This window comes from Cucumis melo, chromosome 7, assembly GCF_025177605.1.
Source record: "Cucumis melo cultivar AY chromosome 7, USDA_Cmelo_AY_1.0, whole genome shotgun sequence".
Taxonomy (NCBI): domain Eukaryota; kingdom Viridiplantae; phylum Streptophyta; class Magnoliopsida; order Cucurbitales; family Cucurbitaceae; genus Cucumis; species Cucumis melo.
In genome coordinates, this window is record NC_066863.1 from 2,825,342 (window position 1) to 2,968,012 (window position 142,671).

A 142,671-nucleotide genomic window follows, 5' to 3' on the forward strand; every position below is an offset into this window, starting at 1 on the left:
CAAATATAATTATCTTTTCCTTTAACATAATAATTATATATATATTTCCACGTATACATATAATTATCAAATCTCCAACAAACTTTCCACCCTACGGTTTAATTAAATAACGTCCATAATTATTTAATTAAATTCAACTTCAACAACACTAAAATCCACAACTTTACTTAATCCTCTTAACCTACCATTTAATAAAAACTCAACAAACACCACGTGTCAAAACCTCTAATTAATTAAATATTCATCCAAGAAATATTTAATTAATTTTAATTCCCACTTAAATCAAATAATTCTCATTAAATGGATTCAAAATAACGCCCAATAAATTAAATCTAGATAAACAAAATTAAGATAACTGACTCCAAAATTATCTAAATTTTTGGGGCGTTACAATCTTCCCTCCTTTAACAACTTTCGTCCTCGAAAGTTCTAATCTTTGAACAACTTGGGATACTTGGCTCTCACGTCTTAATTAATAACAAATTCTACCGAATTCCAAAATCTTTAATTAAATATACACACCCATGTATATATATTTAATTAATCTAACACAAAACACCAAATACATTCCTTAACTTCTAATTCCACTTAATGTAACACCCATAATAAGTTCCTTAAATTTATGGGGTGTTACAATCTTCCCTCGCTAAGAAACTTTCGTCCTCGAAAGTTTTAGTCCTTGAACAATTTCGAGTATCGAGCTCCCTTGTCATACTCTTGTTCCTAAGTAGCCTTCTCAACTTGGTAACTCTGCCATAAACTTTTTCCTAAGTGCAACTCTCATGTTGCGCAAAGCTTCGCTTCTCTTGACAAAATATTACTTTTCTCAAATACTTTTCTTCTCTTTACACTTATTCAAGTAAAACTTAATTCATAAACCTTCAAAAACTACGTTCTATTTTCCAACTTCAAACTTCGACCAAAAAGGTATTCTCCACCATTTAGCAATCTTTAGAAGTCACTAATTTCTCTTTTCTTGTTTGATAAAGTTCAAACTCATGTCCAACTATTGCTTTCTTTAATGACATCAACTTAACTAGTTATTCTAAAGAAATTCGTTATTTCATCACTTGTACTTTAAACTAGATGTAACTTATCCTTCATGGTAAACTCAAAACAATTTCTTGAAATCTCACCAAAATAACTATGCACTAAAGTTTACTTTGTTCCTTCTCCAGCAACTCAATTCTAAACACCGTCAAATGTGTTTGATATACTTGAACTTAACCATGCCTTTAGTTTCCTTTAAAACCACCAACATAACTAATGTCTTAGATATCCAGCCACAAAGCAGTTCATCACGCTGAACACGTCCAACTCTTTTGCCTACTTAATCACCTCATTGAGCACCTCTACGTGACAACGTTTTTTCTTAAACTTTACCACCAAAGCGATCACCATGTAAATCATAACATTCATGCAGTTCTAGTTTAATACAGGCAAGGTCACGTGCATATTCATAATCATGTATCATAAAATACATACCTGGCGAGTGACGAAGGACCGTAATAGCCATAGGGACAAAAATCAAAGACTCACATCGTAAGTTAGTCTACAGAACCTAAAAGCTGACGCTCTGATACCAACTGTAACGACCCAACTCTTTATACTAAGCTGAGGTCGTTACTGAAACGGAACAATGACAAGAGACACTTTTTTGAAACGAGGGAAGAATAAATTTTCATTAAAAACGGAATATTAAAACACTGAAACATAAACGCGGAAGCAAAACTGAGTCCCCATATGGCATGTCACGGATCCTTCTCTGTCGCTCGCCAGCTTTCCTCTACCTTTACCTTCGCCTGAAATGTTAAACATAGAAAGAGTGAGTATAAACATATACTCAGTAAGGGACCTACTACTAGTCCCGCTAGGTGTCTGTTAACTTCCCATTAGAGTCCTGAAAATGGTACCCAATCTCTGGCACGTTCCCGAACACGTGCAACATGCGCTCCCGTAGGAACGAAAATCTGGTCTTCGGTGTCCCGGGGGAGCACCTAGGACATGCTGGTCTGTAGTGAACCCGGGGGTAACACTAAGACAATCGGGATGCGAGGACCCCGTCGAATCACTCGAATCATATCTATATACATGCTAGACTGGCGTCCCGTCGAACCACACAGTCCTAAATAGGTGGTGATCCCGAAGGACACCCATGCAGGTACGACTCTAATAGACAAAGTTAACAGAACACCCTATCCATAGCATGTAGCATAACATAACATCATAACATGGCATGAGTATTAATCTTAACGTCCTTAATCATGTGATTAATATATCATGCATTAACAATCATCAACATCAATCTATCAGTCCTTAACATAACATCAGTCATCATCATCAATCATCAACATAATAATCTCAGTCATCATCATCAACATCAACTATCATCATAATCTCAGTATAATCATTATCATCAAATTATGCATCTTAGTTACCATCAATGCATAATCATAATTACATGCGGTCTCTTGAATTCAGTTCGAAGGTCTAGTAGGAGAATCTCTTACCTGGAGATTTTAGCCAAACAAGGTACTCCCTAGTTGACAGTAAAATTCTCCAATTAACTTGATCCTAATCATAAAAGGAACACTTAGTATCTTAATTAATGAGATTAGCAATTGGCTAACATCCAAAAATCCTCCCAAATTAATTAACTTTCTAAAAATTGGGGTTGAAACCAATTCAACCTTGATTGGGAAAAATCCAAGATTTAGATCTTAAAAAGTTTAGTCAATTGAACCTTTAAAGAAACCTCAAATAGATCCAAAATTAAATTAATAAAATATTAATTTAATTTTTATTGGCTTACCAAGGTTACTCAGATGGAGGTTGGAAAATCCTCTTATCCTTGATGAAAAATTCATCACTTTAAATCCTCAAGCTTCCAAAGAGACCAATCTTAACTTCAACTGAGGCGGCGACAGCAGAGGGTTATCTTAGAGAAGAAGATAAAGAACCTTTTTCTTTTTCCTTTAATTCCATCTTAAGCATTCCAATGCTATTTATAGACCCAAATAATAACAATAATAATAATTATTATTATTATTTCCTTTTCCTTTTAGGATATATATATATATATATATATATAATACCAAAAAATATACATATATCTTTATTCCCATTATCTTTCCTAAATCAATGCCTTAATCTTAGGCATTTATAACCATTAGTAATAATAATAATACTTCTTTATTATTATTATTTTTCTCTCACCAAAATCTACAATAAATATATATTTATTTAAACCATTATTCTCTCTTATAAATATATATCTTTTTCGTCCAATCAAAATCAATCATCTCTCTCTTCATGAATTATTTTCTTTTTCAAATAAATATAATTATATTCCATAATATAATTAACTACACTTTTCCAAATTATTAATTAAATATATATATCCATATATATATACTCAATTAATTACAATTCCGCCAAAACTAACTTTTCCCTCCAAAATCTCAAATTAACTTAAGTCCTCAATTAATTTAATCAATCAAATCTTTTCTAATAAATCACTTATAACTTCCAAAATGAATTATCTTAACTCAACCATAACAACTTCACTCCATAAACAATATTTATCTTTCTACAGAATAATTAATTATCATCCACAATAATTAATTATTATTTACCTTTCTTCCAAAATAATTAATTATCTTCCACAATAATTAATTATTATTTATCTTCTCCAAAAATAATTAATTATCTTCCACAATAATTAATTAGTATTTATCTTTCTCCAAAAATAATTATTAATTATCTTCCACAATAATTAATTATTATTTATCTTTCTCCAAAATAATTATTAATTATCTTCCACAATAATTAATTATTATTTATCTTTCTCCAAAATAATTATCCTTTTACAAATAATTATATTTTCCCAAAATATAATTATTTTACTTTTTCTCCCTTACCAAATATCTTTTCTCCAAAATACAATTACCTTTTCCTTAAATAGTTATATTTTAACAAATATAAATATCTTTTCCTTTAACATAATAATTATATGTATATAACTTTCGATATGAATTATCTTAACCCAACCATAGCAACTCCACTCCATAATCAAGATTTATCTTTCTACAGAATAATTAATTATTTCCCACAATAACTAATTATTATTTATCTTCCTCCAAAATAATTAATTATCTTCTACAATAATTAATTATTATTTATCTTTCTCCAAAATAATTAATTATCTTCCACAATAATTAATTATTATTTATCTTCTCCAAAGTAATTAATTATCCTTTTACAAATAATTATATTTTCCCAAAATATAATTATTTTACTTTTTCTCCTTTAATAAATATCCTTTCTCCAAAATACAACTATCTTTTCCTTAAATAATTTTATTTCAACAAATATAATTATCTTTTCCTTTAACATAATAATTATATATATATTTCCACGTATACATATAATTATCAAATCTCCAACAAACTTTCCACCCTACGGTTTAATTAAATAACGTCCATAATTATTTAATTAAATTCAACTTCAACAACACTAAAATCCACAACTTTACTTAATCCTCTTAACCTACCATTTAATAAAAACTCAACAAACACCACGTGTCAAAACCTCTAATTAATTAAATATTCATCCAAGAAATATTTAATTAATTTTAATTCCCACTTAAATCAAATAATTCTCATTAAATGGATTCAAAATAACGCCCAATAAATTAAATCTAGATAAACAAAATTAAGATAACTGACTCCAAAATTATCTAAATTTTTGGGGCGTTACACAAACCCTACTTTCTTTTCTTTTTCTTTTTCTCTAGACAAATGGTTAAAATCACACCGAAATATTAATGGTTATTGTCCAAAAGGAGACTCGGCTTCAATTTTTTTTATACGATTATTATAAATTTGAAAGTTCACTTTTAAGTTTTAACGGTCGTATAAGTTTGAAAACTTAATTTTTATTATTGAAAATTTGTGGGTGTAATTTAATTAAATTAAAGTAGATTTCAACGATTCTTCATTTTGAGATATTATTTTAAATGATAAAACTTCTGAAAATGTTTATGAATATAGCAAAGATCATAATTTATCTATGATAGACATAGATAGGAGCCTATCTTGGTTTATCATCGTCCATCTTAGATAGATATATTTTCTAAATATTTTAGGTTCGGTTTGAAAGATAATCCTTTTTTATGAATATTATTTTATCAATTATTATTATTAATTTTATAAAATTGAAGGAAAAAAAAAAAAGAGGAAAATTCTTGGTTCCTTCTGTCAAACCAAACCAAGGGAATGGCATCCTCTTCTTCTCTACTTATGTGGGCTGTTGGCCATTTTCTCACCAACTCACTCACCACTAACACTCCTCCTTTCATTATTATTAGTATTATTTATTTTGAATAATCTTGTTTCTACATATTATATTCTTTCTAAGTTGACAAATTAAATAAACAGTCATCTAAAGGGAGATTCTTGTGTAAAGTTGTATTTTATGGAGTTTTATTTGGTAGATAAATCATGCTTGTTGTTGCTTCAACGATTAAAACATCGTCCATTCTTTCTAAAGTTTCTTTTTAGGTAACAAACCTCAGAGCAACTCCTAATAAAATTACAACCAAGAGTCAAAGTGCAATGACAACAAGAACTATAGAGGAGTAGTTTAATTTATCCTTTCAAAGCCTTCGTCAAAAGTAGTGCACCTACTATATTTGTGACAATGCTTCACATGGGAGAACTAGAAAGCAAATATCATCTTGGACTCAAACAACCTCGTCAATAAAGAAAGAGACTTTCTATAAGATTCACTATTACGTTATTAAGATAAAGTTAATCAACCTCCAAACTATCAGTCTTGATCACATTATGATGACTATTGAAGAGAGTAAGACTATGAAGGCTATCATAAATTTTCGTCAATTCTAAAACCTCGATTGCACTACATCTTGGTATAGATGTATTTCCAATTAGGTGGAAATGACACAAATGATATGAAGAATTTTTACTGTATATGATCATGTCCCAAACGACATGAGTATTTAGTTTTAATTTGACTTTTACACGAAGAAAATGTACAAGTATGAGATATGTAAAGGTTGTTATAAAAATGATTTGAAAAGTAAAATGGATAGATGATCATCCCATGGGTTAACCCTTTGAAATATTTAAAACAACTTGAAATATATGAAAAGGAAAAGAAGAAGAAAACTTCAACAATTACAAAACCCCACCAAGAATAATAAAGTGAAGACTTTTGAGAGATGGAAGAAAAAAAAATTATTATAAAGTGAGAAAAAGAGAGAAAATAGGCAGAAAACAACAAAAACATTTCATACACAACCAAAAGCCTAAACATTTTCCACTTTTTTTTTTTTTCCTTTTTCTTTTTCTTCCTCCATTCTCCTCCCCTTTTCCCTCATCAAAAACCCTTCTTTCTCACTCTTCCCCCTCTTTCTCTCTCATCCCCTCCAATCAAAACTCACCCCCTCAATTCCTCCATCTTCTTCTTCTTCTTCTTCTTCATCTTCTCTCTGTTTTGCCAGTTTCAGAGAAGTGGGTTTGTGTGTGTTGTTTTGTAATTTGTATTACATTTCTTAAGAAACCCCATCAATGGAAATCACTTCATCTTCAACCTCAACAACAAGATCATCCCATGAAAGAGAAACAAACCCTTCTCCTAATACTTCCCCTAACAGTACCACCATCAACTCCAATCCTCCTCCTCCTCCTCCTCCTAAGCTTCTTCCTAGATCTGATTCAAATCCTTATCCCACAACTTTTGTTCAAGCTGATACTTCCAATTTCAAGCATGTTGTTCAAATGCTCACTGGCTCATCGGAATCTCCCCGGCCACCGCAACACCCACCAACCCCATCTTCAAAACCTTGTTCTGTTCCTCCTTCTTCTCAAGACCCTTTTCAATCTTCCAAGAACTTCCCGATTCCTCCCATCAAAACCGCCCCTAAGAAACAACAAAGTTTCAAGCTCTATGAACGAAGAAATCACCTCAAAAATAGTCTCATGATCAATACCCTAATCCCCAATTTCTCCGGTTCTGGAGCGGCAGCGGGTTTTTCTCCTCGCAACGTTGAGATTCTCTCTCCTAGTATCCTTGACTTTCCTTCTCTTGCTCTTAGTCCTGTTACGCCGTTGAATGATGACCCGTTGTTTGATAAATCGTCGTCGTCCCCGTCGCTAGGAAGCTCGTCGGAGGAAGAGAGAGCGATTGCTGAAAAGGGGTTTTACTTGCATCCATCGCCGATGAATACACCTAGAGCCGCTGACCCGCCGCAGCTTCTTTCTCTGTTTCCAGAAACTTCGCCTAGGGTTTCTGGATCATCATCTTCTTCATAACGAAATCGAGGGTTTGTTTGTTTGTTTGATTTGTAGAGATTTGTAACTTCTTGATTGATTTTTCTCCAACCCCAAATGAAAAGATGATCGGTTGATGAATCAATTAACAGGGCTTGGGTTTGGTGAATTGATTGATTCTCTTGAGATTTGTTGACAAAAAGGAAAAAGAAATTACAAACAAGAGAAGAGAGAGATGTTAGTGTTACGAATTTTCGATGTACAATTTGATGAGAAAATCCATTTGGAAATGGTAAAAAGCCTGAACTGAATTCAACTTGGATTTTTGTGTTATGAACCATTTTCATTTTCCCGTTTATTTTTCTTTTAGACTTTCCCGGAAAGTTGGTGAGAAATTTTTTTTTGTTGCGTTTGTTTTGAGTGGTAACCGCAAAGGCCATTGTAAGGTGGGGGATCCAACTATTTTTGAATTCGCATCAATTTTCCTTCAATCAATTTATACCCTTTTAAATTATGGATTATTTTCATAGATTATATTTGAGATTTCTGTCTACTTTGTTATTATGTTCTTTACTCACCTTTCTTTTCCACTTTATTTTTGGAAAAAAAAAAAAAAACCCCCCCCCCACCTTCCTTTTTTTTCTTTTTTAAGATGTTGGTTTCGATTTTTAAACACGTTTTGTAAAAACTTATAAGTAGACTGTAAAATATGAAAACTATTTTCTAAAATAAAATAGGATAACATATTTCTAAATATAAAAAAAGAAAAAGAAAGAGTGAGTGAGTCAATGAGAGTGCATTGATTAAACAATGGTGGTGGAGATTCATGAGGAAAATGGTTGGAAGTTCCACTCAATGTTTTCATTTCATGGATATCTTTGTTCTACAAAATTGGGCCTCTAAATCCCCCTCTTCCTTTTCTCATTCTTTTGTCTTTTCTGTTTTCAAAACACCCAAAAAAAAAAATAATTAATTAATTAATTTCTTATCAAAACTCTCAATTATATTATTTCTTATCATTTTCATTTTCCATCCTCACATTTTCAAATGCTTTGCTTTGTCCTTTTTCAAGTCCTATGGGATAGTTTGGTATGCCTTTTGAACTGTATAAAAGCTGCCCCATACTCCATATTTTCAAAACTCTTTTTGGAATGTGGGTTTGCCCCCACACATATCATAATTCATCATTTCAATCCCCTTTCCCCCATCCAAGTTTTATTCATTTATGGAATCTTTTTCTACTTTTAACCTTCCTTAATTTCGCGATAAATAGTTTTGTTTCTCCCGTGCATACTTCCTAAATCCAATATATTACTTTCTAATTTTATAACTCAACTCAACGTCTTAACCATCTCTAAAATTTGAACCACAAATCTCACGGTTGTTAACATATTGTGCTTGTTTTGACATCGAAGAACAATTTCACTTTACTACTTTTAAATATGTCTTTTTATGTTAGGTTTTCCATTACAATATCTTTTAAGTATCTTATGATGTTTTCACTTTGTATTTACCACTCACGCTAGTACGAACGACGTAGGACCTATATCAATTATTTAGTTATATATATATATATCCATATTTTGAGCCTTTGTATGGTTCCAAATAAATTGGTTGTTTTCTTTCAAATCATGGTTCATGAATTGTATACTAAAGACTAAAATGAAAATAGTATGAGATATAAACCTAAAATCTTCATGATAATATTGTTTTTAGCTTCTACTAATATAAAAATATTGCTAGACACAATCAAAGTTACTGAAAATCATAGAAAGCATTGGAAAGTGTGAGTAATCGAAGATATAACGAAAATGAGATCGTAAGATGTAAAAACAGTTGGATTCAAAACTATTAGAACAAACAAAGTTTTATGTTAAAAGTTGAACCTAAAATGTTTAATTCAACACATGTGTTTTGTTATGCTGAAAAAGAAAAACATCAAATTCCGTTGTCGATCACCCAAAGGAATCGAAAAAGAAAAGAAAAGAAAAGTATTGTAATTTACAAGTCAAACAAATACGATTCAAAGTGGGAGCGAAAAGAACAACCTCAAATGAAAGTCAATTTGGTGGTGTTATCAGTTTTAGAGATGTCATGTGAGTTATGAAAATGTTAACCACTTCACAAAAAGTTTCTTCAATTAGATTGATTCCAAAGGGTTGGGTTGGAATTTAGGCTGTCTTTGGCTAAATTATGATGAAATTATTAGGCAATAAGTTTGTGTGTTCATGTGCCTCTGTTTTGATATCTATTAATTTAGGAGGGTCGAGATAAATTTCTATTATTTAGTCCACAAGTTTCAATGACTTTTCATTTAAATGATTAGAGATTTCAAAATACTTTAGGATAGATTTGGATAATATTAATGCACAAAGTAATTACTAGCGGATTAATTACACTTTTGGTTTTACCAAACTTTTCTCCTAATCTTAAAATTGAACAATCTAACGAATTTCTCTTATTTTTATGGGGTTTTCCATTTTAATATTAATTTTGAAGTATCATTTTATAATATATTGTAATATAATGTATATTTGAAATCAAAGATGGTAGTACAAAGTGATTATGCACTTTTGTTCATTTTGCTATTTTTAAAAGCGATTTTTATATATATATATATAAATAACTTAAACCTTTTTAAAAACCAAGTTTGAAAGCTGAAGCTAATTTTTGGAAACAAAATTAGAGTAAAAATGAAGTTTTGATTTTGTATAATTTAACTTATTTATGTATTAATGTGTATTGTGTTCGTAAGCACAATGAATTGATTAGTCAAAATATATTCCAAAATAGAACGGCAAATAAACGACAAATCATTTGAATTGAAAACAAACAACTTTGTTAAAAAGATGGAAACAACGTATTTGGGAAAATAATAACTAAATAAGGAGAGTATGAAATGGTAACAGTAGGGAGTTTTTAAATAGCAAATTATACCAAAACATTGACAAAACTATAGCAAAATCTCAAATAAATATTGATAGTATTCATAGTGTATAGATCCTAAAGTTTCGCTATATCTATAAATATTTTCAACAATTTTAACATTTACAATAATAAATCCCTATCGATTAACTTTGACTTTTTTTTTTAATTAAGCAACCAAAGTTACTTTGTATTTAAAATGATTGATAATAATTTATGATTGGTGTGATATTTTTATACCAACTTAAACCTAAACTATATTTTTATAGAATTTAAAGTTTTGCTATATTTTATATAAAATTTTCAACTTTTGTCGTTTACAGTAATTTTCTTAACTTTTATCCTAAAAAAATCCATTGTAGGGTACTCTTGGAACATCAATGATATAAAAATAATGACCTCAAAAGATAATTAATTAAGATAGCTTGGTTGGTTAAGTTTCCTTTTATAGAACCCTTCATTAAAAGATAAAATTAATAGCATTAGAGTTCAACAAATTAAGGATGACTTGTAAGCTCAAATTTATTGCCATTTTAGTTAACTCAAGTACAATTCATAAACCAAAGTGGAAAATGGATTGCATATATAACTTTATATTTGATAGAAGTCTCTCATTCTATTCTAGCTAATGAGATCATACATCAAACTAGAATTACGTTTCTGTTACGTGCAAGATAATTCAATCCTCATTTGTATGAACGCAACGTAATACAATCAAAGGTAGAACTCAACTTTCAGATCAGGTTGGTAACGAAAATAATCACGAAAAAAGTGAGCAACAGGAAAACAAAATTTTGGTGGTGAGTGTTGCCGCTACACATAGTCGTTGGAGGCATTGTTAATCAATAGTCTAGAGATAGAAGAAAGGAACAAGATAAAAGGAGGACTATTGATGATTATTTATTGATGCAGACAATGGGAACTTGCATATAAACTCAAAGATGTTGAAGTTATTTATTTGAGAAAAATAGTCTCTCTTCTCAAGCTTTATTGTACATTCCATTCCACTATGAAAAAAGAGACTCACATACCAGCTCTTCAAATTTCTGAGAATGATTGAATTGTTTTGAACCCATGATTGTCTGGAAGAGGAGCGTTTCCAGGTCGAATGGATATATTCACATCCAATCCTGCAAAAGCGAACAAGTTTGATATGGTTTGTAACAAAAAACAAAAGTAAAGAAAGAACGCCATAGGGATTAATCCTTGACGTGGGGATTCTCTGTTTGATTAAATTTCATGAACTAGGAAAAGCATTCTTCATCCGGACGGATTCTTTCCTTAGTAGTAAGTTGTTAAAAGTCAGATCAACAGTAAACACAATACTGTATATGCAAATCACTGATGGATTTGATGTTCGTACGGTCGTCTCAATATTTCATTATCAGAAGTTTGTTAGGAAGGTTTGGAGTTTATGATCGTTTCCTTCATCATGATGCCTAGCAGGGATGGTATTATTTCTTAAACTTGTCTCATGACAAGACAATTACTCTATCACTATTTATTTTTAATCATTTTAAACCAACAATACCAAGGAGATGATGACTCTTACAACCAGATGTTTATAGAACACACCATAAATCCAAAACGTTCAAGAAGATGTTGGATACCTGCTGCTTTTGCAGCTACAGCTTCCTGGAAAACATCAGTGACAAACAAAATTTCCGACGGCTTATCGACTCCAACAGACTCTCTGATCTCAACATAACTGCGCGTTTCTCTTTTGTTCCTGAGAGCATGGAAGTAATAGTATGTATGAGAGTGTAAAGACGTATTTCTGTCCTAAAAGGGAAAGTATCAAAAGTAAAATTAGATTTTACCCCACGGCGGTATCAAAATATCCTGACAAATATTTTCTCAGATCCCCATATTTTGTGTTTCCAAATAGAAGCCTCTGTGCCAACCTACTACCGCTCGAGTAAATATATACCTGCAAAAATAATTTTATTACCCCATTCATGGTTAACAGTCATGTCAGAACAAATGGTGGAGAAACTTGAACTCTCCATACATTGCAAGAATTATGAGATAGTACAAGAAATAAAAAAAGACAATCAAAGGAGAGCATAGAAACTTTGGATGTAGTTATACTGCTTTGGTTACCTCCTCGTGTGTTAGTAAGATGCTGCATGTAATTCCAGATACTAAGCCATGAGAGCAAAAGAAATTGAATTGAAGTGAAAAATATACAGATGAACGAAAAGAACTTTCATTTTTTGAGTTATCTGGCTGATTATTAATACGATAGGGAGTATTATTAGTACGACAGGGAGTTAACCATGAGTAAAACTAACTTTACAGTATGTAATCACGCAAATGGCGACATTATATTAAGCTCCCAGAATTGTATAAGGAAATTTTAGAGCTAAGGGGTTGTATTGGAAACTAAAATCAAATGTGTTAGTACTGAAATAAGTAGAAGACATGGAGGAAGTGAATATTTCAAGAGCAATTCATTATAAACCATCAGCACTCCAGCAGTATTCAGGGATGAAGATTCATTTATCATTGGATGACAAAAATCAGAAAACTACAGGAATACAAAAGTAGATATTACTGGAATACAGGTCAAGGGCTCAGTAGATTCCATCTAAAAATAGTAGTGACCGTAATTTAAAAGATATAGTTTGCATGGAATGAGTTTGATATAACTTTTGAAGAATTACTTTTAGAGATACTTAATAAAACTTCATGGTGCTTGGTCAAATGTTAAAATTCTTATTCATGTGCTTTGAGATGTTAATTATACTTTTCCAGAAAGTGATCATAGAAAATGTTGCTGCGTCAATTTATAAAGAAGAAGAAAACATGATGGAGCAGAGTAGTTATAGCCATATTAGAACTTGTTAGAACTCAAGGACACGGTTGTACAAACTATAAAACAGTAAGGCCGTATAATCAAAACTTGTAATCATCAGCATTGTAACTGTGGAAGAGAGAAAAGTGTATACTGTACAACCTTTGTGCCCAGGGCGTGCCATCTTTCCAGAGCTCTCGGTACATCCTCAAAAACTTCACCTTTCAATTCATTGTTCTCAAATCCAGTTAGCCATATATGACCCTAACAAAGCTGGAGGTTAGTTCTTGTTCTGTAAAAGTTAGCAATTTTCTTCACTATTTATTTCTGCTTACTTGCAACTGTTTTAGAGCAGGAATCTTCCTGTCAGCTTTTATCATGGCTTCTACGTTCGCAACTATAGCTGCAATAACTTCCTCTTTCGCAGAATCATCAAGAGGAATAGGCACAGCACCAACAACGCCTTTTTCCAGATCATCTTGCACCTGCAATTGGATTCCCAAAGTTACTCTCCAACACAGGTCAAACTGAACGATTTATAACTATGGTCAAACTTTGCTTTAATACTCTGGAATTTTCGAACTTGTAAGAGAACCATGTTGAATTTTGAGGCTGTTTCTCTAAATAACAAGGCATTTCTTCTTAATGAGTTCTCCATTTTGTCATACATTCATTCTTCAATATTTGAATTAAGTTTCTTAAGACAATTGTTTTAAAGTGTCCTAATCCAACACCAAAAGTGTTTTGTGACCTTGAATCCCCGAAAAGAACTATCTCACCTGGGATATCAACAACTTAATATCTTCTTTAGTCTCAGCAGTATCAAATGTTAGAGACAAATGTTTGTGGACATTGTCACGAGCATATGGAAAAAGAACATCGGTCACAAATGATATCGGAGTAGTAGTTCCTTCTATGTCAAGAACAATGCAACGCTGCAGAAAAAATATCAAAAAAAATGAATTGAATTTTAGAGTTACAAAATCAAACTCAAGAAAATAATTAAAGAACAATTTAATTTAACAGACATGTAGGTACACACTCTACAGTCAACACAGAGGTTGTACTACAATCAAATTGCCCAAGTGTATAGATTATATCGAAGCTATAACCTTCAAAGATGCTTCACCATTGCAACCACCTACTGCAACTTCTTTGACTTTCTGAATGGGACCATGATTTGGAGTAGACCAGTCAAGGCCCAATTGATAAAGCTTGATGGCCACATCAAAGAGATAGTGGTAGCATTCAGCCTGAAAAAATGAGTGGACTTAAAAAGAGTGTGAAAGAATATTGAACTTAAACATCTTCTCTTGCCTTCCATGTCGGACCATTATTGTATAAAGCTGGACATTTTGAAGAGTAAGCAATGATTCAGATTTACAAATCATATTTTCTGAATGTAAATAGGATCTTAAAATGCAGAGTATACGTCATCTTTCAGTGTTCAAGAGTACAGCTGGAGAAAACTTCAAAACCAATGGGGTAGCAGGAACCATTTTATTTTGAAATCAAGCGATGTCAAAAATACCGACTTGGCCCTAAACTACCATGTATAACAAACCTGTGTTTTTGCATGAATCCACGAATCCCCCCATACATAAATGCCATGGTTTCGAACAAGCACAGCAGTTGTTTTCGGGTAGGCTTCAATCTGTAGAAAGCAAAGGAAATTCCATTAGCCCATCAAATGTGGTCTACTAGTGAAATGAAGATTTTAGAACAAAATAAACACTTGCCAGCGTATGCATTAATGAATCAATATCAATAATTCCATCATTTTCATTTAATGACATAGTGGTTAATACGTAGGAAAATAATGTTGATCATTACTCAAAAGATACACTGATAAGTATGGTCAAGTCACCCAACATACACTGATACACATAGGAACTTTATCAATTAGTAAATTGATTTTCAAATAAAAGACTGTATTAGTCTATCATTTGTTCATAATTGGTCCCTTTTCTAATTCTCCTCAAAGTCTTGTCACAATAGGAGACAAACGAGAAAAACCAGCAGATAAAATTTAAGTTTAAAAGATTAGAACTACTTACTGCTTTAGCTAGAGATTCTGTGAGCTCATACTCATAAGCTGTATTTTCTATTATTGGGATCACAAGTTCATCATAGTAACCATGCCCTTTGATTCCTTTAATCATTTCCATATGAGTAATCTGCAGCAATAACAATAATAACAAATAAATCGAGAATTCAACAGGAAACAGATCCATAATTAACAGAAAATTAAAGATATTCCTGTCTTCATGATAGAATTTCACATGTTTGTGGATTATATTTCAGTGTGTCGCACGACTATTCTTCAAAACTACTCTAAGGCTGATACGCTCAACAAGTTTATATGCAACTGTAAGATTATGCTAGCTAAAAGGACAGTTAATTTGGCCTGATTTGGCCTAGCTCTCATATCTTTAATGTTCTCTTCAAATGAAGATAAACATCAGTAGAATTTAATTTTGTAATATTTTATTATTAAATCTTAGCCTAAAGATTACAACAGGTCCTTTCACACAAATAACGATAACTATTAATTTTGTTTAATAGATCTGAATTCAAGGTTAAGTTTCAGAGTTATTGTAGAATTGTCCATCTTACGACCAAGTTTCTACATAGAATTATTAAAAAAATCTCTCACAAGCTCACAACTACAATAATATATTCCCATGTGATCATCACGGCATTTTGCATTATACTATATTTCTTTCCAAAATATTTAGCTTATATATATATATATATATATAGAAAACACAAATTTCATTGAGAAAAAATGAAAGAATACAAGGCATACTATTTGCAAAATATTTAGCTTACACCTACAGGCATTTTTACAAATCCAGATAGCATTCACGGTAGCATCAACCAAAGAATATCTAGTCCAACGAGCTGGAAATAATTCATATAAAAGGCAGTTCATCGTCATATAGCCTTCATCTCGTTCCCTTGAAGCAATATTAAGCGTGTTACATCCAGTTTTCATACTTTCTCTTACAGTTCTTTACTATTTGAGATCACGAGAGTAACTACATGATTTTCATCATACAGTCATAGCCTTCATCCAGATTCAAAGAACGTAAGCAGATCTGGACAACAGTGGGCATGAACTGAAAAATTTTGTGGGATCGAGCATACACAACATCCACCCTTGTAAATAAATACTGAGAAGTGAAAACTCACTCTAAATTCCTTTGCTGATGGATTGATCATTGTTGCAAGGCATGATTCTATCCCATGACTGTGAATAACAGCTCCAGCATCACGCATTTGATATGCCTGGATTGGACGGGGAGGAAATATGGAAAATTATCAGATATTAATCTAGAAACTGCTGCACAATCAAGAATCAAAAGGTAGAAAGTGGTCAGCCTGATTGAAGAAGTCAGTAAACCTTTACTTTATAGTTAAACTTTCTGGTTAATGCAACAAATGTTGTGTATCTAATAAGGAAAGGGACCAAGGTATTTAGCTTCATGCAAGAATATTTTTTAAAGGAAAATTTTGGTGATGAAAGGAAGAACAGAAAAAGGCAATAGCCAGGTTGCATTCTTTTTGGAAGAGGAAAAAATGAGAAAGAAACAACACTGAATTGTAAAACGTAATCCAGCTTATGAAGATAAGACATTTTATTATCTTCATTATAGTGGTAATTCTAGCCCAAAAGGTTCAGTTCTCTGCCAGCCTAGTATGCTATCACTGCAAAAATTTTAATCGTTTTGCAATTACCAACTGACTGATGCTATGCCAGATTATCTTTCCGCAAAAAGAGATTTATTTGTGTACCCACTGATTAAAAATCTTTGACATTGTCTCCTACATATTATCATATTATACATACTTGAAAAATAGATATACACACAAAAATGCACAGCTCTCAGAAGTTTAATCGAATTGACGGAAAATGTTAGTAATGTGCCATCTGATTACATGAATGAAATGAACAAGAATTCAAAGATTTTGAAACCAAAACCTTCATAAAAAGAGGACCACAGTCCGAACATTTTGGAGGCTTGTGTGGGTATGGCTTCACGGTAGGAGAAGATAAGACAGAACCATCCGGAGATAACACATACATGTCCTCCGGCACCATTCGCTCCTTTTGAACGCCTATTAATGAGTGATACATTGGTATGAGAAGAGAACCATCCCAGATAGCCAATATATACAAAAAAAAAAAAAAAAAAAAAAAAAAAAAAGAACATAAAATTTCAGAGTCTAAAGAGACATTATGACGAAGAATTCGACACAAAAATCATGGTTTATCAAGGAAAAGAGGTAGCAAATGACAAGGTATATAACTGAAAATACACAATAAGCATCTTTAAAACTGAGACTAACAGAACCATCCTCCAGACAGTCAGATACCCTTCGCATAAAACATGGGCAAATAAGGAAGCCATGCTAGAACACACAATATCCCAACATAAATAGTCTAAGCTCAAGTAATTAGCTTAAAGAGTAACTAATGAATGCAGCTTAGAGCACATAAATTGCAAACCAGGGACTAAACCAAACAAACAAATGAGGTAACAAAACAAAAAACACTACAAATCAGAAAATCTGAAGGAAAAAGCGAAAGAGGGATGCATGTAACAAACCAGAAGGAGACATGACGACGAGCTGATTCTGCTTGGGAATAGCATCATCGTGGACCTTGATGGTGATACTACCGCCAGTTCCAGAGACCCATCCAAGCCCGTAAAAATGGCGGCACAGCTCTGCAAGTAAAGCCTTAGTTTCATGGACCCCCTTACTTTCCAAGAAATCAGGGGATATCTTAGCCCTCTTCTCTCCGTTCACACCCACATCTGATGCCGTTGCCATGAAGAGCTATTTCTATGTTAAAACGGAGAAGCTCACCGAAAAAATAGGTGGTTTAGCTTGAAATGAAAAAGTGTTTAACTTTAATAGACGAAAAATTAGAAGCGAATCGTGAGTGGAATTGTTTATTCCTCTTTGTTAGCCCAGTGTACAGAGAAGGCAATCAGAGCACTGCGCTTAAAGGTGAAGCAGCCATAGTTTTGACCCTTTTGCTGACCGAAAGAAAGATTAAATTTTTTGAATTGGGATTATTGGCATGTTTTGTTCTACTTTTTCTTCGGTTTCATTCGTTGCACTGCAGTCGATTCTTTGATTCTTGGCGATTTGTGACGAAACTGATTTGTGGGTTCACCAAATTCTATTTGGACGGCTCAATGGTCCAGACGCTTAAAACGGGTAACTCGATCAAAATTATAGAATTGTTTGGTCGAAAGTTTTCCCATTTCTTCTCATCGCTTGATCAATGCACAAGATATCGAAAATATCAAGAAATACCCTCACGTCTCTCACATAACAACTTCCTTTAAGATGGAATAAAGTAAATTTTTATCCTTTTTCACATCCATCCAACCTCAAAATTCTTTGAAATTTTTTAAAAGTCTTTCGATCACGTAGTATAAAGTAGGAGACTCGAGCACTCTTCAACTATATATATATATAACTTAAATGATAATATCACCTAAATAGTTCAGAGATAAAATTACACCTAACCTCGTACCTTACATTTCTTTCTAAATTATTCTTACTAAATTATAAAACAACATCAAGGAAATTTGTGATTCTGCCTTTTGATAACTCTAGCTATCGTATTTTGTTTGATTTGATGTATTTGATTGGAACTATTTCAACTTGTTTTTTTTTTCTTTTTATAGAAAAACACGATCAAACATTGTACTACAAATACTTATATTTTATATAGCGTCTCATCTAGAAAATTTATAATTCCACCTTTTGAGCCGATCAAATATTGTTGTAATGGTAGCTAAATCGAGCATCACTTGATTAGTATAAAATATACGTTTTACTGACTAATAAGTATGAGGTTCGAATGTTCTTGCTTTACACTGAACTGAAAAAATGTATGTAAATAATCTAACGATGAAAGTAAACGCATATAAAACAAAATTACTGTATCGAGCGGTCATTGTTCTAACGTTAAAGTAGATTAATATTAACTTTATGTCAACCTACTTTCATTTGTGGTATTCTATTCACTGGATTAACAATTATAGATAACAACAATGTGGCGTTTTCCTTGCCATTTTCCTTGATCTTTTTCTGGAGCTTATGGCATATTTTATATATCCTTAATCATTGAAAGGTGATAAAATATATAAGCATAACTTATCAAGTCAATCTCATGTCACCAATGTAGGAATTGTAGGAATTCAAATCATTTTATCTCATGTTTTTTTTTTTTTTTTTTTGTTGATTTGGAAGATGGAGGGGAAAAAAACAATGATTTAGTCCTTAAATTGTGATTTTGTATTAATTTTCTATCAAATACTTTTTATTTTCATTTAAATTTAACCTTAAATTTAAAAAGATATTGCAAGCTTTGACCTTTTTTTTTTGCAATTTCTACATATTCACCTACTTGCGTCAAACAAAAAAACACACTAATTTTGATCATCTCAAAGTAACTTTTGCACAAATTAAGTTTGGTCAAGACTCAAATAAAATTATGGAATAACTTTTCTAAGATTTATAAATTTCAACAAAAAGTTCACAATAATATCGAATCTCTTCGAATTTTATAATAAGTGTATACACGAGTATGATTGGGTTGAGTTTTAGAGATTTTCTAGACCAATCCGATTGAGTTGGTCAAATTGCGACTAAAATGACCAAAATATGATTTTTAATGTAAAATTTGGTATGAATTGGATTCGGTTGTCGAACTATTTATTTATTTTCTTTTATTTTTTAAATATATTTTTTTATTGACTTAAAATACTTAAATTTCATACCATCAAAATCCAATATACCTATTACAAACTTAATAATAATATGTTTGAATTATAATATGTATAAGTTATGATATATATAATTTAATAATATTAGAAATTCATATTGGATTTGGTCCATTCAAATTTTAGAAAATGTACTCCATACCAAACCCAAAAATATATATCCAAAAATTCAACCCAATCTAACTATTACAAATTGGGTTTGATAGTTCGTATTATTTGAACTGATAAAAAATTAGTTTCATTTTAATTAAACACTTAACCTTAAAGGCTACATTGTAAAAATTACCCTCTAACCTCCTCTTCTATTTTAAAAATACCTAAACGTATTTAAAGTTAAAATAATATTAATCAACTTTCATTGACTTGAATGTAAGAATTCATAGAAGTTTCAAATATAAATAAGGATTTCAAATAATGTAATAGTAATCTAATAATCCAAATTTTTGTTTTAGGTCTCAAGTTTATTTGAAATTCTAAATAATTTTAAATCGTAAAAAACAACAGATTTAACAAACTATTTACAAAATATATAAAAAATTCAGATTTTATCGATGATAACACTCAATGATAAAAGATTATCAAATTTTATTATCTATAGAAATTATAAATATTTTAGTTTATTTATAAAAGTTTAAACATTCATTTTGAAACAAACCTACAAAGGAAATACAAAAGTTGACATTTTTACGAAATGAATTACTTGTTAGTGAGGAGCCGTGGTGGGTGGTGGTGAAAGAGAAGAAACCCATCTCATAAAACCCATTTCTTAGGATAACCCCATCCTCATCATTTTTCTTTTCTTTTCACATTATTTTGATTTGATTAATCCCACCTCTATCCTTTCTCTCTGCTTCCATGTCTGAAACAGCCCGTCTGCTGAAGAAATTGAAGAAATTCGCTGACTTTCAGTACAAGGTTTTCACTACTCGATATGGGCAGAAAGTCATTGATGTCCTCGAGTTTCCATTTAACGTCGTTTTATCTCCTTTCACGCTTATTTTCGACATTGCCGGCTCAGCCCCTCGTGGCTTTGGTGTCCCCGAGCTAATTTCCAAGCTCTCATATGCTTCAATCTTTGTAAGTTTTCCAAACTTTGTTTTCTTCCAATGTCACTAATTAGCTAAGAACTAGACGAAATTCCAAGACTTTAGTGTGTTTGAGAGAGTGCGAATTCTGGGAGTGGGAGGTTTTGCTTATCTTATAACAAGATGGTGTAAGTTAGTTGTATCTTTTTAGTTGATTTTATAACCGACTTCTTTCATGCACTGTGTTGTTGCTTAGATTGGTCATCTGGATTTGTGTTGTACTATTAATGTGTCATATGAATCCTGAGATAAATTGTGAATGGCCTAATTTTTTTTTATCTTGTTGAAGGGTCTGCTGTTCTTTACTGTCATTCTTTTTGTTTTTTAAAATTTTTGGAAGTTCGAACGGGGTCTATAAATTTTGAGGTACTATCAACTTTTTTAATGTTGTTGTCTCTAACTCTGGTTATTGCAGGCTATTGCTTCATTTGGAACTTATGATATTGCGCTAGACCTAGGAAGGAAAGTTGTATGTCAGAGGTGCCTCCTGTTACCATCTTGAATCTCTTTCATGGTGAATCTTAGGGATAACTATTTTGTTTCACTTCAAAAATCAAATGAAAAGATTATTTAGTTAAACTGTAGAGTATCTACGTGATATGATGTGCGCAAGATCCTATTTTCTTTTTGGTAATTATTCAATCTTATATAATTCGAACGTTTTTTTAGTTGCAATTATTCCAAAAGCTTGAAGTCTTAGAATTTTGTTTTTCTGTTCTCTGCTTTTGTTCAGTTCAGACCTTTGTAGGGTTTCCTCTTGTACTTCCATTTGTTAGTTTTTCATAAAATAATAAATAAAAAAAATTAGAAAGGTTGCTTCGTAGCTTGTTTTTATAAGCTGGTTGGTTAAACAATGCTTAGTTTGCAAAGTAGATGTACAACTGGGGTTATATTTCTACCTTTTGTGTTTGTTTGTACTTGTACTTTTTTGTTCCATGTCTGATCATTCTTAGATAGTTTGGTCTTTTTGCAGGAACTGTCAAACCTGCAATGGATGGCAAGCCATGCGGTGTACCAAGTGCAGAGGGTCAGGGATGGTGAACTACCAAGTGAAGAACTATGCGTTGAGAAGGTAACCCACTTCCTATTCACTTTCGTCTCGATTGGAACCACTTAAATTATTTTTCACAAAAGGAGTCCTTGGCAACTCAAGTACCTCAAATTCATAGCTTAATCTTTCTATTCCAATACCTCAATTCAATTCATAACTTGAATCTTCCTGCAGTGGAGAGAAGCCAACACCAGAAAGTATTGCAGATGCCATTGCAGAGAATCGGGCTGAGTTGATTCACCTTCCTTCCACTTTGGATCTTCATACACCACTGCCATCCAAAGATTGCCCAACATGTGATGGAACAGTGAGGACAATATCTCCATATTCTAATAACCACACGCTAGACATTCAAAATAGTATATAAACTAAAAAATCCAGTTGTAGTCCTATAACCTAATTAGCATCTTGTTATGGGTTTTTGGATCCTTCGGAATCTTGCTGCTTGCAGAGGAGTCAATGACTATAAGATGCATACCCTTTTTGCTTTATATGTGGGTAGTTATTCAAATAATTTATTGCAATGTAACTAAGGGGGTGGGGGCTCAACCATATCACAACCTATTGGTACTTACACAAACAACACCTCATTTGCTATTATTACTATTATTACTTTTTTTTTTGGCTTGGATGATACTGAAGATATTAAAGAAAAGAAAGTGACTGTTGGACTTACGCTTGCAAACTCAGAATTCATTCTATGTATATGTTACAGGGAGTGATGCGCTGCCCTGAATGCAAGAATAAATTGCCATTGAGAATCTCAGCAGACGATGTAAGTTTCACGAAATTTTAAATCCATGAATTTACATCATACTTTATTATTTTGAAACTTCAACTACTTTCAATGTCTTAATGAGGCTGCATGAATTTTTGAAACTTTAACTTGTAGACTGCCTAGTCCCTTGTAGCCAGAGCTGAAAGGACGTAGAAGGGCTTGTTCGATGAATGTAGGATTGCATTGGAAACATTCTATTTGTTGAGCTAATCTATCTTCTGGTAGTTCTGAGGGGACGTGGCTTTTAGATTCAAAAGCTATTGATATTTATACTCCAAAAGAAAAATAAAATAAAAGAAAAAAGGGGTATTTACTTTTTTTTGTTAAAATAAGATTCAGTTTACTAAATACTTAGAACTGAAGGATGCAGTTGTACAACCTATAGAACAAAATACAAATTCGTCAGCCTAAGGGTGGTTATTCTTTAATGCTAAGAACTGCTATGGTGTAAAAGCATATGTTTATCCTTTTGTCTATTTAAATAAGACGGAATCCTTAGTCTGTTACTACTTTTATGCAGATCATGGAACCACCTTGGAAAGCATATAATGTTCTGAGAAAGATGGAATATCCATATGAGGTTATTATGCCTTCTTCACTTCTCTATGGTTATGATTTCTATGCCAGAGTAGTTTCTAAATAGAGAGCCAATCATTTTCTACGTTAAACTAGATTTTCATGAGCACACCACATTTGTATAATTGAATCACTAGAATGTAAATTACATTAGAGTAATTGCAATAGGAAACACTTTTAAGCTTAATAATTAAATTTACAACATTTTTTAAGAATTGCAAATATAGCAAAGTCTATCAGCGTAGACTCAATTGCCGATAAACCATATTAGAAATATGGCCTATCATTTATAAATTCCTATCTCTGATATGATCTGTTGCTGATAGACTTTGAGAGATGGTTTTAAATTTTGTTATATTTACACTTTCTTTTGCATTGTGCTATATTTGCTAATACTTTTGGCCAGATTGGCATACTTACAATTGCCCCACTATGCTCTTTTGTAATTATGAGCTTGCTTTATTTTTTTTTGGATTGGAGTCCCTTTCTGTAGGTACTAGATTACTAGGTAAGGTTGGATTCTTTTTGTGGAGGCTTGTTCTTTTGTATGCTCTTGTATATTCAATGAAAAAGGGGGAAACAACATCTAGGCCCATAATTGTTAAGATAATTTACACAAGAACATTTACTTTCAGTAGGAGTAGTTAAACTACCATGAAATTCATACTTAACTTCAATTCATTTGTGAGCTCAAAGTTTCGTTAAGTAAATCATAACCAACAATTAAATCACTAATCGACCTAAAAGCTTAAGCTAATGGAGTATGACAAATTTAAAACACCCCAACATTCCCTCTCATTTGTGGGTTGAAAATTTGCCAAAGGGCAAACGAGTTAAATTCAATATTAATTAGGGAAGAATAAATTTACAGGAAATTGAACACGGGTCCTTTTGCTTTGATACCACGTGATATCACTAATCAACTCAAAAGCTAAAACTGATGGGCTATGAGCGTATGACAAATTTAATATTACATCAACACTCTAACACCAACCTCGACAATCATTGCAGAATCAAAAATCAAATTTATCAAAAATATGTCAATTCATAAACTTTCCAGTGCACACTTAGGAAGTGGTTCATGACATTGGATGTTAATAACTTACTTGTAATTCTCAAGTGCAAAATTCTATCCAATGTGATTTATTATCATTATTACTATTACTATTATTATTATTATTATTAATTTTTTATAAGGAACAATGGGATTGTAACAATGAACTTTTCCAGAACTGATATGGTGCTTTAATTTATATGAAATCCAATTTCTATTGTTTATTGTTCCTTAGGATTGGAGTTTTTTCTGATGTTAGTATTGGACTCCTGTTTTTTATTGGCCTTTGTAGTCTTTCATCTTTTTCAATGAAAGTTCAATTTCATACCAAAAAACAAAAAAAAAGAAAACACAACCTTTTGTTCGGAACAATTTGTTCTTGAGGTGTGTAAATATCTTTATTATATAAAGACGATCTAGATGTGTGAATCTTCATCATATTTTATGTTTTGATTGAGCCTTTTGTATCTCAGCATTTAGTTCAGAGTATGAAGGACCCCAGTATTGCCACATTTTGGTTAATTACCTTCCCTCAAATTGTTGGTGGATTCAACTTTGATGATGATATCAAGCAAAAGATTTGGTGGCAGTACAAGGTCGGAACCAAATGCTTCCTGTTCTGTCAATTACTTTGAATAATTTTTTTTGGTTGGTATTGTCTTTTATTTTTCATAAAAATTATTAACCTGTGTGTATTGACATTATGTAGTAACAGAAGCATTTTTGCATTATTAATTATTTGAAATGCTCAACGGAAACTTCCTACCAATATTTAATTTTCAGTGTTTTACTTCTTTGAAGTGTTTATGTGTCTCTTATCTCTATTTGTTTTAGCAAATTGTTTTATTTGACTTGATTATATTGGTTAAACGGTAACTACTTTTATTAAATTCTTATGAGTCACATGGGCTTAGTTCTGCTACCTTGTTATAGTTCACGAGAGAAAAGACATCTTCTTACTCTTGAGCAAGAGCAAGACCATATCAGTCCTGAAGAAAAAATAAATTTGACATTTTATCCTCTGAACTTGTTAACTCAATTTAGTTTTTCGTCAATTTTTAACACATTCACAATCAGAATTTTTGTAACTCATGTAAGGTTTACTTGGAATGTGGTAGAAGATTTACACTTCAGTTATATGTAACATTTTCATGCTCGACACGTTATTTATTTATTTTTACTTTTGTCATTATTTTGTTGAACATGTTTTATTCAAGGTTGACTTTTTCAATTTGGTGGCATATTTTAAAATTACTAATATCACCTGGATAGTTGTTAATGTTTGTGGGTTGCATTTAGGAATCCATGCGATATGATCAACTCAGAGATGCTGTTGCTAAGCGGAAACCTGGATGGGAGTACTTACAAGAAGTATGAAAAAGTTTACTTTTAGCAATGTGATTTCTTCAATTATATGTGCTGGAAGTTGGACCACATATTTTTGCTTCTAAATTTCAGGGGATCAGCTGTTACCCTTTTGACCTTTATTATCCTGTCTTATGAGCATCAAATTATTGTTGTTCTTAGAAATCTCAAATCTTGAGCATAAATATTTTTTGCTAAAATAATCTTAAATCTTCTCTTCCTTCGCAAAAGGGACTAATGTATGCGACCTATATTTTGTCTTCATTATTATTATTACATATTGTAGGGTAAGCAGGGATCTAGAGTTAGTTGAGTGCGTGTAAGTGGCTGACAAAAACAAATACTGTCTCCTGCTTTTCCTGTCTTGTATGTTATGAACTTATGATTGTACTTTGCCTCGGAGAAAAGATGACTCATATTTGATTTATTGTTTTTATTAACATAATAATAACAATAATTTATTTGTTGATATATGCAATTCATAGGCCTTAATTTCCATAGACCCTGTTCGAGCCAGGGATGATCCTGTGGTCGTGAAAAACATTCCTTACTTTAAGGCCAAGAAAACACTTGAGACAGAAGTGATGAAGCTTGATCCTCCACCACGGCCGCAAAATTGGGGTGTATGTCTGAACTTCCTCCATTTTTAGCACACTTTAAGATCATTGAGTCATTAGCAATTGCAATTTAATTGGTTGGATGAATAAGTAATGTATTTGAAGAATAGAACACAGAGCCTACCTAGGCATTATAAATTTTGAGGATAAGAAAATGCTCCCTCTATTGGCTATGGATTTTGCTAATATCCTGTCTCTGGTTCAATGGCAGGACTTGGACCTTCCACTCAATTCATCTTCTTGGAGTCAGGATGATCTTAAAGACCCTGGAAAATTTTATGAAATGACTGTACTTCTTAATGCCCAAAGAGAAATTGCTGATAAAATCTTGGATGCACAGTGGGAAACGAAATGGCGGCAGGAAAAGGTTATTCACTTCTAAATCTCCGTGTTTTCCCTTTATGAAATGAGTAACTGGTACTCTAAGCACCAATTTCTTGGGTTGACTCTTCTTCTGAACCTAGTCATCAAGTAATGCTTCATTTATATACCTATATGAGTATTTGGGAAGGAACATAAGAAAAACATAATGGATAAACTTCCTTGTAAGTGATAACTAATTCATATGCACATGTTTATAACGTAACTTATTTGTCTCTAATTATTACCCCTTCTTTGCATTGTTAGACTGATAACCTCCTGTACTTCTTGCTTTAAACCGTCAATATACTTTGGATTTACTATTGTTATAATTTTATTGTCAGTTGAACGAGTTGTTGGAGGAAAAGCTGCGGCCTTATGTTACGAGTGCCAACAGCCATGTCCTTACAGCGCCAATTGTGTTGAAGTCACAGGACCCGGTTCAGAAGGTCCTACCCTTTCTTTTTCAACCGTTACATTTTGCCTCTATTTGATTTTATTGGATTAGCAAATGACACAAAGGCCCTCTACCGCTCCCTTTAGTACTTCAAATATTCTATCCACTTGAAGTACTGGATAACATAAGTTTCCCTTATTAGAATTTGTATATTCTTTCAATGCTAGTTAGTTCCCACCACATTTTTCATTCAACGTGGCAATTAATCATTGGTTCCCACTACAATGATAAGACCTAGGCCAGTTTCATTGGAGAGTTATTCCAAATAGGCACTTACTTTTGCTGAGATGAGCTGTTCAAATACCGTTTCTCTTGTTCTTTATTAAGCTTTAGTAACACCTGTGACTTACATGAACCTCCCAACTTTGTAGCAACCGTTTAGGCTCTGCTTTGCTTGATATGGTAACTATTTGGTTTTTGGTTTTTGATTTTTGAAACTTAACTGGCGCTACTTCCATCTACATTTTTCATGTTTTGTTTTCTAAATTCAGCTAAGAATTCAAGTGTTTAGTTGGAAATGATAAAAACCTTGGTAAAGAAGTTGTAAGAAAACAAACGTAATTTTAAAAAACCAAATAGTTATCAAATGGGAGCTTATTGGGCTATTTCATTTTGGTTCCTTCCATCTGCACCTCCCATTTTAAAGTGTATTAGAAAGAGAGTGAAGGAGGAATCGGCTTAGCGTGGCCTACAAGTTGTAAATGTGCTTCCACGGTACAGATTTATAGTGGAGCTTGTTGTTATAGTGCGAGTGTGTGCTGAATCGTTTTTGGTCTTGTACTGAATAGGGAGTTGGGAGTGGTAGGGGAGCTCTCGAATCTCTCTCAGCTTGCACCTTCCATGTTAATAAAAAGTATAGTTCCTTTTTAGAACTCATAGTTCCAATAATTAAATCCCAGCAATCTCTCAAAATATGTGAATTGATTGCCTTAACTTGAGTTGGTTTGCAATTACACCATTCTTTTTACTTGTAAATGTATGGAGCTGTTGCTGTTGCTCTCTATGATGCACTGTGCAGACAGACACTATAAAATAACAGATTTATCTCCTCACAGCAGGAGGATTTCATTTGACATGTTGAAAATTGTTTCAGAGAAACCGACGGCGATGGTTTTGGTTCTTTTGACACCGTCAAAGAGCATCGTGGGCATTCTAAGCTAGTTCTGAAACACAAGATTCTTGGTGACATTCTTTCATAAGGTACCTTGTCTCTTTTCTTCGAGTTATACTTTGTTATTTAAAGCTGCTGGAAACTGCACTTGGCACTTGCTATTCTGTGTCAGTGTCCCTGCCGCAGCCCCCACCCGGATAATAAGATATGAGGATGCCAGAAAGTTAGGAGAGAAGAAACTGGTGCTTAAGATTGCCCATTAGAACCTCTTCTTTTTGACCACTTTAAGTACTGGACTGTATTTGTCAAATTCTTGCTGTTCTATGTGTACTTTATCTTCTTTTAAGATCAAACTTTTTCTAAATGCCCTTTCTATATGCTATGTGGCTAAATCATATTACATTGTCAAAATTGATTAATCCTAATCCCTTTCTATATAGGGTATCACTGAATTTTTAAAAATATTTACAAATATAGTAAAATATCATAATTTATTTGTAATAGATTGAGATAGACCATTATCTCTTTCTGTCATGATACAAATAGTAGATTATCGCGATCCATGCTAGATAGTCGGTGAAATTTCGCTATGTTTTGTAAATATTTTGGTTTATTTTGTTATATTTGAAAATAATCAACCTTTTTTATCTTCCACGAAAATGACAATTTTTAGAGCATAGAGATTTAATCTTCATGATCTAAATTTAAAATTTGGCTATTTCTAAAGTAGTAATCTTTTTTCCTAGTCAAGGGGTTCTTTTCTCTACCTCACAAATAGCAGATGATATTTTTAAGGTATAAATTAACCCTTGGTTGTCATCTTTTGTTCAAAAATACTTTTATTTTGTGTAACTCTGATTTCTCATAAACGTTCTAAAACTTCATTTTTTTTTAGAAATATGAGAATGTTGACAAAAGAAATTGGGTTCTTATGATGATATCTCATTTGGAATAGAGATATGATCACATTGTTTTACGTCATGATCTCACACCTATTGTAGATTCAAAGTTTCTTATGGATTTTGCATCTAATATTCGGTTTGCATATTGTAACTTTTGAAATCATTCTTGAATCAAAGAGCAATGTTAAAAAATTGTTGTTTTGGAATTTATTGCCTTGATACGGTTGAGAAGTAAAATCAACGTTCCATTTTGAGACATTTGATGAAATTGAAATGATATGAAAACGATTAGTATTGTTTGCGAAAACGGTAAAAGATCGATGTGATTTGTATGCAAAACTATTCTTTAGTAGATGGATTGCATCACAGATGAGGTTGTTTGTTTCTTTGTTAATGTTCTTTTTCTTCTTTGGGAGATATGATATAAATGAGTTGTTAAACATAGTTTATGATCACCAACTTAAGATAACAATTCAATATCTCAAAGACTCAACCAATGTGAATTAAAGCTTTCAACCAGCTCAAAATTATTTTGATCAAATATAATTTTGCGATTCTACGTGGAATTTTATATGTAATATAGTAAAATATCACACACTATTAACGATAGATCGCTGTTGATTATTATCTATGTCTATTATATATATATATATATATATATAGCAATGTTACCGTTTTCAATTATATAGATAATTGGACATTTCAATTGTAGAATCGCCTTTGATAATGATCGTATGTGAAACACTCAGTACATTTTAACACTTACTAAAAATAGTGTTTGAAACATATTTTGAGTTTATTTTAAACACATTCTACTAAAAGAATTTATTATAAAAATTTCTTTAAGAAAAAACATGTCAAAGTTTAAAGAGTTAAAGAAAAGAAAATGTAGTTTTTAAAAAGTTGTTCTTGCTTCTTGAGAATTTGACTAAAAAGTATTTCTTTTAAAGAGATATTAGAAAAGTTTAATGAGCATAAGATTTCAAAATAGAAAATTAAAAACAAAAATATTATTGAACAAACCTTGGTTTTTGACGTGAAACTACCTTTATAACATTTTAGTCTATATATTTTGAAATTTATTCAATTTTGGATTATAGATTAGAAATATATATTTATTTAATTTTTTATACATTATAAAAATCTTAAATTTATTTTTCCAAAGTTAAAGTTGTTAAAAAATAATTCTAACGTAAAAAAATAATAAATTTTTAGAAGTTACAAGATAAATGTTCGCAAATTAAAAGTATAAAAGCCAAAGTGGTTAGATTTTGATAATATAAAATCGAAAGTTGATTAAGGTCCAAACGAAAGGGTCAAAATCATATTTTAACCGACCAATTTAATGGATAACCCACCAAAAATCTTACTTTAAACCAAGATTATATTATTTCTAAATATTAGTTACTCCAAAAAAAAAGTATTTGATACAAGAGGTTTAGGTATGGAACATTCTCAAAAGAAGAAAATGTTCAAAAATAAGCTTTCTAAAGTTATTTATAGCCTTATAAGAAAATTAACTTAAAATAATATTAATTAAACACCCATTAATCTAAATTAACAACTGGATTACTATTAGCAAAAAGAAAAAGATAAAACCTCAAACAAATATTTGTAATATTTAGAATATATAACTTTTAAGATATTTGTATTATCTTTGCACGTTCTTTTTTCATTGCTAAACTTACCAAATGCAATGAGAATGAATTAATGATAATTTAAAAAGTTGGGTTTCATGTGATTACAATTGGTGTTGTTTACTTATGTTTGGTATCCATACAAACACATGAGACCCACGTTCAAATCTGTAAAAAAATGAAGCAATCTGATTAAGGAGCAAAAGGTGATGAATCTATTTACGTCTTATTTTTACCATTTGGGATCGGGTTTGAGTTATGACTAGCATTATTATTATATTTAAAAATCTTTATTTTGACACTGTTACTGTTGACGTTATGATTTTGGTTAACCCAAATCATAACAAATAACGATAAATTTGACAAAATTCACAATTTTAAGTAAACGCATTATCAAACACAACTCAATTACATTTGCAATTACAGTTCATTACGATTGATTTATCAATCAAATTTTATTTTACTATTACACTAATTTTCATTACAAATTGATAAAAATGACTTTAATGTAATATATGTACCATCTCATTTTCCTTTTTAGTTCAAGGAGTATACATTTACACTTGTAATATATTTAGGATATATACATTATGTATGCATATTGTCTCAATTAATTGACATATAGTTACATTGGGTCACATCATAAAGTTCATACTTACAAATCACTTGCAATATTTGGAATATTATTATCCTATCTCCTTACCTCCAAATAAGATAAAACATCGTACCAACAAGAGCTGATCTCAACTAACACATATATCTGCCTAAAAAAAAATGTTAAATTTAAATTCTCCACCCGAATTTGTACTCGTAAAAAGAAAAAAGACAAGTAATGTTATTAATAAGGATAAGAATCAAATTAAAATGTACTGTTACATAATGCATTTTTTCCTTATACTTTATAATGTAATATCTAAAAGAATAAAAATAAATACCAACTTTAAATCTTTATAATTGTATTAATACCATAGTGACAAATTTTATTTAATGGGGTGTGTGTGTATATATATATATATATATATCTGGTCATTGTGCATTTTAATTAAAAAGACAACAAAAAAATAAAATATCTCTTAACTTAAAAAAGGACATTTTAATTTATATGGCTTCATAAATGCCTTATAAACAATTTCAAAATTTCATCCAACTATACAAAGAAACGTTTTCAAATATGACACAATGATTCAATTTATTTACAAACATAACAAAATTTTACTTTTTCTTTTTATATATAATAGATCGAGATAGACTCAACTAGACATCTATCACTTTAGTGTTAGATACAAATAAATATCTATATTCGTAAACATTTTTATAGTTTTATTATTTAAAAAAATTTATCAAAATAATCTACAAGATTTTATCAAACCATAAAAACTATTTAACTTTTAAAACTGTATACATGGAATTTTAATTTTCATACAGTAATAATATAGGAAAATATATACTATGCAAACATATTTTTACAATTTACAGAGAGGGTGTTCATAAAATGAAAAAATTCAACAAAAAAAGAAAAAATTAACGCAGTAATTTAAAGATTTATTAAGAGTAAATAAATTAAACAATAAACAAAAAAAAAAAAAAAACAAATTAAAAGTACATAAACCAGCAAAATAGAAAAAGGCAAAATAGTATTTTTAATAGTGAATAATGTCGAAAAAACGTGGGCATGCACACATACACACATACGTACATGCATGTTTGTAATTCAATAAATATTGAGTATAGACTACGCACAAACTTGTACAGTAAATCACAAAAAGAAGTATTCTCAATTTACATAAATCCAAAGTGCTTCATCACTGTCCATTCAATATTTGACAAACTAACCATTTAAAACTAAAAACATGTAAATAAAAAACTTTACTCTTTTTAATTCAATCCTTAAAAAGAGTGTTTTCTCACACCAACCAAAAACATACTGCCTCAGTCCTCACCTGACACTGGTTCTAAAGCGACAGTGGTAAAGAACGACGAACACAAAAGAAAGACGAACGATGGAGAATGGTGAACGGAAAAATGGAGAAGAACCTAAACCCAAAACGGAGGTGGAGGCTGGAGCAATTAGAGACAAAGAAGGAGAGAAGGAAGGATGAAGGACGGAAGACAGAAGTTAGAAGACCCACAATAAGAACTACTTAATTTTAAGTTTAACCTAACCAATTAACTATCAACTGAACCATACCGGTTTAATTTGGGTTCATTCGGTGAATATTATTGTTGTAAATTAGTCCAATCTTAATTGAACCATTTTTTTCACCCTAGCAAAATCTATCAAACTTTTCGTAACACTTAAATTCTTTTTTTACTATATTTTATAAATGGTTTAATTTTTTTTCTATATCTAACAATTCTCTTAAAAATATCGATATTGAAGTGTTTTACACTAAACTTAAATGCTTAACATAATTTGATTTTTATTTTTATTTATTCTTGTTTTCACGATATTTTATGCTTCATTTCCCACTTCAAAACAATCTTTTATAAAATTTAGATTTTTCTAGGCATTACACAAAATTAAAGAGTAGTATTTTTTGTTGGGTCTGTATTTTTTCCATTTTCAACTATTGTCCTTAAATTCTTGAGTAAAATTAAAACTATTTATAAAATATATAGTAAAAAATTTGAATGGACTATGAAAAATGTTTGATAGATTTTTTATATATTTTGATAAATCTTAAATCTAATCCTTAAAATTCATTTTTACTCGAAATAATAGTATGTGTATGTATTTTTATAATTTCAACGAAAATGCTAATAAATAATAAAATATTGTTTTATATAATCATCAAAATAAAAAGGTACCAGAGACCTAATTTAAGATTTTACAAAAGAAAAAAAAAAGGGACTAAAACTAAACCAAACTTCAAATATAATAACACAATGATATATGCTGTTGAAACCATCAAGTAATATAGCTGTATTGATATTCTATAGTGCAAACGATCATAATGGTGTGCTTTTAAGATTTTTGTTAAGAGATGCAAAGTTTTCAAAATAACCACAACTTCTGTTTTCATTTTTTTACTTCAATTTAAATAGATTGATTGAGGTTCTTTGGAGAAAAATAATAATTAAAAGAAAAAGAAGTAAAGTAAAGTAATTCATTATTACTCCATTAAACCCTAAACCCTAACCCTAGACTCCAAACCCTAAATTTCAAACTCTGAACCCTAAAACTTCGAGTCAGGGTTACACTTTTTTTTTACAAACATATTATAATATGTTATACTTTGTTGTTCTTTTTTAGTACAAGAATGAGAATCAAACTATATAATATTTATGAATATTGTACGATTAGTGTCGTATCCATTCGACCATGTTAAAATTGATCTTTTTTCTCTTTTCTGTTGCTTCAGTAAAATTTGTGGATTGTAGGTATATGTATATTTATTTATTGTTATCTTCATTGAAGAGGTTGGTTTCATTACCCAACAATTACTTAACAAAACGATTTGTTCAAATTTTATGCAATTGGAACAGCTAGCATAAGCTCAATTGACTTTGATAATCATATTTTAATTAGTAAGTTAAATTTTCAAACTATATTTAAAGTTATTTGGATTATAGTTTATATTCTTTTTATTAGCCTAATAATTAATATAGATTAGGTATCTTATTAGACCAATATTTGGCTTAAATATAATCTAGGAGAAGGACTTTTTTATTAGGGTTCTTATTTGATTCAATTTCACTTCAAAATACAAATACAATGTTTTAAGAAATTAATTGTAAATAAAAAAATATAACAAAATTTCAGATTTTATTAATGATAGCCACTAATAGATTAAATCTATCAATATTTGTTAGCTATGAAACACATACATGAATACAAATACAATAGGGATACGACAATATGTCAATTTCTAAAAAACAATGATACTGATACGATATGGAATACATTTTTTTCTTATAAAAATCTAGAATGGTTACTTTTACATAAAGACAATATTAAATGTTAATCACTAAGTCCACATAAAATCATAAAATATCAAATTAATAACAATGTTTGAAATACATTACAAATATTGAAACGAAATATAACACAAACACTGAAGTACGATAGATAAAAACAATATCAAACTTATGAAAGTATATATACCATAGAAAAAAAAGACATAAATTGATTAGAGAAGAGGAAAATTAAGAGGATAAACGAAGAACTTCTTTGTTAAATCGTGTTGAAGATGTTTAAGAGAATTATATTCCATAAGACTTTGTGGGAACTCAAATATATAATGTGATGACGACGATCATAAGATGATTATAAGATTTGATCTTTTATTCTTTTAATTTTGGACGAGGAAATGAGCATTTTAAATATCTAAATTGTTTAGTGTTAGGTGGAAAAATATTTTTGATGTGTTATTTAAGTTGATATGTGTTAGATACATCAACAATATGGTAGTATAAAAACAAATATACCAAATTGCGTATTAAATATGTATAAAAAAGTTTCGATATCTAACACATATATGATACTGCTCACATGAAGTATCTAAGTTTCATAATTGTACGTGTTTATTATTGATAAAATATAAAATATTGATATATTTTTTAAATATTTATAATGGCTGTTATTTTATAGTAGTTGGTATTATAAGAAAAATTAATACTAAGTAGCGCATTCTTTATTCCTAATTTAAACAAATAAAACTAATTAATTTGGAAATCTATAAACAAATAAAGCATTAAGTATCATTCCCTAAAAATTAACAACAAATGTTATTTGAATTATCTAACAAATTCCTAATTTATGTTTGAAGAGATTGAAAAATATATAATAATATATATATATATTAATCTACTTAACATTTATATTACAAACATTAATAGCATAAATTATATATTATGAACGGCGATGAAATATACAAATACAAATTGAAAAAAGAAAAAGGCATATTATTGGAGAAATCTTTTCACAAACCCTAAGTAGTAGTAGTATATAGCAGCAGTCGTCGGAGGCGGCAACAACAATAATAATTTTCCTTCTTCTTCTTCTGGTTTAAGTGAAGTTCGTCGTAATCATTCTGCCATTGATGACCATGCTTAACACAACTGTAATGGAACCCAACAAATTTATTGACGGAGATAAAGCTTTGGCAAACGAATCATCAGCTGGTGTATCTCCCTCCGCCGGTGTATCTCCCTCCGCCGGTGTTTCTCCCTCCGCCGGTGTTTCTCCCTCCGCCGGTGCTTCTCCCTCCGCTGGTGCTTCTCCCTCCGCTGGTGCTTCTCCCTCCGCTGGTGCTTCTCCCTCCGGTGCTGGTGCTTCTCCCTCCGGTGCTGGTGCCTCTCCCGCCGGTGCTGGTGCCTCTCCCGCCGGTGCTGGTGCTTCTCCCGCCGGTGCTGGTGCTTCTCCCGCCGGTGCTGGTGCTTCTCCCTCTGGTGATTTTGCCGGAGATCCAGATTCTGAAGATGGTGAACTCGCGGGGGATGTTCCAGGAGTGGTGGCGGAAGAGGGTGATACCGATGGAGCGATTGGTGTCAAAGTACCGGTTGAGGGTTCTGTCCCACCCGAATCGTAAGGAGACGACGAACCGTATGAGTCTGACGAAGAGCTTCCTCCATAATAAGAACCAGATGTGTCCGACGACTGTGCCTCCGAATTCATTGTCTCCGACATCGGCTGCTCTGAACCGGATGCCTGGAACGATTGCGACGTATCCCCTGTCGAATCGGACGGGGTCGGGTCCTGATTGAGCGTTTGATCGGACGGGGTGGGATCCTGATCGAGCGTCTGATCGGATGGGGTCGGAGCCTGATCAAGCATCTGATCGGACGGGGTCGGATCTTGATCGAGTGTCTGATCGGACGGGGTCGGATCTTGATCGAGCGTCTGATCGAACGAGTTCGGATCCTGATCGAGCGTCTCTGACGATGGCAATGGCGAACCGAGTGTGTCTGACGAGGGCATAGGGGAACCGAGTGTGTCTGACGAGGGCATAGGGGAACCGAGTGTGTCTGACGAGGGCATAGGCGAACCGAGTGTGTCTGACGAGGGCATAGGCGAACCGAGTGTGTCTGACGAGGGCATAGGCGAACCGAGTGTGGCTGACGAGGGCATAGGCGAACCGAGTGTGTCTGACGAGGGCATAGGCGAACCGAGTGTGCCTGACGAGGACAGTGGCAAAGTAGGTGAAATCTCTGGCGGCGTGGAGGCCAGTTTGGAGGATAGAGAAAAAGAACGCTGAGACATAACAACCACCACCATTTTCTGGCCATTTTCACACTTCCCCCGTTTCCCGCTAGCAAAATAAAAAGCTCCAGAACGATCAAATTTGAACTCCGAATTCCCATCTTCCAATTTCATTATCGGATTATTCAAATCACATTTATCATAATCCTCTTTACCAACCACCGCCACAGAATCCGACCCTCTTGGATATTTGAACACTGAAAAAAAAGAAAAAAAAAAAAGAAACGAAAAGAAGAAATTAAAACTTTATCGATGAGAAGAAATATAGAAGTCACCACTAAACTCAGCTAAAAAATAGAGCGAAAAACTTGTTTCGATGCAATTGATAAGAAGAAATAGAACTTACCCAGAACGTCATTTACTCTAAACTTGTTTCGATTAGCCCAAATGTCGTAGCTCTCAGAGGGATTGAGAACCCAACCGTCTTTTCCACCGACGTAGAAAGTATAAGCTTGAGAGAGGGAGAGAAAACATGGGAAGAAAATGCAGAGAGAAAGTGAGAGAGTTTTGGAGAAGGCCATTGAAGAGAGAATTGGATTTAGAGAGAGATATGGAGAAGGTTGATGGTAGAGAAATGGTGGCATGAGAATTGAAATAAATAGAAGAGGGAAAATGGTGACCGTTGGAGTGTGGAGAATCGTTGTAGCTGAAAATGGTGATGATGAAAATTGATATCAAATGTCCATAAATATCAACAAATCTATAATTGGTAATGTAACTTTATTGATTTTTCTGTATTTCTCATATCAAATATTACAGCATACATGTATATTTATACACAAAATTAAGGTTAAATAAGGGAAGAATAATAGTGTTAAATACAGCATAATCTCCTCCATGATATTTGAGCATAATCTCCTCCATGATATTTGAGCATAATCTTCTCCATGATATTTGCTCTAATTTCATTAATACCCTCCCTCAAACTCAAGATGGGAGTGTCGAGACCACCTTGAGTTTGTGAATTAACTGAGTGAAACGAGGAGAATGGAGAGCTTTGGTGAATATATCCGCAGGTTGATCGGTGGTAGAGATGGGTTGGAGATGAAGTGTGTTGCTCTGTAGGTGGTGGCGAACAAAGTGACAGTCATTCTCAATATGCTTTGTTCGTTCATGGAATACATCATTGTGTGCAATCTGAATAGCACTGTGATTATCACAATGAAGAATAGTGGGTGATGTCTGTGGGGCCCCCATATCAGTAAGAAGCCAACGCAGCCAAATTAATTCTGAAGTAGCATCAGCCAGTGCACGATATTCAGACTCTGTGCTGGAACGGGAAACAACAGATTGTTTCTTACTTCGCCAGGAGATAAGAGCGTCACCTAGATAGAAGCAATAGCCAGTGGTAGACCGTCTATCAGTAGGATCACCCGCCCAATCAGCATCAGAGAAACCAGAGAGAACCAGGGAGGATTGGGAGGAGAACTGTAGACCATGACCCAAAGTACCTTTGATGTAGCGAAGAATGCGAAGGACGGCAGTGAAGTGAATTGTACGAGGGGCAGCCATGAACTGACTAACAATATGAACTGCATACGCAATATCTGGACGAGTCACAGTTAGGTAAATTAGGCTGCCAACTAGTTGCCTATACAACGTGGGATCTTCAAGGAGAACACCATCAAAAGGAGTGAGACGCACATTCGGATCCAGAGGTGTTGAGAAAGTGGCAGAATCAGTAATACCAGATCGATTGAGGAGGTCAGACGCATATTTTGCTTGAGATAAATAGTAGCCACTAGATGATGAGGAGATCTCAAGACCAAGAAAATAGTTGAGATTTCCTAAGTCCTTCATCTCAAAATGCTTACCCAGGTAACATTGCAAATCAGATATGGCTTGAGGGTCATCACCTGTAATAATCATGTCATCCACATATAAGAGAAGGAGAACAATACCATTAGGCGTCTGACGAGTAAATAAGGCGGAATCATGAGAACTGGAGGTGAACCCGAGTTGTGTAATGGTTGAACTAAAGGTTGCAAACCAAGCTCGAGGAGCCTGTTTGAGGCCGTAGAGAGCACGGCGAAGAAGGCATACTTTCTGTGGTGGTGGAGTAGTGCCAGGTGGTGGTTTCATATAGACTTCTTCAGATAGGGTTCCATTTAGAAACGCATTTTTAACATCCATTTGAAGAAGGGGCCATTGTTTTGCAGCTGCAATGGCTAGAAGACTACGGACAGATGTCATTCGAGCTACTGGAGCAAACGTTTCTTCATAATCAATCCCATATTCCTGAGAATATCCTTTAGCAACAAGACGTGCTTTGTATCGTTCAATAGAGCCATCAGAGTGCGTTTTTATTTTAAAAATCCACTTACAGCCAATAGGTTTCTTACCAGGAGGTAGGTCAACATAATCCCAGGTGTGAGTTTTGGCTAAGGCTTGAAGTTCATTATCCATTGCTTGCTGCCACAAAGGGTTAGTACTGGCTTCCTTATACGAGGAGGGTTCAACTAAAGACATGATAGTAGAAAAACAATGGTACTCTTTGAGATGAGAAGGAGTTTCTCTTACCCGGGTGGATCGTCGGACAGGTGCATGTTCAGGTTCCTCACAGGGGACAGATGGGAGTTCCGGGAGTGCGGAGGTAGTGTGCGATTCAGTGAGCTCAGATGTGAGTGGGGGACAAGATGTAGTGTTGGATGGTGAATCAGGAGTGGGAAATAGAGGGGTAGAAGGATCAGTAAAGAATGAGTGCGGACTAGATAGAGAGGCATGAAATGAAGAAAGACTAGAAAACATACGATGTTCCCAAAAGGTGACATGGCGAGAAATACGTAATCGTTGAGAGATAGGATCCCAACAACGAAAACCTTTATGTTCGGTGCCATAACCCAAGAAACAACAGAGACGAGCACGAGGTTCCAGTTTGGTATGTTCATGGGAATGTAATAACACAAAGCATGCACACCCAAAGACTTTGAGATGAGAGTAAGTTGGAGGAGTACCGTATAGTCGTTCAAATGGGGAAATATTGTGTATGACCTGAGATGGAAGGCGATTGATGACATAAACAGAGGTGAGGGCAGCCTCTCCCCAAAATTTTTCAGGACAGGATCCAGAAAGGAGTTGGGCACGAACAGAGTCTAAAATGTGGCGGTGTTTGCGTTCCGCTCGTCCATTTTGCTGGGAAGTGTGAGGACATGAGCGTTGAATCAAAGTGCCTTGTTGTGCAAGGAAGGAAAGAAAACGAGAGTCCTTATATTCCATTGCATTATCTGTGCGAAGAATTTTGATTTTGCTAGAAAATTGTGTTTGAATCATATTTGCAAAATCAACATATATTTGATATAAGGAGGAACGATTTCTGAGAAAGTAAATCCAAGTGAATCGAGAATAATCATCAATAAATAACACAAAATATCGATAACCATTAACAGTAGGACATGGAGCAGGTCCCCAAATATCAGAGTGAATTAGGCCAAAAGGTTTATCACATAAAGAAGCAGATTTAGGAAAGGACAAAGCAGGTTGTTTCGCCATTTTGCAATGTAAACAATCAAAAGTATTAAACTGAGAAACATTGTTTAAAAGACCAGTAGAAGTTAAACTACGAAGTTTATTAGAGGATGCATGACCTAAACGAAGATGCCACTGAAATAGAGTGTTATCAGTGACGGGAGCAGAGATGACTGGAAACACAGGAGAATGTTGTAGGGATGTGAGCTCAAATAATCGACCCACCTTCCGTCCCGTACCAATCACTTGTCCCGTCTGAGAATCCTGAACCTGACAACCATGAGAGGAAAAAATAATAGTAAGTCCGAGATCACATAATTGACCAACAGAAGCTAGGTTGAATGTGAGATTTGGGACATGATAGGTGTTGGAAAGTTTGATGGTGGGTGTATTAACGGTGCCAATGTGGGAAATAGACATGGAATTACCATCAGCAGAGTGGATCGGGGGAAGTGATTGAACAGGAATATGAGATGATAATAAGGAAATGTCAGAAGTCATGTGATTACAACAGGCAGAGTCAAGGAGCCAAGAGGTACCTGGGGTGACAGCAAGAGCAGTAGATTGGGAAGAGATCACCTGTTTCAGTAAATCATGAAGATCAGTCAACTGAAGACTCGAAGGTTCAGTGATGTCAGATGTAGCAGCAGCAACAACAGATGAAGAACCGGCTTTATGGGAAAATTTGGGTTTGTGTGAATGACCAGGAGGGCGGGGTGGGCGTGTTGGACAATTATCCAAAATATGACCTCGTTTGTGACAATACCTGCACTCAATAGTAGGACAGTTAGCAAACTTATGACCATGAAGTTTGCAATTCTTACAGAAGATGGTCTCATTAGCTTGTCGGAGATGAGTAGTTGCAAGGGCGACATCAGAGTGCAGGGAGGAGACAATGCCAAGTCTTTTCTCCTCAAATAAGATTTCTTGAACAGCAGCATCAAGAGATGGCAGAGGATTACGATGTAACAGAGCAGCACGAACGGATTCATATTCTGGTCGGAGACCCATTAATACTTTGATGAGACGAATATGATCAGGGCTAATTTTTGCTTGATCCAACTGAGTCCAAATAGGCTGAAGGGTGGCGAGATATTCATTCACAGATTGTCCCATTTCCTGATTGAGACTAACAAGTGTAGAGTGCAGCTGATAATAATGAGCCAGTCCTATAGACTGAAAACGTGTGTATAGAAAATCCCAGAGTTCTTTTGCACTATCAAAGGCATCAAACTGAGTGTGGATGGCTGGAATAGAAGTATTACCTAACCAAGTGATAATTTGGTGATTTTTGCTGTCCCAATCCTCAAGTCTTTCAATGTACTGAATATCCTCTGCACTGGTTTCATGGACAATAGGTTTGACAGGTTTGGTAATATCTCCCGTGACGATACGCCATAATTTTCGACCTATTAGAAAACTCCTCATTTGGTGGGCCCAGGTAATATAGTTTGTGCCATCAAGGATGGTGCTAATGGGGCGAGCTACGTCATTTTTCTCCATCTCGTCGGACAGAGGGGGCGGAATTAATCTCACGGCTGATTTCAAGTGGTATACAGGAATACAGGAACACAGATTTCAAGTGGGCTAGTGGAGATCTCAAGTGGGCTAGTGGGCTAGTGGGGGTTTTATTTTATATGGTTTATATAGTGGGCTAGGAAGGCAGAAGTGGGCTAGTGGGCTAGTGGGCTAGTGGGCTAGTGGGTGTCTAAAAACGTGGAACTTGGCAGATCTGGACCTTAAACGATATGGGTACAACAATTTGAAGCCAATCGAAGAAATGACTCGTGGGTTTCACCGCCACGGCTCGCCAGAAGTGACGGAGAGAAAGTGGGTTCGTGAGTAACACCTTGAACGTGAGGGTGTCTGCTCGTGTCAACGTGAATTCATAGGTCTTCGCGGACGGACAGACAGAGATTGAGGTAGAGATCGCAAGGTCTTCGCGGACGAACAGGGGCTGACGAATCGGAGGAGATCTGGAACGGTCGACGATGGCGGACGAACAGAGATGGAGATCTGGGTATTTATGTCTTTGAGTAGCAGACGAACAGAGGTAGACGTAGAGATCTGTAGATCTGTATCAGTTTCGTCTACAAAACTAGTCCTCGCCGAACAATGGCTGAGGCGGGCGAGTAATGGTTGAGGCGAACGAATCAGAGGCTGAGGCAGAGATCTAAGATCTGGAACAGAGGCTGAGGCTGAGAACTGAATGGAGGATGAGCAAGGGTCGACGGCTGAATGGAGGACAAAACAGAGTTTTCCGGCGACAAACAGATTAGGGCTCTGATACCATGTAACTTTATTGATTTTTCTGTATTTCTCATATCAAATATTACAGCATACATGTATATTTATACACAAAATTAAGGTTAAATAAGGGAAGAATAATAGTGTTAAATACAGCATAATCTCCTCCATGATATTTGAGCATAATCTCCTCCATGATATTTGAGCATAATCTTCTCCATGATATTTGCTCTAATTTCATTAATAGGTAAAATCATTTTAATATGAATTTTGTATAAAACTTTCATTTTTCATTCATCTCCTTCCAATCTTTCTTTCCACATTATAAAATGCAAACAAAATGTTAAGACTAAAACCAACTTAATCATCCATTTATTTTTTTTTTTTATACAAACTTCGTGACCTACATAATTTTTTTTTGATATTGATATCTTGTTGATATACATTGAAAATTCTTAATATTGAAATCTTCATATATTAATATCAACACATTCTAATATTTTGATTGTACTAAAAAATCTCTTACTCTTATCCATATTCTATTCAATAAATATATGACAAACTTTTAATTTATAGAAAAATTATTTTAAATAACAAAATTTCTAAAGTTACTTACAAATATAGCAAAATATTATAACTTATTTGTGATAGTCCACGAAACTACAATAATCTATGTCCACCATGATACAATTGACACATATTGTAGTTTATCTTAGTTTATTACGATCAACCGTAGATATACGGTGACATTTTTGCTATATTTATTATAAATATTTTGATTTTTTTTGTTATATTTAAAAGTAATCTAATTTATATCAATTAAATTTCTAATATTTTTAAGTCGAAAAAAATTTAGACAATTTATTCATAAAGATTGCCTTTAAAATTCATAGGTGGATCAATGTTCACTAACTAGATGAATGATCAGAGTTAGTGTATGAATGATTCTCAAACAAAACTTGATTGATAACTAAATTGAATAATTACTTATAAATAGAAATAGAAACTTGATTCATAACTAAATTGAATAATTACTTATAAGTAGAAATAAATGTTCCCATCAATATTTTGTCTTCCATTTACGAATTTTTATGGTTTAAATTGACACGTTTATTAGTTCAAAATTTTAATTGATACAAACTCCAATTTATATGAATGATTATTTTCTTAAGTATTTATTTATAAGAACTATTTTAAATGAACGTAATTGTTGAAAGTATAATTATAAATGTAGTAAAATAATATTATAATTTATCTACGATAGAAATGCGATAAATTATCATTTATCTTTATTCGTATCATGATAAAATTAATTATAGTTTTAAAAAAAAAAAAAATCTTCTAGCCAGTGCATAGAGAGAAAACTTGTTCTAGCAATGAAGTTATCAAATTAATATATGTTAATATTCTGTTTTACTGTATTTTCATTCAACTAAATTATTCTCTTGTTTGCACTTTCTCAAAACTTTGGATCTTCACAAAATTATTTTTCAAGCATATAAATGTTAGTATTTGTTTCGTTTTTCTTATACATGTACATTTCATATGTACGTTAGAAGAACCAAAGCACTAATTCAATATGTGTAACCATGTTTGCCCGACATATGTATTTAATTGACATCTATTGCATATCTTATCTCGAAGAATTAGGTCTTGTATCAATATTCATTTTGCACTTATTCAACTTAAGATTTTATGTTTTAAATATATGAATGATTTTTATTTTGTAACTAAAAATTAAAAAGTCACCTCCATATATTGTCTTTCGAACAAATACCTAACCTCGACCGTTAACAACCACTCGACAAAGAAAAATATGATAACTTACAAATAATGTAACAAAAATATTGTCTTTTAATATATAAGAGATCATAAAAATGACTCTTGTTTGTATTTAATATCAATAATGGGATAACACCTCAATCTATGTTAATTAGTTTTATTAGGTTATTTCATATGTAAAACTCGTTTTAGCTAAGCTTTAGTAATTTGGTATATTTTATCGATATTTTTATCAACATTTCTATCCACGTTCGAGTTTAAAAATCTTGGATTCTCATATGTTTGAGATGTGAGTTTAGCTAAATTATAACACAAACCTAAACAATTGAATATAAAGATCACTATCAAAATTATACATTTTCGAGAAAATTATAAGATTTGAGGTACTATGTAATTAAAAGAAATTGAGTTTGTCAATAAAGTTTAACTCAATTAACATCTGTATGTATATGAGGACAAAGATGTTTCAGGTAAATTAGATATCTCGACTTCGAGAAAGAAAAAAGAGAAATTGAGTTTAATAATTTGTTGACAAGCTTTAGACTTGAAAAATAATGTATATAAGACAAACATGGTCCAATATCTTTATCCAAACTTAATTAATTAAATCCAAATACATAAACTCATATATATGGTGAGAGTTTGTCAATTGTTTACTTATCACACAGTTCAGAACTTAACTTTTAATTCAATATATTTAATTATTTTCAGTTAAATTACAAACTTAATAATCTAGTTCCAAAATTATTGATTTAGTCTCCATTTTTTTTTAAAATTTTAAAATTTTATGAACCTACTAAACATAAATTTAAAATTTTGAATTTCTCATTTTGGTATAATTTTCAAAACAATGATTCTTATAGAGTTAGAGATAATTTGAGAGAGAGAAAGAGAAATGGAGAGAAGTGGAGAAATATTTTATTTAGAATTTGTCAGCATACAACAAAGGTTAAAAGAACATTAAATAATTTAGATAAAAATCTAAAGAGGTCTATTCAACTTTTACATATAAAGAAAATTAACATGAAGCTAAATAACATACGTTTGAATAACGTAATGTCAAACTATTACACAGTTTAATTAATTCTGAATACTCTAACAATGGCGACACCAATTCTAGTATTCATGTTTTAAGTTAAATGTCCTGATACATGTTCACATGGTTTGTATATTTTTTAAACTATATATATGATTGAGTAATTGAACCAACTTTTCGATGTCGAATCGATAATGTTAATATGTTATTACTGAGAGTTTGGGTTTGGAATTATGGAAAAAATGGGTGAGAACTGAGGAGGATAAAGATATTTTTTTTTTCTAAATAATTGACAAAGTTGTTAAAAAAATTTCATTCATAGAAGAAACATCCATTCACTACCTATACCGATAACAATTTTATAGTTTTGTAGAAATATTAGGACATGAACGTTATTAAAAATAATGTAATATTTATAAGAGAGATGTAATTTTTTTCGGTGTAAATAGTTTTTACTAATTATTATTTTAGAATAACTAAAAATTCTCGTATAGAGTTCTAAATAATAGTAATAATATTTATTTTTTGGTAATTATAACGTAACGCATACAAAATTTAAAGATAAAAATCAAGGAGTGTCTATAGACTTAATTTTAAGAAAACAAAATGATTATCGAATGAAACTCTAGGGTTTGATAATGTTTATGTTTCTTATTTTTAAGAAACATGTGTGTATAATAACAATTTTTGTTTCTTGTTTTCAATATTTTATGAACGTTTTTAAAAATTGGGCAAAAATAGAGAAACGGTGAAAAATAATTTCTCCAAATTTTGTTTCCATTTTATTTCGTTCTATTTTTCTTATCTTTAAAAATCTCAAATTGGCCCATTGGTGATGCCTATGTTCATTTTTTACCTAAATATCTTCGATTCAATTTCCAACTTTTGATGATATTTTTATTTTTATTATTTTTATACTTTTTAACTTATTTTATCTTTTCTTCATTTATTAATTTTTCATATTTATATGTTTATTATTTTTTAGTTTATCTTTTTCTTTAGTCATTAATCTTTCATGTATATGTTTAATATTTTTAATTTCTTTTTATTTTTTTCTTCTCTTAATTTTTCATAACTATATGTTCGTTTAATTTTAAATTTTCGATAGTTAGATCAATGTATTATTTTATTTTCAAATTTTAGATCTAATTGTAGAATTTATTTTCTATTTAGCTATATTTATTATTTTTTTTTATATTTACATGTTTAAATTTAATTTTGAATTTTAAATTGTTCAATATCTAAATTTATATATTATTTTGATTTTTAAATTTAAACTATGAATATGTTTATTAATCAAATGTTTTTTAAAATTTAAAATTTAAAATTTTGTAATACGCATGTTTATATGTTATTTTAAATTTAAATTCAATATTTTTAATATCATTGAAAGTGGTTAGGATTTTTTATTATAATTTTTTTTACTAAGATAATCATTTAGATTATTTTTAATATTTTACAACCACAATATTTACATAATAATATATTTGAATTTAATTTGAATCAATATCATTTAAGATAAATGAATTGAATGAAAATTAATATTTCAAATCAAATTTTAATAGCCTGTGATTAATAAAAACTATTGTATTATTGTTTTTAATTTTACGATGGGATTTAAATATTTGATCAAGTTAATATTTTACAATTATTTTTTAATATTTTAATGAATTCTTATATTGTATATTTTTTACAAGATTAAATTATATTTAAGCTAAGAAAACACAGAAAATGAGAAAAACAAAAAATGATTATTAAACAAATTTCTGTTTTTGTTTTTTTAGGGTTTAGGGAGAATAGTACTTATCAAATCTCGTTTCTTGTTCTAAAAAGAATAAACAAGAAACAAAAAACAGAAAATGAAAACGTTATCAAAATGTATCCTTAACTTTCACAAATGAAACTCAGTCTTTTTAAATATCGATAAAACGTAAATAAAAAAAGATAAATTTTGTAATTGTTTATAAGCCTAATTTTGGGAGGAAGAAACAAAAATGTTAATAAGGCTGCTCACTAATAAATTGTTGATAAATTAATGATGTGGACAAGTTAATATATATATATGAAAATTTCAAAATTAATTTCCCATTTGTTTTGAATATGAAAGTGAACTCAGCTCGTTAACATATATATATATATATGACCTCTAATTCTAAAAAGAGGGAGATTGAATCAACAATGGTTGTAATAAATTTAATGTTACCAAACTTAAAAGATAACCTAATTGAATTATTAAGACGTCGTAGTTGGTTGTGATCAAAGGAAAAACCCAAAATCATAATTCCATGATGTTCACTTTAATTATAGTCAAAGTATTTAATTCCCAAATATTATTATTGGTTACAATATAGTTTTTGTTTCTCTTCAACTTTGCTTCTCACTTTCTATTTCTTTCAAATATCAATTATTGGAAATGATCATTTCCAAATAATTGAAATACAATAATAGTATTACTTGCTACTTTGAATTTTATTATTTATACTATTTATAATTTTGTCTTTTCTTAATTTAATTTATGTATATCCAGAGCTTAACCGAGTTCAAAAGAATATATATATATATATATATATATATATATATATATATATATATATATATATATATATATAACCATTATTAAACTTCTTTTTATTCATCAATTAGCTCTTCACAGATACACTTTCTCTTGTCACCATTTTTCTTAATTATGTGATCTTTTTTTAGAACATACCTTCATTTATAGCTTAGAGACAAAATTATGTATGCTCATCAACTACCCAAACATAACAATCTAATTACAAATATTTATGAGTTCTATACTTTTCAAATTTTTCTTTAATGCTATTAACAAAAAAAAAAAAAAAAAAAATCTCTAATCCAATTCGTAACGTTATTTCATCTATCTAAGACATATATCCACGATCAAACGATTAAGATTTGAATGGTTGAATTAAAAAATTCATCTCATACTTTTTATAAAAGGTGTTATGGATAAAAAAAACTTCAAAATACAGTTGATCCTCGTAAATATATGTTAATAAACGTATGTTTCATCTTTCGTAATTATTTTGATTAAAGTAGTTATACGATAAGATTGTGTAGTTTTCTTTTTTTTTTTTAGTTTGGAGCAATATGAGAAAGTCAGACGTAACTTAGCTTACAACATTTAAGTAATTACAATTGATTAAAAAGTTTTTTTAAAAAAATTATTTATATGAATTGTTGTATTATGGTAAATTTAATTTGCTTAAGGAAAAAAATTGTTAAGAAAAGAAAGGCTTTTAAAAATGTGAGTGATTAATTGCTAAGTTTTTGTTTAAAAGAAGATTTAACGGAAATTTTCATTTTTTTCAAAAAAAAATAAAAAAATTTAAATATAGATTTTCTCGAAAAATTATTGAAAATATTTATAAATATAGTAAAATTTCAAAATCTATCCTTGATAAAATATTACGAAATTTTGTAAATATTTTTTTTCGTTACTTAACAATTTTTTTATTCAAAATTAATAATATTAAAATTTAAATACTATTTTAGTCTCTATACTTTAAAATTTGTTCGACTTTATTCTATGTACACTCAAATATATTCAATTTTAGTCCTGGTACGTTTCATACATTTTGTGATATCTTTTCCCATCGTTTATGGTATTATTATTTTTTTACAATTCTTAAGGTGGAAACCGAGTTTCTAACGTTGATGCTGATAATATATATATTTGATCTCAATCGATCATCTATGTTTTTTTTTTTTTGGACTCTCACGTTTATTTGACTTGATTGTGACAATAAAGAAAACAAAATATTCTTATAGTGAACCTATAAAAATAAGGTTTCGTTTAGGATTGTTTTTTTTTTTTTTTTTGAAAATGTAAAACGCAATTATGTGAACATCTTGAACACATCTAGGTTGTTTGCTAAAACATATATTATCTTTTAATCTATCTAATATTACTTTTAATTTGTTCTCAAGTACCAAAGTTATTAGCATATAACTTTTATTTTTTTTTAATATTTTGTCAAATATTTACTATTTTTTTGAAAAATTTTCTTTATTGGTTTTAGTTATTTTTATATTGATTTATAATTTATACTTTATTAGAATAACAATTTAAAATTTTTATATAATTTGAATTACAAATTGTATAAAAATTAAAGAGAAAGGGTCAAAAACGGTAAAGGAGTAGAAATATTAACATTTTCTAGCGAAATCGAGGGTACAACTTTCAACGTTTTTGAATAATACAACTTTCAACGTTTTGGGATATGAAATTAAATTTTATTTCACACTAAAAAAAAAATTTGACTTGATTTTTCATCTTTTGGTATTCAATATATATTTTCAAGTATGCTCTCGATACTTTAGAAGTTCAAATTCTCACCCCACGTTTGGTGATAATAACTAAAAGTAAAAGCTTCGAGAAACTGTATAATAATAATAGGTCAAATTTGAGATGAACACATTAAAAACGAATGGATTTCAAAGTTGCAACAATTCCATTATTAATAATGATGATGATAAGAATAATAATAATAATAATAATAATAATGGAAAATAATCAAGTGACCTTTGAATCGTAATTGGCATAACCTTCTACTCTAGATAGAGGTTGAAGGGTTCAATCCACTTCCCCGCAATTGTTGTAAAAAATCAATAATGGGAAATTAAAAAAATATGACACACCACACACTCTAAATTGGTATATTAATTAACACCATGATCAATAGGTTGCTCATGATGATGTTCAACTTGAACATGATGCTCATGATGATGTTCGACTTGAACATGATGATGTTCATGACGATGTTCATGATGATGTTCGAAATGAACATGATGCTCATGATGATGTTCGACTTGAACATGATGCTTTTGATGAGTATCCTGTATAGGGTTTGTTAGAGGGTGATACTCCGCTCCACAAATATTCATGCAATAACCAGGAGTTAAGGTTGACAATGATCTTGTACACCCTTGGATGCATTGGGCGATCGGACCGACGAGCGGGATAGCTTCTGCCCCCATCGGAAGAGAGACAATGACAAGGCTAAGAGTAGCAACAATCATGGTCGTGATGGAAACAATTCTAGATGTTCTTGACATTTTACCTAAATTCATGACAAGTTGCATGTTGGCGGTCGTCGTTGTCTCTTTCTTCCTTTTTCGCTCGGTCCTTGTGTGTGTGTCGTGAGTTTGCCTATGGAAATTCAATTTACCCAAGGGGGTGTGGTGTGTGAATGGGGAGAAAAGTTTTGGTTATGTTTTAAAGGTTAGGGAGAGGGAGGAGTTGGCTATTTCAAGGTTTTTTGGTTGTGTGGTGGAGACAAGAGGCCTTAATTTAGGATGTGGAAGTCTTATTATTATTAGGATAATGTCAAAATACAACAAAAAATTTCCTTGTTTTCTTAAATGGTAATTAAAAAAACAAAAAGAAACTTAACAATTTACCGATATAACTCTTCATCTAAGAATGTGTTACTTGAAAATTAAAAGATAATAAGGTCAATTACGTAATGTAGTTTGAAGTTCTTTGAAATCTTGCAAAAACTAAACATTTTGGCTCATAAAGTTTTAAAGAAAATTCGTTAGAATTTGAAATCCTTCAAAATCTAGAGTTAGGTCGGATCAAGAATTCAAATCATACAAATTACATATATACAATACAACCTCAAGTACCAAAATTAAACATCAAAATCAATGGATGAAAAAATGAAAATTGGATCAAAATTGAAACAAAAACATAGCATAGAATAGCAAACATGCTTTTCTAGTAAAAAAAAAAAAAGAAAAGAAAAAATTTAAACAGAATAGCAAACATAATTATTAATTTTACTACATAATATAATAATTTAAAAAAATTTAATGGTGCTAAAATCAATGTGTATGATTAAGTAAGCATGGGAAGAAATATTAGTAGCCAAGACAAGGATGTTTATTGAATATCAACTTCCTTAAGAATTAAGACAAGGTTGGACTTGGTTTGTGTTGATGATCAGAGAGCTCAATTCTCGTCCATTTTGATCGAACTATTAATATCAATAGGGTCAAAGTTTGGCATACCAAACCACAGATCAACCCAATCCACAACCCCTGCACCAAAAACACATTATATTTGTCACAACAACAACCCAATCCATTTTGATCAAACATTTATCTTACAATATCTCAAATGTGTTAATCACTAATTCTAAACCTAAGTTGTAATTATATTTATCATAATTTTGATTCTTCGGTTTAGATGAGTATACTGTACATATATGCATAAATTCTCTACCTCTAAAGGCACCACCGGTAAAACTTTAAATTTGATATTTCTTTTTAATAATAAAATTTGTCTTCTCCATTTATTAAAGTGTATGTTGCTAATACATTATAAGTGAAATATTGTTTATGTTTTCTATTTCTTTGTTTGTTGATCATAACATTGGGACGTTTAGGTCGAAGATATATATCTAAACTAAATGAGTTAATAATGTTCGAAATATTGACAACGATGGAAATATAGAGGTTCCGGTTTTGTTGAAGTATCGATGAAAATTTTAAACAATTTTATGAAAATTGATGGAAGTTATGGTAATTAGTTAGTTATGGTAATTAGTTAATGAAATTTTGACTAACATAATTAAGCTATAATCAACCAAAATAGAACGGAGTAAACAACAAAACTGTGGTTTCTTGAAAACCCTAAAACATAAATAATTTCTCTAGAGCTATAGCTAGTTGTTTTTATTTTAAAAAAAAAATCTCAAAATTTTGAAAACTTTCAAGAGATTAGGAAAAAAAAATTGAAATTTCGGCTCAATCTATATTAGGTTGACTCCCGACTCCGGAGCTTAGGATTCAAGTTTAGTTCATATTCTAGTCCCAGAATTTTGTTTATTACTCTCTATTCAGTTCCTATACTTTCAAACATCGTAAAATACTAATATGAATCCTTATTGTTAATTTAACCTACCTTATATGAAAGATTGTTTAATTTGAAACAATTCAAAAATTTACATTACCTTAGCATAAAGTTTCAATTTGAATTCCAGAAAAACTGCTGTTGAAATACCAACAAGATAGAATGTAGCCAAGTTTACAAACACAACCATGTGTTGCCACCCACATCCTCTAGCCACCCCTGCAGTCGTTTTACAATACATTTCAGTCACTAACATGTCAAACGAACAAAAGTAAAAACGAGAGTGATAGCGATAGCAATAGCGAGAGCATGCATTAACGGGAACCTGATAATACGCCTTGCACAGAGTCGGCAAGCACGGAAATAGTTAGAAGGGGTGTCATGGAGGCAAAGGCTTGTATAATAACAGGACTATCACTGAAGAATCCAGCCCAAATGTTGTGGCCAAATGCCAAAAGAAGGACGACTGTAAGGCCAAGAAGAATTGAAAGTAGAAGAGTAACAAACATGGCTTGTCTTCCTTTCTCGGGATTGCCTGCCCCTAACTCATTTGACACCCTTGTGCTGCCCAATAAAGTTGTCTCTTGTTTGTTATGAAACTTATGGAGGCCATGTAGTAAAAGGAAGTAAAAAAGGAGAATGAAAATCTTGTATACCTTGCAGCTGCACTCAGTCCATATGTGATCATGTAGGCAATGGCTTCGGTGTTTACACTTTTCAACACATCATTCCAAAGGAAGATCTTAGTTAATTATTGGAAACAGATTTGTACTGTGTTTTGACTACTTCAATAGCACTTTTCAAATTGTTATAGTAGATCTGTCACTAAAAATGCAACATACAAAAAGGAACATATAGGATTATTCTTACCAAATTGCAATTAAAGATGTATTTGTTTCTGAGTTTGGAGCCAATCCGGCCAAGAACACAAGAATCTCAAATGCCCAATACTCCAAACTGTTCACATAAATAAAAACGAAATCCATCAACATCACTGACCCAATTAACAAAAAACAAAAAGAACAAAAAAAAAGTCTTCACATGAATAAATACACAAAAGTAGTTCAAAAGTCAAAAGCACTAACCAAACCATTGCAGCAGAGGGCAAAGCCAGTTTCAAATTAACAAATATGTAATCAAAAGCTTCAACAGAAAATCCTCCCCATGTAAGTTCATATTTCTGAGACTTAAACACATGAATGGCCACAATCAGAAAAGCCACCCACAATGAAATGGAAGCAGCCAAAGCAGCTCCTTCAAGCCCCAAACTTGTCCAGTTCATAAAAGCATAAGCAACACCCAGATGAAGAATCAAAGGAATTCCAGAGAACACAGCCAGAAACATAACATCCGACTGAGCTTGAATAAACCTCACACTGTTCTGTAAAAACCCATAAGCAAAAAGCCCAGGAACCAGAAATTTCACATACCGAGCCGCCGTTTTTGATACATCAGGATCTTGCTGAAGCAATTTCAAGACGGGTTCTGTGTAGAACCATAAAATGGAAATGACAATCGAGAAGGAGAAGGAGATTATACAAGAAGTTTGCAGATGAATCCCTAAGAATCTGTATAATTTCGCCCCAAAACCTTGGCCGCAGAGTGTCTCCAATGCACCGCTCAGCCCCGTCTAGATTTTAAAGATAAATGGTTGGAACAAGGAATTAAATAAAGCAACTGAAAGAAATTCAAACAAAAATAAGGGAGGACCAACCATGAAAGCGAATCCGGTGACGGTAGCCCAGGAATTGGCGAGAGTCGCTCCGGCGAGTTCGAGCTCGCCAAGATGACCGGCGAACATGACGGAAATCAAAGGGATTAGGTAATAGAAGACATTAGTGAGAATCATTGGAAAGGAAATGGCGAGCTGTTTCTTGACCTCCTCTTTGTCCAACAGTTTCTTCCACCATATGGGCTGGTGAGTTCCATCGTCGCGGGCATGGGTTAGTTGGAGAAGAGGGTCATATGGGTTTTCCAGCATTATGATGTGTTGTTGCTCTTGCTTGTTGCTTGCTATGGTTGTTGTATGGGTTTGATGCTTATGGAAAAGCTGTGAATTGGAATTTATAGACAAAAATGAGGAGTGGGAAGAAAAAGATCAAGAAGCTGATGCATAATAAACATGGTGGAAACAACACATGTAACTCATTCATGTTTAATTCACCAAACGGATATCGTTCATTCTTCTTCTTCTTCTTCTTCTTCTTCTTCAATGAATATAATTATTAACCAACCAACAAGAAATTGACATTAAATATAATTATTAATCAACCAACAAGAAAATGACATCTATTAATGCATGACTCTCAACTATTGAACCTAATGTGTCTCTTTTTTAACAAAATTGATTCTCTAAAGCCTAAATCTTCCGTTGGGAATGCTAAATTTAGACACGAGATTAAGGTGTTTGATGACTCCATTCATCATGATTTTCATCTTAATAGTTTCATCCTCAACCTAATTCAATTCTCATGCTATATGGCTTGAGAACCATTTATTATCGATTAATTATGTTTTTCTGGCCATGTTTCTTTGTTGTACTAAAAAATAGTATATTAAAATTCATTTTTTTTTCTTCTCTCTAATTACCTGCTCAATAAAATAAAATAAACGAGGATCGTACAAGTAAGTGTGGTAGAGAGCCGATTAATCATATCCCTCCGAACTTCCTCATTATCATTCAGATACTTACCAAAATATTTTTGTATTCTCACAATTTCCATGTTTTAGTGAGGCTAAAACTTTGTGTAAAATAATAAAACAATTGAAATCCCTCCTTGACTTTGCTACCTCTCTATAAGACAGAATTTAATGAATCAATGGCCCATTGAATATTATGTTATGTTTGTACTCTATCTCTGCCTAATTAAATAATGTTATGGATGATTTTTCTCATGGGAGCAATGTGTACCACGTGTAAAAAAAATCATTAGTTAATATTATTATTTCGATTATAGAGACAACATTGTCGTAGGGTTGTAGATAGGCTGAGTTGGGTTAGAGATTTTTTAGACTAATCCAAATTTTTGAGTTACAACACATTTTAATAGCAAATTAAACTCAAATGTTAAATATCAAAATTCTATATATACTGTTTATAAACTTCAAAACTATAATAATTTGTATGAACTATTGTATTTTTGTTACATACATTTTAATAAGATTAGAAATTTGAGTTGCGTTGGGTTGAGTCAACCTATATTTTAAAAAATGCAGCTAGAACCCAACTCAACTCGAAAAAAAAAACATAAAAGATTTAACCCAATCCAACCCTTACAATTTGGGTTAGATAGTCTGCATTGTTCACATTATCTGATTATTTAGAATCCCTAAATTGATATTTATTAAAGTTTAGTTCCTAAACTTTACTTATAAAAAGAATAAAAGTTGAGAGACTAAATAGATACTTTCATAAATATTCTAAAAGTTAAAAATATTTTTAACATGTTTTACCGGTAAATTATAGAAAAAATTATTTTAAATAATAAAAAAGTTAAAAATATTTACAAAATATAGTAAAATTTAAAATTTTTATCATACTTAAAATATGAAATTTTGCTATATATTTTATTGTACTTGTATTAAAAAAATGTCCCTAAATCAAGAAAATATCTCCAACTTTTGTCCTCCTAATTTTTAAGAAAATTTCAAAATACTATTAATTTAGGATGAAATTTGGGGTGTTTTGGTTTAGAATATATAATACACCTACATCAATTTTAAATAAACATATAAAAAAAATCTAATTATTAATTTTATTTGGAAGAAATTTATTAATTATATTTTATTTTAGAAATACTCATCAACTTTTAAAAGTTATGCTAATTAAATTTTATTATATATATGTTCATACTTAGATCTATGACTGTTCCTTTTATTAAAACTTTTAGAGTATATGTTTTAAGAAAAATATATATATACAACTTGCATTAAGATGTGAATGGAAAGTTTTGTTTGCTTTCAAACATTACACGTCATCTATTTGCTTATCCACTTTAATCCTAAGGTTTTCTTATAACGAATAATTCGAGAGGATTGATATGCGAAGGATAGATTGTTAGAACACTATAGACACGTTCACGATTTGTATTGTTAGAGTTTAGAGAGGCAAGCTCGAGCGAAAGAGTGAAAAATGAAAATAGTGAGTGTGAGAAGAGAACACTATCCTTTGATAAATTAGTTGGGAACTTACTCACTATCGTCATATTATTATTAGTTTTGCACTTAACTACTATGGTATGTGTTGATTAATTATGCAAAGTAGTCATTTTGTTTTTCTATTTTCTTTTAAATGGTTATTTTTTAAATTTAAAATATCGTATAATTGTTCAAGAAATTTATTAAAAAAAATTCGATTTTTTAAATATAACAAAATATCACCCACTTTCTACTATTGAGGTTTTAAAAAAATTAATTTTAATAGGATCCCTCATGTTCTCAATTTGATCCATTTCGGCCGACGGTTTCGTTTCTAGAGAGAGAGAATGAGCCAAGAAGACAAATCCGCCGCTGTGGGTGTCGTCGTCCACCACCATCACGAATCCAATTCCGCCCATCCTCACTACGGAACCTTCCAAGGCGTCGCTAATTATCCTCCCGTCGGATTCCCTCAGCCTACTCGCCCGCCTGGTCTCTCCGACTCCGACGATCCTTCTCAATATCAGCACTATGCTCACGGCTATCAAGCTGTACCCGGTAACCTCTTCTTTCTCAATCTTTTCTCACTTGTTAATCTGGTGTCAGATTTTTCTTTTGCTTCTTGTACGATGTCTTCGATCTCATGCCTTTCCGTTGACTTGAACTACTGATCTTTGTTGCTATGTCAAATGTCTTTAGTTGTACTCCAGTAAAAGGTTGTTCTAATCACTTGAATAACCTAGTTCCGTCCGAATCTTGAAATTATCATCTACTGAAGTGCCAAACATGGATTAATAATCATTTAGTCGTCATATATTTTGTTATCTGTAATTTCATTTGGAATTTAACCTTCAGCTTTCTAGTTCCTGCTAGTACTAGGTTTTTGTTGAGCTTGAGATTAGATCCTGCCTTTTCTTGTTCTGAAAGTGTGCTTTTATATTGGGGTCTGCTTGGAAGTTTATAATTCAAAATTGAAAGAAAGAAAAAAATAGAATAGAGTAGGAAGCCACTTCTAACTTATGATCATACTTAACAACGCTCACAATGAAGTATTGTAGTTTATCAGTGTTATTTACTTTGAAGCTTTTTGTTATGGCAAACATTCGACAAAAACTTTGGTAGGATTCTTATTATATGTTTAGGAGTGATTTTGGAACAGTGAAAAATAACTTTTGTCATGTTCAAGATCACTCTAAAACACGCTTTTAATTGTAATAATATGAAATCTTCGTTTAAAAGGTGTAAAATGAAATATTGAATTGATTTTTAAGTTATTAAAAGTGTATTCCAAAGTGATTTTAGGCATGATGAAAGTGATTTTAACCATTTCAAAATCACTACCAAACATGTACATAACAAAAGTTGATTCTCTTTTGACTCTTGAAATTCTTGATTTTAGCATTCTGAAATGCGTATGCTCTCTTTCCCTTTTGCATTTCGAGACGAATATGGGTGAAAATAAATGCCATGGTTTTATATATTCATATTCAACCCTTTTTCTCTCTGAGATTTGTTGTTGCACTATAAAATTTTCTTTAGTTTCTTTTTGTTGGCTGTAACTTTGTGTAACTTCTTCTAAAATAGACTCTCGGATTTGCTTAACATATATCAGTACAAAGACAAAAGTTGTAACTCAAAATTTTCTTTTATTTATCTATTTATGAATTCTTCCAGGATATGCTATTGTTGAAGGAAGACCAGTGAGAGAGCCGCCCCTTCCTTGCTGTGGCATTGGCATTGGGTGGTTCCTGTAAGTAGCCATAATTGTTGGACTTTATCATCATTTACATTACACTAGCATTGCCATCATAAACAAGCCAGGTGATATCATTATTGCCACAATAAGTGGGCGTTTAGAGGGGCTGAGTTGGTTGTAATAATTAGTGGTCGTTATAGCCTGTGAGTTATAATACTTTGTAGTTTATAATATTCTATGTTTGGAGTATAGATTACTTTAGTTTGAGTGTGAAATAGTAAACATTGTAACAAAGAGAGAAAAAGAAGATGAATAAGAAATAACATGCACTATATTGAGGAGGGATTTAAAATGGTAATATGTAGTTAATTATATGTTATAATAGTTGAAAATACTAATTATTATAATTGGAGTCCCAAACACAAAGTGTGCTATCATAGTCCACTCCACGCACTTGAAGTTTGTAGGTCAAACACCTCTAGGCATTTTAAAGTGTCAGTGGTTATTTGGTCAGAAAGTTATCAATCCGTAAGATGATGCGAATGCTACATGATATGAAAACCTTAGGATTTGAAAATTAGAAATCCAGTTGGTGAACCCCTAGCATCAAATTCTAAAACTTCCAATTTAATTTGACAACAATCCAAGGGAATGGATTCTATTTGGATCACTCTTTGATCAAAGATCGAGAGATAAGGAGAACTAATTCCTCACTCCAAGTTCGGAAACTTTACAAGCAAGGTGATCAAACTTACCTGAATGTTTTTGGCATGCAACATTGAGTCAAAAATTGCAAAAGAATGACGATGAGACTCTGTCATCTATCAGAGAATTTTTATTGAAAGAAAACCCCAGATCTTCAAAATATAACAAACTAATGTTTCCAATACTTTATACCCAAACTATTGTACTAAAAAAGACAAAAAAAGTCTATTTTACCACTAACTCAAAGGAGCTAAAACTCAAATAAATATGTATGGGTCTAAAAATAAAAGCCCACAAATAAGGTATGTTTTTACAAAATAAAACAAATTACAAAACTAAATTGGTTTGATCCCATAGCCTCAGCTGACTCCAATTATAAATCCTCTAATCAATTGTTGCTGCTTGAATCTCCTTAATTGAGTTTACCTCCTCATGAATGTGAGAATTCAATGCTAACACGTGATTCATCTAGGAGGTAACGCAAGGGAGTCTTGATTCATATCACTACAACTTCCATCTTATGAACTAAAACCAATCAGCTTCTAGATTGGAATGATAGAATTGCTAGTGTGTCATGCATTCTTTTCTTTATCTTGCTATTTAAAAATTTCCCAGATTTTTGTGTCTACATATGAGTGGCCTGATAAAAAAGAATACTGTGTTTTTCAGGTTTATTATTGGTTTCTTCCTTGCTGCTATCCCATGGTATGCTGGAGCAATTCTTATACTATGTGGCAGGGTTGACTACCGTGAGAAACCAGGATATGTTGCCTGCTCAATTGCTGTGAGTAACTTTTCATTATTATTTTAGACTTCTTCAGCTTCATGACGATGTTCTTATATCTCCAATATAGTTCTGCAATAGGTTTAATCACGAGAACTGATTTTTCTGTTATATTTCTTTGCAACTTGCCAAAAGATATATTGGATTAGTTGGTTAAAGCAGGAAAAGGCATTCGGGAGTCGATGGTTGTAATTTGTCAAAAACTAGACCTTTTAGTATCTTGAGCAACGTTTGACAGTAAACAAACTTGATTTGTTACTTGCTTCTTTCTATAAAGATTATTACTTGTTGGAAAGCTTTAACTAAAAAAAATTGTTATAAAATGAGTTAGTATATAAGTCATAAGTCATCCGGAATAAGTTCATTTATTCTCTTTCCTTTTATTTTCTATTAGAACTGTTTATTTTCTTAAACACTAAATGCCAGAAAATGCTCCACGTAGGGGTTAGACGGGGACGCGGCCCCCTCAATTTTATTAGTAAACGCAATAGTATTTAATATATCTTTACTCATTAACCAAGTTAGCCCGGTACCTCGTTGTTTTTGGCTGACACTATTGCAATTTAGATTTCTGCGTTTGATGTTTTTATTATGAAAAAAAATGCTCGGCTATTTGTAAATGTGTATGCATATGAATTTGTGCCCCTGACATAAATGTCTTGATCCACCACCGTTGCAAGCTAATATTATTATGTTGCATGTCAGGCTGTTATTGCCACACTTGCAATTATATTCGGTGCAACAAGGGAAGCTGATGTCTGGTAACCAATCCTAAACTTAAAGTATTGTACAGTTTGCAAATATGTATGAACTGACAGAGCCCATGGGCAAGCTTAGTTCCATTGAAACCTGAATCTGTGAGAGCCTATCACTACAAGAAATTACACTTTTCCCAATGGATAAACTCATTGGGAAAACTCCGAAAAGCTTCTGGAAAATTTCTCCCGACGCCACATTGGCCATTGTCATGATCGTCAGGAAAGATTTCCTCGGGAGAAGCTTAATTTCTTGTGGTGTATAGATATTGGTTAGTGGTTGTTTCCATGTTGTGCCCCTAAGAAGCTGTGCCATGCTGCAAAATCATGTTATTTGTTTTAAATCTACGATATGTGTTATGATGACTATTCATCTTAAACTCATGTGTAGAAACCTACTTATCCTTTGGTAAATATATTTCTTTCTGCTTGTTTGGAATAAGCATTTGAACATCAAAACAGAAAACTGTTTTACCAATCAAGATTGCATGTTCCTCGAGGAGGTTGCTCTGCCTGATGGATGGTCTTCAAAGGTAAAGACATTTTCACACACCTCAGTCTAGGTAAGGTAGGAAGTTCTGTTTATTGGTGTGCACTTACTATTTGTTTTACATTCTTCAGATAATTGAAATATAGGTAAATTCATACCATCTATGAAATTGTTTCTAATTAAGGAAAAAAAATCAATAAATAATTGAAATATAGATTTTCTCTTTATTTGAATTCAATTCTAAAGATCCTGTCGTTCTCCTCCATGGATATCAGAAACAATTGTAAATATAATGATTTAAATTAAAACTATTAGCATATATAACAATATTTTAAAGAAATTACAAATATATCAAAGTCTATCGGTGTTAGACTTTTATCAAATTGTTGATAGACTTTCATTGTCTATCAGTGATAGGTCATATCGTTGGGGTCTATTATTGATAGACCATACAAGTTTATTTGTTATAGTGTTGGTAGACTTTTTTATTTTTGCATTTTTTTAATATTTGCTACACTTGTTTATTAGCTCTAATATCGTTGCATATTACAATTACCTTATTATATGATTAAGAGGATTTTTGGTCGCAACTTAAGTAAATGGGTTGGGCTATATAATAATGCATTCCATGTTTGGGGTTCGAAATTTCTTTTTTTGCGATATTTACTATTTTCAATTTAAACTAAAATAATTTGCAATGTGCTTAATACCCAAAGATAGATTTATATAGATAAGTATATCTTTAGTTTACTTTCTTAGTATTATTATAGATTTTTATAATATTTGTGTTAAAAAGTGAAAGCTTTAGTTCTGATTAATTCTCTCTTGTTTATAAATTCTCTCTTGTTTATAAAGTATTTTACAAAATGTGTGTGAAGCATCTTCATGAAGCATTCAGAAGAGGAGTTTGATAATATTTAATGCTTATGCATAAATATAACATTATTTTTTAGAACACATAAATATAACAACATTTTAATCCTTGCATTTAGAAGAAAAAAAAATGATTGTTGAGCTACAGCATTAAAACTTTCTTAAAACATTTATCGAATCATCTACTTTTAGATGGGAGGAAATCTACCGTCCTTGAAAGCAAACTGGTACGAGGGATGTTGTCATTTGTGCAAAATGTTCTTCTTTACTTCAATGTTATTGTTATTATTTAGTTTATCAATCTGTTAAAATTGTTATTTTAGCATCTAAATTGATTTCTTTTAAAATATTTTTCCATTCACATTCTTTTTTCTTTTCCAAACCATAAAATTAAAATGACCATTTTTACATTTTCTTTTCTGAACACTTCGGATCACTTAGCAAAATTTGATCTCTAATCTCTTTGGTCGAATATGTATGTTTTCAATAGTTGAGTTTCATTTAGATGCCAATTTTTCTAATAGAGAGATCCATCCCTAATGAGGCAAAGAAAATCCCCACATCTCCGTGGTTGGAGATTACATTCTCTATCTCATTTATTTATTTTATATATTAAATTGAATATCGTATGATATTTTAGTTTATTTTATTTAAGAAGGGTAAAATGAGAAGATTCCTAGTGAATGAAGTAAATATATTTAATCGAAAAGTTTGTTAAAACATTATTTTTTTCTTAAGAGATTACATGGCAGATTTTCCTGAACAACTCACATGTGATATGTCCATAATTGTTGACATGATGAACCAAAGAAAAGAAAATCCAACTATCTATTCTCTTGCTTAGGTTGCTTACTCATAGACTTCATATATAACTTAGGAAGAATCAAAATTGGATTAGATACAAGCGAACATAATATCTATTATTTCATTTTGAAAAGCTTAATTAAGCTATCTTTTTCCTCCATATCTCTAACAAGGTTTGAATCAATCTTTAGTGACTAAACAAATGTGCCACCCCCTCCAAGACCCTCTCTCTTTAGCAGCAACATTTTTCCAAGGGAAATATTAATTCTTGAGGCATCGATCTAAAAAACCTCGATCTAAAAAACCACAACTCCCTCTATGTTTGAAGGAGGAGGATTGGTTCGAGGGAGAATACTTGGATGTTTGGGTCTCAATCGACTTCCAAGACCTTTGTTACGTTCCTTCATGGTTTGATTATATCATATAAATAGTTCATCACATGGTTTTAAAGCTACAAACTTTTCAAAAAGTACCTATAAGAGTTGATAGATAAAATTTGCTTCTTAGCACACATTAAAAATAAATAAAAGAGTAAAAATAAGACATTGGGCTTTCACTCATAGGTATATACCCAAAAATATATTTCACTCGTAGATTTAAATATGTATAGTTATATGAGTTTTCTTTAAGAGGCCACAAATTCAAATTACGTTTTCCAAAAATAATTTTTTTTTGAAGAAAAACAAATGCACTTTTCCAGCATTTTTTTCCAATATTCAAATGGCCATGGTTTGAGAAGGCGAAGTCATATTTTGCAACCTCCTTTGTCAAAATAAAATTTCTAAGTTGATGTGATGTTTGGTGATATTATTCAAAAGCACATGCATCTCTACCAAACAAAGAGTGAGAGAGGAGCCACGTGGTAGGCCTATACAAGTGTTTCTCAATTCTCTAATAGGAATAACCCAAAATAATAATATCAAAAAAAAAAAAATCAAACAAAAATCACCTACCTCGATTACAATAACATTCTCTAAAATTTTTTTGCCACTATAATGTTTTATTTACTCCCCAGCTAAAGAATATACAAAAAAATTTAAGTAGAGTTAGTACAATATTTCTAGGTAAGACATTTATAAACAAAGTAGGTAGGTGAAATTCTTGTATAGACTTGGAGCTATTTATCTTTTTACAAAATAACCGATCGTAGGATGATACTTTTTGCCAAGTAAATCTTATAGAGAACATAAACAAGTTATTATTTCACACATTTCAATGGCAGTGTGCACACATCTTTACTTAAACTTTTTTAATAAAAAAGACAAGTTTATATTTTTTTTAATATATGGTGACATGAATTGCAAAGTTTGTGGGATTATAAATAGAAGAGACAAGTTAAGCTATAAGAGAACTCATCCCCCAAAGATTGTTCAGTTCAGTTCAGTCCAGTTTGAGAACTAAAGATGTCATATGTTTTAGATACGATTTCAACTTGGTTAATAGTAGTAATCGTGGTTTTATTATCGTCATTACTATTATTGGGATGGAAATTAGTTGATTGGATTTGGTTTAGGCCGAAGAAATTGGAGAAGCTTTTAAGACAACAAGGATTCACCGGAAATTCTTACCGGATTCTTTACGGCGACTTGAAGGAGAGAGCTGCCATGAGAGATCAAGCAATCTCCAAGCCTATGAACTTCTCCAATCACATTGCTCCACGTGTCATTCCCTCTGTTCATCACACCATCCAACATTATGGTAACAATATTATCCCTATCTTTCTCTTTCTTTTTCTTTTTCTCCTTTAATATAAAATCTAGAGATAAATAAATTAAGTTGAATCATAAATTTCCATGTGTGCTAAGATCTCGAGATAATTAAGATCCTATTTGCTAAAATTATATGGATAAACTCAATTTTCAACTCACAAAAAAAAAAAAAAAAACCTAATATTTTACATTTCATTAAAGTGTTGTTCATTTTCTCATAGTTGTATTCCCTGTGAAGTCCAGTGCTTTATTCAACATCAATATGCCTTTTGTTGATTTAAGTTACATACAATTTTGTTATGAAAAATAAACAATGTTAAATATTTGTGGAATATATGCAGGGAAGAATTCATTCATGTGGATTGGCCCCATCCCAAGAGTACACATCATGGACCCTGAACAACTTAAAACTGTGTTCTCATTGATCAATGATTACCAAAAGCCAACTGCTAGTTTGAATCCCCTTGCCAAGTTGCTTGCTGATGGACTTTTAAATCATGAAGGACACAAATGGGTCAAACACAGAAAGATAATTAATCCTGCTTTTCATTTAGAAAAGCTTAAGGTATATATCATCTTTCAGCTCTTCCATATCACTATTCAACTAATTCAAAATTAATTTTCTCAAACAAATATAACAAGCTAATTGTCTATCTAAACGATCTTATGAGCAACATGAATACTTGGAATCATATTGGTGCAATGAATAAAGCACATACTTATTTGAACAAGATAGAAACATAAGCTTATAATCATTAATTACTTTTACCTTTGAGTATCTTCCTTCTGTTATCTACTGTTTAGGGATTATGTCTTCAAAATCCAAAGCAACCTTTGAAACCAAAAAAAAAAAAAAAAAAACTGGTTAAGATTTGTTCTTGGTTTTAGGATTTGGGTATGAATTCAATGAAACAAGAAATATTAAAAGAAGTGATCAAAACTTGTTCTTGGTTTTACTTATTTAGGATTTGGTTTTAGAAATAGTTCTTTAGTAACTATTTATGTTTCTGGAACGCATGACAAGTTATCAAGCAATACATATAATTTCAAGATCATCGTATCATATTTTGTAAAATCTGTTCAAATATAATCGGCAATCATACATATCTTTACACTGGTTGTTAGGATATGGTACCGGCATTCTATCACAGCTGTGACGAGATGATTAGCAAATGGGAAAGTATGGTCTCCGTACAGGGATCTTGTGAGTTAGATGTAATGCCTTACCTACAAAATATGACTGCTGATGTGATTTCTCGAACTGCATTTGGGAGTAGCTACGAGAAAGGAAAAAAGATCTTTAAGCTTCAAACTGAACTAGCAGAGATGGTGATTCGATCTACCTTAGGGATTTATATTCCAGGATGGAGGTAAAAACTTAATTCATCTACAACATTATTATATACATCTATTTTAATGAAAGATTTCATATCATGATTAATATTTTGTGTAGATTTCTACCCACAAAGTCAAATAATAAAATGAATGTGATAAGTAAAGAGATATCAACTTTGATCATGGGTATTATCAATGAAAGGGAAACGTCTATGAAGGCAGGTGAAGCTACACAAACTGACCTACTAAGCATTCTCATGGAATCCAATTTGAACGAAATTAAACAACATGGAAACAATAAAGACATTGGAATGAGCATAGAAGATGTTATTGATGAATGCAAACTATTCTATATTGCTGGCCAAGAAACTACAGCTACATTACTAACTTGGACGATGGTATTGTTGAGTTCATACTCAGAATGGCAAGAACGAGCAAGAGCAGAGGTCTTTGAGATCTTTGGCAACAAAAAACCAGATTATGATGGTTTAAGTCGACTAAAAGTTGTGAGTGATATTGATATTCCTCATTTACTTTATTTCTTTTCTACTTTTCTCATTTTAATTTTACCTCCTATATGTTAAATGCCCATTTCCTGATACAAAGCAATCACATTAGAGTTTTGGAGGAAAGAGTAGACTAGATAGGTTTCTAATTCTGATCTTAATTAAGCTGAATCAAGCTTATTGCCTTTGGATTGTGTAAGTTGAAAAGAATTGGCTATTTGATAAACTTGACACCTAAGAAGTATGATCACTTTTTTCTCGAACTAGCATACCTACGAGTGTTGGACACTCTAGTTCGTATCATACACTTGTTAGTGCAATATACGTCTTAGAAACTAGGTTGTACAAAGTAATAGGTCCAACAATTGTTGGATATGCATTGAACAATTGTTGAGCATACATACTAAGTACACATATATTACAAAAATAATAAATTTTGATTGTGAAATATAAAGACATCAAACTTATTTCTTTAAGCATATATATAACTGCATAAATTCATTGACTTTGAATTTCTTTCTTGTATAATAATGATATTTATATATTTTTTAAATAAATGTGTCCTTGTCCTATGTTTGTGTCTTAAATTAAAAAAAAAAAGTGACGTGTCACCGTATAGTTGTCGTGTCATATATGTATCTTGTATTTGTATTTTTTTCTTAGCCTTGACATTATAACAAGTGACTTTTGAGAGGATGGTGTGTCCTAAAAAGTTATGTATTAACTAACACATGGCAAGTGACTTTTGCAATGACACAGGTAACTATGATATTGAACGAGGTTCTTAGGTTATATCCTCCGGTAAGTATGTTTGGTCGTTTCATTAAAAAAGAAACAAAACTTGGAAAATTGACTTTACCAGCAGGAGTTATGTTGGGCTTACCGACTGTTCTTATCCAATGTGATCCTGAGTTATGGGGAGAAGATGCACATGAATTTAAGCCAGAAAGATTTTCCGAGGGAGTTTCTAAAGCAACAAAAAATCCAGGTGCTTTTGTACCCTTTGGTTGGGGTCCTCGAATATGCATAGGACTAAACTTCGCCATGATTGAAGCAAAAATGACATTGTCAATGATTCTACAACGCTTCTCGCTCGAGCTTTCGTCATCGTATACACATGCTCCCATTGTTGCCATAACAACACAACCTCAACATGGAGCTCATATCATACTACACAAACTGGAATTAGTTACTTAAACTAAGTATTAGCTTGCACATTATCAAAAGGCTGAGGAAGTTCTGTGCTTTGACTATGTATAATTTCAAATCCTTTGAGAAAAATGTACCCACGTACGCATGCTCTCAACTAAATACCCTTTTCATTGCTCAGCAGCTCCTAAATAAACAGTTTTAAGGGTAATGACAGCCACTCCATTTTCTTCTCGAGATTATAAAACGAAGGAATCCAATGTTAGCCTGAACTTGAAGGATCAGCCGATATGATTCAAAATAATCAAATTTAGGCACTACAAGTTTTGAAAACTGACCTTTCTCATTGTCATTTTATCAAACAGTTCATCTGCAATGTGTTCATCAGCAGCATTCTTGTTAACCTTCAACCGTAAAGTGTACCACACGACAAAGAAATAATGGTCAAGAAAAGGTATAATAATTTCAAATCCTTTGAGAAAAACAGGGATGTTTAACAACACCCACGTCACTTGTTTGAAGTATGGTTTAGGAATTAGAAGTGTTCATACTGCAAGAGCGAGCAAGAATAGATGTCTTGAAAGTCGTCGGTAACAAAAGCCGAGATTTTGATGGTTTTAGCTTCCCAAAGTTGTATTGTGAACTTGTGAGTGGATAAATTATCTTGTTTATACTCTTTTTAGGACAATAACTTAAATTGTAAACTATATTAAATTATTGTATTGGTTTAAACATAAAATTCGTATGGACAACATGTCATTTTAAATCATTCATTGATCCAAAAATTTAAACAAATTTAATCATATATCATCAAACCTAAACAAATGACATTTAACATGAACATGAACAATAAAGTTGAAAGAATAGCATGATTCAGATTAGGAGTAACAACTTAGAACCAAAATAGATAGCAGGAGAAGAGACTAATAAAAACCTGATGGAGCATGTCTCAAGCATGTCACATCCCAAGTGACCGTCATTGTGGCTCAAAAATATAACTAAAGTAAGAGCCCAGTTGATTTTGGACACGTAAAAGACATTTGGAGCAATTCTAATCGTTTTTAAGTTTTCCGTAATTTTTTTAGAGAATCACTTTTTATTTACATCTACCAGTAAAATCAACCAATTAGAACCTTTCTAAAATAGATTACCTATCAACTTACACCTTCCACTAACCAATTTTATCTTCTAATATGCCTCCTAACCAATTTTGATAATCTCCCAATTTTGGACCAATAACAAATTATCATCGCATCATTCATTATTATCAAATTTACCACGAAATTATAAATAATTTTGAAACTAATCAAAAGTTGATATGTATACCAAATTTATTAAAATTGAAGATATAAAGATGCAATTCTAATGGTGCATGTATTCCATCATGACCGTTGGATCAAGTTAATTATTTTTACCTAATAATAATATTTATTTGGATTAGTCTAATGAGCCCAAAAATAGATATAGTCCAAATGCTAAATAAGACCAAAATCAATTATGGTTGGGCATGAGGGACCAAATCCATGGATCAACTAAGTCGAAGCCAATAAAGCGAGTTTTCTTAATTTGAGGTTTAGAAAATTGAGATTTCAACTAAAATAGTCTAAATTGATATATGATATTACACAATGAACATTTCTTTCTAATATATTTTATAAAAGTCCTAAATGGACTAACATTTTTCATAAAAGAATGGGTCAATTTACCTTGGTACCCAAATTTCATTAATCTTGAACAATATTTTCCTTAATTATCAACAACCATATGTATTATATCAATTGTAACTCCCTTAATTATTACATATATATTTTTATTTATTAATGTAATATTTATTACCTTTTGAATTATTTAAATATGGTATAAATTATTATCGTATATGGTAATAATATTTTTAATTATCATACAAAATAAACATTTTTAATTTCATGCCCAACAAGAAGCCATTTTCTCACAATCATCAATTTCGGCGCTAATATTCTTCTCCGATTTCTATAACAAAAATTTTTGTTCTTTCTTCTTCCCTTCCGAATTTGCTTTTTGTGATACGGTTAGTCATTTTCTTTATTTGGTATATGATTTATTCTTCCTTTCGTAGAATATATATTTTTTTCCTTCAAAAATTTGTTCTTTCTTCTTCCATTTCGTAGTATATATTCCGGTAGTATTCCTCCTATTTTGATTTTTTACACATATGCTACTGAATAACACTTTATGTTTTGTGATTTGTTACATATATACTACTGCATATATTCAATAATTACGGCATGTTTCGATCATCTTATTCATATTTTTGTTTAGTAAAGTTTTCATGAACAATATATACATTTATATACTATTCTTTAATTATCTACTTCTATTATGTGATTTATCATATATATACATCTTATTCATATTTATGTTCTGTGATTTGTTACATATATACTACTGCGTATATTCAATGATATATAAATTGTAGTTGAATTTCATTACATATCACTACATACACAGATGATGTTATCAGTATATATATTTGTATATATAATAACAGGTATTTACTGACACATATAGTTCAGTTTTTTTTCCTTCATGTTTCGTATTGTTTTTTTCTCGATTTGATTAGTATTTTCTTTAATTTTTTACATATATATTACTGCATAATATGTTTATGTTTTGTGATTTGTTACAAATATACTACTGCATATATTTAATAATGCAGAAATTGAAGTTGTCCTCCTCCCATCGAATGTAAAACGTTCAGTTGGTCGGCCAAAGACGATTAGAATTCTTTCTAAAATGGAGTTCAAGAGACGTATTAAATGTGATCATTGTGGACGTGTTGACCATAATCAAAAGAGATACTAGTTTTTCTTATTGAATTAGTTTTTCCTTCTTATTATTAGACTTTTAGTATGTTGTTTCAAAATTTTATTTGAAATATTCATATCCTAGTTTTTAGTTCAATTGTTTTATTTCCATATTTTTTTCCATAAATTTTCAGCGTACTAATCAAAGTTTCTCAATTTATTATATTTAATATATTACCCTTCATACATAATCACTATTGTTTCAAACATAACTTATTATTTTTTACATATAATATGAATATTTGAAATAAAATACATCAACCAATTTAACAAATTGAAAACACAACATTTTATTCATAAAATATACAATGTATTATTTCATATATACTATTCATAAATCAATTTAACATATCCTCTCCATTCAACCACTTTTTCATTGACAGGGATGAATACGTTACATTGGATTTAATATTGTATATATGTAATAATATCGTATATGATGAATATTATACATTAGAATTAGATATATATTAAAATGAAAAATATGATAAAAGTGTTTGTGCTAAGTATATTTGCAATAATATTACGTATATAATAGTGCAATGCAAATTTTCAACTATAAAACTAAGAAAAATAAGGTAAACATCATTGGTAAATATGGAATATTCAAAAAATTAAAGGATAATTAAAGAATTGAATATGAAAGTATAACAAAATATTACTGTATACATGTAATAATATTATGTATATAACAGATATTAAACATTATAATTGAAAGTAAAAAACACAATAAATAACAAATTCTTCTTAACACATCTTATAGGATCTAGGTAAATGTATATCTCAATATTGTTCATATCAATAAAACTGTATAACCTTGATTAAGGACTAGTGTACAATTCTTTATAGCACATATGTTCATTAATTGTTATTTTGGACACACTAAAAGTAACATAATTGTTCGATTCATTGAAAAAACCCTCGAAGTAGCATGCAATTTTTGGTCATCCTCCCAAAAAATATTGGAAATATATGTCACCAATAATTTATGTTGTAATTAAGGAGAGGTATATATATAATAAATCACAGTACAAACATATAATATTCTTCGGTTACTAGATGTCAATATATATGTATTATGGTAAATAAGAAGAGGTATATATATATTAAATCACAGAACACACATATCATATATATCGGTTACTGTATGTCAATTTATATGTATGATTGTATATATGAAGGGGTATATATATACTAAATCACAAAACATACATATCATATTCTTTGGCGACTATATGTAAAAATATATGCATTATTATATATATTAAGTGGTATATATCTAAAACAAATATTCTGAAATATAAGGTTAAACATTCTAGGAAAACTATGATGTAATGGAGTACCAAAAAATATGAGGAATTGAGGAAGACAACTAACCGAAAGTATAAGGAGAACGAAAGGACGAAATAAACTGAAAACCGGTGAAGAACGAAATCGGAATCAGTGATGGACGAAATAGAAATCGGTGAAGAACGAAACTGGATGTACTGGAATTGGTGAAGAACGAAACTAAATGATTGCAGAAATTACTGGTAAGGAAATTGAACAGTAAAGGTAACCTGTCTATGATCTGTTAATGAAACATCTACTAAACATGTATGTTCAGAATCAAACCTAGTAAGAACCTATAATGTCCTATCCCCATGAATACAACAATAAGCACGCAATGACCATTTGCAATCTTCAATTACGCATTGCAAAATCAAAACTTTCTTGTTTGATTTCACAGTAACATATTGAAAATTGTCTCTAATAGCAATGACTTGTACGCACTGTTTGAACAAAGATTTGGTTGAAAACATGTCGTGGATTTTCAGTGCAAAGTTGGAATCTACCTTAGAGATATTTATATTTTCAAAAAAAAAAAAAAAGACCCTCGTTGTTATCATGGATTTCAGTTTGAAAAGAACTTGACGACAATTAACCCAAACAAATTGATAAAGGGCCAATAGAATGAACAATAAAGGCAATATGTCGCTCAACATTCGATATTATTACATGGTAAACTCATTTAACATCGTTATCATTCGTTATAGACAAATTCTTCTTAACACATTCTATAGGACCTAGACAAAGGTATATTTCAAAATTGTTTATATCAATAAAACTGTCTAACTTTGATATAAGACTAGTGTACAATTCTTTATAGCACATATGTTCATTAACTGTTATTTCAGACACATTAAAACTAACATAATTGTTCGATTCATTAAAAAAACCATCAAAGTAGACTAAAATTTTGGTCATCCTGCCAAAACATATTAGAAATATATGTCACTACAAATATATGTTGTAATTAAGTAGTGGTATATATATATACTAAATCTCGGAAAAAACATATGATCTTCTATGGTTATTGGGTGTTCATATATATGTATTATGGTAAATAAGAAGGGGTATATATCTACAAAATCACATAACACACAGATCATATTCATCAATTACCGTATGTCAATTTATGTATATTATTGTATATTTGAAGGGGTATATATTTAAAAAATAACATAATACACATATCATATTCATCGGTTACGTACTATATGTCAATTTATATGCATTATTGTATGTATGAAGTGGGTATATATAAACTAACTCACATAACAGACAATTCATATTCCTTGGGGATTGTATATAAAAATATATGCATTGTTATATATATGAAGTGGTAAATGTCTAAAATAAATATTTCGAAATATAAGGTTAAACCGTTCTAGGAATACTACGATGTAATGGAGTACAAAAAAATATAACGAATTGATGAAGACAACTTACCAGATGTATGAGGAGAATGAAAGGACGAAATAAATTGAGATTCTGTAAATAACGGAATCGGAATCGGTGATGGACAAAATATAAATCGGTGAAGAACGAAACTGGATGTACTAGAATTGGTAGAGAAATTCGAATAACTTGTCGGCGACAAATGTATCGGAATTGGATTACTGTAGTAGTTTACAGTGAGGAAATTGAAGAAGTTGACGGCGACGGATGGGGATTTAAGATGATTTATGCGACTGATGAAGAATTAATCAAGAGAATTTTGAAAATTATTTTCATATTAAAAGATAATTATTTGATGATAAATTAAAAGAAATTATATAAGATAACGTCTTTTTAATTAATAATTAAGATTTTACATTAATTAAGATGATAATTAAGGAAGTTATAATTTAGATAATAATGATAAATATAATGTAAATAAGGAAAAATATAATTTTAAATTTTAAATTACCTATATAGTTAATGTTAACGAAGGTTAAAATTATCTTAAAAATATGTGAATTCCTAATTAAGTAAAAAAAATCTTAATTTAGAATATTTGTGAAATTTTATAGTCAAATTAGTCTTTTCTCTAAATCTTTCTAAAAAGTTTTACTCAGCTTAGAGAGAAATCTTCCAACGACAAGAAAATTCCTTATAAGTTCCTAAAAACGAACTACATCGAACATATGCATTCAATTGAGAGAGAATCAGAGGATAATCAAGTACTAGAGATCGAACCATTACTACAAGAGTCAGGATATTCCCAACGCACAAAAACGTCAGCAGAAGCGGTAAAGACGTCGAGAAACAAATTTCTGATGCAGAAAGGAACGTCGGGAAGACTATCGGAAGAAATGCATTATGAGACCTTTTTTCGACGTGTCACCAACAAGGCGTTGGGAATAACCTTCTCCCGACGTCTTCTTTACTGACATTCTTGATGGGCTGGGAATAAGTAATCTTCGACATCTACATTTTCGACTCCGGACGTATATATATCCGACGTCGTCCATGCGTTGAGAATAACTATCCTCGATGCGACGTTTTCAGCATATTTTCGACGTTTGTATTGCATCGAAAAATATTTTTAATATGTAATTTTTTTATTTTAAATATGTAATTTATATTTATTTCCCTAAAATATTTTCCTTTAATTGCTTTCAACCGAGTCTCTATTTCCTGAAATATTCACATTTGTTTTCAATTAAATTAAAGAAAATTCAAAATAAATTAGTAAATTACGAAATACAAACACAAATTTAACAAAAAAAATTAATTTTCATAATACAAAAAATGCTAAGAAAGCCGTACGTCTCTTAACGAGCCTCGTACGTCATTCTATACTGCGAGTCTTACAATGATACAAAAGTAGTTAAGTTTAGTACATATATATGCATATCATCACTGTATACTGTCATTTCAAAAACTTAAGAATAATCGAAACATATATAAATATCGCAAAGCTAGGGATCATGTGGTGGTCCTTGCTGTACTCGAGTCATGTCTTCTATCAGCTTTCTCATTTTTTCCACTTCTGAAACTAATGCTTTGTGATTTTTTTCCTGGTCTTCAATTCGTTGCATAGCTTGATCAAGCTTAGCCTATAATTAAAACTCTACTATGGATTGCGGACATGACGTCGTGGAACTACTCACACTTGTCGTCTTGCAAGCCTTCGACTTGGGTCCCCAACCAAGGCCTTTTATGTAGCTTGGTTGTCTACCCAACACTGTCTCACATATCTCATTCCCAGAGAGTGGCTGACTACCCTCTAGGGTAGGCTGAGAATGGATCGTTTGTGATTGCTTCTACATGAAAACAATTAGAAACTATCTTAGTAAGTAAAAAATATATTATATATTAAAGAGGACAAATAAAAGCAAAAGTGTTGGTTGGATAACTTACATGCGTATCCTCCGAGCCTAGGACACGAACATCCCATCTCGAACGTGTGCTTATCAGAACAACTCCACACGGTCGACTGACTCCCCTCTTTGCTCAAAGAGCTCGTGCTGTCGTTGTAGAAATAACTTTGACCCACTGCTATGATTGTAAGGTTGCTTCTGTCTAGCAGCCTTATTCGATCGTCTGTGATTGCTTCTACATGAAAACAATTATATTGTCTATTATACAAATATTAAAAGTTGAAATCATATTTAACCATGACAAAGAGTTCAGTTGCTCACCTGGAATGCACGACTCATGTAGTGGTCACAAAGGAAGTGTCAATCCTCATCACGTCTCACTGATAGGTTTTGTGGGTTGGCACAAGCCTCCTCGGGGTCGCTGTACTTTTTGAAGTGTCTGTGATAGTCGCCCTGAAACTCTTTGAGGTGTTGAACATCTGATGCTCAACGAACCTATTCATTGCTTGATCATTGAAATCAAGCACAAAAAACCACTACACATTAGTTTGGTTAACTTAAATATGTTTCAAATGAAATCATAAATGTGTAGTGGACTTACCTGAAGGTCGCCCTTCACTACCTCGATGTATTCTCTGCCTACGTCTGTCCACTTAAGGCAGCGGACAGGAAATGTCTTTCGAACACACATGCCTATTGTCTGGCTAAAGCGAACAACGTATAAGGAAATAGGCTTATCCATGCCAGTGGCGATTGTCATCGAAATCCGCCCATTGACTACAACAGAGCGTCCAACTCTAAGATTCGAGACTGTGCACGTCTCCTAGGAGTCGGAGTCGCAGATGGTTGAGAAAACGACTCTGCTTGATAAATTATAAGAACATATAATGTTAGAAAAAAAATCTTGAAATAATCCCAAGTTAAAATACCATTATTAGACTCACATGAATTGTCACCCACCGACGACGAACCTCCCGTAAGGTTATCTAAATCGTTTGTAAAGTCGAGAAACATAGCATCCGTCTCGAGGAAAGCATAGGAATGATATAGTGTCGTGGACATAGAGAACAATTCAACCCCCCTTCAAAATTGCAATTCAACTCTCCTCTTCAAAATTTCAATTCAACCCCCTCTCTAAAATTTCAATTCAACCCCCTCCTTCAAAATTGCAATTCAACCCCCCTCAAAATTGCAATTCAACCCTCCCTTCCGTTAAAAATTGCAATTCAACTCTCTCTCCTCTTCAAAATTGCAATTCAACCCTCCCTCTCCTTCAAAATTGCAATTCAACCTTCCCCTTCAAAATTTCAATTCACCCCCCACCCCACCCTCAAAATTTTAATTCAACCCCCCCCCCCCCCCCCTCTCTAATTTTCAACCAACCCCCTTCAAATATTCAATTAAATCCAACTCACCCTCTTCAAATTCAACCTACACATTGAAAATTTCAATTCTCCAAATCAATTTCTCAAATACCCCCTTTCAACCCATATTCAAAATTCCCATTTCAAAAACCAAAATCTATTCCTAAAAAATATCCTACAACTAATCCATCATTCAAATCCTAAAGCTAATTTTTTAAAACAAAAACTTAACTATTTAAATAAACCTAACCTAAACTAACATTTTTTAAGATTTAGGATTTTAAAATTACTTCAACTAGAAATGTGTAGTGGCAGACGGCGGGAGATGGACGATAGCAGGCTCACAGTGGCGAGGGCAACGACAGCGATAACTGGACGCTTCTCTTCTCTTCGACAATCAGCGAAATTGATGTCTCGTCCTTTGTCTCTCTTTTGTTTCGGTTATGTGTTTCACATAACTGAAACATCAATTTTACAGGGAAACTCCCGACGTAGCACGAAAACGTCGGAAACTCCCAGCACCATACATGATGCATCGGAAATATCTGTCTGACATAATTAATGTTAAAAAATTTCCAACTGATAATTACCGACGCATGCATCCCGCGTCGGGATAGGTTTTTATTCTCGATGCCTAGAATCGAGACGTCGAAAATGTTATCCTCTTTCTTGACATCTCTGTTATGGCGTCGGAAAAAGGACATTTGCCCGACGTTTGAAAAGTTGCGTCGGAATTATTGGTATTTTCTAATGTTTGTTCTTCCAACGCCTTTTTCTGCGTCGAGAGTACCTCCATTTCTTGTAGTGCATATCACATCATAATTTATATTAACACAAGTTCAACTCTACAAAACACATTTCTTCGAAAACTTTCTGCGAACAGATTGGCACGTCCAATGGGACTTCTCTATCTCTCATTTCTCGTCATCCAAATCTACAAATTAAAAGAGCAAGAAAATTAAAATTGAATGTTAATTTTCTAATGTTAAATCTATTTTATATCAATAAGTAGGATTTTTAGAGTATGTCAAAACACATTATTTAAACAAAAAAAACACCATACGTACATACATACTTACCTTGCATAGTTTACAAGTAAAAACACTTTTTGACATAGGGTTTTTTAAAAAACATATGACAAATTGGCAAAATACTTACCTTGCATAGAACAATTTTAAAAATAGAAAAAACACATATGCCTCACAATGGAAAATACCAAAAATACCATAGGCAACATGCAATTAATCGACCACACGATTGCGTGTAATTCTTCTTCTAAACAATCGTGAACCAAGATTGTTTAGATATTGGTATACGATCGTATGCCACGAGCTAAACGATCGTGTACAAAATTTAAATGATTTTGGGTTCACGGTCGTGTATCAAGATCTTTTCTATTTGGTACAAGATTTTGTACCAATATTGGTTAGATTTTATATATGATCGTGTACTAAGAGCCAAACGATCGTGTAAAAAATCTAAATGATCTTCGTTCACGACAGTGTACCAAGATTTTAGCGCTTGATATATGATCGTATACAAAATCTAAATACTATTGATGCAAGATCGTGTGTATTTAGTACACGATCTTGAACCAAAATCGTTTAAATCTTGGTACACGATCATTTAGATTTGAAAGAAGAAATATATGAAAGATGACGAAAATCGTTTACCAAGTAAAATACGAAGAAGTGAAAAATGAAAAAAAGTGAAAAATCAAATAAGGAAGAAATTCTAGAAGAGGAAATGAAAGAAATCAAGAAGAAAAAAAGTGGGGAACGAAGAAGTCATAATATACGAAGAAACTAATAATATGAAGCGAAGATGAATAAATTACAAAGAATAAGAAAAAAAAGTGAAAAATCATCTACAGTATTTAAGGACAAACTTAAAATTTATAAAAATATAATTAATTTTTTTATTTTATTACATAGACGGTAAATACTTTAATATTTTGTTATATTTATGAAAATTAACATTTTGATATTTCATATACGTTAAAAAATTAAGGTAAGGTTTTTGAGTTGAGTTGATGGATGCCAAAATGATATATTTCAAAAATACTATAAATGATCAAAATAGTAATTGTGTGAACAAAATTAAAATAATTGATTTATGGTCCCATTGCAATTATGACAAATTGACAACTTCCTTCAATGATAATTTTCTTGGACCTCAAGAATATATTAAAAGAATAAATCTATTTTTATATATATATATATCTTGGAGTTCAAGTCGTAAGGTATACTGTTCAATCTTTGTGAGCTTCAAGGGTCTTTTTGTAATTTTCCTCTCCTTTCAAATTTCTTTAATTTTAATTGAGTTTGAATATTCCAATCATCAGATTTGGGATAAGTCAATACTTACTCTCAACTTCAAATTTTCGTTTATTCATAGATGATCAATTAAATATAAAAAATTATTATCTATTTGTGTCGCGATATCTATAATAAACTATTATTCATGTCTATTCACAATATTTATGATAGTTTGTTACATATGTTAAAAACTATATTTTGATCCATTTTGTTATATTTAAAAATAACAAAAATATCGAAAATATCTACATAAATAATAAAATTTTATTTTTTATGTGATAGATGGTGAAAGACTCAAATAAACATCTATCTTAGTCTATTTTAATTTATCATAGATAGAGAATGAATTTTTTGATATATTTTTTTAATAAGATTAACTCATTCAGTTATATTTGAAAAGTATTTCTAAATATAAAAAATATAAATACTTAAACCTTTTATTTCTAGAAAAAGATAAATTTGAATTATTATCGAGTTGGTTGGAATCAGCTTCTAACTCAACATTTAACTCAAATGTATTTTAAAAAAGGATAATAAAATTATTTTAATTTAAGTAAGTCAAATTGCTTTTTGCTCACTCAATGCTTTGTCCCCACAAGAAAAAGGAAATAAAAACAAACTAGGAAAAAGCAACCGTCAACATTGAGTAGAAATTTCAACCCTGATGGGTAGCCTTCAAATTAGATCATTATCATCTAATATCTTCTATCATAAATCCCATATAGACCCTAATTTTAAAATATTCAAATCTATAATATTTTGATCTTAAAATATATACTATATGTTTGTTGAGTTTTATTTATATTGACATCTTTTTATTTTAACTAATATTATGTCTCAGTTAAATTAATATGTTAAAACAATATATATAACTCGTTTCTTTGGTTAAATGTTTAAGTTAATGTATATTCAAGTCGTTGGTCACTGCAAAGTGACATATTAATTGGATTAACATGTAGACAAATAAATAATTGTTCCTTATCGAGAAAAAGGAATAAGTAAAAAACACCTACATAAGCCATTAATTTATTTTTCTTCCATTCTCCTCATTTAAAAATATACTCGACATTTGTTGCATCATCTTTTGATAGTAGAACAGTAGTTTTAAAATTTTATAAATTATTTATGACATGTTTGAATTGATTAGAGAAAAAATGTTTTTCTAAAAAAAATCATTTTTATATACTCTTTTGAAATTTTGAAAGTGTTTTCAAATTCGTTTTTTATAAGTTGTTAATCATCTCAAATTTTTAAAAAAATAACTTATTTCAAAATTAAACACTTGAAAAGTTTAGACAAAATGTACCTTTAAAATTCATTTTAAAACTTAAATAATAAAAAAATCACCCTCAAACATCTTAAAAAGTGTAATTATTATTATTGTTATTATCTAATTTATCTATAAATAAAAAGAAATTGTCAAAATACCTTGATTAATTTCATCGAAGTTTTGTCCTCTACTATTTTCTACACAATTATAATGACTAACAATTTTAGTCATAATAATTCAGCATATATCAATATTTTTAAAAAATATGTACTATATATACGTAAATATTTTGAATCTTACTATATTTTTAATTATCCCTATTTTTGTATTGATTTCTGTAGCTCGTGCTTTTCTAATAAAAAATTTTACTTAATTATTAAATTAAAAAGAAACATTGTAAGATATACTTTTTTATTTTCCGACAATGGTGATGTCAATTAAAATAAAAAAGAAAAAAGATTATAAGGTTATAAATAGAAGAGAGAAGTAAGAGAACTCAATACCCCCCAAGTTATTGTTTGTTTAAATAAACACAACTTTCAGAACTCTCAAGTTTCTTTGTTACAAACATGTCGTTTGTTAAAGATACGATTTCAGTTCCCACGGTAATGATAATAAGTATTGTTTTATTATTGTTGTTGTTGGGATGGAAATTAGTTGATTGGATTTGGTTCCGGCCGAAGAGGTTAGAGAGGGTCTTAAGACGGCAAGGTTTCGCCGGAAATTCATACCGGATTCTCCACGGGGACTTGAAGGAGAGTGCGGCCATGAGAGAGGAAGCAATGTCCAAGCCCATGAAGTTTTCCAATCACATTGCTCCACGTGTCATTCCTTCCGTCTATCATACCATCCAACTTTATGGTATTTAAACATTATCCCCAAACTTATTTTTGAGTTTTGTGAGAACTGGGGTATGAAATGTCTATAATGCCCTTACATGCTTTCTCCCACCTTTTCTCTCATTTTTCTCTAATTCCTCTCTTTAACTTATTTTTTAGTACTAATAAAGTTTATTTTAAATAACAAAAGTATTTTTCAAGTCATTTTCATACTTTTATATAGTTTTCTAAATATACTAATTTCATAGTTTTTTAAATCACTTTTTGGTATAATAAAATTCAATTTCAATTTCAATTCGAAGAGTTTGCTACTAAACATAAATTTGATTCTTTAAAAATCAATTTTATAAAATTAATCATATTTAAATCTTTTTTCTAAAATTACTATTCAAACTATAACTATCATATACACTCTTAGGATATGTTTGATAATTGTGATCACCATATATAATATCTTAGATTATTTTCAAATAATACAAAAATAAATCAAAATATATATAAAAAAAAAATAGAGCAAAATATCACCATCTATCTGCAGTTGATTACAATAGACTACCTAAGCAACCTCGATAAAATTGAATGAGATTTAAATTATTTCGTGAGAATATAGAAAATTAAATAAGAGAGCAAGGATAGAGACAAATAAATCATACATACATCCTCATCGTCCTCTTCCCGTCCACCGACATCTCTATATATGATCAAATTTTTACCTAACTTACTAGCACAAAATACCTAAATATTTTGATTAAAGTATTCTTTACTTTATTTTATTTTATATTTTTCATGGTTCATTCAAGTTACCAATAGGTGTGTTCTAAAAATGGAAGTACTATTTCGATGTGAGTGTAGGGAAGAATTCATTCATGTGGATTGGGACAATGCCAAGAGTGCACATAATGGACCCAGAACAACTCAAAACTGTGTTCTCATTAATCAATGATTTCCAAAGGCCAACTATGAGTCCTCTTCTCAAGTTGTTTGCAAATGGACTTTTCAGTTATGAAGGACAAAAATGGGTCAAACATAGAAAGATAATCAGCCCTGCATTTCATTTAAAGAAGCTTAAGGTATGATTTCTATCTTTTTCTTTCTCTCCATATATATCATTTTTAATTAACTAATTCAAAAGCTTTCACAAACAAATAATAAGCTAATTATAATTATATTCTATCATAATCTTATGACCAACATGCATGGAATCATACATGTACAATGAAATATTGCTTTATTTGGATGGAGCACATCCCTATATGAAGAAGTCTGAAACATCATACAAAGATGTCATCTTCAAAATTCAAGATTTTAGAAACTAACAAAACTAGTTAATTTTTTTTTTTTTAATTTTAAAACTCGAATCCTTTCCAACTCTATATGTACTCGTAGGCAAATGAGTAACAAACTATTCAAGTTACTAAGAACCCATTTGATAACGCTTTTGTTTTCTCTTTACAAAACAATAAAAATGGAATGGAAAGGATGAATAGTTTTGTTTCTTATACCCGTTTATAACTATACTTCAATTTTGTTTTTCAAAAAAGAAAGAAACAACAATAGTTAGCAAGTATATTATTGTTTCTAGTCATAAGAAAGAAGAAGAAGGAAATAGGAAATTAATTGAAATGTTATCAAACAAGGCCGATAATTTTAAGATCTCATACATACTCTTCCAATTGCCTTATATATAGGATATGATACCAGAATTCTATCACAGTAGTAACGAGATGGTTGGCAAGTGGGAAAGCATGATCTCTAGAGAGGGATCTTGTGAGTTAGATGTAATGCCTTATCTACAAAATATGGCTTCGGATGTGATTTCTCGAACTGCATTTGGGAGTAGCTATGAGAAAGGAAAAAAGATCTTCGAGCTTCAATCTGAATTAGGTGCCTTGGTGATTCAATCTAGCTTAGGAATATATATTCCAGGATGGAGGTAAATACTTAATCCATCTACAACATTATGGTACATCTATGGACTATATATATATGGTGAAAGATTTCATATCAAATCATGTTTTGTACAGATTTCTACCTACAAAGTCAAACAGGAAAATGAAAGAGTTAAGTAAAAAGATATCAACTTTGATATTGGGTGTTATGAATGAAAAGGAAAAGTCTATGAAAGCAGGTGAAGCAATACAAACTGATCTACTAAGCATTCTCATAGAATCCAATTTGGATGAAATTAAAGATCATGGAAACAATAAAGGCATGGGATTGAGCATACAAGATATTATTGATGAATGCAAGCTTTTCTATATTACTGGCCAAGAAACTACAGCAACATTACTAATTTGGACGATGGTATTGTTGAGTTCATATTCAAAATGGCAAGAGCGAGCAAGAGCGGAGGTCTTTGAGATCTTTGGCAACAAAAAACCAGATTATGATGGTTTAAGTCGGCTAAAAGTTGTAAGTGTGATAACATTCTCCAATATTTACTTTCTATTTATCTATCTTTTCCATTTCAATTTCATCTCATATGTGAAATTTAAATATCAATCTTCTAATACAAAACAATTCCATGAATATTCTATAAAAGTTTCTTAGCTTAATCTCAATCAAGTGTATTAACTTTGAATTATGTAAACTGAAAGTATAAAAACCCATTTGACAAACTTGGCATCCAAGAAGCACACACTTTAATTTGGCTAACATGTTCAAGTGAGTTAAGCACTTATGGTCACTTTGACCGGATTCAAACACTTGTTATTGCAATAGATATGTGTTAGAAACTAGGTATACAAAGTCAAATAGGTCTAACATTTATTAATACACATTCAATAGTTGTCGAGTGCACTAAAATAGACAATATATGACAAGAAGAACAAATTTTAATAGCAAAATACATCAAACTAATTTTCCTAGGTTTTGTAAAAGTGGTGTGCCACTATATGGGTATCGTGTCATATTTATATCTTGTATTTGTATTTGTGTTTCTTTGCTAGATCACATGTTGGCAAAAAGTGACATCTTTGACATGTGACTTTTGCGAATGTATCCTAAAAGGTTGTGTATTAGCTAATACATAAGAAGTGACTTTTGCTATGGCACAGGTGACTATGATCTTCAATGAGGTTCTCAGGTTATACCCACCTGTAAGTATGTATGCTCGTACTGTGAATAAAGAAACAAAACTTGGAAAATTGACTTTACCAGCCGGAGTGATGTTGAGCTTACCAATTATTCTTATCCAAACCGATCCTGAGTTATGGGGACAAGATGCATATGAATTTAATCCAGATAGATTTTCAGAAGGTGTTTCTAAAGCAACAAAAAATCCATTTGCTTTTGTACCATTTGGCTGGGGCCCTAGAATATGCATAGGACTAAACTTTGCCATGATTGAAGCAAAAATGGCATTGTCAATGATCCTACAACGCTTCTCATTTGAGCTTTCACCATCATATACACACACTCCTCATGCAGGTTTAACAACACAGCCTCAACATGGAGCTCATATCATACTACACAAACTCTAGTTACCTTCTTAAACTATGTATTAGCTTGCACAATTATCATAATTAAGGTTAGGAATGTTCTCTATTTTGCTTACAATTCAAATCCTTTAAGAAAAATTTAACTACATATGTTCTTGATATTTTCCTTTCAACTAAATTCCCTTTTTCATTACTCACCAGCTCCTAAATAATTAGTACTTTTTAGGTCAATGACATCTACTCCTTTTTCAGCTTGGGATGATTAATCCTTTTAATAGTACCATTTTTGTCTAATATGAAGGGGAACTCTCAATAGTCATAAATAATAAGTTCATTATTCAAAATAGTGAAATTTACGCATTGAAAATTGACGTTTTATTCTCATAGTCATTTTTTCAAACGATTCATCTGCAATGAGTCTCCCAACAACGTTTCTTCTAACCTTGAACCACAAATATATAGAACAAAACAAATAAATATTCAAAATGAGATTATGAAACTATAACCACCAATTGTAATGCTCATTACATATAAATTCAAGAAGAGGGTGAAATTCATGGAAACAACATGTAACTACAACTACATTGTTAATTTGGACTATAGTTTTATTTATTTTTTTGTTTTTGAGCTCATACCTGACAAGAGTGAACAAGAATCCATGTCATGGAAGTCTTTGAGTATGCTTGGATTAGAAAGTGTTTAAATTTGAAAAAAAAAAATCAATTACAAAAAATTTGAAGTATTTGGTAATTTTTCAAAGTGTATTTTTAAAAATGAGATTGAAAAATAATTCAATTTTCCAAGCTTTTCTTAATTTCTGTTCTCGGATAAACAATTTTCCAAGCTGAGTTTAAAATAAAATAAAAAAAATAGAAATTTATTATAAACAGTAAAATGTTTAAACTATTTATAAAATATAGCAAAAAAATGAATATAATACGAAGAGTCGGATATATTTTACTACAATTTATAAATAGTTTCAATATTTTACTATTTTTAAAAATGTTCTACAAAATATTCTTTTAATTTTTTTTATAAGATAAAGAAAATTGAATAAATTAGGAAAACACAACAATTTCATCAGGTTGGTGTTTAATATCTTTAATCATCTGAAGTAAGCTCATATATGACAAAATTAAAGACAATCTTTACAAAAGAAGTAGTTTTGAATTGGATCACAATGTTATAATTGACTAGAAAAATCTATGAATCTTACACGATATCATTAGACACAATGAAAAATGATGAATAAAGTTTCCAAGTTGATATGATGTTTGAGGACATATTTCTTAGAGTTTATGCATTTAGAAAAGAGGAAACACACAACATCAAGTGGGAAAAAAAAAGGAAAGAAGAGAAGAGGTTTTCAAGAAAGAAAGGGAAAAAATTAAAATGGTTCCAATTTGGTTAAAGCTTATAAATTAAATTTTGTCCAACCTTCAATTTTGTGTTCAAAAGGCTTTTTTAATTTTAAAAATAAAAAACTCTTAGATTTTCAGTTAGTCTCTCATATATCTTTTTTTTAAAAGAAAAAAATGGAATTTCTTGTTTGGTTCTACTTTGTATGTATAATAGAACTAATTTAAACCAATTTCAATATTTCGAAATTGAAATTAAATAGTATGCCGGCACATTGATTTTCCTTTTTATGTTGGTTTGTTTTTTTCAATAAAATAAAATTAACGATGAAAATTACAATGCAACATGTTTTTTTTTTACTTCCACAACATATCAATAGGATTAAAATATAAAAGAAAGACAGAGAGAAAAAAAAAATGAACACATGAATTCAACCGAGAGTTCCTTTTCTTGACTTGCATTCTCATTTTTTCAAAAAAATTAATACTCCAGCATGTCACATCATCTTTTGCTACTCTTAGGGTAATTATTTTCTATGGCACACATTCTTTCTTTTAAGAAAAAAATCTTTATTTTATAATCATTAAATTTAAAGAAATAAAATTAATATACACTTTTATTATTTATATATATATTATTGTGATAACAATTGCAAAGATTTTGGGGTTATAAATAGAAGAGAAAAAGTTTAGAGAACTCAATACCCAATTTTATTGTTTGTTCAGTTATTGAGGTTTGCAAAGATGTCGTATGTTCCAATTCACATAGGAATGATAATAAGTTGTGTTTTATTGTTATTATTATTATTATTGGGATGGAAATTAGTTGATTGGATTTGGTTCCGACCGAAGAAATTAGAGAAGATTTTAAGACGGCAAGGTTTCGCCGGGAATTCATACCGGATTCTCCACGGGGACTTGAAGGAGAGTGCGGCCATGAGAGAGGAAGCAATGTCCAAGCCCATGAACTTCTCCAATCATATTGCACCACGTGTCATTCCTTCCGTCTATCATACCATCCAACTTTATGGTATTTAAACATTATCCCCAATATTTCCTTCTTCTTTTTTTTTTTTTTTTTTTTCTTTTTCTTAAAATCGATTTTATAAACATTTATTTCATCCCTATATTACTTCTTCCATATTATCTTGTTTTTACAAAAGAATGCAAATTTTTAAAGACTAAAAACTACCGTAGTTTTTTCCTTTTTAGAATTTAGTTATTTTTACTTGAGAAAAATGAAAACCATGCTAAGCAATTGGGAGGCTTAATTTAATTCTTGTTCTCTAATTTTTTTTATTATTTTATGATGTGTATACTATATATTTAGTAAAAATATTGAGTCACTTTTTAGTTTATCGGTTTACTTAGGAAAAAAATCTTATTAAATATTGTAACACTAAATTCTACGATAGGGATTAAATAATCACAAACAAGTATAACAACTAAACTTCTATTTAGTAAAGATCATGGACTATGAACTAAATCGTGATAAATTAAAGTATAAGGATCAAATTGCTATATCGTTATAAAAGCTTAAGAAACTAAACGTGTATATATCAAAGGTCCTACAAGTTATGTTTAACAGATTAAAATATAGATAGGATAAAAAATAAAAAAATTATTTTTATAGGGCAAAAGTGTTCAAAATATTTACATCTATCACTTTACTAAAATCGATTGTTGATATTGAACTGTGCAGGGAAGAAATCAATGATGTGGCTTGGTCCAATGCCAAGAGTGCACATAATGGACCCTGAACAACTCAAAATTGTGTTCTCATCCATCAATGATTTTCAAAAGCCAACTATGAATCCCCTTACCAGGTTGCTTGTACAAGGACTTGCAAGTCTTGAAGGTCAAAAATGGGTCAAACACAGAAAGATAATCAACCCTGCATTTCATGTAGAAAAGCTTAAGGTATTTATATATATCTTTTTCTGACACTGAAAGCTAAGAGATGACTATTTCTACTTAATTTTTGTGTTTTACCAAATACATTTTTATTATTATCTCTTGTTCATAAGAAACAAGTAATAAGAAAATATAATAGAAAATAAAAACGTTACCAAAAAATGCGCATAATTTCAAGTTCTCATACATACATTTACATTGGCTTATAGGATATGGTACCAGCATTCTATCACAGTTGTTATAATGAGATGGTTAGCAAGTGGGAAGGCATGGTCTCTAGAGAGGGATCTTGTGAATTAGATGTAATGCCCTATCTACAAAATATGGCTTCTGATGTGATTTCTCGAACTGCATTTGGGAGTAGCTATGAGAAAGGAAAAAAGATCTTCGAGCTTCAAACTGAACTAGCTAATTTGGTGATACAAGCTAACTTAGGGATATATATTCCAGGATGGAGGTAAAAACACTATCCATCTATGACATAATTATATACATTTATTGTGGAAGATTTTATATCATGATTAATATTTTGTGCAGATTTCTACCCACAAAGTCAAACAGAAAAATGAAAGAGATAAGTAAAGAGATAACAACTTTGATATTGGGTATAATGAATAAAAAGGAAAAATCTATAAAAGCAGGTGAAGCAATACAAACTGATTTGTTAAGCATTCTCATGGAATCCAATATGAATGAAATTAAACAACATGGAAACAATAAAAACATTGGAATGAGCATAGAAGATGTTATTGAAGAATGCAAGCTTTTCTATATTGCTGGCCAAGAAACTACAGCAACGTTACTAGTTTGGACGATGGTATTGTTGAGTTCATACTCAGAATGGCAAGAGCGAGCAAGAGCAGAGGTCTTTGAGATCTTTGGTAATAAGAAACCAGATTACGATGGTTTGAATCGCCTAAAAGTTGTAAGTTCGATTACATTCTCCAACATTTACTCTATTAATCTATTTTTCTCATTTCAATTTCATCTCATACGTAAAATTTAAATGTCCATCTTGCGAAATAAAACAACAACATGAACAAGTTTTGGAGGTATGAATATTATAGAATGCCTTCTAACTAAATCTCAATCAAGCTTATTGCCTCTGGATTATGTAAGTTGAAAAGGTTAAAGGCCATGTGATAAACTTAACATCTAAAAAGCATGAACATTTTAATTTGACTAGTATGTCTATGCATGTCGGACACTTAAGCCACTTTAGAGATATAATACTTGTTAGTTTAATAAATTCATGTTAGAAACTAGTTGTACAAAGTCAGTTAAGTCCAACATTTATTTATACGCATCTAATGGTTGTTGTGTACTAAATATTTTTTACGCATATAAATGAAGAACTCTTTGACTTTGAATTTTTTTTTTTTTTTTATAAAATTGTATTAAACGTGTCCTTATCAGGCCTGCCACTATATGGGTGGTGTCATGTCGTATCATATTCATATATTGTCTTTGTATCGTTCCTTAGCAAGGCAAGTTGTAAAAGAGTGACACTTTGACATGTAACTTTTGGGAATGTATCCTTAAATGGTATGTATTAGCTAGTACATGACACGTGACTTTTACAATGGTGCAGGTAACCATGATCTTTAATGAGGTTCTCAGGTTATACCCACCAGTGAATATGTTTGGTCGCATTATTAGGAAGGAAACAAGACTTGGAAATTTGACTTTACCAGAAGGAGTAATGTTGGGCTTACCAGTTGTTCTTATCCATCTTGACCCTGAGTTATGGGGAGAAGATGCACACGAATTCAATCCAGAGAGATTTTCTGAAGGAATTTCTAAAGCAACAAAAAATCCAAGTGCTTTTATACCATTTGGATGGGGTCCTAGAATATGCATAGGACAAAACTTTGCCATGATTGAAGCAAAAATGGCATTATCAATAATCCTACAACGCTTCTCATTTGAGCTTTCACCATCATACACACACGCTCCCATTGCTGTCTTAACAACACAGCCTCAACATGGAGCTCATATCATACTACACAAACTCTAGTTACCTTCTTAAACTATATATTATTAGCTTGCACATTATCAAAAGGTTAGGAAAATGCTCTACTTTGTCTATGTATAATTTCAAATCCTTTGAGAAAAAGATACCTGCACAAGGAATTGATATCCTTTCAACTACATACCCTTTTCATTGCTACCTAGCGCCTACCTAAATAACAAACAGTTTTCAGGCTTGGGAAGTGATTACTGCTTGTTATTGTACCATTTTGTACTGATGTTCACAAACTTTTCACCATCTAAAAGGAAACTCAATAGCCATAGTCAAATTTATGCACTACAACTTTTGAAAATTGGCCTTTCTTTCTCATTGTCATTTTCTCAAAAAGGTTATCTGAAACATGAGTCCCTCAACAGCATTCTTGTAGACTTCAACCATGAAATATTCCATACATAAAACAAAATGTTCAAAATGAGATTATGAAACTGTGAGACTATAATCAGTAATTGCAATACTCAAACACAGAAATTCAAAGAGAGGTGTGTGATAGACCTCCTATCATTCACCAATACAGGAGAAGAAAGAAATAAGCACATGCAAGAATGAGAAAAACGCACATTAGAGAAGAGAATTAGTTGGTTAGAAAGTTTATAAATAGTCTTTTACGTTTTGGAGGGAAAGTTAGTTAAGGATTTTTGTGAGAGATTGCTTATGTTTCATTCTTGAAAGAAAGAATAACAGAGTGCCCTAGTGTTCTTATTATATATCTTGATATTGTAAGAAGGATCATTAGCTTGATTACTATCAATAAAGTACATATAATTCTACAAATTTTGGTTCCCATCATATTGGTATGGTTGTATGTGAATCATGGGAAGGAAATCGAGAATGGTGCAAACAAGGATTGAGGAGAGGTTGGAAATTTTTTATCAAAAAAATGATCAAAATGAAGAAAGAATTGAGTAAAATACCAATGATCGAGTTGAGTCTGAATGAAATAACGAAGAACCTTGAATTGATGAGGTTGTAATCTGAAAAGCAATAGCAGATGCTCATGATGTTCATGGAGACGACAGTGAAAGAGAGATCAATGACAAGTAAGCGAATGACTGAATCAGCATTTCGCGATTCTAGATTGATGAAAATGAAAGAAAATGAAGGCTCAACAAGCTGCGATACCAGAGTTGAAAGGCACGAAAAGAGAACAGAGAGCGACGACAGCAAACGAAATAAATTCAAGAAAGTGGAGATGCCAATTTTCAACGGAGAAGATCTCGATTCTTGGTTGTTTCGTGCCAACAAGTATTTTCAAATCCATAAACTTACTGAATCCGAAAAAATGATTGTGGCAACGATAAGTTTTAAAAAACCAATGTTGAATTGGTATTAGTCTCAAGAAGAGCGTGAGAAATTCATAGATTGGGGGAATTTGAAGGAACAATTACTAGTCCGGTTCTGATCAATTAGGGAAGGATCTATATGCGGCCGATTTCTATAGATTAGACAAGAGTCAATGGTTGAAGAATATCGAAATTTATTCGACAAGATGGTGGCTTCGTTACCCGATCTCCAAGAGAAGGTGATCGAAGAAACATTATATTTGGGTGAGGCGTCTCTTAACTTGAGTGTTCAGAGGACAAATTATGTTCGTCAATCACGAGACTTTTTTTTATTACAATTCCACCTTTTAATGGCTTTGACAATTATTTCCAAATATTTTTTGCGACCTCAAAGGGTGGAATATCCTCATATGATTGAGTCTCCCTTGAGCAGTTGCGAGTATCACTACAAGAAGTGGGGAGACTCCTGACGCACAAAAATGTCGACAAAAGTGGTAAAGACCTCGGAAAAAGAATTCCCGACACATAAAGTGACGTTGGGACGACCATCAAAAGAAACGCGTCGGGAGATCGATTCCCGATGCGTCACCAACAAAGCCTTGGGAATAACCTTCTCCAGACGTTGTCTTTACCGACATCTTTGATGCGTCGACAATAACTAATCCCCGACGTCCCTAGTTTTGACGTCATTTATGCATCGAGAATAACTACTCCCGACGTGTTTGTATCCAACGTTTTCCATGCGTCAGGAATAACTATCCCCGACGTGTCGTTTGCAACATATTCCCGATGTTTTATTGCGTCGAAAAATATTTTTTATATGTAATTTTTATATTTTAAATATGTAATTTTTGTTTTTTCCTGAAATATTTTCATGTAATGTTTTTCAATCAAGTCTCTATTTCATGAAATATTCACATTCATTTTGGATTAAATTAAAAAATTCAAAACAAATTAATAAATTACGAAATACAAATATAAATTCAACAAAAAAATTTAATGTTCATAATACAAAGAAGTTCAAAAAATGTAATAGCGTTCATAATACAAAAACTTTAATGTTCATAATACAAAAAGCGCAAAGAAAGTCGTATGTCTCCTAACGAGCCTCGTACGTCATTCTACACTGCGGGTCATACAATGATAGAAGTAATGGAATTCCCAAAGTGGAAGCGTATGAACACCGTGCAAATGGAATTCAATTTGTAAAACGAACAAATTCAAAGAAAAAGAAAACTAAAGTCTTAGCATGCTTCTATAGAGGAAAAAGGAAAAAGAAACTAACATTTGTAGAACCTCAAAGAACTCTTCTTCCAATCTTTCAAGAACACCACAAAGTCTTCCTCGTTATTCTCAAAGTGAGAATCAACAGAAAGTTGTAGGCTTCTGTAATTTAGTGAAGGAAAAAAATTGAAAGAATTCTCTTTTTTCTTTTCTTTCTTTCTTTTCTTTTTTTTTTTTTCTTTTTTTTTTTTTAAATGTAGAGAGATCGATTAAAAACAAAGAGAGCTAAAAATAATCTCTCTTTTTCTTTAATATCAACTTAACCATTGATATGGAGGAGGAAGTTAACTTCCTCCCTTTTTCTCATGTGGAGTTATTCTATTTATTTAAAATTATATTAATTAAAATTAAATTAAATTAATATAAATTTAATCTATATTATATCTCATATAATATAAACTTTATATTATATCATATATAATATAACCAATGATATAGATCTCTCATATAATCTATAGTGCTAATATGAATCAAATCCATATTAATTTAACATATAGTTTATTTATGAATCTTATTCATATTATTATTATCATTTGAATCATATTCAAATATTAACTTCTCTCATAAAAACTTTATATCATAATGTATCAAATACATTATATTAATAGTATCATATACAATTTATTCCCTTTAATCAATTTAAACAATTCAAACTAAACCAAAATAAATTTGATTCTCACTTATCCTTATTCAGCTAACAAGGGGACCTTATGAACCTACAGATTGAAGCTCAAATGATATGAGATTAATTAATTAAACTCTTTAATTAAATTAATCTTCATTCATTAACTATCAGTCATTCCAACTAAAGACTAATAGTTGCACTCTTCTTACTGTAGATATATTTTTGTGCCCATTAGATATAATCAATCAACAATGCAATGACCCTTCACAAATTGCTCGTAATTACAGCTAGACCAAAAATTACCGTTTTGTCCCTCTAGTTACATCTAACTCCTTAAGTACCACTGATTCTTCTAATGAACAATAATTATAGTCCCACTATAACTGAACTCCTCTCGGGCCGAGAGAGGGTATCACGCCACATTGTTCAAGCCCTGGAATCATCCCTTAAGAGAGCAATTTCTTTACTTCCCTTAAGAGAGCAATTTCTTTACTTACTTTATCTACAGAGAAGGAGTAAATTCCTTCTTGTGTAGCTATGTTCCCAGCTCCCCAATCAGACGAATCTTCAAAATGATAGGCATATTGAGTTGACGACATAGGCCACTCTCACCCATGTAAATCAAAGGATCGCCTTCATAAGCAGGAGTTCACAACTCACTCAAGATTCAGGTCAAGTCACCTATGGTCATTCTGGTGAAATGTAGTCTTAACTAGTAACGGTGTTAATAAAAGGAACTATTCATTTCATGGTCCGACCTTATACAAATTCTTTGTATAGAATACCCCCGCTCTAATGTCTTGACATGAATGATTATGATCAAATCATTTGTAGCACTTTAGAACAATTGTAACAACTACAAAGCAGGTCGTATTCGTAGTGTCACTAAGATAAGGTATCCAACCTTATCCATCTACTACAGACTATTTAGGTTATCACTTAAACATGATCCACTTGTATGTCTTCACATACATGTTTAAGTTACAAAAGATAACCTTGGATGTTATTTTACTAGTTTTATGGGTTAATGCAACTAAATGTCAAATAAAATAAAACCCTTTATTTTATTAGATAAATAAATGTTTGTATAATATATACAATTACAAACTACAAGACCACGAGATTTAGGGCATCAACCCCAACAACAAAAGTGGCTAAGTTTAGTACATATATATCCATATCATCAATGTATACTGTTATTTCAAAAACTTAAGAATAATGGAAACATAAATACGTACCGCAAAGCTAAGGATCATGTGGTGGTACTTGTTGTGTCCGAGTCATGTCTTCCATCAGCTTTCGCATTCGTTCCACTTCTGAAACTAACGCTTCGTGATTTCTTGTCTGCTCTTCAATTTGTTGCATATCTTGATCAAGTTTAGTCTGTAATTGAAACTCTACTGTGGACTATGGACATGACGTCGTGGAACTACTCGCACTCATCGTCTTGCGGGTCTTCGGCTCGGGTCCCCAACCAAGACCTTTTGAGTAGTCCAGTCGTCTACCCAACACCATCTTGCACATCTCATCCCTAACCTTATGTGGAATTTTTTCCCTCTATTATGATTAACCTTGTACCGAGTCTCACCACATGTAGGACAATGTTGCAAATCAGCAAACTCTTTCCAATACAATACGCAATCGTACTTGCACGCATGAATAGTCTCGTATCCCAAGCCCAAGTCACGAAGTTTTTGTTTGGTTTCATCAAATGAACTAGGGATAGTACTACGCATTGGAAACGTTGCTCTTAAGAGTTATAACAACATGTCGAACGACTTGTTACTCCAACCATTTAGAACCTTCACATGCATCAACTTAACCAAAAAATTCAATGACGAAAATTCAGAACAACCGAGGTATAACTCATTACGTGCTTCATTCAATAAATTTTGAAATATGTTTGTTCTATCTTCATCTATATCTACCCTAATATTCCTCGATATTTCATCTTCCAAACAACGTTTCTCCGTTTCCTCTTCCTATTCAATCGAGACTTGTAAATCATTCAACATACCAAACATATCATCTTCTTCACTAAACTGCCTATTACTAGTTCCTTAATCAAAAGGGTTACTACTAGTTCCTTCCTCAAAATTTTATGTACCTCTAAAGCTTAATGACTCTCCATAATACACTCATTTTGTGTAGTAGGGGGATATTCCAATAATCAGTAGATATCATTCCACACCCTCTAGTAAGTTCTAATTTAAGTTCATACATCTTTTGCATAGACACTTTATTCATCTATAGGCATCAACGTGAAACTTGGCAAATTCTAAAAATTAAGTCACTCCCTATAGGAAAAACTTATTCCTAAATGTTATCCAACCCTTGTTCATCGTTTAAGTCCCTAAAACATAAATAAGTTTGATTAGAAAAATCTTTTACTATCATTGTGATAACAATTGTAAAGATTGTGGGGTTATAAATAGAAGAGAGAAACTTTAGAGAACCGAACACCCAATTAAATTAATTGTTTGTTCAGTTATTGAGATTTACAAAGATGCCGGATCCAATTCCCACAGTAATGATAATAGTATTGTTTTATTATTATTGTTGTTGGGGGTGGAAATTAGTTGATTGGATTATTTAGTGTCTGAAATTTAATTTTATAAACATTTATTTCATCACTATATTACTTGTTCTATTATCTTATCCATCTATCTTCAATCAATGTTTTAAAAAACAATGCAAACTTTTAAAGATCAAAACTACCATATAGTTTTTTCCTTTTTAGAATTTACTTGATAAAAATGAAAACTATGGCAAGCAATTGGGAGCCTTAATTTAATTTTGTTTTTCTAGAAAAAAAGGCTTCTGAATCTTATATTTTAATGGAAGTAACAATTTGGTTGTTTCTAACAATTTAGCCATCTAATTCAATTAGACGTTAATTTTTATTATTTTATGATGCAAATACTATGTATTTGATGAAAATATATATTGAGTCGCTGATTAGTTTATCGATTTATTTATGAAAGAACTCTTATTAAATTATAAGATTAAATTCAACGATTGTTAAAGGATAATAACTAAATTTTTGTATAGTAAGGATAAGAGATGTGGACTAAAACTGTGACAAATAAAAGCTCAAAGAACTAAAAGTATAATATATCAAAGATCCTGACATTAGGATTCTAATATATTCAGCAACGGAATCCCACCCAAAATGGATATTAACATCTATCACTTTAGTAAAATGGTGCCTAAAATAGACTATCAACTCTGAATATATTGTTGATATTGAACTTTACAGGAAAGAAATCAATGATGTGGCTTGGTCCGATGCCAAGAGTGCACATAATGGACCATGAACAACTCAAAACTATGTTCTCATCCATCAATGATTTCCAAAAGCCAACTATGAATCTCTTTTACCAGTTTACTTGTACAAGAACTTGAAAATCTTGAAGGACAAAAATGGGCCAAACACAAAAAGATAATCAACCCTGCATTTCATTTAGAAAAGCTTAAGGTATCTATATCTATATATATATATATATATATATATATATATATATATATATATCCTTTTCTACTTCTTGTGTAGTAGTTTGATAGCTATTTCTGTTTTTTTTTTTCAAAATACATTTTTATTATTACCCTTAGTTCCTAAGAAACAAGAAATATAATAGAAAACGAACAAAGTTGATTTCAAGTTCTCATACATACCTTTACGTTGGCTTATAGGATATGGTACCAGCATTCTATCACAGTTGTAACAAGATGGTTAGCAAGTGGGAAAGCATGGTCTTTAGAGAAGGATCTTGTAAGTTAAATGTAATGCCTTATTTCCAAAATATGGCTTCTAATGTGATTTCTCGAACTGCATTTGGGAGTAGCTATGAAGAACTACATTTGCGAGTAGCTATGAAAAAGGAAAAAAGATTTTCAAGCTTCAAACTGAACTAGCTAATTTGGTGATTCAAGCTAATTTGGTGATTCAAGCTAATTTAGGGATATATTCCAGGGTGGCGGTAAAAACACCATCTACGACATAATTATATATATCTATTGTGAAAGATTTCATATCATGATTAATATTTTTTGCAGATTTCTACCCACAAAGTCAAACAGGAAAATGAAAGAGATAAATAAAGAGTTAACAACTTTGATATTGGATATAATGAATGAAAAGGAAAAATCTATGAAAGCAGGTGAAGCAATACAAACTGATTTGTTAAGCATTCTCATGGAATCCAATAGGAGTGAAATTAAACAACAAGAAAACAATAAAGACATTGGAATGAGCATAGAAGATGTTATTGCAGAATGCAAGCTTTTCTATATTGCTGGCCAAGAAACTACAACAATGTTACTAGTTTGGACGATGATATTGTTGAGTTTATATTCGAAAAGGCAAGAGCGAGCAAGAGCAAAGGTCTTTGAAATCTTTGGTAATAAGAAACCAGATTACGATAGTTTGAATCGACTAAAAGTTTTAAGTGTGATAACATTCTCCAACATTTACTCTCTATTAAAATCTATTTTTCTCATCTTAATTTCATCTCATACGTGAAATTTAAATGCCCATATCGTGATATACAACAATCACATGAGCAAGTTTTGAAGGTATGATTATTCTAGAATGCCTTCAAACTAAATCTCAATCAAGCTTATGGGATTATGTAAGTTGAAAAGGATTGAGGCTATGTGATAAACTAAACATAAGAAGCACGAACATCTTAATTTTGCCTGAGCATGTCGGACACTTAAAACACTCTAAAGGTATCAAACACTTGTTAGTATAATAGATTTATGGTATAAACTAGCCGTACAAAGTCAAATAAGTCCAACATTTATTTATAAGCATATAAATGAAGAACTCTTTGACTTTGAATTTTTTTCTTGTATAAAATTGTACTAAAACTTGTCCTTGTGATGCCCATGCCCTAGATTATATAAAAGTTAAATGCCACTAAAGGAGTGTCATGTCGTGTCATATTCATATATTGTATTTGTATCTAAGTTTCTTAGCAAGGCAAGTTGTAAAAGAGTGACACTACATGTGACTTTTGGCAATGTCCTAAAAAAGTAAGTATTAGCTAGTTCATGACCAAGTGACTTTTGCAATGGTGCAGGTAACTATGATCTTCAATGAGGTCCTGAGGTTATACCCACCAACAAATATGTTTGGTCGCATTGTTAGGAATGCACACGAATTCAATCCAGAGAGATTTTCTGAAGGAGTTTCTAAAGCAACAAAAAATCCAAGTGCTTTTATACCATTTGGATGGGGTCCTAGAATATGCATAGGACAAAACTTTGCCATGATTGAAGCAAAAATGGCATTATCAATGATCCCACAACACTTCTCATTTGAGCTTTCACCATCATACACACACGCTCCCATTGCTACCTTAACAATACAGCCTCAACATGGAGCTCATATCATACTACACAAACTCTAGTTACCTTCTTAAACTATATATTATTAGCTTGCACATTATCAAAAGGCTAGGAAAGTACTCTGCTTTGTCTATGTATAATTTCAAATCCTTCGAGAAAAAGATACCTCTACACAAGGAATTGATATCCTTTCAACTACATACCCTTTTCAATGCCTACCCAGCTCCTACCTAAATAACAAACAGTCTACAGCTTGGGATGTGATTAATGCGTTATTGTACCATTTTTTACTAGTGTTCACAAAATTTTCACCATCTGAAAGGAAACTCAATAGCCAATAGTCAAATTTATCCACTACAACTTTTGAAAACTGACCTTTCTTTCTCATTGTCATTTTCTCAAACAGGTATCTGCAACATGAGTCCCTGAACAGCGTTCTTGTAGACTTCAACCATGAAATATTCCATACATAAAACAAAATGTTCAAAATAAGATTATGAGACTACAACCACCAATTGTAATACTCAAACACAGAAATTCAAGGAGAGGTGTGTGCAATTCTTGGAAACACCTAACTAAAATTAGGTTATTAGTTCAGACTATAGTTTTGTTAGAGTTCATACGGCTATACCTCGGAAATCTTCGTAACAATGAGATTTGATGGTTTATGTCGTCCTAAGGATGCAGGTTATTACGATAATAATCCCTAAATTTTGATAAACTTTGATTTGCAACAATTTAATTTTTGTACTTTTAATTTAGTTACACAAGTATATAAATAAAAACTGTTATACTAACAAAGTAAATGAAATTCTTAGACCAATTGATCAAGTCGTGCAAAATGAAACAAAACTTACAAACTATTTTACCCAACCTGATTGTGATTTATAGGTGAGGGGGCACATGAGTTTAGACCAAAAATATTTAGATAGGGAATTTCTGATGCTCGCTCATGCTCCTAACCTGAAAATGGGAACTCATAATCTTTGATTGCAACCTCAACCATAGGAATAGGAATTACCAAAACTATAATGTCCTATTGTAAGACTTTAAACAATAAATACTAATCAACCCCAACCATGGACATATAAAAACTAGATTAGTTGACACAGATTTAGTTGAGATTAATATTGGTCGAAAAAATCTACGTTTAGAAACTAGATTAGGACAAAAGGTTATAACGATTAAGGTGGATTCCAAAAGGTTAGATGGTGCTTTAGAAAACAAGAAAGAGATGTAGAAACCAAAACAATGCACAAGTATTAGTTGATTAATTAGATAAACCATTTGGGGAGATAAAAACTAAATTGAAATATGTGGATGTTATTTTTTACTTGCTACTTGCAAATGCAGTAGCACCAATGACTTTTCCACCAATGACAACTTAGAGGATTTAATTCAGAATCTGTACAAGAAACAATGTGAAGAATTATGCGTATCCAGTTGTTCAGATATATCGGAAGAAGAAAATATTTACTCTCAAACTAAGTTTTGACATTCTAATTCAACATTTATTATGTTTTACAAGTTAGAAAATGTTGGAGATCTACATAAACATTTCATATCCTAAATCAAACCATTCAATTCACAGATATATCAAAAACATCTTCATCCTTGACTTGAAGATAAAAAGTTTCGTGAAGCTATCAAAAACTAGCACCCAACTTCGTGAAACGCCTGTCTCAAATTCCTGAAAAATGTTGATAGAAAATAGGGGACAAACACATTAACCAAGTTCATCCAGAAAATAACCCATTAATGTATTGACTAATTAAGAAAGATAGATACTTATTCAGGAATAATTAAAACATATCCAATGAGACAAACCCAAAGGACCGACTGAGATCAGGTCGAATCGAATCAAACGCAGCCGTAACAAGAATCTCCACCGGTTAAAAGGATTCATCGCAATAACCCCCAATTCCTTTGAATTTCGTTCAAACAAACAATTCCGCTAAAAGGAAAACCCTAAGCCACAGTAAACGTCGTTTATCGAAAACATCCCTAAATGAACAGAGTTACACAATCTAACTATCGCAAGAAGAGGGGAAAACGAATGAATAAATTGAACAAAAGGAAGAATTTAGGGCAGTTCCCTGAATTTGAGCACGAATGAGAACCATGCAAAACCTTGAGGCTGCCCCAAAAAAATATCGGCCGGGTGAAATTGAGTACTCGAGTGATTTACACGTCCGAGAACCCATTGGATCGGCCTTGAAGAAGAAGTAGAAGAAGAGAGTTACAAAAGGGAAAAAAAAAAAAAAGAGACGAATGTAGAAAAATCCTTCCTCATCGAAACTGAAAATTGCTCGACGAAGAATCAAGCTTACAGATCGAAAGAAGTAGAGAAAGGAATCCATTTGTTGTATGCCCGCAACGGAACAGTAACACCATCTTCATATCGATGCTCTGTTCTCTCGAAGGCAATGTCTTAAACCCTAGATTGGCTTTTGGATTATATAGACGAATTCTGCAGCGTAAAATGACTCCTTTGCCCTTACCAGATGACCGTTGCTTCTCGGTCCATTGTACTTATTTTAACGAAAACAAAATACTCAAAAATCACTAACTTTACCAAGTAACAAATAATGGTCTATTTGGGGTTAGGGTTAGTACTGTGGGCTTGGGTTAGCCCAACCCTAACCCCGTTTGGTTCACGATTAATGGAAACCCTAGTTTTAGGGTTTCTTTCTCCCCCAACCTAGCGTACGTTTCATCTTCAACGCGTGTTTCGTCTTCCCGTCGTCTTCAACCCGTGTTCTCCCTTCCTTCTCTGTGTTCTCCCTCATCAAATCTCATCAATTCTCCCTCTTTCGTTGTCTGGTTTCCCTCTTTTGTTGTGTCTTCTCCCTCGTTCGTTGTGTGTTCTCCCTCAACAAATTGATTGTTCGTTGTTTCGTTCTATCTTCTCCCTCAATCCGTCTTCTCCCTCGTTGTATTCTCCCTCAATCCGAACATCTCCCTCGTTCGTCTGACGACCCTCTGTTCTCCCTCATCAAAATATTTTTTTTCTCCTTATTTCGTTCTATGTTCTTCCTCGATCCGTTTTCATGCAAATTTATTTTTCGTTGCGTTTTGTCGATTGGGGAGGATTTCGTGCAGTCGAATCTCTATTTACATCTCTCTCATCTGTCTCTCTCACTCCCGAAAGGCTGTGTCGCGTTTGTGAAGCTGACCCTTCCACGGCGTTAGCTCCAAACACGACAACCTTTTGGAGTATAGGGTTTTGCCTCCAAATAAATTTTGTTGAAGGCGACCCTAACAAAAAATCCTTGTCGCACGAGTTTCCATTGTTGCAGGTGGGTGTTTCGCTTGGCTTGGTGTCGTTCCTTCACTGACTTTGACACCACCGTTGTCTGCCAATGGTTGTCGAGCTTGGTAGGGAGGTATTGGACTATTTTAAATCCAATTTCAAATTCGACGATGAGTTTCATGATTGACATACACTGATTTTGTTACATTTTTTGTTTTTTATATATATATGTAACTTTTTGTGGAATTTGTTCTACTTTAATTACTAATTGTTGATGTATATGGGATTGCATTCTGTCTTTTGGTTAAGTTTTTTCTTAAAAAAATGTATGTTGGCCTTATGCTGTTTTCTTTCAGTTGCTTTATTTTCGTTGCTTTGTTTTGGTTACTTTGTTTCGGTTGCTTTGTTTCGGTTGATTTGTTTATGTTACTTTGTTTGGTTTAGTTTGCTTTACTCTGTTGCTTCTTGTTACTCGAGCATGGTAGGGAGTTAGTTCTGAATTAGATTTGTTTCATTTTTGTTTTGTCCCTTCAATTGTTTGTCTTATCTTTTCATGTGTACTTGACTGCAGAATAGCTTCCAATATCTACTTTTGACTGTTGTTTGATTTATCTTCTAGCCTGCTTTTCCAGAGATTCCCCTACCTTTTCTTGATTGGGTCATTTATTTGCATTTTAACTCCCTACATACTCTATATAATCCTTCATTTTATGCTTATGCTTTACCACTTCCATTTGTCATTGCTTGGCCATTTTCTTTGTATTCCAAATTCATCTTTCATAGGTAAATGGTTTCTGTCATGTTCTCTCACGGTTTATGCCTTGTTTGTTGCCAAATGTTTATGCTTTCTGCCCTTTTGTAAAAAATCATTTTGCTGCCCTTTTGTATACTGTTTTGAAAATCACTTTATGCCTTCTTCTCTCACAATTTCTGCCCTACTTTCTACCATCATTTTGCTGCCCTTTTTAACCTACTTGGTATGTTTGTCTTATGTTTTATGTCCTATGTGTATGCGTTGTTTCTCCCCTCTGTTTATGCTTTTGTTGTCTGCCTTCTTTTGATACATGTGTTTCTTGCCTTTGTTATTTATTTTTAATCCATCTTAATTGATGTGTCTACAACTACGGAATGTAGTTCAAGTTATTGAACCAATTTGTAAACTCTGAGGCTATTTATCATTTGTTTTCAAAATTGAATTTTTGTTTTCACCGTTGTTTTTTTTTTTTTTTTTTTACGTTTCAATTTCGGGTCAGTGCTTCTATGTACAAGGTATGTACTCCTTCCTTGTACAAGGTATGTACTCCTTCCTTTTGTCATTTATTTCTCTTCAATTTTTCGGCCTTACTTGTATCATAACTTTTTTTTTTTTTCCAGAACGTTTGCGGTCATCCAACCCTTATAAGAGGTATTATGGCTTAACCATATGTAATTTTGATAATGTATTCGTTTTTTTCATTACAGTATAAATTATGTAGTTAAGACATAAACAGTATTGGTTATGTAATATATACTCTTTCATGGACATTTGTTTTATTTAATGAACTAATAATGTTTTCTTTCATTCTATGATTTAAATTACTGTTTATTTTTAACTTTCATGTGCAACAAATTGTAGAGCAAAAAAGTATTAAAACGGTCATGATAAATTATTAAATAAGTTGTTTTACCGAATAGAATAGACGGTTAAGATTTTTTCTTAATCACCTTTTAATATCGTAAACACAATCACAGTGAATTCATATATATTTATGTGTGTGAAAGAGACTGGAAAAAAAATCAAAAGACCAATTTAATTTGAGAAAATACTTTATATTAATAAAGATTTCATAAAATAAATGAAAGAGTGAATGAAACTTTATGATGAAATATAAATAAATTATTTAGATTTAGGTTAAATTAAAGATGATAAAAGACAAAATAATTAATATAATTTAAATATTGTTTAAAGAAATGATAAACGTTATTCTCCCACATATTATTTTTATAATACGTATGACACATTGTACTTACAATTTACATAAGACCTTTAGAATGCAACCCATATTTTAAAATAACGTTTAAACAAAGTTATTTGTTTTATGTTACACAAACTAAGTAAGATGGAAAATTTTGAATATATTCAAAAAAAATTTGGAATTGGATCAAGCTTTAATAAAAGTTTCAATTTTTTTTACATAAGTTTTTAATCGAATTATGTGTATTATTTGATACATGACATGTATCGCATAGTAAATAGGGATGTGTAACAAATTAGTAAGTATAGGGTTTTAAAAAGTTCATAATAAGCTTTAATTAGGGTTTTTTGACAATATAATGTATATGGATATTGTACTAATTCACTTAGTACACATTTTTTAGGAAAGTTTACATACTTCGTAATGGATCAACAAACACTTCTTACCGTCTTAACTGCGCTCATGCTGGCCCAACGTCAGATGTTATTAACGTTGGAGCTACTAATGAACGACAGTAGGCGTATCACGCATACACCGTCCGATACACGCCATAGAATAAGGCACGCCATAGAATAATACACGAGTCAAGATCTTGTGTGTCGCCAACGCACGCGCATGGATAGGCGAACATTCAGTTCCCGCATGTGTACAACCATGGGATATTTTACCTGTCGCAGAACGATATACGTGCATCACGACCTTCTTGCGCTTTATAGGGTAGGACCGGATCGAGTGGATCCAAGAGAAAGAGGGGAAGTCAGCGAGAGGTGGATGTTGAAGGCATACATCTGGCGCTTGACCAAACAAACGAGCAACTCAGAATGATTGCGAAGTGGCCTACACACGCTCTTACCAATGACAACCATGTGCGCACGGAATTCTTCCGCATATTGCGTGAGATGCTGGAACTAACGAGTTTGGATAGGACGCTATTGCAAAGGCATCTTCTGTCTCGTATGGATGACCTTCGGGGTTTCGTACTCATGCCTGAGGATGAGAAGGAGGAATTTTGTAAAGTCCTCCTACGAGACATGACGAGATAGTTTATGTTTGTACTGACTTGAGTTGCTTCTTATTTGCTTACTTTTTTTTCTGTATGATATTGATTGTTTATGCTTTTGCCTGTAGACAACTATTTTTTTCCCTTCATAATGTTTCTTTAAAATTAAGGAAAATAGTCACAATTTCACCCAAGTATTATACCATGTAATTATATATGTTCAAAATAGAGGGACATCGCTATTGCCAATTACAAATAGGAAATAATTAATTTGTCTTTCTAAAAAATGAATTTTAATAAAATTTTCACAATATGTTCACAAATTAATTCAAAATTAGACAACTGTCTTTACTAATTTAATAACATTACACATACAATAAATTATTTGCAATAAGACAGGTTCGACGCTTTCGTAAAATAGTAAGTATGCAATAAGATTTTTTTTTATCATATTTACAATCTCATTTAAAAAATATTATACTACATAAAAAAAATTATTAACTCAATCCATATAACACTTTTCTCAAATAAATTTTATCATAAATTTCACATAAACCTACCCATCTAACCCTTCCCCCAAACACATCTTATCATAAAATCCTCATAACTCTTCCCTCAAACACATTTTATTCATAACATTATCATAACACCCTTCCCACATAACCCTTCTCACATAACCTTCTCTCAAACACCTCTTATCATATTACATTTCTAAACTCTTCCCCCAAACAAGGGTTATGATAAAACTAGGTTTAATATAACACTAGTTTTATCATAACACTAACCATTCCCTAAATCAACCCTTCCCCCAAACGCACCTTTAATCTTCGTACCAATTTAGTCTTAAAAGACTATACTCGTTGAAAATTAATAAAACATTTTGCAAAAATAAATCGATTAACTAATTAGAAATTTGATATTTTTATACAGTCGATAAATATGTCTACCACCTCGAACTGGATGGAAAATCCTCGAATACACGAGAGATGGGATAGATAAATCAATTAACTAAATAGAAATTATTGATTAACTAATTAGAAACTTTATGAATGAATTTCTAAATGTATTTATCTGGTAATTGAATTTTTATTTTTATAAACAATGAGAATTTAACATTTTAATTGTTTTAAATAAGAAGATTGATAATATTCTATCAAAAATAAAACAACCTATATACATTTCAAGTAAATATGAATATTTCCTCGCAGGGAACCCGATCTCCGCACAATCCTCACGGAGTCCCCGCCCCATTCCTCACGGCAAAATTGGTGGGGATGGAGAATTGGATAGGGGGCGGGGACAAGGAATGACATCCACGGCCCGTCCATGGATATTTCTAATAATCAAACATTCAATTTTGATGATATTTTCCGCAGTGAAATTGTTACAAATTTGAATGTACGAGGGTTAAAAAGTAACTAAAAAAGTACTAAATCTTAATATTTTATTTTTCTAATAAATAATATCTGTCTTTGTCAATGTTTTATATTTATGTTGATATATTTGACCTATTATAAATATTATTAAAATAGATGTCCGTTATGCTTAGTGTCTACTTTCATATGTCATCTTCATTCACATTCAACTCCCTTATCATATGTCTTGAAGATACCATCTCTCAATGACTATGTACATGTTTGTCAAATTACATATAAATAGTGGCTTTTATCGAGTCCTAACATATATGGATGAAAATTCAAACAAACAAGAGATTGGAATTTTTTGAACTTTTTTCATTCTATATATTTTAATATTATATTTTTAGATATTCGTATTCTTGTTGTGTCCCTTTTTTATCCATGAACATAATAAAATTCATCTATATTAAAATTCTACCGTAAACATAGCGTTGAAATATAGAAGGAAAAAAAAAACAAAATATTGCTGGTATAAATATAAAATAAATATTAAATATTAACAAAGAGTAATTTATTGTATTTATTATTATTTAATCTTTATAATTATAATTAATTTTTGTTCATCTAATCCTCTAAAAAAAATAGAGGATTGAAATGGCATATCTCGTAAATTATTTGTCTGTTTCAATATTATTCTGGTTTTCATTTATATTTTTTCGTTTATTCACTTCTTACTTTTAAAATCGTTTATTTTAATCTCTATAATCCATACTTTTATCTTTAATTCATTTTAGTTTTGTTATTTAATTCATTTTAATTTTGTACTTTAGAAAATTGATCATTTTAAACCATTTATCTATATTTTTAAGAAAGCAAAATGGTTATTATCCAAAAGTTTACTAAAAAAATCAAAGGCAAAAGGAGTGTGTGTGACACTTGTATCTCATATTAATATATTATTTCTTTTATATATATATATATATATATAAGAATAGTGTATATAAAATTTATTCAATTCACCATACAGGTAAAATTAATTAAAAGAAAATATATGAATGATGAAATTATAGGCAATGCATGATGTATTTATCATTGTTTTTTATTTCAAATATATATATTATTTATTGAGAAAGGAGGTTAGAAAATTTATTTAATGAAAACGTTTGACCATCAATGTCATCCCTTTGGGCTTTTATTGGGTGAGAATCAGATATTCACATGAATAAACATAGATGTGTTTAATAAACACAAATTCAATATCTTTTCCACCGTACTCTAATTTTTAAAAAATTAAAATCAAACTTGAAAGGATGAAGAATTTAACAACTTTTTTTTTTTTTATCTATTTAATTGAGAATTAGAAATATCCATACACAATAACAAATTTACTGTAAACTAAATCAATTAGCTAAACATGCTTTCTTAAAAAAAAAATAGATTGTGGGATGGAGAAGAATACATATTTCTTTTTTCTTTTTAAAGATTTTTACTTTTCTTCTTGGACACAACGCAGAAAGTTTGAGTTAGTTTTTGTCTCAAAACCCCTCAATCTCCCTATGGCTGACTTACTTATGTTTCTTCATAAAAAAAAAAAAAAAAAAGGGAGAGAGATTGAGATGCATGTGGAAGCATCCACTTTCCTTTGATAGCTCCTAAAAGTTAAAATTATTGTTAAGTTAATTAATTAATTAATTATTCATTTAAATCATACTAAAAGAGATAGAAATATCTCTAATATGGTCTATAGTTTAAATTTAAATAAATAAAATTAAAATAAACTGTTATTGTCTAATCGTAAAATATAAATTTTATACTATAATGTATTATCATAGTAACTTCGTTACTCTTTACTAGCTAGAAATGAAACTTAATGAATCTATAGATAAAAATAAACTATAACGATATAAGATTGAGGGGCTAAACTCATTAACCATGGTAATCAATATTCGTCAATTGTGTGTACATATTACTACATATTCACAGTTGAACTCTTCTCATTGTAGATATATACGAATATAGACCAATAATAATAAGTTAGTTCTTCACAAGTGATTGTAACACTAGTTATGTCAAATTACCATTTTACCCCTATGTGACTTCTAGTCCTTAAATATTAGTGTTCTTCGAACATGTTTATGGTCCAAACAATAAACAAAAACTTATCTCATACCATAGAGAGCGTAGGACTATTTGTTAAAGTCCTAGAGACATCATTTAAGAGAGCACTTGTCTAAAGTTGAGAATAAATGAATTTTATCTTGTGTGATTCTTGGCTTTCCAACTCAATCTGACCAATCTCACTTTTATAAATCAAAACACAATCTTCACGAATATGAGTTCATAATACACTTAAGATTAAGACTAAGTTACCTATGATATCCTAATGAAACAGAAACCTAATTAGTTAACAAAGTTATATCTACTGGTTGGTATTATGTGATCCAACCTTACTAGTTATTATCTACTGGTTGGTATTATGTGATCCAACCTTACTATTTATTATTTCATTGCATAAAATACTCGCACTCGCATGTCACACACACGAACACGTTGGATCATTGCGTTTGTATCAATCAAATACAAAGTGAGTCAGGACAAGGTACTATGTCTTATATCCAAAACTCATCGAACAATTTAAGATGCCAGTTTATCAAATTAAGGTTATTACAACAATTAATAATCAATAACACTTTATTGAAATTAATAATCAATAACACTTTATTGAAATGATAAAAATAACACTTTATTAATAATGATCGATATATTTCATTTTACAGGATAAGGTACAGTACCCAACTTTTTCCTATACGATAGACCCTTAAAGTTGTAGCTTGAACATTAAATTTAGGTTATTAAGACAAAACTAGTTATCAATAAAATGTTATTGATAATTACAAAATTAACATTTTATTAATAACAGTCAATATTTTCATTAACTATCGAGTTCTAAGACATAAAACTCAATGATACTTTATACTAAACATAACTTAATAATAAAATATTGTACGATTTGGTTTGGGAAAGGTAAATCAACCAAAAGACTCTTAAAAATTAAAAAATGTCCATTTAGTCCCATAATTTTCATAATTTAATCTATCTAATGTTGCTTCTTTTTATAGTAATATGGTGTTTGATTTGTATTTTGAACCATTGTGAAAATCCTTCTGTAAGAAAAAAAAAGTATCTCCCAACTTATCAATATCCTAATTTAAAATAAGTGAATGCCTCATCATATCCTATCTATCCACATTTTGTATATGTATATGTGTTCCATAATTTAATATCCATAAGTTTTCTTTTTCGTTTATTTACCGGTGAACTTTTCAATAGATATCTTTTTCACTTACATCATGACAACTTTCAATTATAAAAAAGTAAGATCAAACAATCTTTATACTCAAAATCTAGACTCTAAAACAAACTTTATACTTAAAATTCACTTTATGACTAATTTGCTTTTGAGCAAAAGTAACTGATTCCCTCCTATACTCCTTCAATTCAAGGGTAAATACAGTTCCCATAACCTACAACAACAAAAATTCAAACCACAAATTAAAACAAAGATCAAAACACACAAAAGATAATTAAGAATCCAGTTAAAATTGAACTAACTTGGATCAGTGATGATGACAAGACCAGATCCTCTAAAATCACAGTTCCATTGATTCTTCCCTTTGGAATGGTAATACAAACTCATAGCTATGGCGGCACGGTTGATCAAAGTATCAGGATAAGAGCAGGGGCATCCTTTCTGCATTATTCTACAATCTACTTGTGCACAAGCGTAATTGATATTCGCTAACAACGTCGCTTGATCCGACGAAGGCTTCGGAATACACCACGTTTTCTGCAAATTAAATATACACAATTCGAATTAAAAAAATTTCAGAAAATTATTGCTATGATAATTGTTTTGGTTTCTGTAAACCCTAATTTGATAACGATGAATTCACCTGTGCATTGAGGGCCAGCAAATCTCGTCCTGAAGAAGGAAGAAGAGGAATGGGAAACAGAAAATTGTTGAGTGATAATTATTGGAAAAGTCAGAGGAATTTAAAGAGAAGTGGAGGGAATTTATTACCTGAAAGGAATGAGAGGAATAGAAGGAGAAAAGAGAGAGAGGCAGCTGGCTTGGCCATTGATTCAGAGGGAATAAGAATGGAGGCCGAATTTGAAGACAGATCTATCTGGAAAGGCGATATGATGAAGAAGAAGAATGATTGGGAGGAGGAATTTATAGGAATGGGATAATAATGGATTATCGTGGAGATTGGTAACGGCTAGAAATCCATTAATGGGTGAGACGTTACAGTGGGTGGGAGAATCCGAATCTTCTTGGAGGAAAAAGTGGAAAAGGGAAGAGATCGAAGCAAGCTCAGTGAACGCGCACATGACGCCGACCCTTTTTGTTCCCTTTTTCTTTTTCGAACTATTTATTGTTATCTACTTTTACAAGAACGTTACTCATTAATATACCACTTCGGTAGATAATTATTGAAATAATGGAAGAAGTAATTGTTATAGTTAAGTAATAAACTTCTTTGATTATCGATGAATATGAGTTTTCTTTAATCATTCACTTGAATCGTTAATGGTCAAATAATTATAATTTTCAAATATTTGACATGTGGAGTTAATATTTTTATTAATTAGAAAATCGTGTATAGTTGATTTAATAAAACGTTCAACCATATTTACTTTATTTATAAATTTTAATAATAAAATTTCATAAATAAAAATGAAAACTTAAATGTTCGATTTTTTAAAGTAAACAAAAAGTCAAAAGTATGAACTAAATTAATTTCTTTTCTTGTTTCAAATATTACAGGAGTTTCTATATTTTAAAGATCCTTTAATTTTAGTGAATTATTTTAGTGTTTCAATAAATCTTGACTAAGTTAAAATGTTAGTTTATTCTATTTTTTTTCTCTATGGAATTCTTACTATAAATTTGAAAAACATATTTTATAAAAGGGTAACTTTCACTTTTTGTAAAGATCAGTAAATATTTTATTAAAATGTTATTTATTTAAAGACATACATCCACTAAAATAAAGTAAAGATTGTTTGTTTTGATTCGATTTCATTGGGAGGATGATTATAATAGAATTATATCGTGTTGCTTTAATTTTACAAAAAGTTACTTTCCTTACTTTGACATGGAAGATCGGATCGAGGTGCACCTTCGTAGCAACATATTTTAATTAAATTTTCTTTTTTCTTTTTCATAATTTATAATTTTTGTCCTAAAATATTGATGGATGATAATAACAAAAATGTGTTATCTCACTACTCCATCTAATTCAAAGTCGTTATTTGGTTTTTAGTAATTTTGCAAGTATTGTTCATAAAGACGTAGAATGCAACTTTAAAGGTCAAAATGCACTCAAATGCATCAACCTAGTAAGAAGAGACAAAATTACCAAGATGTCCCAAGGACAAGACATCACGCAACTTTGCAGTTGAAAGGTAGAGGCTTCGGATTAGAGGAGAGTTACCGCTCATGTGTTTGACAAGATTGCAACCCGCACGTTAGGGCACGACGCCACAATGCTACAAGGATTTTTATAAATATTTTCTTCGATTTTAGGTTGAGAGCTATGAAGCACTAATACTTTGTGTAAGCAAAAAAATACGTATCAAATATACTTTTGCTACTCAATTTGACGTCTTTGTTTTTATGCTAACGTATCTAAAAACGTATTTGACATATCATTTAACATATTTATTTTGATGCTGACTTTTATCTCAAGAAAAAAGATATGCAACTTATGTAATATTTCCAACTCAAAGTGAATAACTTATTTAAAATATCTATTTTCTTTCCTAAAACTAAAAGGACAAAAATAAACAAACTTAGAATCATTTAATTGTCATCATCACAATTGAATCCTTGCAAAGCTAGTAAAATATAACCCCTTGAATACATTCATTAAATTCGATTATGATAATTCTTAGACCAAATCAATCACTGCTTTGTGAGTATGATAAGTATGGATGAGGTAAAAATAACAACAGAAAACTGTCAATAATACGACAAAAAAATCCAAATCAAAATCTACTGTTTTGGGACAATAACTTGGAATGGAACACAACTCCACCAAAACATCTCCTCTCTTATCCACTCCTTTTCACTTTTGTATACAACCAATTCAAGATCCCACTCAGAGTATTGAAAGAGCAGAAGCAGTCTCTACAATGGCTGCAAATGTTGTAAATCCCACCCCATTAAGCCTCCCATTATCCGTTCCTACTGGGAAATTGAATTCCAATCCCACAATTTGCCTCTTAACGAAACCCTCAATTCCTACTCTCTCAATTCACTCTACTTTCTCTCTCAACAACAACTTCTTCAGATTTTCTTCCAATTTCTCTCTCAAGCCTTCTTCTTCCCTTGCTTCAGGTAACGAAATGTTGAAGCATTCTTCCCCATATCTGCTGCTTTTGAACCTCGTGTTTCGTTCTTTTGATGTTAATGCTGAGAAAATATGGAACCATTCTTGGGTTTCTGCTTAAGATCGAGCTTTAGGGTCTGTTTGGTTTGGCTTTGTAAGTGCTTACAAATGTGGTTTTTAGTGGAAGTGAAAATGTTTTTATTAGTTTAGAAAATCGATCTAAATAGACACTCGGTTTTTAAAATTTGGAGTTTAGGGTTTGATTCATGTATGTAAACAAATTTGTTGTTGAGAACAGATGAAGTTAAGGGTAATGTTTTGAGTAAAGACTAGGTATTTGTAATCAAGTGATGTGTTCATTCATGTGCAAAGCATCTCGGAACTGAAATATGCCGTAAAGTTCTCAAAACCAAATTTTTTATGAATATCTAGGTCTATTCTATGGTTGGATGTGATTTTAATCATATTAAAATCATATTCAGAATCACTTTTGGAGGGTTAAAAACATGATTTAAAGTGATCTTGGACATGAAAAAAGTGATTTAAACCTTTTGAAAACAACTCTCTTTGGGCATTGGTGAATTAGGGGTATTTCTACAATGTTTGGATAGGATATTGTGCAGATTGAGAGATTGTATCACTTTTAAGTCAACAATCTTCTTCTTGAACAATGGACCGCAAACGGTCTTTTAGATTGATTTAAGGAAAAAATATTTTTCAAAAAATTCATTTTTATTCACTCTTTTAATAAGTGATAACCAAACACTTCAATTTTTTAAGAATAATTTATTTTTTAAATTAAACACTCGAAAACACTTGAAAATGCATTTCAAACACATCTAAGTCTAGTATTGAAATGGATAAAGCATTGGCTTAATTCAATCAACTACTGTCTTGTTTTTTTTATCAATCATAGTCTTGTTGTCTAATAATATTCCATTGACTTAATCTGTAGTTGTAGAAAGAATAATATTTCATTTTTGTTATTTTTCTGAGGAAGTAACATGAAACCCTTTGCTTTTTAATCAATGGGCTACAACAGTTGGAAATGCAGGATTTGTGGAGGAACCTTCAACCAATGTCAAATTTCCAACGTCCTTAACTCTACCGGGCTGCTCAACTTCGCTGTCGCTGCTAGGCACAGGTCAGTTCATTACGTTTATACACTGAATTCTACTGAGAAATACAACTGATTTTATGAAAATTTAAACCGTTAAAATCATCTACAGCTCATATTTTTCCTGCAATGTGTATAAGAGAACCATTAGAACCAAAAGCTCTTATCACTGTATGCTTCAGTTGGTATTTGGTGCATAAGTTGCATTTCTGCAGGAAAGAAAATATGCTTCCAGCTGTCTAAAATGAGACAATTTTCGACATCTTTTTAGGATCAAACAAAAAGATAAACAAACATCGTTAAAGGCATATTTTGTTCGTTGTAAGAAGTTGATTATTTATTATCCTAATGCTACCTATGACTTTTTATACATCCAAAATGTTGATACTTTGAACCAAACAATATTCTTCAACCCGATCTTCATAAAGCTGCAAATATTTCAGGTTACCGAGAGAAAGTATTTGCAATCATTGGTGTTAAGGTCTATGCTGCAGGACTATACATCAATTCGTCTGTCTCGAATGAATTAAATGCTTGGAGGGGACGATCGGCTGCTGCAATTCAGGAGGACTCTTCCTTGTTTGATATAATTTTTCAGTGTAATAACCATGCATATAAATACATAATTGTATGATTATAGAAGTTGTGGAAAGTGAGAACGATACTCTCCTTTTCCATTTTTTTTCCCATGGCCTCAAGCTTGTGTAAGTAACTTTAAGTTTCTTATCTTCTAATGGCAGCTTGTTCAGAAAAATCTTTACAGATTGTTCTTGTTCGAGATGTCGATGGAAAAACTTTCTGGGATGCCTTGGATGATGCCATTTCTCCAAGAATCAAAGCACCTACACCCGGTGATGAATCTGCATTATCTACCTTTCGTAGCATCTTTGAGGGACGATCTCTTAAGAAAGGAACTTTCATATTCTTGACTTGGTTGGAACCTCCAAAGATGCTCGTATGTTTGAATTTTAACCGAATGACATTCTCTATTCTATTTCAGCCAATAATGATATTGCAGTACTCTTAGTTTCATATTTGAGCAAGTTTCATTCTGTTTTATTCTGATGCGGGAGAATTGGTGAATTTCAGGTTAGCATCTCAATAAATGGCCCACCAACAGGAATAGATGCTACAATTGAATCAAATAATGTGACTTCGGCTCTTTTTGATGTTTTTTTCGGAGACTCTCCTGTTTCTTCTACTTTGAAGGCTTCTGTTGCAACTGGATTGGCTGCAGTTTTGAAATAGAACCACGATTTTCTTGTACTTTTATTAGTTTGAATGAAGATTTGGATATGGTCCCGCCAAACAAGTTACAAATGAGAGATTGCAATAAGTGTAATACATGTTAGAGAAGGGACTGACTCAAGAATCCGTTACATTGCTATTTGACCTTATCTGCTCAAGCACTTTAACAACCTCTGCCATTGTTGGTCGCTGAGCGGGCTCCGGTTCAAGACACTTCAATGCAATGCTAAATACGCCATTAACCTCATTAACCGGACAACTGCCCAAACTATGGTCAAGTACATATTCTTCCCTTTTCTCCTGAACAACTGTTTTCACCTGTCATTTATATGATACCATGAAAATTAGATAAGGAATAGCTTGTTGTTCAAGTATACACTCTTTATGTGAATGATATTTCCATTTTATAGCACTTGAGTACTCAATCCATTGCATCACAAAAGACGTCACTGCAACATCTAGGATGTTGGTTAAATGAATGGCCTAAACAGAACGGTTTACTCGAACGCATCAATTAAAAACTATTCATTTGTAGAACCAATATGCATGATCAACCAACCTAGAAGCTCTATCACTTTCTTAGGCTAATGAATATGGTTCGTGATTCACTTACCCACGTCACAAGTTTAGTTCCCTCTTCCATAAATGCCTCATCAGTCGGTTTTCTCCCTGTCAAGAGCTCTAGAAGTACTACACCAAAGCTGTAGACATCTCCTTTCACCGTGGCTCTACCCGTATCGAAGTATTCTGCCAAAATGAAGTTAGTATTATCCATGTCAAGGGAGAAGTGAAGTAGAATGGCTTGTTAAATTCTACCTGGAGCCAAGTAGCCAAATGTGCCTGCCACAATTGTTGATACATGAGTCTTGTCAGGTTCCATCAGCGTCGCCAATCCAAAGTCAGACACTTGGGCGTCCATGTTTTCATCCAACAATATGTTGCTCGACTTGATATCTCTATGTATGATGTGTGGGATGCAGTCGTGATGGAGGTACGATATTCCTCTTGCTGCACCTACCGCTATTTTATACCGTGATGGCCAATCCAAAACCTTCTCATTTGATCTTCCTGCACTATCATCAAATTTAGGACAGAATAATGTATCATATCATCATTAAGAAGTTTAGAAAAGCTGAAGTTTTTGATATATATATATACACACATACCATGTAGATATGCATACAAACTTCCGTTAGGCATTAGCTCATATACAAGGAGATTATAGTGAGGAGCAGTGTAGTATCCATAAAGCGTCACAATATTCCGATGCTTTATATCGCCCATAGCCTCCAATTCTCTCTCGAATCCTTGATCTCTTTCTGCACTTCCTCTGTTCAGTCTTTTCACAGCAAATGTCATAGAATCACTTAGTGCAAGTTTGTAAACAATCCCATGCCCTCCAGAGCCAATGATGTCCTTGTTGTTTAGTTTTAGTGTTTTCTTCAGGAATGCATCTGATTTTAAGGACTTGGTTGCTGGAGACTTGAACATGATCATCTTCCCACCTGAGCATATACATTCGTATTAAACTTGTTACTCTCCCCACCATCTTTAATTCAACTAACTCTACGCATTCTCCTTGTAAAATTCTGCTTTTCAGATTTGGAAATGATCATACCTGATATCCCATCTTCATATATTATGTGTCTTCTTTTCCAGCGCTTGTAAAGGAGCAATGCTATGAAGATCTTTGACATGACAAAAGTGATGCAACTGATTGTGACGTAGAATGCAATAGCCTGGCCTTTATCCATTTGATTATGCAGACCATGAAAAAGTTCAGAACAGTTTACATGGAAGACAACCTCAAACTTGTTGCATTTCCTCCATTTAACTCTCCATTGAAGTAGCAAGTTGATTTTCTTTTCAACATATTTCTGAGTTTCAGTGAGCTAAAGTAGCTGAAGGCTTTTATCTGATACAAATGTAAGATACAGAGAAAACTTAATAACACCAATACAGAGAAGAAATTAACAACCACAATCTCCGAGATCCTCGCAGTTGCGCCAGTTTTCAGAAGACACATAGTTCATTTTTCATGAATTTTTCTAGACAAAAAGGAACTTCGAGAATAGAGCTTAAAACAAAGAAGCAAGGACTTTGTCCATCAAGAGAATGCAAGATTTCAACAGAGAAACATAACAAAAACCAAAGCCAAAAAGAGAAAAGTGCTGTATAAATAAACTTACCTCATCATAATCAGTTGTGACATGAACAGGAATGGAAAGAAAAAGAACAAGAAATAAGATGCATATAATTGCAAGAAGATAACAGCTTTGCTTCAGAGACTAATAAATGGGAAAGGAAGAGAAGAAAGAGTTCATATCGTGATTGGCTTATTTGACAAAAAAAAAAGAAGGCTTTATCATTTGCTCATGTGGGATTGTGTTTTGTCTGTACTTTTCTGATTGAAATGCCTCCAATTTAATGCGAAGTCTGTTAAAAGAGAAAACGGCTCACCACCAATCACAGACCGACACATGTTTAGAAAAATGTCCTAGAAATAGTACCTCAAGAGATTTGGATTATCTTCTCAAACTTAAACATTTCACTTACGCTAGACTCCTCAAAATCAAGTTGAAATTATTGTTTTAATTTTGATTTGCTAAGATCTTTCCCTTATCATGATTGCACAAAGAAGTGAAAGTAGTTGGTTTGTCCCATCACTTTTTTGTATCTACTCAAAATATTCTGTTTCATTAACTGTAGTTTATATGAATAAACAATTGGCTAATCATTTATTATCAGAATTCTTTACAAAATTGAGAAGGGTTTTTATGGAAAACACTATACTCTTCAAGTTTCATGTGGTTGGATCGTACTGTTTACACTTACAGCCTCTCATTTTGAATATTTTGGTTTCGTAATTTTTAACACATTGCCTTTTCATTTTGGCTGCAATTCAAACTTAGGACTTTGACCAATAAATTATTATTATTATTATTTTAGTACGAAAAGTCAACCTTTTTCTCGGTGGTTGAAAATAGTTGCAATCAAGACCCTACCTCATCTAAGTTGTTGGAGAAAGTTTAAAGGTTTATATGTGTAGGAGATGCAGGAATCAAACATCTAACTTTGAGATTGATAATATGAAAACTACATCGGATGAATTTATGAAGAAAGCTTAAACGCTTCTAATTTATGTCATCAAGGAGACTTAAAATAGACTATATATTATAGAAGTACAATTTTCTTCGATAAAGTGTTTTCTTATTTGTTATCCAATTCAATCACTATATTTTAATTAAATCTTAAATATACTTTGGAACTTTTTAACTTTATAAAAATATTCAAAGTGCATTGTGGTTCTCTTTATTTTGGCTTGAACTTGTGTATTAATTGCTAACATGTGTATGTAATATTGTTAGGTATAAGTTGGCTAAAGTAAATGTCAAAGTGAAGGGATAAACAGTAAGAAAAATGATGGACAAAATGAGTTTAATTTAATTGTTTGTTCTTAATGTCACGGGGGCTTTAAAAGATTATTTTAAAATAATGGAGAGACCGAAATATATATTATAACAATTATAGATCCAAAATAATTTCTGTTTTTTCCCCAAAAAATAAGAACTTAAACATTAAATAACCAAAACGAAAGTAAAAATTTCAACAAATTAGTTCTACATGTCTTTTATTATTGATGGTCCATGTTTCAGTTCATGCAAGTTAAAATCGCAAGATCCTATAAAAAAAACTCCTACGGTATTAAACCTTGGATAATTGGCTATTAAGGCCAAAATCCATTTCTTCCAAGACATTTATTGTTTTCATGGCTTTAATTGATCACTAAATGAGTATCAAAAACTTGTCATGACACTTAAATGATAACAGAATAGTAAGACTTGTAAACAGAAGAGATTATGAGGGTGAATAAATTAAAACAAATCCAGTAAAGTTAGAGAAACCAAGCATTGATGAGTTGGTAGAAAAAGTAGAGACTAAAAAGAGAAGGATGAAAAAGGAATTGACAAAACATGCATCATGTGAAAGGTTTTGCTGTCATCCATGGATTCTGTACCATCTGTCCTTTTGTCTTTTTCCCCCAAGGAGATGGAAATTTCAAAAACCAAACATATTAATGGCACAATTATGAAGTAATATCTTTTCTAGACTCTACTTCAATATTTATTCACATCACATGTTTTGGCGTACTGTGACCTGAAATGGGTTCTCAACATATACTACTTTAAATGTTCTTTTAAAAGGTAAGAAGAAGATAGAGATTTCACCTAAGTAATGGTAGATTATGAATCACTCTTGGTATAACAAGTTTAACTTAGATAATAGATACTACTTTGAGATTAAAAGAGAAAAAGAAAAACTTACAAGAATTGCCTGCTAATTCAAGGTTTTGTTAAAAAAAGTACAACCAAAACTGCTGAGGGATGAGATATCCTGACTGAAGATGGTAATATGATGTAATCGTCTCTGATGTGCGAGTTCTCGTATGAGCGCTACTGAGATGACGAAGTTTCACCTATAACTCGTAGTTTCTATGAGTAATGTTTTGAGGAGAGGAAGAGTGTATATGATGATGACGACCGAATGGTTCACCTTTTGAATCTTGGTTCTGGAATGGCTCCAACATGCCTATTAATATTCTTTTCCAAACAACTCTTGTATTTGCAATATGTACAACTTAACTGATGAGAGATATCTGTAACTAAAGGAAACTAAACAAAATGGTGCGGAAGGATACTGCCATTCTCTAACGATTTAGTGGCTTCGAATTGTCCTGCACGTCATAGATTTAATAAACGTTAGCAAAGCAGTCAGTCCCCTCCCCACAAACACAGGACGGAAATGGATGAAGTCAGATTGAATGAAGAGACGAAAAAAATTTGTAAAGTAAGGTTTTGGATTGTTTATACCTTCCCAAACGAGATAGCTCGGGTTCTGCTAGAAGCATGTCCTGAAGACTTCTCATATTCTTCTCTCCTTCAGTAGAACTATGAAAAAAAAAACCTTTTGGTTTAGGCATGCAGAAGGCAATTCTGCTTCTAAATAGAGTATATGATCACTAAACTTGCAACGACATGCAGGCGTCAATGATAACTTGTTGAGAATAGTTGAAATTTCTTTTGGACCAGGCACCTTTTATATTTTAATGGAAATCCGTGATAGATATCTTCCATTAGTTTATTTTTCATAAATCCTTTTCCATATGGCATACTCCAGAGAACCATGTTCATATTTCCATTATTTATTAAGTTTTCAACTCAAAAACTTGAGCATTACCGCCAGGCTCCCCTCGTGGTTCTTCCAAACTTTACTTTAAACTTAGCGTTGGAAATAAATTTAACTAAGAGAGATTATCCAGCAAATATGACATGATATAAGTTGCAATGTACTTCATAACAAGCATAAACAAAACGACCTTATTACCTGAAAATGCGATCAAGTGTAAGAAGTCTGTGATGAAGAGCATAATCATTGCCAACATAGGTAACTACCAAGCTACCGGCATCAGGATGAGGCCAGCTTCTTGAGGTGGGAAATCGAAGAATAAACGTCCCAGGATCTTGAAGACCTGCTGGACTTTGAAGTGATAATTCAGCTTCTTCCTTGGTAATGAATCCTTCAATCCACTTAGGTGATAAAGAACTCCACATTGCATTTATCCATTGTCTGGATAAAGTAAAAGCTACAGGATATAACCAACACCACATTCTTTCGAAGCTCTCTTGGGTCAGATACTCTTGACAACCAGAAATTCTTCTCAGCAACTCAAAATCCTGAAACTTATCAACATTAAAAAAATAATAAAAATAAAAAGCTCTTTCATTCAGAGGTGAGTCTAAGGGTCCGTCTATCTTAGAGTCTGTTGAAAGTTCACTCAAAGTCCTGTTACGAATTAAGTGCAATGCAATAAGAGTGCAGACACCAACTCCAAAAACAGAATAAATAATTTTGAAGTTGAAAGAATTACAAAGAGTAAATTCTCCCTAGAGAACCAAGAAGAGAAGAATACCTGCTGAGTGAGAGATCTAGAGCTGCAGCCAGAAATTCTGATGAATTGCTCTTCAATCTCAAAAACAACATTCTCCCAATGAACATGATGTTTATTTTGTGAGATTGAGTTCCAAGCTCGTGTTCCCTCCTCTATTAATTTTCTTGACATTAATATTTGATGCCTGAAGGGAAAAAAATTGTAAGTATTCTTTACTGGAAGAGAATCAGAATGTCATATATTTCTGGAAGAGTATTAGAATGGTGTATAAGGCAAAAACTAAAAATTACATCCAAAAAAGGCATGTCATGGAAAAGTAATCAAGGGACAATCAAGTTAGCATGCATAACCGCATCCTAAAAATGGGAAAAGATACTGATGCAATTCAAACTTAATGTTGATGCAACACAAAAAATTTCAAATACAGGGAAACAGATACTTCTTTCAGACTGAAAATATTCTGATTTGCAGGTATGTTACAGAAATCCCAAATAAAGCACAATTACCAGACATCGATGAATGAAGATTACCTATGGTGCAAGCATCCAGAATATAGGGAAACATGCTCGGCAAATTCCAAAATTTCTTCCTGTGACACAGAGGTTGCAATCTCCTTGAGCAGAAGGGACCTCTCAGATAAACCTGCTAGGCAATATTTGAAAATGTTCACATCTGATATTGGATTTCCATTGGTTCTAGTTCTATTTGGAGCCGAATGCCTTGCTTCAGTGCTTCCGGAGTCTGATGGGGAGGCTCCAGTCGATCCATTATTTTTGGATCTTTCTGTTCTTGAGCCAAATCCATTTCCAGCCTAGTGCAAACAACACTTGTTAACAATATGACTAAGGGGAGTAAATAGACAATCAAAATCATAAGAATTTCATTCATAATGCAACCTAACCATCCTTGTCTTCACAAAGTCTGCTTTAAATGATCAGTCATCCATTATTAGAGTGCATGTTAGTATAGTTCAAAGTCAAGAAGTAAATGGCAAATACCCCATTAGCAGTGAAGGAATGAGAATTGCATTCCTCATCTGGTTGCCCTGATGAAGGATCATCGTTATGAGTTGGTCTATCTTGCCCTGATTTAACCCTCTTCAATAGTGGACTTGGCTTTTCTTCTTCAACTGAAACATGCTCATGTTCTGAGGTTCCATTGTCCAGACCAGATGACCGAGATACATCAAGAGAATGGAAGGTAGATCTTTTCAACATCAAAGTTGACATACGAGTATTTCGACTCCTTGATATACAGCGAATTGGAGAAGAGAGAGCCTCGAAGAAGGGATACCCCTCAACACTAGGTATACAAAATCTAATGCGGAAGAGCTTGTTATCACATTTAGAAGATAACTGAAATCATAAAAAAGAAAAAAGTCAGAGAGCCGCTATAGGCCTATAACACAAGCTGAGAAGAACAAGGCAGAGGAAATCTAGTATAGACATAAGGAAGAATTTTCTGTTTCTCAGTGTTTCCCATTAAATACATTAAATTATCTTTTAAAAAAATGATTCCTCATAGCAAGAAAAAGTGAAATGCATAGATCAATCCATAACAAAAACTGCCCTCATAGCAATACAAGAGCTCCCAATCAAGGAAATTATGATGTACATGATTCCTAATTAGCAAAACTTTCAAAGACAAATGACAGGATAGCCATGTACTGGGAACCATAATCTTCATGTTCTGCTGAAGAACTCCAGAGAAAATTTCATAGTTATTATATAGTTTTGCTGAATGAAAATTAGTTGTTCAAGAATTTGAATGCTGAAGTTGTGCAGACAAATATCTTCGGATTTATCCTGCGTTTGCATATCTACCTGAGATATTTTTAGCTTAAAGGAGGCACGCCCATGCAACAGTTTACTTGGTCTATCACTGGATGCAAATTCAACACCATCATAGCTTGCCAAAAGGGGAGCTTCTTCATCACCTGACTTCTCCACAGCTTCCCCGCTGTCAGCATAGGTGAGGGAGGCAACAACCTGTAACATAATGAATAACACTTCCAAACTGAGTGTCAAGATGTCAACCAAACCTAACTTACCACTAGACAGGTCATATTAATATCATTGGCACAAACCTCAAGTTCCTTCAGAACAGGCTGGCCAGAGGAATCTAACAGCATAACATCCAATGAAAAATTTCTACGACAAGATGGCTGTGGTTCGCAAGAAAGAAATAAAATGAAAAGTGATAAAAAAAAAAACATATCAATACGGCAGCCAGAAACAAGGTAACAGAAAGCTCCCTAACCTTGCCACCAACTATATTCCAGATGCCATCACCCCCCTCTTCAATCTCCATGGTAGAAGAGTTGTCAATAAATAATTTAACAGGTAAGTCCTGGCATAATAGAAGCACATATGATTAAGGGAAAAATTCTTGATTTTGGCAAGAAATTCAGTTAGTTCATCTTAAAAGTAACTCAGAAAGACAGTCCTGCTGCACCTCAGCATAATGATCCCTGATCAACGAAGCTGAAGGAAAAACTTTTTCATTATGAACATAGCCCTGTAAGCTGATGTCTTCACCATTGTTGCCTAAAACAATCCTCCCCAAACCCCTTGGAAAGGTGTCTTCACTGAGTGAAGATGACACAGGCTTTTCTCCAACCATTTTTCCATCAATATGCAGCCTGACAAAATCAGTGGAGACCTGAAAATGTAAAGTAAGAAAGTAAGCACCTCCAATAAAGCTGGCACATTTTCTAAGGGGGAGAAAGGCAACCAACCATAAACATGTGTACTGTAGTTAAATATTCGTGTATGAAGATTCATTTCCAATTTGCATACTCATAACTTATGTCAAATTAGTGTCAAACCACAAGTTCCTCCATTTTACCTCCCTAAACCCAAAGTAAAAGACGAATTGTTTTACCTTCAAGGACCCGTCATCTTTGAGATGATACCACCAAACTGATAAACCTGTTAGGATAAAAACTATCTTTACACAGTTCTTCTCTGATTTGTATGTGCCATTACATACAATCTGAAAAGAAATGCATAAACAGTCTTGGACCAACTCTTGTTTCTTTCTCCTCACCACATCCACCATCTAAAATTCACATAATGGAGAATAATTGGACACATATCTTCAGCGATCTGTCACTTCTCTGTCCCGATCTTTAATTTTATTTAGACAAATGTTTAATAATCTTTCATAATCATGTTCTTTGTTAAGTTTAGAATTGTTATTCCTTAATGTATATTGAGTTCCCATTCTTCACTTCCTAGATATTGGCACAACATATTTGGTACTCTCAACCTACATTTAACTTTAAAATAACTATGTCATTTGGTTCACCAATCTGTTATTTCATTGACTGCAAGTTCTTTATAATAAATTGCTTTCCCTAAAACAATTTGTAACATATTTCAAACTGAAAATATAATAACATAGTAAGAGCAAAGACCAATTTAATCAAATAACACAGTTTAGAAATATATATATTAAGCTGCAAAACTGAATAAGTCATGGGGCCAATAATACTGCAATATACCTCACATCCAATGTGAACCCATTTTTCCATAGGGAAGTCGACATCTAGATATTCATGTGGAACTACATTTGCTGAAGAAGAACTGCCAGGGCTGGAACCTTCATCAGCTTTGTGTAAGGTGGTCAAAGGCATAATCTTCAGTCTATTCCATTCACTCAGAATGAGAAAAGGAGTCATGCTCGAGGAATCTAATTGCACCTGAAACAACTCATCCAAAACAAAGTAGGAAAATTGAAATGGTTAATCAAAAGATCTCTAGATTGTCCATAACGTCCTTTTTAATCAGCTCACAAGCTAGAAATTCAAACCATTGACATAAGAAAACCAAGGAAGTCAGCTTATGGGGAAATATTTTATTTCATTGAGTAAGCTCATGTGGATATATGCTCAATAAACACCCTATATGGCTCTATCGAATATATTGTCTCCCACAGTGAAATAACCAGATTTTACCATGAAATCACTAAGGCTCCACTAGATACCATTTGGTTATTTGTTTTTGGTTTTCGAAATTAAGCTTATAACTACTCCTTCTAAGGAGTTTCAAAGGTAATCTACTATTTGTAGTGTTTTTAAAAAGTCAGGACAAGTTTTTGACAAGATGAAAAGAGTGGGTTTTTTCTTATGGAATTTGGCTAAGAATTCACGTGTTTCTTTAAGGGAGATGAAAACCATTAGGAAGAAATTGTGTGAAAACAAGCATAATTTTCATAAACTAAATGGTCATAAAATGCTAATCAATAGTGATCACTGCATTTGAGTTAGGAGAAGAGTTCAATATCTATACACATTTCTTTATAATGGTTTGGCAGAATTTCCAATGTTCGATTAATAATCTTAAACTTCGTAGAAGCACTTGACACTTAAAGCAGCTAAGCATGTGGCTCCCTTAGTATTTACATGATCAGAGCAAAGAACTGATGCGCTTACAAAAAACCCAAAAAATTCCAAAAGAAAAAAAGCATTAGAAACACCTAGAAGAAAACTAAGCAAACATATACTCTAAGCTGCCTGAAAAATACGGTCCTGATGTGAATGGTCATTACATATGAGTTTGAAAGATTTGATCAGATGTACTAAAAGCACAGAGCAGCCAATCTACCAACAAGGGGTGCTACAAAACGCCCACAAAATCATAGACAAAAAACAATACATGACAATGGAAAAGAGATCAAAAGGGAAGAGAAATCAGGAAAAAAAAAATGAAACAAAACCACAAGTAAAATATGAGCATAGTTAAACCTGTTGAAGGATTGAAACAGGGAATGTAGTAGAATTCATAAGATAAACCCAAAAGCAAACAGTAAAACACCCATCATCTCCATCAAATTCCAGCCTCAGATTCTTGAGCAGCGAGTATTCGTCGCTTTCATTCACTTCGCTGCCCATGATTCTCCTCTCTTTGAACCCACAAACTCAAAAGGGCTCCTTTCTTTTACCAAAAACAACCCATCAAAGACGAAACTCCATTCCCACTCTTCGACCCTTTTTCTTTTTCAAACCAACGATTTTACTATGGCCTCTCTCTCCTTCTCTCAGGTTGTTCGATAAAGCGAAACGCAGCTTCCTTCTGACGGCTGTTAACGGTTGGTGCAGTGTTCCGATGGCGCTAGGAAATGGGTTTTCATTCGGTGGTTCGATCTGTACGGTACGCAACTCAAATGACCGGTTGTGATTTGAAGTTTGTGATTGAGCTTTGATCTTGTGGCGTTGGAAAAAGATGATTGGAAGAACAAATAGCATGGGGTTTGGATATAATGGTAGTCCTACTAATTTGGACACTGCCCTCACTCCTTTTTCGTTTTTTTTACCCTTTTATTTTTTATCATGTGTGGTAAAGAGGATCGAATCTCTAACTTTTTAAGTTGGTATTCAATTGAAAACAAAATGTAAACATTTTTCTTATATTTATTAATCTTTGTAACTAAGGAACTAGATTTTCTTCTACATTTTCAACGATATTTTTATGTATTATGACTTTTATGTCAACCTAAAAAGGAGATCGACATTTTCATTGTACTATACAAAAAACTCATGAAACATTATGGAAAAAAACAAAGGTTGCTAATATAAGATAGGTAAAAAAAAATTTAACTTGTTTTGAAAAATCTTGAAATATATATTATTTATCTACGTTTCTTTAAAAAGAATGTCATAATCGAACTTTTGTCAATATTTTCATAAAAAGGTTGACACTCATGTTTTAAATTTTAATTAGAGTAATCTTTTATGCTTTCTCCTTTTTTTACTATTTAGTTTTTATGAGTTGATTAATTTTTAATTTTGACATTTAATTAAAAATTCAAATATTATATAGAAATTTTGAAAACTTAACTTTGTTAATGGTGAGAAAAGAAAACGATCACAAACTTCTTCCTACTAAAATATTTTTAAAAACAAAAAACCATTTCCATTTATTCAAAAATTCATATATATTTTCAAATGTTACAATAATATTATTTTGAAACATTCATATCAAACAATGTAGCTCTGATCAAGTCAATATGTTGATGTAAAGTTTCATTCTACGCCAAATCCAAATCCATGCTTCAAGGATTTCTACTAGTTTGGTAAGTTTCAAATGTTTGGGAAAGTGAGAAAAGTATTAGAACTTAGAAAATACAAGATTTTTCTAATCAAAAGCATCATCCCCTACCATTTTTTTTTTAAATATAATTTTAGGGAAACTTACGTAAATGTAACAAAACTTAACAAAACCTATAAGATTAGTCATTTTTTAAATATTCAAAGTCTGTCCTTCTATATTTCTATTATTCGTCGCGATCTGTCCTCCTTATTTCGTATTCCTCACAATTTTGTCTTTCTTCTTTTCTATTTTTGTTTTTTATGATTTCTTTCTATTATCTTTCTTATTTTTCAATTCTTTATTTATGTCGTTTAATCTTTCAATCGTTTTTCTTCTTTTCCTCTTCGTTATTTTTTTCATTCGATTTCTTTCCATCGTCTTTCTACTTTGTTGCAATTTTTTTTCATTGTCTTTCTTCTTCGTCTTTTTTAAGCGTTTATATTTGGTAACCAAATCTAGATGACTGTGTATAAGACTGTATACGCAAAATCTGTATAAAGAATCTTGAAAAAAAAATTAGATTGGAGTAGCCAAATGTAAACAATCGTCTAAAAATAAAAGATTGTGTATAAATAATCTTGAAAAAAAATCAAGAGTAGCCAAATGTGAACAATCGTGTAAAAAAAAATAAAGGATCGTGTATAAAAAATCTTGAAAAAAAATTATTTGGATTGGAGTAGACAAATGTAAACGATCGTCTAAAAAAAGTAAATGATCGGTGTAAATAAATTTAAATGATCGTGTACCAAAAAATTTAAAAAATAGTATACCAAATTTTTTTCAAAAAATTCATTTAGATTTGGGTCCCAAATCTAAATATAAACTAACAAAATAAACAATGTAATTGAAAAGATAAAGTCATATCGAAATAATAGTGTATAAATTATAACCATATCTAAACGATCGCGTATAAATTAAAACCATATCTAAACGATCGCGTATATATTGAACCATATGTAACGATCGCCTATAAATCGCAAATATATTACTCGCCGTTATTGACGGCGTGGTTGACGAGATATTTTTGGTATTTTATACGGTGGACCTTTAGGTTTTTTTCCATTATTGGAATTGTTGTATAGAATGTAAATATTTTGTTGTTTTTTTATATTTTTGAAAAGACCCCATAATTTTACCATTAACAAAGATTTAAAATGTAAATATCGATATCTTAATTTTGTGAAAAACTATCGATAAAAATATAATTGATCGATATAATTTTTAGAAAAATTATAAAAACAAGTTTTGTTTATTTATTTGTACTCTAGAAGAAAGGAAAAAAAGAAAAGAAAAATAAGAAAGTAATACCATATTAACAATTAACAACTCGTGCTATATAATAAAAAAAAGAATATATTCTTTTAATCTTAAAAGTATTTTTAAACTTTTGAAAAGTTTAAAAATATTTTACAAAGGGTAGTGTATTAATAGTTAAATATATTTTTTTATTTGACTAATTATGATTTTAGTATATTACAGGATAAATTTATGTTTATAATTTTGTAAGATTTTGTTGGTAAAACATACCATTTTTGTTTTTATTATTTTGATTGATATGAAAATGGATGAAAATTTGAATCAACGATAATATTGGTACAAATCTATCGGAAACTAACTATAAGGTTATTTTTACGAGCCTTTTTTTCCAATTTAATTATATATATATTTAATTGGAATTAAAAGAAACCGCCAAAAACCATGGGAATGAAGAAAACAAGCTTCGAGCTTCCCTTGATCGTTTCTTTTGGATGTAAAAATGGTGGCTCTCTCCCTTTCCTCCTCTCTCACCCATTCACATTCCTTTTCCCCCATTTTTACCCTAAATCTTTTTGTTCTCATTCGATGAACGGCAAATCGAGGAACAGTAGTGGCCACCGGGAAACCAACGGCACCCAAATGAAGACCCAAAAACCAATTTCTCCTTTTCGATTGTCTTCACTTCTTCGTCTCGAAAAGGACCCAAAACTCGCTCTTCAACTATTCCTCAACCCTAATCCCAGCTCTTCAGAACCCCCAAAACCCTTTCGTTACTCTTTACTTTCCTACGATCTCATCATCTCTAAGCTCGGACGTGCCAAAATGTTTGATGAAATGGAAGAAATTCTCCAGCAGCTCAAGCAAGAGACTCGTTTTGCTCCTCACGAGGTCATTTTCTGTAATGTCATTGCGTTCTATGGCCGAGCCCGCCTCCCTGACCGTGCCTTCCAAGTGTTCGAAAGAATTCCAACGTTCCGTTGCAAGCGGACGGTGAAATCTGTAAATTCTTTGTTGGATGCGTTGTTGAAGAGTCGGGAGTTTGGGAAAATGATGGAAGTTTTAGTGGGCATTGGTAACCATGGCTCCCCTGATGCTTGTACTTTTAATATTTTGATTCATGCTGCTTGTTTATGCGGGGATTTGGATGCTGTATGGGGAGTGTTTGATGAAATGCGAAAGAGAGGTGTACAACCGAATGTGGTTACTTTTGGGACTCTGATTTATGGGCTTTCTCTGAATTCTAAGTTGAAAGAAGCATTGAGATTGAAAGAGGATATGGTGAGAGTGTACATGATTAAACCTAATGCATCAATATATACTACTTTGATCAAAGGATTTTGTGGGGTTGGAGAATTGAATTTCGCTTTCAAGCTAAAGGAGGAGATGGTGACTAGCAAGGTAAAATTGGACTCGAAAATTTATTCTACTTTGATCAGTGCGCTCTTCAAACATGGTAGGAAAGAAGAAGTTTCTGACATTTTAAGAGAAATGGGAGAGAATGGGTGCAAACCTGATACTGCTACCTACAATGCCATGATCAATGGACATTGTAAAGAAAATGATCTCGAATCTGCAAATAGAGTTGTGGATGAGATGGTGGAGAAAGGGTGTAAGCCAGATGTGATCAGTTTCAATACAATCATTGGAGGGTTATGTAAGGAGGGGAAATTGGATAAAGCAATGGACTTGCTTGAAGATATGCCGAGACGAGGTTGCCCTCCTGATGTGTTATCATACAGGATAGTTTTTGATGGGCTGTGTGAAATGATGCAGCTAAAGGAAGCAACTTCCATACTGGACGAGATGATCTTCAAGGGTTATGTGCCTCGTAATGAAAGCATAAACAAACTCGTAGACAGGTTGTGCCAGGAATGCAATATGGAGCTGTTGTGGATGGTCTTAAACAGTCTGGGAAGAGGAAATCGCATGAATATGGACACGTGGGCTAGAGTTGTTGCTTTTCTTTACAAGGAGAACCTATTGGAATCCTCCAACTTAATTGACTCATTGATCAGTTGATTTCACAGCTCTATCAGGGACAATCTTATAATATCCATGTCTAAATTCTTTTTAGTCCTATCCTATTCCTATCTACTAGTTTGGAATTCCTGTCCTTTATAGGGTAGGAAACTCAAGTTTCATCTCCTTAGTCTAGGAATCTCAAAACGAGATGTCGAAGTAGATGTGCAACACACTCATGAAAATGGTTTTGAATAAGTCAGAACGGAACTTACTAGCCATGTTTTGTATGAAGAACTGGGAGATAGAGATTCTAATACTCTTTCCATGCAGTATTCAACCGACTATAGCACCAACTCCGAGCACATCTTCCTAGTTGGAAAATGAGAGAAGGCTTTATCCCTTAAAAATACATCTACTTTGATCAGGGTCTCTTCGATCTAATGGACAATTGTCAGAAGTGATGCAAGTATCTGCAATTGCCCTATTTCTTAAGGATATAAGAATAAGGGGAGCAGCTATGAAGGGTCCTATTTTATTAGGGCTCAGACCCAATTTGTCCAGATACTTGCTTCTGCTTGTCTTCTGCCTAGCTGCAGTATATCTGGAACAATTACTCAAGATGGGGTCGTCTATCATGTTGAACAAAGACACGAGAGGTACAGCCCAATACAATTATTTTCATTCAGCCCAATAAACGTGTACATCTCTCGAGAATCCTCAGTTTATAAGCACAAACATGTAATGAGTACGGGTTTCAGTTACATAATTTGCAGGCAGGTATGGTAATATCTTCATCATCACTTATCTGGCTTCAATTTCAGTGCCGCACTGCAGAAAGTTTCATTTACAAGTCAGTTCTGACAACCAGCAGGTAGTTAAACACACAAGCACGCCAGCAACATCAACTTACCTATTGATGCAGTAACGTTTTCCAGTTGGCGGCGGTCCATCGTCAAATACATGGCCCAGATGAGCATCACAGACAGCACAAAGAACTTCCTCTCTAGGCATGAAAATGATGGAAAGGTCTAGCTTGGATTTGACATTATCACCAATAGGTTGGTAATATGATGGCCAACCAGTTCCACTGTCAAATTTAGTAGATGATCTGAAAGAGAGAATGTCACACCATTATTGGAAGTTCTATGAAATAACAGCAGCAGAGAGAAGTTACAAAAAGAGTCAAAATATTTACTCAAACAGAGGTGTGTCACAACATATACAGTGGTATAGCCCTGCCGTTTTGGTGTTCCAATACTCACTGAAATTGAAGAAAAAAGTTAACAAAGGATCAGAACTGCGACCACATAGGTGTTTTATGTTGAAGATATTCATTGAAGCATACCCAGTAAAAGCTCTCTCAGTGCCCTTCTGACGGGTAATATAAAACTGCTCTCCCGTGAGCCGCTTCTTCCATTCATCATCGCTTAAAGATTTGTAATCGACGGTGCCAGCCTCTGCACCAACAGGCAACTAAGCTTCTTCAATGGTCAATATCAAAGCCATTCACACCATCAAATTGGTAAGACAAATTCTCTATGTAAATTTTCTCATGCCACACCATTGATAATCATTACTTAATTCATTATATCATAGACCAATATTTAGTAAATCACAAGTTCATAAAGGAAAAGGAAAAACCTTTGATGCCATCTGGTTTCTGGGAAGAGGAGGAAGAGCCCATTACTCTGGTAGAAAATGATGAAAGCTTTTTGTTTTTGATTGCTCTGAAACCTGGAGGAGAAGAAAAAGAAAGAAAGTTGAAGCTTTGTTGGGTTTTTGAAGTACTAATAAACCCAGTTGGAAGAATCGATAAATTCAAACTTCTGGCAGCCATTGTCGACATTAAAAGGAACTTGGGCTTTTAGTTTTGACTCAAGTACTCACCAGAGGAGGCCCGAGGGGGAGGGTAAGGCTAATGTAGTGAGGAAGATAGATTAAGAAATGAAGAGTCAACGATCTCAGCCGCATGATGGAGTGTTTTAGATGATTGATGGAGTCTGGATGGTTGGATTGAACGCTGAGGGGGCATTTGATTGGGTGGATGAGAACTTGCCCTGTCGTAGCTTAAGTGGTTTTGTGTTGGCCACGTTTATTTACATGGCGTTGTATGCCTATAATTGATCCATATTGAATACACTATATTTTATTTTTATTTGGTTAAGCTCATGTTTATCAATGATTATATTTATGGATTAATTCTAATGGGTCTCAATCTCTTTATTTTTTATCATGTTTACCTAAAATTACGAATATATCTCATTTACTTTTATCATTATCATTAGCAAACAGTAACGAAAATGATAATGATAAAGGTAAAGATGACCAAACTAAGACAGTTACAATATATGTAACAGAAAAAATAACGGTCAAAGTTGGGAGTCCCACCCAATTTAATTGATCACATAATAAGCCACCACTCAATTTAATTGATCACATAATAAGCCACCACTAAACATCTTTATGGGTTAAGTAAAAAAATGAAATTTGATTTGGAGTTTTGGCTCCAATCCTAACAAATATGACCTAATTTATTTATTTATTTATATGGGGTTGGTTTACTTGTACAAGTAAATAATAAAAATGTAATACATTTCAACAGCATCCCAAACACTGAAATTCAAATATATTATTTAAATCTTATACGAAAGATAATGAATTTATATAAAATTTTTAATATTCAAACACCAAAAATATCTTATTTAATCTTAGACTCTAATTTGAAAAGCGAATAGTTAAGCCAAAGGAGGTTGAATTCGCATAGCGTCGAGATAAGATTTTCCATCGAGTTTTCGAGAGAAAAGATTGACCTTATTTCTTTCTCCAAACTTGGAGTGGTGAAAGTTGCTATGGACAACCTTTCACTCTTTGAGTTCACTGTTGCACAATGCTCTATGCTTTTGTATTCTCCATTTGTTACCATCTGCCATACTTACAAATATCATTAATCAAAGCAATATTGAAAATATAGTCTAAAAGTTTGCCAAAGAAGAAAAGGGAGGGAGGTCGGAAAGCTTGAAGAAAAAAGGTGAGAGAGATAGAGATAAATAAGTAAACAAAAATAGCTAGCTGTGACGTCAACTTTGTTGAGATATTGAGATTTTTTCACTTTGAAAAAACTAAGAGAATTCACAATCCTTATAAAATAGTTGAGTTACTCTTTCACATTGTCAATTAGTTTTGAGATAAATAATCTTTCAATTAGTAATTTTGTAGAGAATTAACAAAACATGAATCAAATTACTACTAAAATCAAACCTTAGAACTAAGAGTATACATTTTCAGTATAACAAATGAAACTCAAGTCGAGTAAAGGAATATATAATCATAATTATCGCTGATTTTTACTTGTGTTGACAAATTGCATTAATGTTATAATTGATGACAGAATTCGTTAAGGATTAAAATGTTGAGTTTTATGTCCTAAAACTTGTAGATAGTAAATATAATCAATTGACTGTTATTAATAAAGTGTTTTATTATTATAATTTCAACAAGTGTTATTGATTATATTATTAGTTTTGTCTTAATAACCTAAATCCAATAAACTAACATCCTAAGTTGTTTGATGAGTCTTGAACAGTATGTAGAGACATACGTGGATCAATGTTCAAGATCAGCTTAAAGGGTCTATAGTATAGGATTAAGGTTGGGTACCTTATCCTGTTAACACTATGGATATAGCTCACTTTGTATTTGATACGGACACATTGATCCAATGCGTTCATGTATGCGACATGCGAGTGAGGGTATCCTATACAATGAGTTTGCATAAGACTGGACCACGAAATAGTAATCACTAGATGTAGTTGGATTTCTATTTCATTAGAATGACCTAGGTGACTTAGTCTTAATCCTGAGTGTATTATGAACTCCTGTTTGCGAGAGATTGTCCTTTGATTTGTACGGGTGAGAGTGGCCAGATTGTCGACTCAATATGCTTATCATTTTGGGGACAAGACCGAGTGGAGAGCTGGGAACATAATCACACAAGATGGAATTCACTCATTCCCACCTTTAAGGTAAGTAGATAAGTGTTCCTTTAAATGGTGTCTCCGGGACTTGAACAAAGGGTCCTACCCTCTCTATGGCACGAGAGAGGTTTCTGTTTAATGGTTGGACCATAAATAGGTTGTTCATTAGAGAAGCACTGGTATTTAAGAACTAGAAGTAATCTAGGGGTAAAACGGTAATTTGACCCAGCTGGTGTTACGAACACTTGTAAAGTACTAACTTACTGATATTGGTATATATCCGCAGACACAGAAATATATCTACAGTAAGAAGAGTTCAACTGTGAGTCTTGAGTGGAGTGTACAACACAGTTAACGAATATTGATTAATGTGGTTAGCTAATTAATCTCATATCGTTGTAACTTCTGATTTGTAGGTCTATTAGGTCCCCTTCCTAGCTCATAAAGAGTATTGAGATTTATTTATATTGGTTGTAATTTGAAATGTTCAAATTTACTTTGGGAATTAATATAATGTATATTGATACATTGTAATATAAAATTTATATTTTAATTAGACTTTATTATATAAATTTAATTTTGGATATGATTCAAAATTAAATTATGAGAGAATAAAATATTTGAATGAGTTCAAATATTAGTTTAATGTGAATTAGATTCATATTAAAACTATAGGTTAAAATTTAATGTGTGATACATATTAAAACTATAGGTTATGAGAGATATTTATATTTGAATATGATTCAAATTTTGGATTAAATTAAATATAAGATATTTAATTTAGAAATTACTTAATAGTTTAGTTTAATTTTATTTAATTAAATATGATTAAATTAAATTAATTAAATTAAAACTATAGGTTATGCGAGAGATATTCATTTAAATATGATTTAAATGAAATATTAATTAAATATGATTTAATTAATTATTAAATTAATTAATTAATTAATTATTTTAATATATGTTAATTTAATATTTATTTATTAAATTAATAGAAAATGTGGGTGGTTTTTCCACGTTCTCATTTATTCTCTCAACTTCCCACTTCTTCCGTTTGAAGAAGAGGGAATTTTTACGTAACAAAATATAAGGTGATTCTGCGACTCTCTCCCGTTCTCTTTGGAAAAAAAATTTATGTAAAGAAATTTCGGCCTTAATCCAATTTGGTTCCCACAAACCATCTCAATTAGAGAATAGGAAGGTTTCCAAGTGGTGATGCCCCAAGTTGGTGTTTGGTAGATTCAGAGTCGTCAAGGAAAGTAAGTTCTTCTCTATATTTTCTTTTTCAAAGCATGTTTAGCCATGGAAATTAGTTTTGTAATTTTTCCAACGTATTGGTATTTTTTAAGGTTCCAATTAAAATTGGGTCTCTGTATTTCTTCCACTGTAAATGACTTTTTATCCCTTCATAAAATACTTATGTTTAGGGTAAAATGCATCTTTGGTGCCTGAGGTTTAAAGCTAGTCTATTTGGTCCCTAAAATTTTGAAATGAACACTTTAGTCCTTGAGGTTTGAGAAATAGTTCTAAATGGTGCATAAAACTACCTAAACCGTTAGTTAGCTAACGGTAAAATGACGTGGATGTTAAACGACAAGTGGACAATTTTTATCCATCTAGTATTATAAAATTTTAAACTGAGGTGGAATTCCTCTTCTTTCCATCTCCTCCAACATCTTCTTCAACCTTTTCGTAGTACTGATCTCAATAAATCTTCCTCAAAATAAAAGTGATGTGACATATTAAGTTGAAATGAGATTGAAATTTTTATAAATTTTATAATATTTTGATTTTCTTATATGTTTTTATTTTTCTCTCTCTTTCTATTGGATGAAAAATTTGTAAGAAAAACGTTTTAACGTTTATTACAAATTAATTTTTTGACCGTTAAACGTTACGAATTAATTTTTTAACCGTTAAACGTTTTATTATAATAGATTTGTGACGTTTCACAATTAAATTCTTTTGACCGTTGCTGATCCTCCACCACTATATATACATCTCTCAATTTTCATTTCTAGACACATGACACAGAAAAACGATCTTCTCTTCATTCACTTCCTGTTCAAGTCTCCCGAGCTATGTTTGTGTTTGTCGAGCTTTGAATGATTTATAGATTACCAATTTGATTTATGTGCAAAATCAACTGACGAGTGAGGTTGTTTTATCATGGGGACGATGAGACAACAATCTATTTGCACAATCCAGAGCAGAGCCGCGAAACATCTTAAAGAGAGCGAGTTCCGTGACTCAGTCATCTACTAATATAGTTTTTCTTTTGTAGTTTCTGTTCTTTTATCTATTTGTTCTGCTGTCGTTCATTTGTTGCCTTCTTTTCTTAATTACTGATAGCCGGATCTGGACGAGTTTTGTGTTTTGAAGACCTAGGTGCAACAATAATTTTAAGATGTTTCTTCTCTGCTATGATGGTCGGACAATTCCAATCTGATTTGATTTCTAATCTCAACCGCCCATTTCGATTTGAAGGAGCACATTTCAAAAGGTGGAAACAAAAGATGTTTTTCCTCATGCTGCAAAAGAAGTTCGATACTGAGGAAGCGAGGTCAAAGAAGTACGGTGTCGGTCGATACCTGAGATATCAAATGGTTGATAACAGATCCGTGGAGACATAGTCACATGAAATCCAGAAAATAGCCCACGAGATTATCAGTGAAGAGGAGGAAGCAAGGAAGCATGATCAAAATGAAGAGGTGAATGCTACCCTAGAAAGAAGCCCACTGTAGTTGTGAAACCAGACCTGAAGCCGAAAGGAAACAAGATGAAACGATGATCCAACAAATAGAACAACCCTCAGTTTAGAAATACGGTACAAATTGATTGTTATAATTGTAATAAGCCTGGTCATTTAGCTAGAAATTGTAGAAACAGTGGTCGTCCTGTTGCACAGGCGAACCTGATAGAAGATGAATTAGTAGCTATGATTTTTTAAGTTAATATAATTGGGGGGTCTGAAGGTTGGTGGCTAGACATTGGTGCATCCCACCATGTATGCCACCACCTTAGTCTTTTTAGAAAATATAATAAGGTTAAGGATAAGAATATCCTTCTGGGAGATTATCACACAACCAAGGTGGCCGGTATTGGAGAAGTAGAACTGAAATTCACATCCAGCAAGACGCTTGTGTTGAAGGAAGTTCTGCATACTCCAGAAATTCGAAAGAATTTGGTCTCCAGATATTTAACAAGAAACAGTAAAAGGTATGTAATTACCTTTATAGATGATTGTTATGACTACACTTTTATTTATCTGCTTAAAAATAAAAGTTATGCCAGTGACATGTTCAAAGTTTTTTTGTAACCGAATAAAGAATCAGTTTAAAAAAAGAATTAAGAGACTTCGTAGTGATAGAGGAACTGAATATGATTCAGTTGCCTTCAATGAGTTTTATAACTGAAAAGGAATAATACACGAAACTACTGCACCTTATTCTCCTGAAATGAATGGAAAAGGAGAAAGAAAGAATAAAACTCTAACTGAGTTAGTAGTTGCTATCTTACTTGAGTCAGGAGCAGCACCATCTTGGTAGGGTGAAATAATTAAAACTTTAATTATGTTCTTAATAGGATTCCTAAATCAAACAGTAAAAGTTCACCATACGAAGTCCTTAAACATAAAACACCAAACTTGTTTTATCTTAGAACTTGGGACTGTCTAGCTTATGTTAGAATACCTGATCCAAAAAGAAGAAATTAGTAAGTAGAGCCTATGAATGTGTCTTCATAGGATAAGTTGAAAATAGTAAAGCCTATAGGTTCTGTGATTTAGAAAATAAAATAGTCATAGAATCGAATGACGTAGATTTTTTCGAGGATAGATTTCCTTTTAAATCTAGAAATAGTGTGGGCTTAAATAGTCAAACTAGTGGAGACTCAAGTTCCAGTAGTCTACCTTCAATTAGAATCCAAACCCAAGACAAGGAAGTAGATCCTGAACTTAGAAGAAGCAAGAGAGCTAGAACAATAAAAGACTTTGGAGAAGACTTCGAAATATACAACGTAGAAGATCCAAAAGATCTATCAGAAGCCTTATCCTCAGTAGATGCCAATTTATGGTAAGAAGCTATCAATGATGAAATGGACTCTCTTAAATTAAATAGAACTTAGCACCTAGTTGACTTACCCCCTGGATGTAAAGCTATAGGCTGCAAATGGATTTTAAGAAAGAAACTCAAACTTGATGGATCAGTAGATAAGTATAAGGCTAGATTAGTAACAAAAGAGTTTAGGCAGGGGGAAAACATAGATTTCTTTGATACTTTTTTCCCGGTCACTATAATCGCCTCTATTAGAGTGTTGATATCTATAGCTGCCTTGAACAATCTCTTAATCCATCAGATGGATGTCAAAACTGCTTTTCTAAATGGTAATTTAGAAGAAGAGATATATATGGAACAATCTGAAGGTTTCATGGTTCATGGCCAAGAATCCAAAGTTTGCAAACTAGATAAATCCCTCTATGGCCTAAAAACAAGCTCCCAAGCAATGACACAAAAAGTTTGACAATTTACTCATGTCAAAAGGATTCAAAGTAAATGAAAGTGACAAATGTATCTACTTTAAGACTGAAGCTAGGCTATGTATTATCATATGCCTATACGTAGATGACATGTTCATCTTTTGATCAAACTTGCACGCCATAAATAATGTAAAATCAATGTTGAGTGCAAACTTTAACATGAAAGACCTAATTGAAGCTGATGTAGTCTTAGGCATCAAAATTACAAGAACTGAAAATGAAATTTCTTTAGGTCAATCTCATTACAAAAAAAAAGATTCTAAAGAAGTACAACTACTTCGAAAGTAAACCAGCTTGTACACCTTATGACTCTAGTGTGAAGTTATTCAAGAACACTGGTGACAATGTTAACCAATCCGAGTACGTTAGTATCATAGGTAGTTTGAGGTATATTGGTGATTGCACTAGATCAGACATAGCTTATGTCATAGGATTACTATGTAGGTTTACCAGCAGACCCAGTTTAGAACACTGGAATGCAATAGAGAGAGTAATGAAATACCTTAAGAAAACCCAAAACCTAGGATTACATTATAACAAGTTTCCCGCTGTACTTGAAGGTTACAGCGATGTTGATTGGAACTCCCTTGCAGATGACTCAAAGGTTACAAGTGGCTATATTTTTAATATAGCAGGAGGAGCTGTGGCTTGGAAATCTAAGAAACAGACAATCTTAGCCCAGTCAACGATAGAGTCAGAGATGATAGCATTAGCTACTGCTAGCTAAGAAGCAAGTTGGCTTCGAAGCTTGCTATCAGAGATTCCCACATGAGAAAGACCGATACCAGCCATATTAATCCATTGTAATAGTATTGTAACTATCGCAAAAGTTCAAAACCGTTACTATTGTTGGATTTTATGTCCTAAAACTCGTAGATAGTAAATATAATCAATTGACCGTCATTAATAAAGTATTTTATTATTTAATTTCAATAAGTGTTATTGATTATTTTATTAGTTTTGTCTTAATAACCCAAATCCAATAAACTAACATCCTAAGCTGTTTGATGAGTCTTGAACAGTATGTAGAGACATACAGGGATTAATGTTCAAGATCAGCTTAAAGAGTCTATAGTATAGGGTTAAGGTTGGGTACCTTATCCTGTTAACACTATGGATACGGCTCACTTTGTATTTGATACAGACACATTGATCAAATGCGTTCATGTATGTGACATGCGAGTGAGGGTATCCTATGCAATGAGTTTGCATAAGACTGGACCACGAAATAGTAATCACTAGATGTAACTCCGTTAACTAGTTGGATTGCTATTTCATTAGGATGACCTAGGTAACTTAGTCTTAATCCTGAGTGTATTATGAACTCCTGTTTGCGAGGGATTGTCCTTTGATTTATACGAGTGAGAGTGGCCAGACTGCCGACTCAATATTCTTATCATTTTGGGGACAATACCGAGTGGAGAGCTGGGAACATAATCACACAAGATGGAATTCACTCCTTCCCACCTTTAGGGTAAGTAGATAAGTGTTCCCTTAAATGGTGTCTCCGAGACTTGAACAAAGGGCCCTACCCTCTCAATGGCACGAGAGGGGTTTCTGTTTAGTGGTTGGACCATAAACAGGTTGTTCATTAGAGGAGCACTAGTATTTAAGGACTAGAGGTAACCCAGGGGTAAAACGGTAATTTGACCCAGCTGGAGTTACGAACACTTGTGAAGGACTAACTTACTGGTATTGGTCTATATCCGTGGACACAGAAATATATCTACAGTGAGAAGAGTTCAGCTGTGAGTCTTTAGTGGAGTGTACACACAGTTAACGAATATTGATTAATGTGGTTAATGAGTTTAGCCAATTAATCTCATATCGTTGTAGCTTCTGATCTGTAGGTCCATTAGGTCCCCTTCCTAGCTCATAAAGAGTAATGAGATTTATTTATATTGGTTGTAATTTGAAATGTTCAAATTTACTTTGGGAATTAATATAATGTATATTGATATATTATAATATAAAGTTTATATTTTAATTAGACTTTATTATATAAATTTAATTTTGGATATGATTCAAAATTAAATTATGAGAGAATAAAATATTTGAATAAGTTCAAATATCAGTTTAATGTGAATTAGATTCATATTAAAACTATAAGTTAAAATTTAATGTGTATATGATACATATTAAAACTATAAGTTATGAGAGAAATTTATATTTGAATATGATTCAAATTATGGATTAAATTAAATATAAGATATTTAATTTAGAAATTAATTAATTGGAGAATTAATTAATAGTTTTGTTTAATTTGATTTAATTAAATTTGATTTAATTAAATTAATTAAATTAAAACTATAGGTTATGTGAGAGATATTCATTTAAATATGATTTAAATGAAATATTAATTAAATATGATTTAATTATTTAATTATTTATTTAATTAATATAATTAATATAATTAATTAATTAATTAATATTAATTTAATATTAATTTATTAAATTAATAAGGAACGTGGGTGGTTTTCCCACGTTCCCAATTATTCTCTCTAACTTCCCTCTTCTTCCGACTGAAGAAGAGGGAATTTTTTGCGTAACAAATTGTTCTCAAACGGGAGAGAGTTCTGCGAAGAAGTCTATCCATTCTCTCTAAAAAAAAAATCTCTCCATTCCCTTATTCCAATTTTGGTTCCCACAAACCATCTCAATCAGAGAATAGGAAGGTTTTCAAGTGGTGGTGCCCAAAAATTTGGTGATTGCAGATTCAGAGTCGTCAACGAGCGTAAGTTTTATTCTCTGTAATTTTTTAAAGCATGTTTAATCAATATTTTTTGCCAATGTATTGGTATTTTTAAGGTTCTAATTAAAATTGAGTTTCTGTATATTTTCCGCTGTAAAGGGTTTTCATCCCTTCAACTATAACAGTAAGAGACGATAAATACGCCGTAAGCACAGTACCATTAGAGAATTGCTCACTAATGGTGTAGTGATAGTGGATTATGTATGGTCTGACGATAACTTGGCTGATCCTTTGACAAAAGGTCTTGCTAGAGAAAAGGTTTTTAAAACCTCAGAAAGAATGGGACTAAAGCCTATTAAAACTTGAATTATTGTGAGATAAACCCAACTTGAAAGACTAGAGATCTCAAGAAACAAGTTCAATGGGCAATAACTGATCACAAGTAATATGACAAAAATCATGCTAAATAATTTGAAGTTCCATTCTAATGATTTAGTGATTAGCATGACATCCTGAAGCGTAAGACGAGGCTGAACTCTGTTCTTAATGAAATCTATACTTGATATCAAGTAGGGTACCTAGCTACAAGAGTACTCTTGATAGATCACCTTTGTGAATGTGGAAGTGAGGGCCGCTTCCTACGGAATTCTAGGCAGATTCCTAAAGCATTCACTAAATTGGGATATATGTGCAAGGCCATAAAGCACATGTTCTTTTAGAACTTCACTCAAATAATGTTGTGTGTGCGATAGCGTTAGAAATAAAGTTCAAAACTACGAGTTACTTTACAATACTCTAAACTATTGGTACTACGTAAACGTTCAAGTCATCAGACACCTTTACTTAAGCACAGTACTATAGAGACAGACACTGCTCGATGAAAATGTTTTTAAAAATTTTCAAGTGGGAGAGTAATAGTAAAAAAATTTCAACTGGGGAATTATTGGATAAAAAATTTGTAAAAAATTATGAAACGTTTTAACATTTATTATAAATTAATTTTTTGACCGTTAAACGTTACAGATTAATTTTTTGACCGTTAGACATTACAAATTAATTTTTTGACCGTTAAATGTTACGAACTAATTTTTTGACCGTTAGACGTTTAATTATAATAAATTTGTGACGTTTCAAAATTAAATTCTTTTGACCATTGCTGATCCTCCACCACTATATATACATCCCTCAATTTTCATTTCTAGACACAACACAGAAAAACGATATTCTCTTCATTCACTTCCTGTTCAAGTCTCTCGAGCTGTGTGTGTGTCGTCGAGCTTTGAATGATTTATAGATTACCAGTTTGATTTTTTCGCAAAATCAACTGACGAGTGAGGCTGTTTTATCCTAGTGACGATGGGGCAACAATCTGTTTGTACAATCTAAAGCAGAACCACGAAACGTCTTAAAGAGAATGAGTTCCGCGACTCAGCCATCTACTAATATAGTTTTTCTTTTGCAGTTTCTGTTCTTTTATCCATCTGTTCTGCTGTCGTTCATTTGCTGCATTCTTTTCTTAATTACTGATAGCCAGATCTGGACGAGTTTTGTATTTTAAAGACCTAAGTGTAACAACACTTTTTCTTTCCCCTCCCTCCTTATTTCACTCTCCCATATATCTCTCTCTAGAAATGTGCTATTCACAACCCAAGACCTCCATTTTTTAAATGGAAAGAAGCAAAACTCATTATTTTTATTGGTAGGAAATGTTAAACAGTTTGGGCAATTTTTGTGCTAAGAACCCCCATGTTTCAAGGATAACTTTGCGATAAAACAAATTAAAGTAAACCTTTGTTTTCTCCGGACATTGATAGTCTTTAATCAAGTTCTCAATTTTCATTTTATTTTCCTTTGAGTATGAAAACTCCAATGAATCCTCATTTCTCTCAAAACTCCCAAAACTCAACCTAAAAATCAAGATTACGACCCAAAATGATGAGTGTAGGATTTGTTTCACATAAGA

The 142,671-nt window shown here is 31.9% G+C and overlaps 14 protein-coding genes and 3 long non-coding RNA genes across 30 annotated transcripts; 7 read left to right on the forward strand and 10 right to left on the reverse strand.

The window, feature by feature from the left end:
• Nucleotides 1–1,652: 1,652 nt before the first annotated feature.
• Nucleotides 1,653–2,974, reverse strand: LOC127150332 (uncharacterized). Its single transcript, XR_007822609.1, has 3 exons — nt 2,813–2,974; nt 2,511–2,574; nt 1,653–1,802 (listed from the first exon to the last, which is right to left on the reverse strand). It is a non-coding gene; the product is annotated as an uncharacterized LOC127150332 (long non-coding RNA).
• Nucleotides 2,975–6,244: 3,270 nt separating this feature from the next.
• On the forward strand, nt 6,245–7,625 carry LOC103493481 (VQ motif-containing protein 4). The gene has a single exon (XM_008454225.3). The coding sequence runs from the start codon at nt 6,591–6,593 to the stop codon at nt 7,332–7,334; it is 744 nt and encodes a 247-aa protein (XP_008452447.1). The 5' UTR covers nt 6,245–6,590; the 3' UTR covers nt 7,335–7,625.
• Nucleotides 7,626–11,092: 3,467 nt separating this feature from the next.
• On the reverse strand, nt 11,093–18,336 carry LOC103493479 (probable bifunctional methylthioribulose-1-phosphate dehydratase/enolase-phosphatase E1). Of its 2 annotated transcripts, XM_008454222.3 has the most exons (12): nt 17,628–18,336; nt 17,000–17,136; nt 16,210–16,305; nt 15,072–15,191; nt 14,579–14,668; nt 14,127–14,267; nt 13,794–13,949; nt 13,350–13,499; nt 13,177–13,278; nt 12,038–12,147; nt 11,828–11,946; nt 11,093–11,347 (listed from the first exon to the last, which is right to left on the reverse strand). In XM_008454222.3, exons 1-12 carry the CDS (start codon nt 17,851–17,853, stop codon nt 11,256–11,258), a joined length of 1,539 nt encoding a protein of 512 aa, XP_008452444.2. In that variant the 5' UTR covers nt 17,854–18,336; the 3' UTR covers nt 11,093–11,255. The 2 variants fall into 2 exon arrangements, with proteins under 2 accessions (XP_008452444.2, XP_050943885.1); XM_051087928.1 differs by lacking the exon at nt 14,127–14,267 and having other exon boundaries at nt 17,628–18,208.
• Nucleotides 18,337–20,496: 2,160 nt separating this feature from the next.
• On the forward strand, nt 20,497–28,641 carry LOC103493478 (uncharacterized). Of its 4 annotated transcripts, XM_008454220.3 has the most exons (12): nt 20,497–20,900; nt 21,324–21,388; nt 21,882–21,980; nt 22,134–22,266; nt 22,675–22,734; nt 23,258–23,317; nt 24,841–24,963; nt 25,667–25,738; nt 26,218–26,355; nt 26,561–26,716; nt 27,054–27,158; nt 28,260–28,641. In XM_008454220.3, the coding sequence occupies exons 1-12, from the start codon at nt 20,679–20,681 to the stop codon at nt 28,290–28,292; spliced, it is 1,266 nt and encodes a 421-aa protein (XP_008452442.2). In that variant the 5' UTR covers nt 20,497–20,678; the 3' UTR covers nt 28,293–28,641. The 4 variants fall into 4 exon arrangements, with proteins under 4 accessions (XP_008452442.2, XP_050943886.1, XP_008452443.2 ...); XM_051087929.1 differs by lacking the exon at nt 28,260–28,641 and having other exon boundaries at nt 20,528–20,900; nt 27,054–27,603; XM_008454221.3 differs by lacking the exon at nt 28,260–28,641 and having other exon boundaries at nt 20,816–20,900; nt 21,324–21,422; nt 21,866–21,980; nt 27,054–27,603.
• A 7,063-nt stretch (nt 28,642–35,704) lies between these two features.
• LOC103493884 (uncharacterized) lies at nt 35,705–37,561 on the reverse strand. Its single transcript, XM_051087932.1, has 2 exons — nt 37,365–37,561; nt 35,705–37,215 (listed from the first exon to the last, which is right to left on the reverse strand). Exons 1-2 carry the CDS (start codon nt 37,537–37,539, stop codon nt 35,825–35,827), a joined length of 1,566 nt encoding a protein of 521 aa, XP_050943889.1. The 5' UTR covers nt 37,540–37,561; the 3' UTR covers nt 35,705–35,824.
• A 13,740-nt stretch (nt 37,562–51,301) lies between these two features.
• On the reverse strand, nt 51,302–54,619 carry LOC103493476 (protein DETOXIFICATION 19-like). The gene is made up of 7 exons (XM_008454219.2): nt 54,143–54,619; nt 53,514–54,058; nt 53,299–53,385; nt 53,085–53,141; nt 52,754–52,992; nt 52,529–52,647; nt 51,302–51,614 (listed from the first exon to the last, which is right to left on the reverse strand). The coding sequence occupies exons 1-7, from the start codon at nt 54,407–54,409 to the stop codon at nt 51,483–51,485; spliced, it is 1,446 nt and encodes a 481-aa protein (XP_008452441.2). The 5' UTR covers nt 54,410–54,619; the 3' UTR covers nt 51,302–51,482.
• A 2,203-nt stretch (nt 54,620–56,822) lies between these two features.
• Nucleotides 56,823–60,947, forward strand: LOC103493475 (60S ribosomal protein L18a-like protein). Its single transcript, XM_008454218.3, has 4 exons — nt 56,823–57,123; nt 58,240–58,315; nt 59,636–59,750; nt 60,456–60,947. Exons 1-4 carry the CDS (start codon nt 56,913–56,915, stop codon nt 60,513–60,515), a joined length of 462 nt encoding a protein of 153 aa, XP_008452440.2. The 5' UTR covers nt 56,823–56,912; the 3' UTR covers nt 60,516–60,947.
• A 3,019-nt stretch (nt 60,948–63,966) lies between these two features.
• Nucleotides 63,967–68,453, reverse strand: LOC103493469 (uncharacterized). 3 transcript variants are annotated; one of them, XR_538459.2, is made up of 5 exons: nt 68,306–68,453; nt 67,710–67,775; nt 65,609–65,658; nt 65,151–65,213; nt 63,967–64,343 (listed from the first exon to the last, which is right to left on the reverse strand). It is a non-coding gene; the product is annotated as an uncharacterized LOC103493469 (long non-coding RNA). The 3 variants fall into 3 exon arrangements; XR_007822612.1 differs by lacking the exon at nt 63,967–64,343 and adding an exon at nt 64,549–64,868; XR_007822613.1 differs by lacking the exons at nt 63,967–64,343; nt 68,306–68,453 and adding an exon at nt 64,549–64,868 and having other exon boundaries at nt 67,710–68,222.
• LOC103493471 (cytochrome P450 CYP72A219-like) lies at nt 64,076–67,608 on the forward strand. Of its 2 annotated transcripts, none has more exons than XM_008454214.3 (5): nt 64,076–64,370; nt 64,723–64,946; nt 65,507–65,751; nt 65,835–66,222; nt 66,982–67,608. In XM_008454214.3, exons 1-5 carry the CDS (start codon nt 64,076–64,078, stop codon nt 67,417–67,419), a joined length of 1,590 nt encoding a protein of 529 aa, XP_008452436.2. In that variant the 3' UTR covers nt 67,420–67,608. The 2 variants fall into 2 exon arrangements, with proteins under 2 accessions (XP_008452436.2, XP_050943890.1); XM_051087933.1 differs by having other exon boundaries at nt 65,919–66,222.
• An 11,823-nt stretch (nt 68,454–80,276) lies between the features above and the next one.
• Nucleotides 80,277–89,669, forward strand: LOC103493472 (cytochrome P450 CYP72A219-like). 3 transcript variants are annotated; one of them, XM_051087934.1, is made up of 5 exons: nt 80,277–80,655; nt 87,134–87,351; nt 87,555–87,802; nt 87,883–88,270; nt 88,937–89,669. In XM_051087934.1, the coding sequence occupies exons 1-5, from the start codon at nt 80,364–80,366 to the stop codon at nt 89,360–89,362; spliced, it is 1,572 nt and encodes a 523-aa protein (XP_050943891.1). In that variant the 5' UTR covers nt 80,277–80,363; the 3' UTR covers nt 89,363–89,669. The 3 variants fall into 3 exon arrangements, with proteins under 3 accessions (XP_050943891.1, XP_008452437.2, XP_008452438.2); XM_008454215.3 differs by lacking the exons at nt 87,134–87,351; nt 87,555–87,802; nt 87,883–88,270; nt 88,937–89,669 and adding exons at nt 81,486–81,703; nt 82,322–82,566; nt 82,658–83,045; nt 83,690–84,219 and having other exon boundaries at nt 80,278–80,655; XM_008454216.3 differs by lacking the exon at nt 80,277–80,655 and adding an exon at nt 86,057–86,461.
• A 5,990-nt stretch (nt 89,670–95,659) lies between these two features.
• LOC127150333 (uncharacterized) lies at nt 95,660–100,356 on the reverse strand. 2 transcript variants are annotated; one of them, XR_007822611.1, is made up of 4 exons: nt 98,776–100,356; nt 98,294–98,363; nt 96,242–96,437; nt 95,660–96,018 (listed from the first exon to the last, which is right to left on the reverse strand). It is a non-coding gene; the product is annotated as an uncharacterized LOC127150333 (long non-coding RNA). The 2 variants fall into 2 exon arrangements; XR_007822610.1 differs by having other exon boundaries at nt 98,294–100,356.
• An 8,392-nt stretch (nt 100,357–108,748) lies between these two features.
• Nucleotides 108,749–109,887, reverse strand: LOC103493468 (glucan endo-1,3-beta-D-glucosidase). The gene is made up of 4 exons (XM_008454213.3): nt 109,566–109,887; nt 109,438–109,466; nt 109,097–109,331; nt 108,749–109,008 (listed from the first exon to the last, which is right to left on the reverse strand). Exons 1-4 carry the CDS (start codon nt 109,621–109,623, stop codon nt 108,983–108,985), a joined length of 348 nt encoding a protein of 115 aa, XP_008452435.1. The 5' UTR covers nt 109,624–109,887; the 3' UTR covers nt 108,749–108,982.
• A 1,692-nt stretch (nt 109,888–111,579) lies between these two features.
• LOC103493466 (fatty-acid-binding protein 3, chloroplastic) lies at nt 111,580–114,656 on the forward strand. The gene is made up of 5 exons (XM_008454210.3): nt 111,580–111,887; nt 112,922–113,023; nt 113,440–113,595; nt 113,737–113,951; nt 114,086–114,656. The coding sequence occupies exons 1-5, from the start codon at nt 111,683–111,685 to the stop codon at nt 114,242–114,244; spliced, it is 837 nt and encodes a 278-aa protein (XP_008452432.2). The 5' UTR covers nt 111,580–111,682; the 3' UTR covers nt 114,245–114,656.
• On the reverse strand, nt 114,224–116,713 carry LOC103493467 (receptor-like serine/threonine-protein kinase At1g78530). Of its 2 annotated transcripts, XM_008454212.3 has the most exons (6): nt 116,434–116,713; nt 115,863–116,159; nt 115,411–115,749; nt 115,061–115,312; nt 114,858–114,991; nt 114,224–114,562 (listed from the first exon to the last, which is right to left on the reverse strand). In XM_008454212.3, exons 2-6 carry the CDS (start codon nt 115,996–115,998, stop codon nt 114,362–114,364), a joined length of 1,062 nt encoding a protein of 353 aa, XP_008452434.2. In that variant the 5' UTR covers nt 115,999–116,159; nt 116,434–116,713; the 3' UTR covers nt 114,224–114,361. The 2 variants fall into 2 exon arrangements, with proteins under 2 accessions (XP_008452434.2, XP_050943892.1); XM_051087935.1 differs by lacking the exon at nt 116,434–116,713 and having other exon boundaries at nt 115,863–116,377.
• A 1,754-nt stretch (nt 116,714–118,467) lies between these two features.
• LOC103493465 (SH2 domain-containing protein B-like) lies at nt 118,468–125,387 on the reverse strand. Of its 3 annotated transcripts, none has more exons than XM_017045851.2 (12): nt 124,942–125,387; nt 123,700–123,897; nt 122,649–122,855; nt 122,454–122,543; nt 122,281–122,358; nt 122,018–122,182; nt 121,193–121,549; nt 120,725–121,005; nt 120,216–120,378; nt 119,630–119,985; nt 119,116–119,193; nt 118,468–118,979 (listed from the first exon to the last, which is right to left on the reverse strand). In XM_017045851.2, the coding sequence occupies exons 1-12, from the start codon at nt 125,086–125,088 to the stop codon at nt 118,961–118,963; spliced, it is 2,139 nt and encodes a 712-aa protein (XP_016901340.2). In that variant the 5' UTR covers nt 125,089–125,387; the 3' UTR covers nt 118,468–118,960. The 3 variants fall into 3 exon arrangements, with proteins under 3 accessions (XP_016901340.2, XP_008452431.2, XP_050943893.1); XM_008454209.3 differs by having other exon boundaries at nt 119,630–119,979; nt 124,942–125,385; XM_051087936.1 differs by lacking the exon at nt 124,942–125,387 and adding an exon at nt 123,078–123,124 and having other exon boundaries at nt 123,700–123,846.
• A 2,566-nt stretch (nt 125,388–127,953) lies between these two features.
• On the forward strand, nt 127,954–131,720 carry LOC103493464 (putative pentatricopeptide repeat-containing protein At1g53330). The gene has a single exon (XM_008454208.3). The coding sequence runs from the start codon at nt 127,985–127,987 to the stop codon at nt 129,560–129,562; it is 1,578 nt and encodes a 525-aa protein (XP_008452430.1). The 5' UTR covers nt 127,954–127,984; the 3' UTR covers nt 129,563–131,720.
• On the reverse strand, nt 130,163–131,351 carry LOC103493463 (peptide methionine sulfoxide reductase B1, chloroplastic). The gene is made up of 5 exons (XM_008454205.3): nt 131,147–131,351; nt 130,851–130,962; nt 130,701–130,766; nt 130,416–130,613; nt 130,163–130,333 (listed from the first exon to the last, which is right to left on the reverse strand). The coding sequence occupies exons 1-5, from the start codon at nt 131,349–131,351 to the stop codon at nt 130,303–130,305; spliced, it is 612 nt and encodes a 203-aa protein (XP_008452427.1). The 3' UTR covers nt 130,163–130,302.
• Nucleotides 131,721–142,671: the final 10,951 nt, after the last annotated feature.

Excerpts from the sequence above, each read along its gene's own strand:
- LOC103493481 (XM_008454225.3), top strand. The coding sequence starts at position 6,591 with ATGGAAATCACTTCATCTTCAACCTCAACAACAAGATCATCCCATGAA.
- LOC103493479 (XM_008454222.3), bottom strand. The coding sequence starts at position 17,853 with ATGGCAACGGCATCAGATGTGGGTGTGAACGGAGAGAAGAGGGCTAAG. Across the intron at positions 15,192-16,209 it reads CATCAGCAAAGGAATTTAGA|ATTACTCATATGGAAATGAT; the intron begins GTGAGTTTTCAC and ends TTATTGCTGCAG. Across the intron at positions 13,500-13,793 it reads TTAAGTTGTTGATATCCCAG|GTGCAAGATGATCTGGAAAA; the intron begins GTGAGATAGTTC and ends ATCCAATTGCAG.
- LOC103493478 (XM_051087929.1), top strand. The coding sequence starts at position 20,679 with ATGTCTGAAACAGCCCGTCTGCTGAAGAAATTGAAGAAATTCGCTGAC. Across the intron at positions 21,981-22,133 it reads AAGAACTATGCGTTGAGAAG|TGGAGAGAAGCCAACACCAG; the intron begins GTAACCCACTTC and ends ATCTTCCTGCAG. Across the intron at positions 23,318-24,840 it reads AGATGGAATATCCATATGAG|CATTTAGTTCAGAGTATGAA; the intron begins GTTATTATGCCT and ends TTTGTATCTCAG.
- LOC103493884 (XM_051087932.1), bottom strand. The coding sequence starts at position 37,539 with ATGGCCTTCTCCAAAACTCTCTCACTTTCTCTCTGCATTTTCTTCCCA. Across the intron at positions 37,216-37,364 it reads TAGAGTAAATGACGTTCTGG|TGTTCAAATATCCAAGAGGG; the intron begins GTAAGTTCTATT and ends CTTTTTTTTCAG.
- LOC103493476 (XM_008454219.2), bottom strand. The coding sequence starts at position 54,409 with ATGCTGGAAAACCCATATGACCCTCTTCTCCAACTAACCCATGCCCGC. Across the intron at positions 53,386-53,513 it reads CCCTCTGCTGCAATGGTTTG|TTTGGAGTATTGGGCATTTG; the intron begins GTTAGTGCTTTT and ends TTATGTGAACAG. Across the intron at positions 51,615-52,528 it reads AATTGAAACTTTATGCTAAG|GGGTTGTGGATTGGGTTGAT; the intron begins GTAATGTAAATT and ends TTTTTGGTGCAG.
- LOC103493475 (XM_008454218.3), top strand. The coding sequence starts at position 56,913 with ATGAGCCAAGAAGACAAATCCGCCGCTGTGGGTGTCGTCGTCCACCAC. Across the intron at positions 57,124-58,239 it reads CGGCTATCAAGCTGTACCCG|GATATGCTATTGTTGAAGGA; the intron begins GTAACCTCTTCT and ends GAATTCTTCCAG. Across the intron at positions 59,751-60,455 it reads ATGTTGCCTGCTCAATTGCT|GCTGTTATTGCCACACTTGC; the intron begins GTGAGTAACTTT and ends GTTGCATGTCAG.
- LOC103493471 (XM_008454214.3), top strand. The coding sequence starts at position 64,076 with ATGTCATATGTTTTAGATACGATTTCAACTTGGTTAATAGTAGTAATC. Across the intron at positions 64,371-64,722 it reads TCACACCATCCAACATTATG|GGAAGAATTCATTCATGTGG; the intron begins GTAACAATATTA and ends GAATATATGCAG. Across the intron at positions 64,947-65,506 it reads TTCATTTAGAAAAGCTTAAG|GATATGGTACCGGCATTCTA; the intron begins GTATATATCATC and ends ACTGGTTGTTAG.
- LOC103493472 (XM_051087934.1), top strand. The coding sequence starts at position 80,364 with ATGTCGTTTGTTAAAGATACGATTTCAGTTCCCACGGTAATGATAATA. Across the intron at positions 80,656-87,133 it reads TCATACCATCCAACTTTATG|GGAAGAAATCAATGATGTGG; the intron begins GTATTTAAACAT and ends TGAACTGTGCAG. Across the intron at positions 88,271-88,936 it reads GTTTGAATCGCCTAAAAGTT|GTAACCATGATCTTTAATGA; the intron begins GTAAGTTCGATT and ends ACAATGGTGCAG.
- LOC103493468 (XM_008454213.3), bottom strand. The coding sequence starts at position 109,623 with ATGGCCAAGCCAGCTGCCTCTCTCTCTTTTCTCCTTCTATTCCTCTCA. Across the intron at positions 109,332-109,437 it reads TGCTGGCCCTCAATGCACAG|AAAACGTGGTGTATTCCGAA; the intron begins GTGAATTCATCG and ends TTTAATTTGCAG. Across the intron at positions 109,009-109,096 it reads TGTCATCATCACTGATCCAA|GTTATGGGAACTGTATTTAC; the intron begins GTTAGTTCAATT and ends TTGTTGTTGTAG.
- LOC103493466 (XM_008454210.3), top strand. The coding sequence starts at position 111,683 with ATGGCTGCAAATGTTGTAAATCCCACCCCATTAAGCCTCCCATTATCC. Across the intron at positions 111,888-112,921 it reads TTCTTCTTCCCTTGCTTCAG|TTGGAAATGCAGGATTTGTG; the intron begins GTAACGAAATGT and ends GGGCTACAACAG. Across the intron at positions 113,024-113,439 it reads GCTGTCGCTGCTAGGCACAG|GTTACCGAGAGAAAGTATTT; the intron begins GTCAGTTCATTA and ends CAAATATTTCAG.
- LOC103493467 (XM_008454212.3), bottom strand. The coding sequence starts at position 115,998 with ATGGATAAAGGCCAGGCTATTGCATTCTACGTCACAATCAGTTGCATC. Across the intron at positions 115,750-115,862 it reads ATATGAAGATGGGATATCAG|GTGGGAAGATGATCATGTTC; the intron begins GTATGATCATTT and ends GTATATGCTCAG. Across the intron at positions 115,313-115,410 it reads TTTGTATGCATATCTACATG|GAAGATCAAATGAGAAGGTT; the intron begins GTATGTGTGTAT and ends ATGATAGTGCAG.
- LOC103493465 (XM_017045851.2), bottom strand. The coding sequence starts at position 125,088 with ATGGGCAGCGAAGTGAATGAAAGCGACGAATACTCGCTGCTCAAGAAT. Across the intron at positions 122,544-122,648 it reads TCAGGGATCATTATGCTGAG|GACTTACCTGTTAAATTATT; the intron begins GTGCAGCAGGAC and ends CTATTATGCCAG. Across the intron at positions 121,550-122,017 it reads TTAAGCTAAAAATATCTCAG|TTATCTTCTAAATGTGATAA; the intron begins GTAGATATGCAA and ends TTATGATTTCAG.
- LOC103493464 (XM_008454208.3), top strand. The coding sequence starts at position 127,985 with ATGGGAATGAAGAAAACAAGCTTCGAGCTTCCCTTGATCGTTTCTTTT.
- LOC103493463 (XM_008454205.3), bottom strand. The coding sequence starts at position 131,351 with ATGTCGACAATGGCTGCCAGAAGTTTGAATTTATCGATTCTTCCAACT. Across the intron at positions 130,963-131,146 it reads GAAACCAGATGGCATCAAAG|AGGCTGGCACCGTCGATTAC; the intron begins GTTTTTCCTTTT and ends CTGTTGGTGCAG. Across the intron at positions 130,334-130,415 it reads AAACGTTACTGCATCAATAG|TGCGGCACTGAAATTGAAGC; the intron begins GTAAGTTGATGT and ends AACTTTCTGCAG.